Raw genomic sequence first — 125,058 nt, forward strand, 5'->3', positions numbered from 1 at the left:
AGAAGTTGTCATACATTGGGCTTTCACTCTGATATAAATTGTTATTTGCCTTTAGTGTCCCTTTAAGGTGTGGAAATTCAGATGTTTCCAAAGCCGATTTGGCAAAGGTATCCGACGTTGCAAACTTTTCAAATCGTGCTCCTGAGACGAACGCCATCGTCGGCAATATAGAGATTATGGGACCATTATGTGATGCCACCACAAGTGCATCTGCATATTCATTGAGGGTTAAGCCCTTGTGCCCTGGTACCCACACTAAGCGAATAAGACGATAATGTCTTGGGACAAGGGAATAAAATACTTCTAAGGCATTCGAGAAAGTAGGTGCAGTTAATGCAGAGCAGATAGATAAACAATCTGTCAGAATGACAGCTTCTGTTATTGATAGGGGTAATTTACGTAAGGCTAGGACAATGCCAAGCAATTCCGCTTGATAAATAGGCGTAAAGTCGTGTAATCGAATTGAAAAAGACCAATCCAAAGCTGAGGATGCAATTTCCTGCCTTTTCTTCACAAACTGAAGCGTCAGTCGCTATAACGATGTTTGTTTCTAAGTTTGACAGGTGGTCTTCCAAAACGGCATTCAGGTAGCTATTGGGTAAATGTTTGCATTCCTTAGGAAATATATTGTCGAACTCTATTCTAATTGTTTGAGGAGATCTGCTAAGTACAAGTACCTCAAGAAGGTTTACTTGTATTTTTTCAAAGAGCTTTTGTGCGACAATCACTTGTGGACACCTTAATCTAGACCACTGCTGGTTAAAAAAGGACGTCGGCTCATTAATAAAAACATACAGTGGCCTTCTCTGAGGTGTCGCATATATCTTTAGGAAGGTACGTACGGTTAGAATCTGGAACCGTGTAAGAAGAGAAGGCAGGCGCACTTCTTTATACAAAATATTATTTGCGACAAATTTAGTAAGCCCAAGACATAATCTTAATGATTCGCGTTCTAGCAGAACCAGTCGTCGAAGTTTGTACGCAGGTGCTCCAGAAAACAAGACGCAGCCAAACTCCAATATCGGGCGTATATACATACAATAAATCATAATGAGCACATCACGACGTAAACCAGATCGTTTACTGCTGACTCTACGAGGCATCCCTACCGTTCGTGCTCCTTTAGCTGCCATATTTTCTATATGCGCATCCCAATTTAGTTTTTCGGTATAGATCACCCCTAAATACTTGACTGATTCCACCTGCGGGATGACATCTTGTCGGTAAAGTAACGAAATTTGCACTGGGACACTTAGTGGGAAAACTACCATTGCGCTTTTCCTTATGTTCAAATTAATGCCCTCAAGCCACGTTTCCAGAGTGTTCATATATATTTGTAGAATTTGATACAGTGTATGTATATCTGCAGCTGAAGCGAAAAATGCAATGTCGTCGGCATATACATACACCTGCACGTCATGTTGTACAGGGATAGTACACAGTGTAGCGAAGCGATCGAACTTAGTAATGGGTCGCCCTCTCGAACACCTCCTAGTGGGTCGCCCTCTTCGGCTCTTTTCGAAGAGAACGTAACTCGCGCTGAGAGTCGGCCCCGCCTTGACTGTCGCTGTTGAGTATCGTCGCCGCTAATAAACCTCTTTATAACAGTAATATATTAAATAATAATGGTGACAATACCGAGCCTTGCGGAAGAGCTCTAGTTTGTTTATAGCTTGAAGAAGACATGTATTGAGAGCAATAGAATTCTCTGTTTTTTAAAAAGGAATATACCCATGCAACGAAGTAGTGTGGTAAATCTACGTGCGTTAGCGAATTTATTAATTTAACGTGTTCTACGCTGTCATAAGCTTTTGTAATATCCAGAGTGACTAAAGCGGAAAAGTGTTTCTTAGAACGAGCTAATTGTATCCTGCTTTCTAAGTCAACATGGGCACACCAAATGGAGTAGCCACGCCTGAATCCCATTTGGCATGGGCTCAAAATCATGTTTTCGTTCAACCAATTTTCTATCCGAATGTGTAAGATTCTTACGATTAGTTTTACCAGATTAGATGTGAGCGAAATAGGCCTGATGTTATCTAAAGTGAGTCCAGCTCCATGCTTTTTTAATAAAGGAATTATTTTCGTCATTCTCCACTCAGGCGGGATCCATGAATTTCTAATAGAGTCGTTAACTATTGCAAGTAAATCCTGGGATGAAACTTTATGTACAATTTTTATTACCGATGCGGTTATGCCATCAGGACCTGGCGCAGCATTGGGCAAGACCTTCACTACTTGTGCTAGTTCCGAAGCTGTCACTTCTTCAAAGTCGTCACTTTTGACAGGGGACCGTGAGTGGAATGAACAAGCAGCCGTGAAGCGACTTTCAAGACCTTTGGCAATATTTTCCAGGAAACTAGACAACTCAATTGGCGTGGAGACTACCGATTCGATGTTAATTGGTGACGGAATTACTTTTTTGGCTTTAAGGAAATTAAAAAGGGGTTTCCTATTACCAGGCTTTGAAAGGAACTCTGAACGTTGGTTATCATGACAATCATTCGCAGTGGCGACTGTTCGTTTAAAAACCGCAGCCGCATACTTATAATCCCTCCAATTTTTAGGACATTGGTTGTAGAGCAGTTTACGCCAGGCAGCTTTTCTTAGTCTGTAATCCCGTGTACAATCCGAGTTCCACCAAGGATTAGAAGAATTGCTCTTAGAAACATTTACTGTAAATTTAGCTTTATTTAGAGATTTCTTTATCAGATCGCTGAAGTTCATAACATTTTGCTCTTCATTTTCATTTGTTCGTTTTGACAAAACTACTCGTAGCACCTTTTCAAATGTATTAAAATTGATGTGAGTAATCGACTTGCTGTTTACTGAAGTGACGGGAAACACAAGCTCAAAGAATATAGGAAAATGGTCGTCACTACTTGTACCCGAGTTCAAAGTAGACCATGTAGAAATAGAAAGTCTGGGACTATAGAAAGTAAGATCAATCGCAGAAATAGACCGATTACAAGCGAAAGTTGGTGTTCGCTGGTTAATACATGTTAAATTATTCTTAGAAACGAAATCTCACAGACGCTTCCCACACGTATCTGTTCTGAAACCCCATGAAATATGATGCGAATTAAAGTCTCCTGCCAATATGATTTCTTTCCTGCAAGATGTAATTACAGAATCTAAAACATTAGAATTTTGAACACCTGCTGGAAAATATGCATTTACTAATGAAAAGGGAAGACATCCCGGAAGGGAAATATCTAATGCTAAAATTTCGCTTTCTAAGTTCATTACTTGAGCTGTAATTCTTACCCGATGAGCAAATTTCAGAGAAATAAAGACTGCTAAACCGCCACCCCGAGAGGGTCGGTCTAAACGAAATATGCGGTAATTTTTTAGATGAAAGCTCTTTTCTTTCGAAAGCCAAGTTTCTTGTAACACAATAACATCAGGTGAATGTTGATTGCACAGGTAAAATAAATCTGTTGATGCAGAAAAAATTGACCGGCAATTCCACTGTAAAATTTTTAATCCACCTATTTTGACGAGATACCGGCAGCATTCACTGCCTTATCCAATATGCTATCTTTCAAAAAGTCGTTTTTTGATGCGATTTCCTTATATTTTTTGCTCTTCCCTTTTGGACTCACTGCAGAACCTTGCTTTCTAGGCGACGCCCGCCGTTTCATATTTCTAGATTCTGTCTCCATTTGTGAATCATGAGAACTTGAATCTGAGCTCCATTCCAATTCTTGTTCAACGGGAATTATCTTACGGCTAGTGTTCGATGGCCCGGCCGGGTTTTGGTGATTATAACTCCTCTTCACCAGGTGTTATTTTCGTGCGGCTGGTTTTCAAGGAAACTGGTTCTTGCGAGCCTGTGTTTACCTCCTTTGTTGATGAAAGTAACGGGGTTCCTTCCGGTTGGTTAACACTCATCAGGATTTGAGTCATCTGTGCGTTCACTATTTGAGCCAACGATTCCGTCAGCGTTACAAAAAGATTCTCCATTATCCTTGCCATTGTTTTTTCAACAGTAGAAGCTATTACCTCTGAGAGTGAGGAATCTGTGACATTATTACTACGGTTCGTAGCATTAGCGTACCCACGAGACCGCTCTGCGATGGCAGCTCGAGCTTCACGTCTAGAACATCGTTTTTGTTCAATGGTCTCCATTATTTGAATTTCCTGAGCCCTCGCGGGACAGTTACCATCATCAGCTGAGTGCGAACCACCGCAGAGACAACAGGACCTTTCCTGTGATGCACATTCGTCAGCGTTGTGTTGTCCTGCACACAGTTTACACCGGGCTACTGACCTGCATCCCTTTACACTATGACCATAACGCCAGCATTTATAGCACTGCAGTGGGCGAGGAGATAGCGCTTCAACTCGATATATCAGTGGCCACGCCTTGATTTCTGTCGGTCTAGTTGTACCAGCAAAGGTAACTATCACCGACTCAGTCCGGATCTTTCTGCTGTCGACGCTGCGCGTGCAACGGAACACTGAGACTGCTCCTGCTACAGAAAACATCTCTAGAATTTCAGACGGGGAAAGGCTCGAGTCCACCCCACGAACTAAACCTTTAACACAGGCCAAGTGAGAAGGTATAAAACAGCTCACCGGGAGGGAGGCAAATGTAGTGCACTTTAGAAGATCTGAAACGCAGGCCTGGTCCGGTGAACAGCACAAAATACCTCCACGACCAAACTGACGCACCTCAGTGATCAATTGGAAATGTTCAGTCACCTTCCGGAGCTCTTCCTGAATGCTTTTCGGATTCTTCATTCGAATGGACTCCCCATTTGTTGGAACCAGTGCCACTGGAACGTTGCTCAGACCGCTGCGCAAGAAAACATCAATCGGTAAATGATTAGGAGCAAGAGAGGCTGACCAGGCAGCATTTGCCTGGCCGGGAGACGAGACAGACATCAGTCTGTCTGCCTGAATCAGCACCGCCCGTTATGGCCGCACCCCCCGGGAGGATGCACCTAACGCCGAAGGAGCAGAGTCTTCAACAGACGGGCGACGAAGCAGAGACGGCTGATAGAACTGCGAAGGTGACGAGCGGAGCCCGACTTCGTGGGCCGGCTGGACTCAGCGAACCGTCATTCGCTTGGCGGCTTCTTCTTCAATCAGCGTGGCGCTTGATGTTCTGGCTGGAGGTGTGGTGATGATAATGAAACAAACCTCCTTAATCTGCTTTATTTCTAGCTTCATCCTCATTTTCTTTCCTGCCCCGGCTCTCGTGCTTCTTCATCTTCTGTCCAAAGGCTCATACCGCTTCAACATAGTGACGCAATACCCCGTTTTACCAGCTTTGAATGGCAGGAATCATATGGCAGAAGTGCCTTCTTTGTACGCGGGGCATAACCCTAACAGACCCGATCAGTACTCTTAAAAACGCTCGTGAAATTTCCGTGCTCTAGTTTACTGTTTTTTTTTTCTTTTTAAACAATTTTATTCTCATAAGAGCATTAAACATTGAAATTACACCGCAATGTTCTAGCTTAATTGTATTTTTATTGTTTTGAAACGACACCGTTTCAGCTAATTTTGTTTTTTTTTTCTTGTCATAGTATGCCCAACTGCATCGTAAAGCACGTTCTTCGTTATGACCTACAATTTTTAACCTTTCCCTTCAATGAAGTCGCTGAGATAACAGTGGTTAATACTGGCGTAGCCAGAGGGGGGGGGGGGGTTCAGGCCCTGAAATTTTTCAGTTTTGCTTGTGTATATTACACGCACAAACATACGTAAAATACGATTGAACCCTCCCCCCTCCTCTCCTCCCGAAAAAAAATTATCCGGAGCCCTCCACTACGGTGTCTCTCATATAGCCTGAGTCGCTTTGGGACCTTAAACCCCATAAACCAATGAATAAACATTTCCCGCAATTATTACTCACGTGTACCTTGATTGTAATCAGTGGTGTCGCCAGGGGTGCGTTCGGTATCTCTATGCCCACCCTCCCCCCGGGAACTAAACTTCTCGCCAAGCCCCTGCTGTCAATAAATCAGCTGTCCCGAACTCGGTGTTTCGGAATTAGCAGAAAACTACCATAAAAAATCAACGAGTGAAAGTGATAAGTGGTACATTTATAAAGTACAACTTTGCATGTCAAAAACGCGCATAAATCACATTTTTAAATTAGGTGTTTGTGGGTTACTTCAGTATTTACAATAATTACACATCAACCTCTGAAGATTTTCAGGAAAAAGGAGACATTTCAATCCTGGCTTTTGTGAATTGCTCACTAATGATAATGAGAAAACCAGCGAAAAAGACGCACACACGAAGGAAGGAATCACCAACACCACGCTGAACTTACAGCTAGACATGTGCGCCGGACCCAAAATCACCGGTGGCGGCGCGCCGGTGTTTCCACCTCCGGCGGCGGCGCGTGAACGGCGCGGGATTCATCGGACCGGCGGCGGCGCGGAGGGGGGGGGGGGGGGAAGCAGTGAATGCGATAAGTACACGCCGTAATGTCACATGAACGAGGGCTAGCAGCTAACTCTTTTTGCTCCAATCTCACTTAACTCTACAAAATCCTGGTGTATGGCAATACGGCCGCTCCCGGGAGAGAAGTGGTTTTCGGTCAGTTTGTCGTATCAGTGGTCCGAGCGCTTACCAGTGAGACCACAGCGCTCGTGCTGCGTTCTCAACGCGAAGAGACTATGCGGAGAGCATCTCCCTGGAGCGGCCGTATTCTCTTACACCAGCGTTTTGTAGTTACGCGAGATCGGATACAAAACAGTCAGCTGCCAGCCTCACTTCGTGTAATACTACAATTTGTTGCTCTCGCATTCATTGCTTCGCCCACGGCCGCTGGATAAAAAATGCCCCCACCTCCCCGAAGGGAATCGTGAGGAAATGCGAATGCATTTCTTGCACCGAGAGTACACGGCGTAGTAATTTTAATGGCGTAAATTAATGACGAGACGAGGATTTGTACCGTAACCATTTATTTACACATTCATCAGCACCTGTTTGTGTTGTCATTGTACCTGACGGCCATAATCTCAGCCTTGTGGTCTACACTTCTTGCTAGGGGTACCGTTGGCGTCAGACATTCGCCTTTACCGACTACTGCCATCGCCTTGAGAGGCGCCCAGCCAGCGAACGGTCGAGAGTGAGGCGCGCGCTTCACTCCATTTATATATACGTGCGAGCGAGCGGACGGGAGAGTGGGGCGCAGGGAGGAGAGAGAGCGAACGGCGAGAGGAGCGGTGAAGCACTGCACCTACCCTCTCCTACACTCTCTCCACACACGCGGGAGCACCGCCGAGCTCTTTCTTCTGAGAACAAGAAGGAAGGGCTCCCCGTTGAGAAAGGGAAAAAGACGGGTCAGCTGGTGCGCCCAAGCTGCGTCCTAGGAACCGTCCCAGCTGATGCTTTCCCGGCCCTGGCTCCGATAGACCCATCGGGCGACACCCCCTTGTGCCGCCCGCTGGTTCCGACCATCTCACGGCAGCCCAAGCGCCCCGAGACTGCGAACTCGTCTGCTCCTCCAGGCGGCGCAGCCAGCGCAGCGTCCAAGCCTGCACAGGGAGTGCTGAACTCCGTGCCGCAATACGACACAGTTCTCCACCGCCCTGTAGGCAGACGGACCACCTTCAGGCAGGCCTCGCAAGAGGCGATCTCTGCCTTCTTGGCTACGCTTGAGGGCGTAGAGCGAGTCCGAGTGAACTTCCGCAGGAATGTTGCTGCTGTTGATGTCCCTGCTGGAGCCGCTATTGACTCCCTCCTCACCATCGCGGAAATCTGTGGTGTTGCGGTTCGTGCCCGGCAGGCTTCAAACAACACGTGCAGTGGGATAATCTACAATGTTGATCCCGCCCTCGATGAACTGGAAATCCGAAACAACATTTCGTCGAGTCAGCCAGTTCTCGAATGTTCCCGCGCGGGCCCAAACATCGTTGTGCGCTTCGCCGGCAAAAAGGCACCGCCGGACGTTGAGCTATACAAGCAACGACGCCGCGTTCGCGCCCGACGCCCGCGCCCAGCCCAATGTGACCACTGTGGCCGATACGGTCACATTGGCGTCACATGCACTCATGAACCACGCTGTGTACGTTGCGGTGGTCCCCACCCCCGTGCCGGGTGCGCAGCCGAGACTCCCAAATGTTTTTACTGCGGCGGCCCCCATCCAGCCACTGAACCACGCTGCCCCCGATGGCAAGAAGAGCGTCGACTCCTCGAGGTGCGCGCTGAGGCGGCTCTGCCCATATCGCGAAGCGAGGCACTTGCCATTGCGCGCGGGAAGCGCTCTAACCTCCGCTCAGCTCCTCAGTCGTGTACTGTTCGGGAAGGCCTCTCCTACGCGGCGGCCTCTGGCGGACCCTCTGCGACACGCACGCAGCCTCCACCTGGCGTCCCTACGCCTCCCGGCACGTGCACGAGTGACAAGCAGGACTCCATCATCGCCGTCCTAGCAGCGGCACTAAAATCTGCTATGGACTTCCTGCCTACCGGCTGCCCTATCCGCCCGCTCTGCGCTGCAGCGCTGGCCACTCACCTGGCCCTCATCGGTGATGACGAGTGTTAAACCTGAGCGAAGGCCACGCATACTGCAGTGGAACTGCCGCTCTCTGCGTCGCCGTCAAGCAGAGCTCGCGGCGATTCTTCCCTTGCGCGATTACGACGTCCTTGCTTTGCAGGAGACGTATGTTCGCGTGGAGGATGTTTTGCTGCCCGGCTACATCGGCTACAGCAGTTCCACGCAGTGTGCGCTGGCTGAGTGCAATAGTGCGCCGTGCTGTGACACCGCCCACCCGCCCGGGAAGCCGCGCGCCGGTTTGTACATTCGTGACACACTCGCTCATGCGCTTGTCCCCACAGAACATTTATGCTGTGCGACGAGTGAGTGCGTTGCTGCCACGGTCCGTGTTGACGGCGTGGACACTTCCGTCGCGAGTGTTTATGTGCGCCCAGTCGTGGCGGCCAGCTGCGCGTTTGTGCCGCGCCTTGTCGCCGTGCTCGCGCGTGACCACGTACTGTGTGGAGACTTCAACGCGCACCACGTCAGCTGGGGTTGCAGTACCACGGATGCGCGCGGTAGGGACCTATGCGACGCGATCAGTTCAGTGGGACTCCTCGTACTAAACTCCGGGGAACCCACATTCATCCGTCGCAGTGCGGCCTCGACAGTGATTGACCTGGCGCTGGTGTCAGAACGCTGCTCCTACGAGTGGAAACGCCACGCTGACACTGCTGGTTCTGATCACTACCCGATCACACTCCTTCCGTGCCACACCAGCCGTGGTGCTGTTCGTGAATACAGTGTTGTACGGTGGCCACTTTTCCGTGACCTGTGCGCGAGCGTGCAGAGCAGTGATGATTTCTTTTCGCGCATCGCGGACTGTGCTGAGCGTGCGACAACGCGCTGTGTTGTTCCCGCCGGCACGCCCTGCCCTGACATCAAGCTGCTCAACCTCCGCGCAGTGCGCCAACGAGCACAGCGGCGGGCGCTGCGCTCCTCGGTCCCCGGCGCATGGACAGAGTACAACCGACTCGACGCTGCGTGCCGGCGGCACGCGCAGCGGCTACGCGACCGAAGCTGGACGGGCGTCTGTTCCTCTCTGAGTGACCCACGCCGACGTCGCCGCGGCTGGCACATCATGCGTGTCCTGATAAACCCGAAAGTGTCGCGCTACCCAGTGCTCGCCATAGCCGTTGCGCAGGGCATCACTGAAAGAGAGCTTGCTGAACTGCTTGCCGCCTCTTTCGCGCCTCCTTCCCCCTCTAGAGCGGGGAGCGCTGGCGGTGTCACGACAAACGCCGCACCCCCGCTCCCTCCCCTGCCTCCCGTGGATCCCATCACCTCAGCTGACATTCGCTCTCTCTGCAAGGAGGACTTCTCCCTCTACGAACTGGAACGGGTTCTCCTCAGAAAGCGCAAGCGCAGCGCCCCTGGAGCGGACAAAATCACACATCAGCTGCTGAGAAACCTGGATGCCTCCCAGCGCCCACTCTTGTTGGATGCATTCAACAGAGTTTTCTCCAGTGCTGCCCTCCCGGAAGAATGGCGTTCCGCGACTGTGATCCCTGTCCTCAAACAAGGCAAACCGGCGCGTTCGGTGACGTCATACAGGCCCATCTCCCTCACTTCTGTGGCGGGCAAAACTATGGAGGAGATGGCTCTTTGCCGGCTACAGTGGATCGCGGAGGTGCGCAACGCTTTCCCACCAGAGCAGTGTGGATTCCGGCCACATCGCGCGACCATCGACTGCATTGCTGCAGTCGTGAGCACCCTCGAGCAAGCCCTTCACGACGGAGAAATGGCCATCCTACTCCTCCTTGACATAAAGTCGGCGTTCGACTCGCTCCCCCACTCGTCTATCCTCAGTGCTGTGCGCGCGTTAGGTGTTGAGGGCAAACTCTTGAACTACGTTCAGGCCTTCCTCACTGACCGAACGTTTACTGTGCGCGTGGGCGGGGCGACAAGTGCGCCGCGATCTCTCAGCTGTGGCGTCCCACAGGGCAGCGTCCTCAGCCCGTTTTTGTTTAATCTGGTGCTCGCGCCGCTCGTCAAGTGCCTACCAGAGACGGCTGTGTTCCCTGTTCGCGCAGTGGTGTACGCTGATGACGTCGCATTGTATGTGCGCGGACCGACCCGAAAGTGCTCGGTGGTGCGCGCTTGCATGCAGGAGGCCCTCCAATGTGTGGCCGCCTTCGTGAGAAACATCGGCCTCACGATCTCGGCGCCGAAAACCGAGGCCCTCGTCGTCCACCCCCGTGCTGAAGCCCGACGACGTCTTCCGTGCCTTCAGCTGGATGGTGCACCAATAGTTTGGAGTAGCCACGTCCGCTACCTCGGCCTGACGATAGACAATCGCCTCCGATGGTTCCCGGCGGTGCGACGTGTACGCCAGACGACGCGTCGCGTGGAATCGGCCGTGCGCCAACTACTCGCAGGCGGCAACGGCTGCCCCGCTGCCTTCGCCTGCACGATCTACGAGGCGATGGCTCTGTCTGCCATCCACTACGCACTGCCGATCTGCAAACTCCAGGCGCCACAGTGGCGACTGATCGACCAGGACCACCGCCGAGTCATCCGCATGTGTCACGGAATGCCTCGTGGCTCTCGTGTGGCCGAGACCCTCGCGGAGGCTCGTGCGTGGCCTGCGTCGCTCACGGCGGACCTGCGCGCATTGTGCCACTTGCAGCGTCTCCACCGAGCGCCTGATGCAGGTCCTCTCCTCTCGCGGCTACGTGCTGTGCCAAACTCACGTGTCGGCCAACTTATCGACGTGTACGACGGTGTTGTGGCTGACGATCCCGCACGCCTTTCGCGCTGGCCACCCCCTCACCGTCGAGTGCCCCTTCGAGTGAACTTGCACCTGCCGGGCATTCGATCCAAACGCCACACCCCCCTCAGTGCCATTGCTCAGGAGGCCGCGGCGCGGATGTATGAGGACCTGGCCGGGAGGACGCAGGTGTTCACCGATGGGTCCGTCCTGCAGGATCGCTCAGCCGCGGCCGCCTGCATAGCCCCTCAGCTCAGCTCGGAACGACAGTGCCGCTTGCGATACTGTGCATCCTCAACAACAGCTGAGCTAGTCGGGCTCCAGCTGGCTGCAGACCTCCTGCGCAACTCGCCGGCCGTCTCTAGCGCAGCAATCTTCTGCGACTCGAAACCTGCCCTGCGCCAGCTCGCGAGGGAGGAACGAGGCCCCCTCCTTGCTCAGCGCGCCGCTCTCAGCCTGCTGGCCCTCCAGGAACGAGGCTGTGACGTGGTCCTTCAGTGGCTCCCTTCACACGTCGGCATCGCGGGCAACGAGGCTGCAGACGAGCTCGCAAAACGAGCACACTCCGCCGAGACTTCGCTGACAGATTACGCCAGCTCGTTCGACTCTGCACGCAACAACCTTCGCCGGGAGCTGGTGCGCGAGCATCCGGACGCACGGGTCGCCGCCGGTCACCCCCCTCCTCCCATCCCAGCCACTGGTTTCACTCGCCGCGAGCGCGCGCTTCTTCTTGCCCTGAGGACCGGTTCTGTGTGGCCCGCGGAACGCAGGCATCGTCTTCGCGGCGCCGCTGCACCGAACTGCACCGATTGCGGCGCGATCGAAACCCTGTGCCACCTATTGCTTGACTGCCCTTCTCTCAACACTGCGCGGAAGCGGCTCGTCATGAAGTACCGACTCGTCGGACTGCCGTGTGCGACCCTACAGGACTTGCTCCATCCCACCGGCCACGTGCACCGTCGCCGATCAGCCCTTGCGGCCCTACTCGCTTTTCTCGAGGATGCCGGCCTTGTCGAACGAATTTTCTAGCCGCTCACCACGGTGACTCGGACGCCCGTTCTCCTGCCCCCCCCCCCCCCCTCACCTTTTTTTTTTTTTTCCTCTCATACCTTTCTTTTTCTTCTTTTACCATCCTCTTTTCACTCTCACTGTCCCTTCAATCCCCAGTCCCCCGTGAGTGTATCGGTTGAGGTGTCCTCACTTGAGAGACAGTTATCGTGCACTCTACACCCTATTTTCATTTTCATTTCTTTCTTCCTTTTAAGAATCACCCCCCCCCCCCGCCATGGAGGAAGGAAAAATAAGGAAAGGCCCTGACGTCACATTCGTGAAGCCTCCACATCGCAAACACCCGCATCGCCCCCTAGCGAAAGAGCCTCGAAACATTTCGCGATTTCCGTCGTGTCGTTTGCAAGCGCATGCGCGATTCGAGCCTTTTTTTTTTCGCCGTGCAAGCGGTGCCGCGGCGCAGTCGATTCACGGCGCACGCATGCTGCTCCTTGTGTGCGTTCTTTAGGAAAGCTACGCAATGCCCAGCTGTTGCGTATGGTTGCGTATACCCGGTGCAAATCGCGTGCACTGCGGAAAGTACCGGGTGTCACTTTTTATGTGTACGTACTAGAGCACTGCACGGGCTCGGGCTTACCCGAAAACCCGGGCCCGGCCCGGCCCGTGGGCCGGTCCGGGCCGGGTAAAGTGCTTTTCATGGCGGGCCCGGGCCGGGCTCGGGCCTGAAGCTCCGGGCTTAGGGTCGGGCCCGGGTTTGAAGTGACGGGCTCGGGTCGGGCCGGGCTTGGACATTTCTCAGTTCTTAAAGGGAAGTTAAAGTGAAAGACTGAGTCGTTTTAGACTGAAAAGTGTACTCTGAGAACTCGAATGTTATTCATTTCACCACAATATGTTTTTGAATAGAGGAGAAAATCAAGCTCAAAGTTCCATTTTTAAATTTCGCGCTGAAATCCCCGCGCGTGACGTCACGGATATCAAACTGTATTTTTCGTATTTTCGGGACATTGGCTCAAGGAAATTTCCTGAAACTTGGTAAGTTATGTCTATGGCCCGTCAATATACTTAATTTTTACCGATTAGGAACTACGTAGACCCCAGTAGACGCCGTCAGAATCTATGACATCACGGCGTCTGCTGCGCGAATTTCATGGTGGACCCGCGTTTTCTCTTTGCGCGTTATCGCGTTTACCAAGAGCCTTGTCGCAGCGAGCGTGGTAATTTTAGAATGTAAAAGAGTAATTTACTGATAATAGGAAAATCATTTTTCTCTTTTGTGTCCTTTTAAGTTTGTTCCATATACGTTGTGCATACATATATGTTTCACATTTTATCTTGAAAAAACGTTTTTTTTTATGCCGAGAAAACTATTTGGAGAAGTTTTATGAGAGGCAAGTACTGAACTTCTTGTGCTGCTTGCATATGGTGCTACTTGATTTATCTAAAACGGGCGAGCTAAAAGCGAATATACCAGGCACAAGCTTATGAAGTTAACACCTCCCTATTCTGTGGTTTATTTGTATATGCTAGTATTTTATATCCAAAACGTTATCCTGTAATCGCAGTAATAAATGTAAAATAATAAATTTATACCTATAACTTATCATCGTAAGAGCAATCACAGATATCCAAAGCGGGAAAACGTTCCTGAAAGTTGCAGTCCTCCACTAAAACGAAACGACTGCACGGTGACTCATTACATTGAATCCCCATAAAAGACACATTCGTTTTCCGTGGCTCCTTCACGGCTCAGTGGTCATGTGACGCGAGATGGACATGCACAGACTGCTTTGTGTGCCCACATTGTTAACGTCTGAGCTTTCGTCTTGTTCCGCTATATCAGGGGTCTCAAACTCTCCTCAGCTAACGGACCGCATTCACAAAAATTTACTCCAGCAAGAGCCAGGACAATGACGAAGGTAGGAGCGGGAAAGGGGGTTTGGGGGAAGAGTTTGTACCAAATGTCAGCTAACGTTGCCATTTGAAAGACATTTTCCATATCTCATATATGGGTCATTTCTGAAGAGTATTTGGTGGTAGGATTCCAAGAACATATCGATACCTATCTCCGAAATGACTAAAATATAGACACCGATTCTGAAATATAGTGTTTTGCTGCACGAGTATGTATCAACTCATGGTAGCCGCAGGCGTTACCTCACGAAAAAAAAATGCTTTAGACCTGTCATGCCTGCGTAGCTGAAGAACGTACTTATAAAGAAAATAAAAAAATGGGACGAAGACAGTCATGTGCGGGCCGCATGTTTGAGACCCCTGCGCTATATAGTGCGAACGCTACATAATACTGCAGCAACAGCGTTGGAATGTGCAGGAATAGCAGAGGTCCATTAAAAGAGCCGCGGGGCGAAACAATATATTCGCTTGACGAAATATCTGGCTTGAAAAAGACAATTACGAGTTCCGTGCCGGGTGATGTCCCTTTATCGCAAACTATATGCATCGAATGAGTAAAGCCCTAGCCTCACGTACGCGTTACAACGTGTCATCGCGTGGCGTGCCCTCTCCCATGTGCGCCCTCTCCCTCCCTAGGGAGAGGGCGCGGCGCTGAGTCTACACGCCACGCGCTGACGCGTTGTAACGCGTACGTGTGGTTAGGGCTTAAGCGTCGATAAGTTTATTCGTGCCTTTATTACCGCACTGGAACGAAACCCGAAAATAGATAAAAATCGCTTTCGTCCAGCTCCTGCCGGTCCTACCCGCGTAGTCCAATGACCACTTGGAAAATCGAAGAACCCAGCCTTTGAGGACACGCACACAAGAAGAGAAGACACGCACACACGCTGGGTGACCAATGACCACGTTCTACCAGTACAACATCGTTAGGAAGGCATCTTCCATTATAATATGGAAAAAAAGAGCACGGTGCAAACCATGCATAACATACACTGAAAACTGCAAGGAGAATGCTTAAGGTTAACAGCGCGAAAATAAGACACGGCGGACAGGAAAAAGACGAGACACCGTGTCCGCCGTGTCTTATTTTCGCGCTGTTAACCTTAAGCATGCACAACCAACTAGCCCAGTCAGCCACTTTATTATGCAAGGAGAAGCCCTCAAAAAGGAGTTTTATAGATGACATTGAAGAGTGGCCCGAGGTTCGGGAACGAGAGAAATGAAGGGATGCTTTATTCACTCTACAGAGCTCCACAAAGGCATCCTACATTTGCTCCAGTGGCGGTAGTTAAGAACAAAGACTGCCGACGACAAGCAGCGCGATAAACTTTAGCGCGGCAGAATATGTGATGCAAGAGCGCATGGCGTGCTTAAAGCCGGTATCTATTGATAATTAGATTTTTTGCACAGTAACATGTGAAGAAATAAAGCTAGAAAATATGCAGCAAAGAACTTATAAGCTGTATGTACCAGCAGTGGTGTGATATATGAAAATAATGCAATGACCAATATGTTTTCCTTCCTTTCGGCATGCTTACACGTATTTCTAAGAGTACACGTGGTGCACGCGGTTCGTTATAATTTTTATCTAAATTAGTGCATTTACAACCAAGTACTGAATTTGGCTTTCTTCCTATCTTGCTGTGGCAAGGTGCTATTATGCTGAAGACGGGTAATACATATCCGGTAGGGTGCACGATTGGCTTTGTCGTCAGAGCATGTTTTAAATTCAATACAGCGCAATAAAAACAATGTGAAGAGAGCATTCTGTTCTCTGTCTCCTCTGTTTTATTGCGGTCTCTATCGAAATAGAACTCATGCTGCAAATCACTTTTCCTTGCGACAATACCCTATACAAAACGCTCTTGATGATCCCCATTGTATTTGCAGCAAAAATGGGTACAGTATGCCACTGCCGAACAAACATTCATTCTACCCAGTATGTCCGCTCAGCTATTTCCCCGTGAGCCCTTCTTACAAGAAATTATCGTTGGTTAAAGTATAATTGTTAGCAAACCATGCGCCACCAAAGCGTAGATATGTTCTACTCAAAAACACCTTGCTGTCGATTCCATGTTCGGGCAACACCACCGAAATTACTGGGTCGGGCCTCAGTCGGGCCTGATCAGTGGTCGGGCCGGGCCGGGTAGGCGAAATTATTTCTCGGGTTCTGGCCGGGCCCGGGTCTCGCTTTGAGTGGCCGGGCCGGGTTCGGGCGGGTAAACTTTAACGAGTTCCGGGCCCGGGCCGGGCCCGGGCCGGGCCCGGGCCGAAAATCACGGCCCGTGCAGTGCTCTAGTACGTACACGTTCGCTTCATTGCTGATCACTAATGCATGGTATTTGCATGCGAAGCTCTCGGATGTTGCTTCTCAGAAGCTCTCTGTTGCTTCTTACTCATTGTGTAAACTCAGAACACACGTGAAATTTTGTTTTTGGCGTCTGACGCGCCGTACATAACATGCGCCGAAGGCATCGTACGTTTTTATAGGCTGTGTCGTTCAACGAAAGGACGCCCCGCCACGGTGGTCTAGTGGTTATGGCGCTCGACTGCTGACCCGAGGGTCGCGGGATCAAATCCCGGCCGCGGCGGCTGCGTTTTCGATGGAGGCGAAAATGTTTGAGGCCCGTGTACTTAGATTTAGGTGCACGTTAAAGAACCCCAGGTGGTCGAAATTTCCGGAGCCCTCCACTACGGCGTCTCTCATAATCACATCTTGGTTTTGGGACGTTAAACCCCAGATATTATTATTATTATTATTATTCAACGAAAGGACAATAAACTTATGTTGTTGTTATCGGACTACGTGATGTATGTATTGTGCGGTGTGCGCTCGCTGCGTGCTTGTTGTTGTGTGCGTACTGAAATTACAAACTTTACGTGCACGATCGCGTATACAATACAGCGGTGTGCCCTTTTCGACGTGAAGTTACGTCAACTATAGGTTGGCGTTGAGCCGAATAGCTACTACGCTCACTACATATACACGAACAAAGAACCGCTAATCCGGCAACAGATCGGGAAATCGGGCTACGAGAAAGGGAAGGCCTAACGCCCAGCAGAACGCGTAAGTCACTGCTAGGTGTGTTCGAATACGATGATGCAGGGGCTGAACGTTTTTGATCACGGCACGTACCGGTATTCTGTACTGTTGCACAAAAACGCTCCACGAAGAATTTCAGCACGCCGCGCTCGGGCCTGCCACGCACGAACAGCCTCGTAAACGTCTGCTTGCAACATTTTACTGCGTGCGAACTGCACAATACGCGCTAAGTTTACGCCGGGACTACAAATCTGCGCAGAAGCTAACCACCGCGGAGAGCACGCCGCGGGGCGTCTGCTGTTTTGTTTGCCCCATAAATCTGACGTCACTTCCGCCACACTTATCGCAATGCATTGAAATACGATAGGGCCTCTCCTTAGTATTCCTTCCTCCATGGCTCCCGCGATGCGAGCGCCCTCACACGCCAGAGCGCGCTCCTCCTCTCCACTCACACTCCACTACTCCGCCCGCACCACCTGCTCCGGTTGCTAGGGGCGAGGATAAGCGCGCGCGCCCGCAGCTGTTGCTATGGGAGAGGGAGTGAGAGCAGAGAGATAAAACCTGCCGGCGCGCGGACACCGACAGATGCCTGACATGCCCCGACTAAGAAATGTAAAAGCGCACGGGTACGGCCTGCCGCGTGCTCCGAAACCGGCGTAACGGGCCTAGTTTCCCGGACCACCGCCGCGGCGCCACCGGGGGGGGGGGGGGGGTTCGCGAACGCCCGCGGGATCACATGCACTGCGCGCTTGCGGCAGTTATGCTTGAGCGCGTGCGTCTTCATGTGACGCCCGAAACCCTCTTCTTGCGATGAAGAAGTGCACCCTGAAGAGCTAGCTATACACAGTCGTATCGTCAGCGCTACACAGGAGCGGCTCGTGCTGAACGTTGTTGCTGTTTGCGCTGGCTAGGCTTACGGTTCTATACTCTGTAATATTACAGTTTCTCTTGCCCACGCCGTGTCTCAGCTCTTTATTATAATTGGTGGAGGTTGCTAGGTCTTCTGACAATCCTGGAGTTGCGCAACCGGACTTTACCTGCCGCCATGACCACCGAAACTCACACAAGCCCGCCGCTACCTGCTCCGCAGGCCACCGCATGCTCCGGCGCGGTCCGTCAGCGGGACCCTCCAATATTCAGCGGTACTGATGACCACGACGTCGACGACTGGCTCTCTACCTATGAACTCATGAGTGTCCTCAACAAATGGGACGACGCCATGAAACTGGCCACTGTCGGTATTCACCTCGCCGGCATTGTTCACTTGTGGCTTCGGAGCCATCAATCCGACGTTCCCACCTGGGCCGCGTTCAAGGCTAAGTTCAGCGAAGTCTTCGGCCGTCCTGCTGTCCGCAAGCTTCGCGCGGAACGGCGCCTGCAATCGCGCTCTCAACAACCTGGTGAGACCTTTACCAGCTATATTGAGGACGTCATCGACCTGTGCAAACGCGTCGATGCGACCATGGCCGAGGCGGACAGAATCAAGCACATCTTGAAGGGCATAGACGAGGACGCATTCCAGATGCTGATTTCGAAGGGCCCGGGTACTGTCGCCCAAGTCATTGAGCTGTGCCAAAGCTATGACGAGCTCCGCCGGCAACGCTTCGTCACCCGCCGCCCTGTCCAACATCAGGAATCGTTGTCCGGCTTAACTCTCTCGCAAGATCCCGTACTTCTCTCGCAGATTCAAGCTTTTGTGCGCGAGGAAGTTGCTCGCCAGCTCTCACTAATCCCCAACCTGCCGGAATGAAGCACGCCGCTCAATCCCGCACTACAACGCCTCATGCAAGACCAAGTGTCTGAGGTTCTTCCGCCAGAGCTGCCGCCACCAGTCACCGCACCGTTGACGTACGCCGAAGCAGCAGCACGACCACAGACGTTCCGCGTGCCGCCTCCGTTGTCTACTCCTGCTTACGCCACGATGCCGCCACGACCTCCGGTCCATCGGGTCGCCACTCCTTGGCGCACAGCCGACAACCGGCCAATCTGCTTTTCATGTGGTCTACCCGGACACGTTGCACGCCTGTGCCGCCGCCGACCACTACATTCACGTGACGACCCACGCGCACATGATTACAGCCACACGTTCTCCTACGCTTCAGACCGCGAGTTGCCCCTTCCACGACCAAGCCTTCGACCAGCTTCTGACCGTCGTTCTCCTTCTCCTCGTCGTCGCTCGCTCTCCCCGATGCGTCGACGTCCATCTGCAACCGACACGGAAAACTAAATGGCGCAGTTCCCGAGGCAAGAACTGCGTCATTGTCGCAAAGTACAAGCCCTCTTCTTCCGCCGCCGAATGTTATTAATGCCGTTCTCGAAGGTGTATCTGTTCTTGCTCTCATCGATACGGGTGCCGCAATATCTGTCATCGCCGAAAAATTGTGCCGCTCAATCCGAAAAGTGACTACCCCCTTCTACGGTCCGTCTCTTCGCACTGCCACAGCACAGCCCGTCCAGCCTGTTGCGGCGTGTACCCTACACAGTCGAGTTCGTCGTACTTCCTCACTGTTCTCACGATATTATTTTAGGTTGGGATTTTCTGTCCCGTCACCAAGCCGTCATCGATTGCGCCCGTGCAGAAGTCGCCTTCTCATCTCTTGCCGATGCTCTACCCGCCGGCGGTCACCTTTCCTGCGCGAAGTTGGCCATCACCGACGACACCCAGATCCCTCCGCACGCTACTGTCTTGGCACCTGTGTCATGTTCCGCTGCCTCCGAAGGTATCGCGCTCTTCACGCCTTCCGCTGCTTTCGTTCATAGCCACCTCTCACCGCTCCCAACCGCTCTGCTTACCCTTCAAGGTGGTGCGATCGACGTACCTGTGGGCAATCCATTCCCATTCCCGATTACATTGCTTCGAGGTGAATGTATCGGCACAATGGAGCCTTGCGAAACTATCACGTACGTTCCTGATGGTTCATCAGAGGTCAACGCCCTCTTCTGTAGTCCCTTGACTGGCGCATCGGCCGGCGACGTTTTCAACCATGTCATCGACGACGATCTAAATCCGCAGCAACGCCGTGACCTTCTATGCCTCCTTGACAAATTTCGCCCAGCTTTCGACAGCCATGGCACTTGTCTAGGCCGAACATCAACTGTATGCCACCGGATCGACACAGGTTCTCACCCACCACTACGGCAGCGACCGTACCGTGTGTCGTCGACTGAACGCCGCGTCATTGATGAACAAGTAGGTGAGATGCTAAAGCGCGGCGTCGTTCAACCGTCAGACAGTCCGTGGGCATCACCAGTTGTTTTAGTTAAAAAGAAGGATGGCACGATACGCTTTTGCGTAGATTATCGTCGTCTAAACAAGATAACGCGAAAGGATGTTTATCCTTTGCCCCGGATAGACGACGCCCTAGACTGTTTACAAGGTGCAGAGTTCTTTTCCTCCCTCGATCTCCGCTCTGGTTATTGGCAAGTACCTATGGATACAGACGATCGGCCAAAAACCGCATTTATCACACCGGATGGCTTATACGAATTTAATGTGATGCCATTCGGCCTTTGCAACAGACCTGCAACATTTGAGCGCATGATGGAAACTATTCTACGAGGCCTCAAATGGAACACATGCTTGTGCTACTTGGATGATGTGGTGGTAATTGCGCCTGACTTCCCCACGCACCTTCGCCGCTTGGAGGAGGTTTTACGATGTCTCGCTGAAGCTGGCCTCCAACTAAACTTAAAGAAATGTCACTTTGGGGCACGCAAGCTGACCATTCTCGGACATGTCGTATCGAAAGATGGCGTACTCCCTGATCCCGTTAAGCTACGTGCCGTTAAAGAGTTCCCGAGGCCTGCGTCTTTAAAAGAGTTCCGCAGTTTCATCGGCCTTTGCTCATACTTCCGCCGATTCATTCGCAATTTCGCCTCGATTATGGCACCTTTGACAGGCCTGCTTCAAGGAGGCCCCATCTATCCGCGTGGTCCCCGGCTTGCGATCATGCGTTTGCGACGCTACGTCAGCTACTCACCACACCACCCATACTGCGTCATTTCGATCCAAGTGCTCCCACAGAAATCCACACGGATGCTAGCGGTGTCGGTCTTGGAGAAGTCCTCGCCCAACGAAAGCCCGTCTACCAAGACTATGTTGTTGTGTACGCGAGTCGCACACTAACAAGAGCTGAAGCAACACTCTAAGAAAAGATCGAGTAAAAAGGGCGTCTTTTAGTCCCACAACAATAATCGTCATCTGGCTTGCTTGCGTTTCCTTTCTTGAAAACTCGGCGCTGGCCACTTTCCTGCCAAGAATGCTATGTCACGCTGATACACTCTAAGACAAAATCGAGTATTCGGGGAGTATTTCTGCCACACAACAATAATCGTCATCTGGCTTGCTCGCGTTTCCTTTCTTGAAAACCCAGCTCTCGTCACTTTCCTGTCAAGAATGCAATGTCACGCTGATAACGCGCGCGCCGTTCGTGACCGGGAAGTGCCGCGACTGCGGTGATAACGCGAGGAAAGCACGCGAGGTGGATGACGATTGTTGTTGTGTGGCAGAAACACTCCCAAAATACTCGATTTTGGCTTAGAGTGTAGCGCGCATGTCGTTCGTGACCAGAAAGTGCCGGGCGCGCGGCGATAGTGCAAGGAAAGGAAGGCAAAATAAATGACGATTATTGTTGTGGGACAAAAAGACGCCCTTTTTACTCGATCTTTTCTTAGAGTGAAATTATTCAGTAACTGAAAAAGAATGCCTAGGGATCATCTGGGCCATTACAAAATTTCGGCCTTACCTGTACGGTCGACCCTTCGATGTCGTTACCGATCATCACGCACTTTGCTGGCTGTCCTCCCTCAAAAATTATTATTAATTATTATTATTATTATTATTATTATCCCTCCTGCCGCTTGGCAAGATGGGCTTTGCGGCTCCAAGAGTACGACATCCGGGTTATCTACCGCTCAGGCGAGAAGCATGCCGATGCCGACGCTCTTTCGCGTTCGCCTGTTTCCACTGACATTGCAAGTGTCTCCATTCTGGACAACTTATGTTCGCCACTAGGATCCATCGACATGGCTTTGGAGCAACGCAAAGATTCGTGGATTGCGTCTTTGATGGATTACCTCTCTGACGCGCTCGCATGCCCGCCATCTCGAGCACTACGCCGACAAGCCTCTCACTTCGCCATCCGTGATGACATCCTTTATCGCCGCAACTACCAATCTGACGGCCGCAAATGGCTACTTGTCATACCCAGGCAACTCCGCGCCAGCATATGTGCTGCTTTCCATGCCGATCCACAGTGCGCACACGCTGGTCTGTTTAAAACCTATGCCAGACTACGCATTCGGTTTTACTGGCGCGGCATGTACACATTCGTACAAAAGTACATTCGATCTTGCACAGGGTGTCAACGCCGCATGCCAGATCCTTGCCACTCTTCTGGACCAATGCAGCCGTTGCCGTTCCCAATGCGACCATTTGACCAGGTTGGAACCCACGAAACACAAGAAAAGCTAGAAAACTTCCACTAAACATCTAGAAAGGAAACTCCAAAAGTATATTAGAAGTTTATTTGAGATGTTATTTAGACGTAAGCAGCTTGAAAACTTCCTGTAGCTGTGCTAACGCCACGTTATTAGAAGTCTAGAAAACTGCTTGCAAGAATTCTAAAAAACTTCTTGCTAGATCTTTTTAAGAGCTTTTTTAGACATTTATTTTTCATGCAAACCAGCTTGTTGAGGAGCTTGCCCTAGTCAATTCGTTGCATCATGCAGCCTTTTGCAATCACGTTTTAGCTGTTCACTGTCAAGCGTAATAGGTAAAGGGATGCCTGCGTAATATGGCGTCACATTAATTTCTGGAGCTACTCTAGTTGGTTGGTTGGTTGGTCCTCAGTTACTTGGCGCAACCCACCACGGGGGATCGGCCATGAAACAGGCGGTACCTTATTTTAGAAATTAAATTTAAGAAATTAAACGAATAAGTTTAGGAATGAATGTTTTAAAAAATTAGATTCACTGGTACAATCCAGATGTAAAAAAGGAAAAAAAACAAAAAACAAAAAAAAACATTTGAATACGTGTAAACAGTGAAATGGTGCATAAACTTAACATTCTATTCTTTTTGTTTCCCGTAAAAACTCGCACACGGCTGCGCAAACGTTCCTGTGGCTAAAGCCCATTTCAGTTGCACCAAAGGAAAGAATCACCGGAAGGGATAAATTTAAGCCCATCCTTCGGAGAGGTTGATCTAGCAATCGTTTTCTTTGATTTGTGAACAATCTGCATGTTAAAAAGAAATGATGCAGAGATTCACTCTCGTTGCAGTGGAGGCATAAGGGTGACTGTACCAGACCCGACCTGTGTAGGTAGAAGTTCAGTGGGGGAACGCGGCATCTTATCCGGGTAATTGATACTTCTTCCCTTCTAGTGCAGCACCAACGATTTCTCCATGGATACTTAAGGTGTGGAAACTCAGATGTTGCCAAAGCCGATTTGGCAAAGGTATCCGACGTTGCAAACTTTTCAAATCGTGCTGCTGACACGAACGCCACCGTCGGCAATATCGAGATTATGGGACCATTATGTGATGCCACCGCAAGTGCATCTGCATATTCATTGAGGGTTAGACCCTTGTGCCCTGGTACCCACACTAAGCGAATAAGGCGATAATGTCTTGGGACAAGGGAATAAAATACTTCTAAGGCATTCGAGAAATTAGGTGCAGTTAATGCAGAGCAGATAGATAAACAATCTGTCAGAATGACAGCTTCTGTTATTGATAGGGGCAATTTACGTAAGGCTAGGACAATGGCAAGCAATTCCGCTTGATAAATAGGCGTAAAGTCGGGTAATCGAATTGAAAAAGACCAATCCAAAGCTGAGGATGCAATTCCCACTCCTGCCTTTTCTTCACAAACTGAAGCGTCAGTCGCTATAACGATGTTTGTTTCTAAATGTGACAGGTGGTCTTCCAAAACGGCATTCAGGTACCTATTGGGTAAATGTTTGCATTCTTTAGGAAACATATTGTCGAACTCTATTCTAATTGTTTGAGGAGATCTGTTAAGTACAAGTACTTTACGAAGGTTTACTCGTATTTTTTCCAAGAGCTTTTGTGCGACAATCACTTGTGGGCACCTTAATCTAGACCACTGCTGGTTAAAAAAGAACGTCGGCTCATTCATAAAAACATAAAGTGACCTTCTCTGAGGTGTCGCATATATCTTTAGGAAGGTACGTACGGTTAGAATTTGGAACCGTGTAAGAAGAGAAGGCAGGCGCGCTTCTTTATACAAAATATTATTTGCGACAAATTTAGTAAGCCCAAGACATAATCTTAATGATTCGCGTTCTAGCAGAACCAGTCGTCGAAGTTTGTACGCAGGTGCTCCGGAAAACAAGACGCAGCCAAACTCCAATATTGGGCGTATATACATACAATAAATCATAATGAGCACATCACGACGTAAACCAGATCGTTTACTGCTGACTCTACGAAGCATCCCTACCGCCCGTGCTCCTTTAGCTGCCATATTTTCTATATGCGCATCCCAATTGAGTTTTTCGGTATAGATCACCCCTAAATACTTGACTGATTCCACCTGCGGAATGACATCTTGTCGGTAAAGTAACGAAATTTGCACTGGGACACTTAGTGGGAAAACTACCATTGCGCTTTTCCTTATGTTCAAAGATAAATTAATGCCCTCAAGCCACTTTTCCAGAGTGTTCATATATATTTGTAGAATTTGATACAGTGTATGTATATCTGCAGCTGAAGCAAAAAATGCAATGTCGTCGGCATATACATACACCTGCACGTCATGTTGTACAGGGATAGTACACAGTAATATATTAAATAATAATGGTGACAATACCGAGCCTTGCGGAAGACCTCTAGTTTGTTTATAGTTTGAAGAAGACACACCATATTGAGAGCAATAAAATTCTCTGTTTTTTAAAAAGGAATATACCCATGCAACGAAGTAGTGTGGTAAATCTACTTGCGTTAGCGAATTTATTAATTTAACGTGTTCTACGCTGTCATAAGCTTTTGTAATATCGAGAGTGACTAAAGCGGAAATGTGTTTCTTAGAACGAGCTAATTGTATCCTGCTTTCTAGGTCAACATGGGCACACCAAATGGAGTAGCCACGCCTGAATCCAATTTGGCATGGGCTCAAAATCATGTTTTCGTTCAACCAATTTTCTATCCGAATGTGTAAGATTCTTTCGATTAGTTTTACCAGATTAGATGTGAGCGAAATAGGCCTGATGTTATCTAAAGTGAATCCAGCTCCATGCTTTTTTAATAAAGGAATTATTTTCGCCATTCTCCACTCAGGCGGGATCCATGAATTTCTAATAGAGTGGTTAACTATTGCAAGTAAATCCTGGGGCGAAACTTTATGTACAATTTTTATTACCGATGCGGTTATGCCATCAGGACCTGGCGCAGCAGTGGGCAAGATGTTCACTACTTGTGCTAGTTCCGAAGCTGTCACTTCTTCAAAGTCGTCACTTTTGACAGGGGGCCGTGAGTGGAATGAACACGCAGCCGTGAAGCGACTTTCAAGACCTTTGGCAATATTTTCCAGGAAACTAGACAACTCAATTGGCGTGGAGACTACCGATTCGATGTTAATTGGTGACGGAATTACTTTTTGGCTTTAAGGAAATTAAAAAGGGGTTTCCTATTACCAGGCTTTGAAAGGAACTCTGAACGTTGGTTATCATGACAATCCTTTGCAGTGGCGACTGTTCGTTTAAAAACCGCAGCCGCATACTTATAATCCCTCCAATTTTTAGGACATTGGTTGTAGAGCAGTTTACGCCACGCAGCTTTTCTTAGTCTGTAATCCCGTGTACAATCTGAGTTCCACCAAGGATTAGAAGAATTGCTTTTAGAAACATTTACTGTAAATTTAGCTTTATTTAGAGATTTCTTTATCAGATCGCTGAAGTTCATAGCATTTTGCTCTTCATTTTCATCTGTTCGTTTTGACAAAACTACTCGTAGCACCTTTTCAAATGTATTAAAATTGATATGAGTAATCGACTTGCTGTTTAGTGAAGTGACGGGAAACACAAGCTCAAAGAATATAGGAAAATGGTCACTACTTGTACCCGAGTTCAAAGTAGACCATGTAGAAATAGAGAGTCTGGGACTACAGAAAGTAAGATCAATCGCAGAAATAGACCGATTACAAGCGAAAGTTGGTGTTCGCTGGTTAATACATGTTAAATTATTCTTAGAAACGAAATCCCACAGACGTTTCCCACACGTATCTGTTCTGAAACCCCATGAAATATGATGCGAATTAAAGTCTCCTGCCAATAGAATTTCTTTCCTGCAAGATGTAATTACAGAATCTAAAACATTAGAATTTTGAACACCTGCTGGAAAATATGCATTTACTAATGAAAAGGGAAGACATCCCGGAAGGGAAATATCTAATGCTAAAATTTCGCTTTCTAAGTTCATTACTTGAGCTGTAATTCTTACCCGATGAGCAAATTTCAGAGAAATAAAGACTGCTAAACCGCCACCCCGAGAGGGTCGGTCTAAACGAAATATGCGGTAATTTTTTAGATGAAAGCTCTTTTCTTTCGAAAGCCAAGTTTCTTGTAACACAATAACATCAGGTGAATGTTGATTGCAGAGGTAAAATAAATCTGTTGATGCAGAAAAAATTGACCGGCAATTCCACTGTAAAATTTTTAATCCCCCTATTTTGACGAGATACCGGCAGCATTCACTGCCTTATCCAATATGCTATCTTTCAAAAAGTCGTTTTTTGATGCGATTTCCTTATATTTTTTGCTCTTCCCTTTTGGACTCCCTGGAGAACCTTGCTTTCTAGGCGATGCCCGCCGTTTCATATTTCTAGATTCTGTCTCCATTTGTGAATCAAGAGAACTTGAATCTGAGCTCCATTCCAATTCTTGTTCAACGGGAATTATCTTACGGCTAGTGTTCGATGGCCCGGGTTTTGGTGAATATAACTGCTCTCCATCAGGTGCTATTTTCGTGCGGCTGGTTTTCAAGGAAACTGGTTCTTGCGAGCCTGTGTTTACCTCCTTTGTTGAAGAAAGTAACGGGGTTCCTTCCGGTTGGTTTACACTCATCAGTATTTGAGTCATCTGTGCGTTCACTATTTGAGCCAACGATTCTGTCAGCGTTACAAAAAGATTCTCCATTATCCTTGTCATTGTTTTTTCAACAGTAGAAGCTATTACCTCTGAGAGTGAGGAATCTGTGATATTATTACTACGGTTCGTAGCATTAGCGTACCCACGAGACCGCTCTGCGATGGCAGCTCGAGCTTCACGTCTAGAACATCGTTTTTGTTCAATGGTCTCCATTATTTGAATTTCCTGAGCCCTCGCGGGACAGTTACCATCATCAGCTGAGTGCGAACCACCGCAGAGACAACAGGACCTTTCCTGTGATGCACATTCGTCAGCGTTGTGTTGTCCTGCACACAGTTTACACCGGGCTACTGACCTGCATCCCTTTACACTATGACCATAACGCCATCATTTATAGCACTGCAGTGGGCGAGGAGATAGCGCTTCAACTCGATATATCAGTGTCCACGCCTTGATTTCTGTCGGTCTAGTTGTACCAGCAAAGGTAACTATCACCGACTCGGTCGGGATCTTTCTGCTGTCAACGCTGCGCGTGCAACGGAACACTGAGACTGCTCCTGCTACAGAAAACATCTCTAGAATTTCAGACGGGGAAAGGCTCGAGTCCACCCCACGAACTAAACCTTTAACACAGGCCAAGTGAGAAGGTATAAAACAGCTCACCGGGAGGGAGGCAAATGTAGTGCACTTTAGAAGATCTGAAACGCAGGCCTGGTCCGGTGAACAGCACAAAATACCTCCACGACCAAACTGACGCACCTCAGTGATCAATTGGAAATGCTCAGTCACCTTCCGGAGCTCTTCCTGAATGCTTTTCGGATTCTTCATTCGAATGGACTCCCCATTTGTTGGAACCAGTGCCACTGGAACGTTGCTCAGACCGCTGCGCAAGAAAACATCAATCGGTAAATGATTAGGAGCAAGACAGGCCGACCAGGCAGCATTTGCCTGGCCGGAAGACGAGACAGACATCAGTCTGTCTGCCTGAGTCAGCACCGCCCGTTATGGCCGCACCCCCCGGGAGGATGCACCTAACGCCGAAGGAGCAGAGTCTTCAACAGACGGGCGACGAAGCAGAGACGGCTGAACGAACGATGCGTGGGCGTTCGCCGAACCAGATGAGATGACGTCTTGCCAGCGCGCGGTGCTTGCTTGAGGGCTGCGATTTTGGGTAGCGAGCAGGATTGATCATTCAAAAAAAGCAGATGTTCAGGGGAAGATGGAAGCTTGACGAGATGACAAATTCTTCGACACGGGGTGTCGCTGGAGCGATTTCGACAAGCGGACTTGTCAATTCACAGCTTTGAAGAAGACAAGTTTGCTTGTCGAAGCGCTGACTCCAGCGACACCCCGTGTCCAAGAATTTCTCATCTCTTCAAGCTTCCATCTTCCCCTGAACTTCTGCCTCTTTTGACTTATCAATTTTGCTCGCTAGAGTAGCTCGAGAAATTAATGTGACGCCATATTACGCAGGCATCCCTTTACCTATTACGCTTGACAGTGAACAGCTAAAACGTGATAGCAAAACACTGGCATGATACAACGAATTGACTAGCGTGTTGCTGGAGCCAACATTTTGACAAACTAACTTGTCTTCAAGTTCCAGCCTTGAAGAAAAGTCCGCTTGTCGAAACGGCTCCGGCGACACCCTGTGTTCAAGAATTTTTTATCTCAGCAAAATACCGGTGTTCTTCTGGCCAAAGAATTAGTTAGCCCTATTTATTCAGACATGACATCGCCTTAATTCATTGTTCTCAACACATCTAAGCATTTTGATGTCGGGCCATTTTCATTACTTGTGTTTTATGGAATGCGTTATACCACGCTTCCAAAAGTAAATGCGAAATTCCAACAAATGTTGTTATCATGCATAACCTTTATTGTAGCAATTCGAAACAATATGTTGGCCACTTGACATAGGCTGGAGCAATGGAATTGATGACTTTGTTCAAGAACCTGCACGCAAAAGGCACAGTAAAGTGCAACGTGTCTCAATCAATCAGACATGTATCAGCACAACAAAAATCGGAAGGCTGTCTTGGCAAACACACGAGCACAGCAGCAATACTTTGCTAAATCTTCGAACATTTGTAAACGTCAATAGGAGCAGTTCAATGGCTTATTTTGTCTCAATGAAGTAAATTTAGATATGTTAAAGAATCTTGGGTAGGCAAAATTTAGAGTTCCTCTACAATGGTGTGAGTCAGTAATATCGTGGTTTTGGGAATACCTGGAATTCTAATTTCAGCCTGCACACAAAAGGCACGATGAGCCAAGAAAATGTTTCAGTCAAGCATGCACCTACACCAGCATAACAAAGAAACAAATAAAACGAAACAAGAGGCTAGTTTGGTTAAACGACAACAAACACCGTAGCACAGGGCGACACTGGTTTAGGGAAAAATTCGCCCTAGTTGGTAGCACCCCCCCCCCCATGCAAAGAATTTTTTCGCGTAACCAACACAAGAACAAAAATGGAGACAACATGTGCACTAACTTTCAGTAGAATAGTTTATTGCACACGAGGCAAACAGTTGTACAATGCCGGTGCACTCACACTGCACCAAGAAGCAATGCACCGAGATTTGTCTTTTTCCATTTCATTTTTAGATATACATAACACTCATAAACTCACAGACTACTGCACATTCCAGAAAGTCTATTCTTTATCTGACAAGGACAGGGACAGAGTACTAAGGCGAGTGGTATGGATATTTGCGATTTTGGCAGCTCATAGTATTATCAATCTCGTTAGTTAAGCTCTTTTGGTTGATAAAACCTTTGAGTTCTGCTAGGAAGGTTCACACCCACACGTTCTACAGGACAATGCAAGCCACCCATCATTGGCTTTATTTACAAGATTACAATGCTCTCTTAACCTATCATTCATGCAGCTGCTTGTTTACACGACATACTGCTTACTGCAGGAAAGAGGTATCTGATAAGCGACAGTTTCTCCACAATCCACAAACCGCATTCTATGTCGTTTCTGGCAAGCAGTTGTCTTCTTCGATGCTTGGCTCCTAATTCTGCAAATCGATTTCAGCTTTCATGGAGCGGAAAAAACTATTTGTACATTAGCAAGTGACATCAACCTTATTATGTAGTGCAAAATTTCGTGCAAGTGTGGCACAACAGCTATTCCTTCTTGAGCAACATCACTGCTGGAATGGCAGACCAGAGCACTGGAGCGGTACTTCTTAATCGGGACCTCTGCGACTAACACCTTTGTTTGAGTGACGTGTTGTGTGTGAACCTTTCCAATGTGCTATGTGTTCCGTTGAGTTGTTGCGCTATTCAAGTACAGAATAAAAAGGTTGGCATCACGTGCTAATGTGCAAGTAGTTTTTTAGGGGCGAAGCTCCTTAAGGCGGCACCCGTTCGTCCCTCGTAGTCGTAGTAGTGCGTAACCAGTCGTAACGCTAGTACCAGATCTTGACCTCCAAGGTGATGCCGGTGGGAGATTTTTCCTGTGCGTTGTTGAACAATAAAAAATTCGCAGCGTGCGCGTTAACTAAAAGCCGAATTCTTCTGTCTCTCATTCCCCATTAGCAGTCATTGGCATGTTCCAGTAGGAAACGTTAGTAGAAGTAGAAGTGTAAGTGTTAGCTAAAAGCCGACTTCTTCTGTGTCTCATTCCCATTAGCAGCCATTGTTTACCTCCAAGGTAGTGCCTGGTGAGATTTCTCCTGTGCGTGATTAAACAATAAAAATTTTATTCAAAACGCCGTTGATTGATGAAATAAACCAACGAAAGACGCCAGATGTTTTCTAAAAGCAAAACGAAAGAACGCCAGATGTTTCTAAAGCAAAACGAAAAGACGCCAGCTGCTTAACGAAAGACGCCAGATGTTTTCTAAAGCAATGGTTTTCTAAACAATGAAAATTCACAGCGTACATGTAAAATTAAAGTGAGCTGCAAGTCGTCATAACTCATCGAGCCACTTTTCCAGAGTGTTCATATATATTTGTAGAATTTGATACAGTGTATGTATATCTGCAGCTGAAGCAAAAAATGCAATGTCGTCGGCATATACATACACCTGCACGTCATGTTGTACAGGGATAGTACACAGTAATATATTAAATAATAATGGTGACAATACCGAGCCTTGCGGAAGACCTCTAGTTTGTTTATAGTTTGAAGAAGACACACCATATTGAGAGCAATAAAATTCTCTGTTTTTTAAAAAGGAATATACCCATGCAACGAAGTAGTGTGGTAAATCTACTTGCGTTAGCGAATTTATTAATTTAACGTGTTCTACGCTGTCATAAGCTTTTGTAATATCGAGAGTGACTAAAGCGGAAATGTGTTTCTTAGAACGAGCTAATTGTATCCTGCTTTCTAGGTCAACATGGGCACACCAAATGGAGTAGCCACGCCTGAATCCAATTTGGCATGGGCTCAAAATCATGTTTTCGTTCAACCAATTTTCTATCCGAATGTGTAAGATTCTTTCGATTAGTTTTACCAGATTAGATGTGAGCGAAATAGGCCTGATGTTATCTAAAGTGAATCCAGCTCCATGCTTTTTTAATAAAGGAATTATTTTCGCCATTCTCCACTCAGGCGGGATCCATGAATTTCTAATAGAGTGGTTAACTATTGCAAGTAAATCCTGGGGCGAAACTTTATGTACAATTTTTATTACCGATGCGGTTATGCCATCAGGACCTGGCGCAGCAGTGGGCAAGATGTTCACTACTTGTGCTAGTTCCGAAGCTGTCACTTCTTCAAAGTCGTCACTTTTGACAGGGGGCCGTGAGTGGAATGAACACGCAGCCGTGAAGCGACTTTCAAGACCTTTGGCAATATTTTCCAGGAAACTAGACAACTCAATTGGCGTGGAGACTACCGATTCGATGTTAATTGGTGACGGAATTACTTTTTTGGCTTTAAGGAAATTAAAAAGGGGTTTCCTATTACCAGGCTTTGAAAGGAACTCTGAACGTTGGTTATCATGACAATCCTTTGCAGTGGCGACTGTTCGTTTAAAAACCGCAGCCGCATACTTATAATCCCTCCAATTTTTAGGACATTGGTTGTAGAGCAGTTTACGCCACGCAGCTTTTCTTAGTCTGTAATCCCGTGTACAATCTGAGTTCCACCAAGGATTAGAAGAATTGCTTTTAGAAACATTTACTGTAAATTTAGCTTTATTTAGAGATTTCTTTATCAGATCGCTGAAGTTCATAGCATTTTGCTCTTCATTTTCATCTGTTCGTTTTGACAAAACTACTCGTAGCACCTTTTCAAATGTATTAAAATTGATATGAGTAATCGACTTGCTGTTTAGTGAAGTGACGGGAAACACAAGCTCAAAGAATATAGGAAAATGGTCACTACTTGTACCCGAGTTCAAAGTAGACCATGTAGAAATAGAGAGTCTGGGACTACAGAAAGTAAGATCAATCGCAGAAATAGACCGATTACAAGCGAAAGTTGGTGTTCGCTGGTTAATACATGTTAAATTATTCTTAGAAACGAAATCCCACAGACGTTTCCCACACGTATCTGTTCTGAAACCCCATGAAATATGATGCGAATTAAAGTCTCCTGCCAATAGAATTTCTTTCCTGCAAGATGTAATTACAGAATCTAAAACATTAGAATTTTGAACACCTGCTGGAAAATATGCATTTACTAATGAAAAGGGAAGACATCCCGGAAGGGAAATATCTAATGCTAAAATTTCGCTTTCTAAGTTCATTACTTGAGCTGTAATTCTTACCCGATGAGCAAATTTCAGAGAAATAAAGACTGCTAAACCGCCACCCCGAGAGGGTCGGTCTAAACGAAATATGCGGTAATTTTTTAGATGAAAGCTCTTTTCTTTCGAAAGCCAAGTTTCTTGTAACACAATAACATCAGGTGAATGTTGATTGCAGAGGTAAAATAAATCTGTTGATGCAGAAAAAATTGACCGGCAATTCCACTGTAAAATTTTTAATCCCCCTATTTTGACGAGATACCGGCAGCATTCACTGCCTTATCCAATATGCTATCTTTCAAAAAGTCGTTTTTTGATGCGATTTCCTTATATTTTTTGCTCTTCCCTTTTGGACTCCCTGGAGAACCTTGCTTTCTAGGCGATGCCCGCCGTTTCATATTTCTAGATTCTGTCTCCATTTGTGAATCAAGAGAACTTGAATCTGAGCTCCATTCCAATTCTTGTTCAACGGGAATTATCTTACGGCTAGTGTTCGATGGCCCGGGTTTTGGTGAATATAACTGCTCTCCATCAGGTGCTATTTTCGTGCGGCTGGTTTTCAAGGAAACTGGTTCTTGCGAGCCTGTGTTTACCTCCTTTGTTGAAGAAAGTAACGGGGTTCCTTCCGGTTGGTTTACACTCATCAGTATTTGAGTCATCTGTGCGTTCACTATTTGAGCCAACGATTCTGTCAGCGTTACAAAAAGATTCTCCATTATCCTTGTCATTGTTTTTTCAACAGTAGAAGCTATTACCTCTGAGAGTGAGGAATCTGTGATATTATTACTACGGTTCGTAGCATTAGCGTACCCACGAGACCGCTCTGCGATGGCAGCTCGAGCTTCACGTCTAGAACATCGTTTTTGTTCAATGGTCTCCATTATTTGAATTTCCTGAGCCCTCGCGGGACAGTTACCATCATCAGCTGAGTGCGAACCACCGCAGAGACAACAGGACCTTTCCTGTGATGCACATTCGTCAGCGTTGTGTTGTCCTGCACACAGTTTACACCGGGCTACTGACCTGCATCCCTTTACACTATGACCATAACGCCATCATTTATAGCACTGCAGTGGGCGAGGAGATAGCGCTTCAACTCGATATATCAGTGTCCACGCCTTGATTTCTGTCGGTCTAGTTGTACCAGCAAAGGTAACTATCACCGACTCGGTCGGGATCTTTCTGCTGTCAACGCTGCGCGTGCAACGGAACACTGAGACTGCTCCTGCTACAGAAAACATCTCTAGAATTTCAGACGGGGAAAGGCTCGAGTCCACCCCACGAACTAAACCTTTAACACAGGCCAAGTGAGAAGGTATAAAACAGCTCACCGGGAGGGAGGCAAATGTAGTGCACTTTAGAAGATCTGAAACGCAGGCCTGGTCCGGTGAACAGCACAAAATACCTCCACGACCAAACTGACGCACCTCAGTGATCAATTGGAAATGCTCAGTCACCTTCCGGAGCTCTTCCTGAATGCTTTTCGGATTCTTCATTCGAATGGACTCCCCATTTGTTGGAACCAGTGCCACTGGAACGTTGCTCAGACCGCTGCGCAAGAAAACATCAATCGGTAAATGATTAGGAGCAAGACAGGCCGACCAGGCAGCATTTGCCTGGCCGGAAGACGAGACAGACATCAGTCTGTCTGCCTGAGTCAGCACCGCCCGTTATGGCCGCACCCCCCGGGAGGATGCACCTAACGCCGAAGGAGCAGAGTCTTCAACAGACGGGCGACGAAGCAGAGACGGCTGAACGAACGATGCGTGGGCGTTCGCCGAACCAGATGAGATGACGTCTTGCCAGCGCGCGGTGCTTGCTTGAGGGCTGCGATTTTGGGTAGCGAGCAGGATTGATCATTCAAAAAAAGCAGATGTTCAGGGGAAGATGGAAGCTTGACGAGATGACAAATTCTTCGACACGGGGTGTCGCTGGAGCGATTTCGACAAGCGGACTTGTCAATTCACAGCTTTGAAGAAGACAAGTTTGCTTGTCGAAGCGCTGACTCCAGCGACACCCCGTGTCCAAGAATTTCTCATCTCTTCAAGCTTCCATCTTCCCCTGAACTTCTGCCTCTTTTGACTTATCAATTTTGCTCGCTAGAGTAGCTCGAGAAATTAATGTGACGCCATATTACGCAGGCATCCCTTTACCTATTACGCTTGACAGTGAACAGCTAAAACGTGATAGCAAAACACTGGCATGATACAACGAATTGACTAGCGTGTTGCTGGAGCCAACATTTTGACAAACTAACTTGTCTTCAAGTTCCAGCCTTGAAGAAAAGTCCGCTTGTCGAAACGGCTCCGGCGACACCCTGTGTTCAAGAATTTTTTATCTCAGCAAAATACCGGTGTTCTTCTGGCCAAAGAATTAGTTAGCCCTATTTATTCAGACATGACATCGCCTTAATTCATTGTTCTCAACACATCTAAGCATTTTGATGTCGGGCCATTTTCATTACTTGTGTTTTATGGAATGCGTTATACCACGCTTCCAAAAGTAAATGCGAAATTCCAACAAATGTTGTTATCATGCATAACCTTTATTGTAGCAATTCGAAACAATATGTTGGCCACTTGACATAGGCTGGAGCAATGGAATTGATGACTTTGTTCAAGAACCTGCACGCAAAAGGCACAGTAAAGTGCAACGTGTCTCAATCAATCAGACATGTATCAGCACAACAAAAATCGGAAGGCTGTCTTGGCAAACACACGAGCACAGCAGCAATACTTTGCTAAATCTTCGAACATTTGTAAACGTCAATAGGAGCAGTTCAATGGCTTATTTTGTCTCAATGAAGTAAATTTAGATATGTTAAAGAATCTTGGGTAGGCAAAATTTAGAGTTCCTCTACAATGGTGTGAGTCAGTAATATCGTGGTTTTGGGAATACCTGGAATTCTAATTTCAGCCTGCACACAAAAGGCACGATGAGCCAAGAAAATGTTTCAGTCAAGCATGCACCTACACCAGCATAACAAAGAAACAAATAAAACGAAACAAGAGGCTAGTTTGGTTAAACGACAACAAACACCGTAGCACAGGGCGACACTGGTTTAGGGAAAAATTCGCCCTAGTTGGTAGCACCCCCCCCCCCCCATGCAAAGAATTTTTTCGCGTAACCAACACAAGAACAAAAATGGAGACAACATGTGCACTAACTTTCAGTAGAATAGTTTATTGCACACGAGGCAAACAGTTGTACAATGCCGGTGCACTCACACTGCACCAAGAAGCAATGCACCGAGATTTGTCTTTTTCCATTTCATTTTTAGATATACATAACACTCATAAACTCACAGACTACTGCACATTCCAGAAAGTCTATTCTTTATCTGACAAGGACAGGGACAGAGTACTAAGGCGAGTGGTATGGATATTTGCGATTTTGGCAGCTCATAGTATTATCAATCTCGTTAGTTAAGCTCTTTTGGTTGATAAAACCTTTGAGTTCTGCTAGGAAGGTTCACACCCACACGTTCTACAGGACAATGCAAGCCACCCATCATTGGCTTTATTTACAAGATTACAATGCTCTCTTAACCTATCATTCATGCAGCTGCTTGTTTACACGACATACTGCTTACTGCAGGAAAGAGGTATCTGATAAGCGACAGTTTCTCCACAATCCACAAACCGCATTCTATGTCGTTTCTGGCAAGCAGTTGTCTTCTTCGATGCTTGGCTCCTAATTCTGCAAATCGATTTCAGCTTTCATGGAGCGGAAAAACTATTTGTACATTAGCAAGTGACATCAACCTTATTATGTAGTGCAAAATTTCGTGCAAGTGTGGCACAACAGCTATTCCTTCTTGAGCAACATCACTGTTGGAATGGCAGACCAGAGCACTGGAGCGGTACTTCCTAATCGGGACCTCTGCGACTAACACCTTTGTTTGAGTGACGTGTTGTGTGTGAACCTTTCCAATGTGCTATGTGTTCCGTTGAGTTGTTGCGCTATTCAAGTACAGAATAAAAAGGTTGGCATCACGTGCTAATGTGCAAGTAGTTTTTTAGGGGCGAAGCTCCTTAAGGCGGCACCCGTTCGTCCCTCGTAGTCGTAGTAGTGCGTAACCAGTCGTAACGCTAGTACCAGATCTTGACCTCCAAGGTGATGCCGGTGGGAGATTTTTCCTGTGCGTTGTTGAACAATAAAAAATTCGCAGCGTGCGCGTTAACTAAAAGCCGAATTCTTCTGTCTCTCATTCCCCATTAGCAGTCATTGGCATGTTCCAGTAGGAAACGTTAGTAGAAGTAGAAGTGTAAGTGTTAGCTAAAAGCCGACTTCTTCTGTGTCTCATTCCCATTAGCAGCCATTGTTTACCTCCAAGGTAGTGCCTGGTGAGATTTCTCCTGTGCGTGATTAAACAATAAAAATTTTATTCAAAACGCCGTTGATTGATGAAATAAACCAACGAAAGACGCCAGATGTTTTCTAAAAGCAAAACGAAAGAACGCCAGATGTTTCTAAAGCAAAACGAAAAGACGCCAGCTGCTTAACGAAAGACGCCAGATGTTTTCTAAAGCAATGGTTTTCTAAACAATGAAAATTCACAGCGTACATGTAAAATTAAAGTGAGCTGCAAGTCGTCATAACTCATCGAACCTTTAGTATAAACGCGCCCGATCACACGTCGGTGATGATGTACTGGGCAGAATTCACGGAAGATTCACGGTTTACCGATGAACCTCCGCAGCTTCGCCCACTCATCATCATTCACTCCGTGGATATGCTGTGATTTTTTTCAGCTCGATGCAAGCTGAAATCGATTTGCAGAATCAGCACTCAAGCACCAAAGACGACGACTGCCTGCAAGAAACAACATAGGACACAGTTTCTGGAATGCAGAGAAGCTGTCATTTATCAGATACCTCTTTCATGCGGTAAGCAGTATGCCGAGAAATGGGCCACTGCAGGAATGATAGGTTAAGAGAGCATTTTTAAAAGAGGCGAGCGAATGTTGGGTGAGTTAGTGTCTCGACATAGTAAATACCATCGTAAGTAGCACAACTAGACAGGACAACAGTGTTCGTCTGTTCCTTTCTGTTGTCCTGCCTAGTTGCGGTACATACAATGGCATTTATAAAACAGCATTGTAATCTTGTAAACACGATGGATGTCTGGCGTTACAGTGTAGAGCATGTGAGTGGGAACCTTTCTTTCAGAACACAAAGGTTTTATTAGCTAATAGAGTTGAACTAACGAAGTTGATAATAGAAGCTGCAAAAATTGCAATAGGGGGTATCAATTTTGTTAGCACTCCTCGACTGTCCTTCTCGAATGAAGCACTGACTTCCTTGAACATGGAGTAGTTCGCGAGGTGATCAGTATGCCGTATATTTTGCTAAAATAAAGAGGAAGAAGACACATCTCTCTGCATGGCACCTTGGTTAAGCTTGAGGGCACCACCCCATTGTCTACAAGTGCCTCGTGTGCAATAAACCATTTTTTTTAAAGTTAGTGCACAGATTGTCCCTCTTTTTTCGGCTTTGTGTTGCTTATGTGCTAAAAATTTTTACCAAGTGTGTTGAGGTCACTTATGAGTACAGAAAACAAGATATACTTTAGAAATTTCAACCACAAATACACACAAGCACAACAGCAAAACCTAGTTAACAGTAGAAAACTTGTAACAGCCAAAGGAAAGTGCAGCTGAACAGTTGATATTGCCCACATAATGCGCTTAAATTTAGGTATGTTTCAGAATCCCGGGTAAGCAAAATCAACGAGTTCCTCCACAACGGTGGCCATCACAATCGTGTCGTGGTTTCGGCAATACTCAGAACTTTATTTTCAACCTGCACGCAAATGGCACAATGAAGTCAGCCGTCGATTAGCTTGCATAAAGATGAAATCAAATGCCTTAACAGTTATCTTCCACGTAGACCGCCACGCGTGCCGGATTGATAGGTTCGCCGGTTGCATGGGCATGCGCAGATAAGTTTTCGTGCCTTCTTTCTTTTCAGCCGTTGTGCGTCTCTTCAGTTGTTAGTCGGCGTTTGTGGTGTCCTGATCTCTTTCTTGTGTCCGTGTTTGCACGCCCTGTCTCTTTTTAGAATGAATACGTACCAACTAGCTCAGCTCTCTGTTATTCTAAGCTTCATTTCTAGTACTCTGAGCCCTTTTCCGTGTTCTCCTACTTATCTGAACAATCCTGCCTCCTTGGCTTCTTTAATTGCTATTTGCTTGGTCCGTGCTAGAACTTTTTCATGGTTTTCTAAGAATAGAGTTTGCCCAGTTCAAGTTCAGCTTTTGTGCGGCTTTCTGCAACCATCTACCGGACATGCCAGGAGGATATGTGCCATATTGACCGCGGAATCATGGCGTCAAGTGAGATTTTACCAGGAATGCCTCAAGGTCCGTTGCTCGACTTCACGTGACGACCGCCGCCAGAAGCAGATATACGCCGACTGGATGAGGGTAGCTAACCAGCATGCGGAATTCATATGGAGGGTAAAACTTCGAGAACTTCAACCATGTAAGAGGAAGATTATTTCTACTGTTTCACCGCAAAATAACTTGCTAGTCCTTGGAGGAGCTGCCTTAGATGATAGTCACTGCAAAACCCTAGCCTTAGGTCCTAAATACTGTTTTAAGCCGAACCTGAAACCAATAGACGTTTTAAGTTTGCCGCGTACAATCACTAGACTTGTTTCTGAAGAAGAGCGTTCCCACTGCATTTCAGACTGCGTTGCTAGCAGCAAGGGTTCTAATATGCATCTCAAGTGTTCTGATCCTATCCGGCCTTTGGTTAATTACTGTGTCGAGAAGAAACTCAGGCCAGTAATTTCAGATAAGGAAGGGTATTTTGTAATTATGCCGGATAGTTTGTTCTCAGAAAAAGCATTAACAGCCATAGAAAAGAAATTTAGGACGGTAAAACTTAAGCCATCGGTAGTTAGGCAACGTGCTGTCGACCTTTTGTTAAGACATAATCTTGAGAGAATAGCTTGCAATGTCAAGAAGGCTAAATCACTTACTTTAGAATTGTTTTTTTCAGCCAAAACACATAAGAACGAGATTCCGTTTCGAGCAATCGTTTCAGAGCAAGGCACCTGGCAAGTCGCTGTATCTAGTTATTTGCAGAACTGCTTAACCTCTTTGAGTTTTTCAGACTCTTTTCGTATGCGTAATTCTCAGGCGCTAGTTCAGTTCCTCTCAGAGGAGAACCCCGGCTGTTGTAAAGCTTTTAGTATGGATATTGAAGACCTATATTATTCTTTGCCGCATAAGGACTTGTTAAAATGCGTTAATGAATGTATTAACGAACAAGGCGACCAGACAGTTTTCACCGATAAATGTGGTGTTTCTACCGGGGCATTTCTAGAAATCCTTTCCGTGTATTTAAAGTCGACGCTGGTAGGTTGGAAGGAAGGCGTTTATGTGCAGAAATCAGGGATATGTATTGGTTCTAAGGTTGCTCCGGTTCTTAGTGATTTATACCTTAGCAAGATTGACAATCTTTTGGAAGGCGCCTTAGGTAATTCGGTTATTAAGGTTTTTCGTTATGTGGACGACTACTTGATTTTTTGTAGTGATGAGGACTTTGAAAAGGTGGTAACTTCCGTGAGCGAAAAATTTGAATTAAATGGAGGAAGGCTGAGCTTTACTAAAGAGGTGCCTCAGAATAATGGAATACAATTTCTAGACATTTCCTTAACGTTCCAGAAGAACCACGTGTGCTGGCAGTATTCTCCTAGATCTTCCAAACCGCTGTTAAATTTTTCGTCGAAGCACTCGAAGGTTGTAAAAAACGGCATCGCCATGTCTTGCCTTAAGTCAGCCCTCACCAAGTCGTGTGAGCACAAAATGAGTGATAGCTTTAGCGCACAGGTTACGCGTCTTTTAGATGTAGGGTATCCTCGTGATGCAGTGGCCACGGTCGCTGAGCGTTTAAAGAAGTCTATTGTGTTAAGTCCGAGCATGGTTGCAGAAAGCGATAGGAAGAAACGTGTCGTAGGTATTCCGTACATTCATTGCATATCTCACAGGCTAAAGAAAGTAGGAAGTAGATACGGCGTTAATGTTGTTTTCACGGCTGCCAATAAGCTAGGTAAGATTTGTGCCGCTGTGCAGAGGAAGAATGAGCGAGTAAAAGACAAGAAGCGGACCGATAATTGTTTTGTAAAACACACCAACAAATTCACTGATTGCCGTACGAGTGTGGCGTATAAGGTCCCTTTCAGCTGCGGCCGCTTCTACGTAGGACAGACGGGCCGATGCATTAACCAGAGATTGTTGGAACATAAGAGATCGCTAACAGGAGGCTCACCATCTAATCTATCTTTACATTGTCGAGATTGTAAGTGCACGCCAAAATTCGATGAATGCGCAGTGTTGTACCGGCATAGAAATGAAGAAACGCGTCTGATGATTGAAGCATGGCATATCGAGAATAGTGGTAGCGCATGCGTGAGCCAACCGTCGATTAGCTTGCATAAAGATGAAATCAAATGCCTTAACAGTTATCTTCCACGTAGACCGCCACGCGTGCCGGATTGATAGGTTCGCCGGTTGCATGGGCATGCGCAGATAAGTTTTCGTGCCTTCTTTCTTTTCAGCCGTTGTGCATCTCTTCAGTTGTTAGTCGGCGTTTGTGGTGTCCTGATCTCTTTCTTGTGTCCGTGTTTGCACGCCCTGTCTCTTTTTAGAATGAATACGTACCAACTAGCTCAGCTCTCTGTTATTCGAAGTCAGCCAAGCATGTGCGTGCAACAGCTTACCCTATGTCTTTCAAAAATTATGACAAATCGGAACATTTTCGAAGCATATGTTTTGACGCCTTCTGCACATCCTTCTAAGGCCTCACAGCAAAGTTACTTGAACATGGGCATGAGTTGGCGCTCTCGTGTGTAATTCGTTCAGGTGACCTGTCGGCGGGTTCAGGTGACGCACTTTCACATTCATCACCCTCAACACAGATTGTAGCCAGGCAGGCATTGTCTACGCTTTCAGTAGTTGAGTTTTGTGCTGAAAGGTTACTTTCATTATTTTGCATCGAGGCGGTCTGGCGAAAAAGCGGCTCAACTGCAGCATGAAGTCGGCGATGTTTTTGCCGACGCGATAGGGAGCCGATAGCTTTCTTTTTTCTTTCCATGGCAGACCCTTTCGCGCGCAAAACTAAAAATAACACTTACGTCTGTTGGATGTCTGGAAGACAATGAGGTCCTGGAGTTTTGACACGAAAAAATAGCAGGACGAACAAGAAGCACATTCCGAAAAGACGGAGAAAGGATATTCAACTTGAAACGCTTGAAAATAACTGCGCAGTTATCGTTGGCGGCTTCGGTGGAGAGGGAGCGAGAGCGCCAGAGCGGCGTCACGGGCGGCCAATGAGAGCGCACGACACGATGACGTAGAATGACGAAGTGTGTGGCGACCAATGGCGACCATAGGTGGCGACATGTCTCGACCTCCGAGATGGCGGACGCGCCCGCCATCTCTGAGGCCATGTCTTGCCTCCCGACGGCGGGAGGATGAGGCGAGGTTGTGGAGAGGAAAAGGCGCTTTTCTTCCGCCCTCGCTAGGAGCGCGCCTCAGCAAGCATGGTCTGCGCGCGAACGAACTAACTGGAGATGACGCTGGAAGGGTCCGGGGGCACTCTCGGTCCCCATACTGCGCATACATTGTATCACATTTTATTTCATCGATTAAGCGATGATGATCGATGTTCGGCGAATGATTTTGTATCCTTCACGTGCATGGTGGGCTAAAAGATGGGAAAATTTGGTTTACCGATCTTCACATGTTAAAATGGGGAGAAATATAAACGCGCTACCCTTTCTTTTTATTGCGCATGCGGTTCAGGCGACCAATATTTGCGATTACGAACGTATACGAGCGACCGAAGTTCATATGTGCGCATTTTAATGGCAAAAGCTCTAGAAAAAAAGGTTCACTAAACGTTTTAAAAAGACTTCTTGTAAAAAACGTTTTTTCAACGTCTTCTAAAAAACTTCTTGTGAAAAACGTTTATTCAACGTTGCATAATATACCTAGATGTCTGCATACCTTTTTAGTCGTTTCAAGAAGTTTTTTAGAGGTTTTGTGTTTCGTGGGAATAGACCTTTACGGTCCTACCATACACATCCGCCGGAAATCACAGGGTTATTGTGGCGATAGACCACCTCACGAGATATGCAGAAACAGCCGATCTGCCAGCCGCAACGGTACGTGACAGGGGCGTAGTCAGAAATTTTTTTCGGGGGGGGGGGGGGGTTCAACCATACTTTATGTATGTTCGTGAGTGCGTTTGTATGCGCGCGGGTATATATACGCAAGCAAAACTGAAACATTTCGGGGGGGGGGGTTGAACCCCCCAACCCCCCCCCTCCCTGGCTACGCCCCTGGTACGTGACGTTGCGTCTTTCCTGCTTCAACGCTTTGTTCTACGTCATGGCGCTCCTCGCTCCTGAGCGACCGCGGCCGCGTCTTTCTCGCGGATGTTATTCAAGAACTTCTCGCTGAATATCATGTGATTCACCGCTGTACTACCCGCAAACAAACGGCTTGACCGAGCGTTTCAACCGAACTCTTGGAGACATGCTTTTATGTATGTCGCCTCTAACCACACCAACTGGGACCTTATTGATATTGGTTTGCCTTAACGCTCTAGCATTTAAGTTACCAACGTCTGTTCTCGCCGTTCCTGAGTAGATATCGTACGCCTACAATACGGCACCCCATGCGACGACCGGCTTTTCTGCCTTCTTTTTACTCTATGGCCGAGAACCATCGCCTCCAATCGACACCATTCTTCCCTACCGACCCGACTCATCAGAGGGGCACACCAGTTTCCGAAGCTGCTCGATATGCAGAAGAATGTCGGCAACTAGCCCGCTCCCTTACAACTCAGGAACAGGGGCTACAGAAATTTCGACACGACGACGGACGGCCCCACAATCAGTTTTCACCCAACTCTCTTGTTTGGCTCTGGGTGCCTCCCACTCCTGCGCCAGGTAACTCCTCGAAGTTTGTCAGCCGGTACCATGGACCCTACCGTGTGCTACAGCAAACTTCTCCCGTTAACTACATCATCGAACCCCTCACGCCCACTTCGGACCTGCGTCGCCGAGGCCGCGAAACTGTTCACGTGGATCGCCCCAAGCCATATCACGAACCCCTCGTTCTTACGACACCTTAGAACGCCTACTGGGCTCCGTCTTCAGCGAGGGGGGAAATGCGATGAAGAAGACGTGCACCCTGAAGAGCTAGCTACACAGTCGTATCGTCAGCGCTACACAGGAGCGGCTCGTGCTGAACGTTGTTGCTGTTTGCGCTGGCTAGGCTTACGGTTCTATATTTCTGTAATAACAGTCGAAACTCGCAATAACGAAATCCCGAGGGAACGAAATTCTCACCGCAACGAAATATTTTCGGAGCACCGGCGAACGCCCATAGGAGTCAATGCATTTTGTAACTCGCGACTACGAAAGATATTCATACCGCAGTCCCTCATTAACGAAATTTTTGAAACACGAGTGCGCAAATAATATACTCTCGCAACATTAACTACATTCGAAAACTGCTGAAATGCATTCATGCTACAATTAAATTGTGCAAAACTATCGCTACAGCGCACTTGAGAAGCAGCCGCCATCATTGTTTACACAAAAACATAAAGCTGGCGACAATGATGATGATTATGATGATGGCTTGCCGAAACATCTGCTCGTTATCGCGGACTACGTAGCCAAATCCACATTCCTCATGGAGTTTCGTTCGTTGGCTTGGTTGGCTTCGCTCTGTGCTTGGCTTTGTCGGCTTTGCGTGCACATGGTCGCGTGTGCGGAGCCGTTTGTGGAGCGTTTGCTTGGTCGCTTGGTGCAACGTGAACTGTGTGTTGCGATTGCTTCGTCCGATTTCGCTGCCTGCGAAGATGCCGCCTCCAACGAAAAAGCGGAAGTTCATCGCGCTGGAAGATAAGGCTGCAATCATCAGTAAGGCGCAAAAGGGCAGGAAAAAAATGGACATCGCCGAAGAATTCGGCGTTGCGTGCAGCTCGCTGTCCACGATTCTGCACTGATCCAGCGAAGCCGGAAGAAGGTTCGCCTGCAGGCGCATTTGATGACGGTACTGGTGACAGCGCAGTGCCGCCGTCACTGACCGGTACATGGGGCGAACTTTGTGCCGGGGCAAACGAGATTCCCGATCGAGAGGCATGAAAATGCTGCATGGTAACGCCCGCCAAAGCAAACTTACTGTCTTCTGGAAATAAAATGTGTTTTTTGTAGATTCCATGTTTTTTCTGCCGAATTCTCGCGCCAACAAAATTCCCGCAAGAGCGAAATTTTGCGCTTTCCCCGCCGATTTCGTTATTGCGGGTTTCAACTGTATTACAGTTTCTTTTGCCCACGCCGTGTCTCAGCTCTTTATTATATTCTAATATTTATCTAGCATGTACACATCAGTTAATTACCGATATTTTTTGTACATTCTTGCAGCGTTTGGGAATTTTTGTTCTTGCCTGGCCAAAGATGCAACTTCGCGCACCGATCACTTTTTGCGGAAGTAATCGCGTGGGCATATTTTTCTGGTATATCCTAGAAGACCACAACTAACCAACCTGGAGGCGCTGCACCTTTCCTAATGCATCGAAATTCTTTATTTTGGCTCTGAGTATGTTGCTTCAGATTTAATCATTTCATTTCAAAAAAGTGATCTCAGGAACTGCAGCGGCCACTGTTTATTTGACACAAAATAAGATAAACTTCTTCCTTCCTCCAAACATGTTTATAGTACACATATGGTACGGTATCGCATGCATCTGCCATGAAATAATGCTCATCATATGTGCGACCATCTCATAGAAGGAGATTCGAGCCACTTTGAAATCTCAGTGACTACACCTTCAATACTGACAATTGGGCGAGCTGTTACGGATTAATTAATATGAAAACGGTCAGACGGAAAGAGTGATGAAAAGGCTGAAAAACACACGAACACAACTGCTTGCATTCCTGCGCTTTTTCAGTATTTCTATCTCTTCCCGTTACGCCGTTTTCGTGATCGTGTAACGAATTCAACAGTGAACATCAAATCTGGACAAAATGTGAGAAGTTATTTTATTTATTATGAATTCAGGGCTCATCCCTGCTAGCTGCAAACGGCGGCTTGTTGCAAACGTTGTTGAAATCCAGCGGCCGTGACACCACCTTCCCGTTTTCTCTTATCTCTCGTTTTTCTTTAGTTCCCACCTTTCAGCCTGCGGCACCTTTGTCATCGGTTCCGGTTGTTTACGCACGTTGTCGCGTTGCGATGGCGTGCGTTGCCCCGCAATGCCATGTGGTACTGATGTTGGTTGCCGTGAAAAGCACGTGTATCCCTTTTATTCAGAAAGCTGGGTTGTCTGTGGTCATTAGCGGTACGGGGCACAGACTCAAATTTACCTCAGCAAAACATGCGGAGACAAAAAAAAAAGTGCAGAAAAGCGGCTGGTGGGTGACGGCAAGATTTCAAACAAATATACGTGGCAGCCAACACACACATTGCGAGCGACTCACGGGGACAAAGTTAAGGTGGGTCGCTTTTGACAGCTATACGGTAAACAACAAAAAAAAAAGGGGGGGGGGGGTAAACGCTTCTTATACTCGTCTCTGTTTTCTTCTTATTTTTTATTATTGTTTTGTTATGCCTCCAGCTTGTGAGCCCAAATTTTGGCTTCCCATGTCTACTTCCAGTCTGTGCAGACCATAAAACCTTTCGTTTTTCTCCTTTGACGTTAGCCGCTGTACAGGCACTGGCGAATCTTCGTTGCACACCAACGAATTGTCTTGCAGTCTCCGTCATGTGGTTCTGTCATCTATTACTGTTTATTTTTTCTATTATATATTTTCTACAAAGGCACCCGTGCTCGCTCCAAGAAAGGTACGTACTTGACTGCCCTACAGCAGCCGTGATTTTGCGTGCAAAAACGTGGTTGTCACTTGACCCGGCCGCCTCGAAAAAAACCGGGTAAGCGATTGTCATGCATGAATATATATATATATATATATATATATATATATATATATATTTCTTTTTTTTTTTCAGCTGATTCCCGCCATTTCGTGGTTTTGTATCTTGAGTTAAAGAAATAACTTCAGTTGTGTATAGCTGGATTCTTCGAGATATTAGTCACTCCAGTGATCGGCCTTATATAAACACCAATTTGATGGCATTGCCCTGCTAAGAACTGTCAAGAATATATGCAAGCCACTTCTAATGAATATATAATTCCGCAGCCTTTTCAACAATGTTACGAGGAGTGCGTCACTATATTTGTAGAATCCGTTAGTATCAACCATCCGAAGCTGAATTACTTTTCGGCACAGTATCATGTATCAGACATCATGAAAAAGATTCAACGTATATGTTTTTACATGCACTTCCTGTGTATAAAGAACATGAACGTGTATTGTCAGATGTTTCAAATAAATATTCGTCAAGCATTTTCAGAAAGGGGCTGAAGAAATGCCACGGAAATCAATATGTTAAAATAACAAACGATGCATTCATTACACGCACATACATATAACAACCACTTTTTCACACATTCAGCGCCATATAATGTTACTACGCGCATTGTAGAATATTCTTTCAGACACAAAGCAAAAAGTTAGTCCTGAAAAAAAAAATGCCAGGAGCTCGGCACGTACACGGAAACTTAAGTGGTTATTTAACCAGATTACGTGAACAGACTCAACTGAATGCATGATATGTCATGACTGCGATAGATGAGATAGAAAACGGCCAGGAGAGCACAAAGTCGTAGGCGGCTAGATAGATAGATAGATAGATAGATAGATAGATAGATAGATAGATAGATAGATAGATAGATAGATAGATAGATAGATAGATAGATTGATAGATTGATAGATAGATAGATAGATAGATAGATAGATAGATAGATAGATAGATAGATAGATAGATAGATAGATAGATAGATAGATAGATAGATAGATAGATAGATAGATAGATAGATAGATAGATAGATAGATAGATAGATAGATAGATACGCTCAAAGTCGCAGAATTTCGCTAAGAAATGCTTCGCATTTAAAACCGCTTAGAACAGCTGAGTGAGATCGCTGTTGTGACCACCACCAACTAAATTGCTGCGGCTGCTTCCCCAACGGAGCCGCCGGCACCCGTTTCCCCTTCCCCGCCCCGTCGCGCCGCAGCGGCCGCAACTGCAACTAGGGCCAACACGCGCTCTCCCATAGAAAGCCGCCTGACGCGGAAGGCCGTACCATGCGCTTTTTATCCAGCGGCCGTGGCTTCGCCTTTGCAGTGAAACTGTGACTTTTTTGTAGTTTATTTCGTGGTATTTATTTCATTTCATTGCTTACCTCCTGACCTGCCCAGATGTCCCCTCTCCAGCGCTCACGTTCTAGTTCATACCTCCTGCCGCTATGGACGTAACCTACGAGCATTGTGGCGCTAGTCAGCACCTGTTCGCTGACGACAGCTTTAACGTTCGTGATGTTTCACCAGCGCAGAGCGCTCATACCACTTAATTATTATGCATAAATGCAAAATACTTCGGAAATAAAACTACGGAAAGTGATTTAGAATTTTTTTTTTTGCATTTAAAAGGACACATCCGTCCTACACTATGCAAGTCTACGGCTTCTCACGTTAGTCAACCAGGGGTGCAATCGCGGAACGATGCTATTTCCGATTCTATGCCATATTCTATGCTTTTCTTATCATCCACCACTCGCGGCTGGCTGATCGCGTTGATAACGCTGACGGACCGTCGTTCTGACCAATGGCCAAGCGCGAAAAGCACGAAAAGCATTGGAATAAAAAATAGAATCGTTCCGCGATAGCACCCCAGTGTGCAATAAATACTTAACCGCACTGGATAGCTTACTTTACCCTCCTTAAGTTTGCAGAAACAGTCACATAATGCCGGCAGTTCGTCACATAATACAGGAGTATTTACTCCAGAGCCGTCCAAACGGTCGCAGAGTAGCAGACGATGGATGCTATGAGCGTCCCCTTTAAAACGGGGCGGTGACATGTCTGCCACCAGGCTCGAAGAAGAAGAAAAAAAAAAGAAAAAAGCTTCCTTGTTTCATGTTGGCCTAATACCTTATCTACATTGATTAAATCTCTGTTATTATACCAAAAAAATATAAATTCACGGTCCATCTCTCTGCCTCTTAAGGCAGAATGACCTTATTTTTCCCCCATTATTTATTTTTGTTCTTTATCTCTACTTTTCTGCCACCAATACTCTAACCGTCTCTTACTTATTTCTATCGCGGACGTGTTCAGCTTTCCATTGTTGTCCCTAAAACCCAAGGCTTCATGTAGACTCGTGCCCACACGTATACCTGGGTGAATATCGCCACATTCAATCAGTACATGTTCCATCGTTTCCTTAGTTCCCCCGCAGCATGTACATTGTTCTTCTTCGTTACTAAATCTCGCTTTATAACTACGCGTTCTAAGGCAGCCCGACCTTGCTTCAAACAGTAAAGCGCTTCCCCTTGAATTATCATAAAACCTTTCCCTCCTTATTTCGTTTTTTCCTTTTCGGTAGTTACTCAGAGCCGGCTTCTTTTCCATCGCTGTCATCCAATAAGTCCTCTCCGCCTCTCTGACCTTCCGCTTAATGCTCCTTGTTGCCATATCGCCCGCACTGCCAGCCGTATATTTACTGGTGAGCCTCCTAGTTCTTTTTCTCCACTGCGTGTCAACGCTTTTTCTATACAAATACCTGAAAACCTTCTCTGCCCATCTACTCTCCTTCATTTTCCTCAGCCTCTCTTCGAATCTCATTTTGCTCTGCGCTTCCCTCACTTCAAAGCCTGTCCATCCCATATCACCCTTTACCGCCTCATTTGTCGTCTTCCCGTGAGCGCCCAACGCGAGGCGGCCCACCGTCCTTTGATTTACATCCATTCCTGATTGCACCTCTGACTTCATGCACACCACTGAGTTCCCAAATGTAAGCCCCGGAACCATCACACCCTTCCACAGCCCTCGAAGCACCTCGTACCTATTGTATCCCCATAAAGCTCTGTGCTTCATAATTGCAGCATTCCTCTTTCCCTTTGCTACCGATGCTTTCTCTTGTACCTCCATATATCTATCCCCCTCATTTACCCATACTCCGAGGTACTTGTACTCGCTTACCCTCGGTATTTTTTGGCCCTGTATTAATACCGTATGGTCTCCGTGATCATTGAATACCATCAATCCACATTTTGTTGCACTAAATCCTAGTCCTAGAGCCTCACACTCCCTTCCGCATATATCTGCCAGTCGCTGTATATCATCTTGACTGTCCGCAAATAAGACAATATCATCAGCATAAAATAGACCTGGAAGCTTCTGCTCAACCATCGCTCCGACCTGTTTGTGTGACAAATTAAATCCAATGTTGCTACCTTCTAGCGCTTTTTCCATCCTCGCCATGTACAGCATGAATAACAGCGGGGACAAAGGGCATCCCTGTCTCAGCCCCTTGCTAATTTCAACGCTGTCCTTGCTACTTATTCCTTCCCATTCTATACAAACTGTATTTCCTCGGTATATTTCCCTCAAAAGCTGTACACAGTCGTCACCTATGCCCACTTCCTTCAATATATCCCACAAAATTTCCTGATTAACGTTGTCATACGCCCCGGTGATATCTAGATAAGCTACGTATAAGGGCCTGTTTTCTATTTTAGATATTTCTATACACTGGGTAAGAACAAACAGATTATCGTCTAACCGCCTGTCGATTCGAAATCCATTCTGAAGTTCTCCCAAAATATCATTTTGTTCTACCCACGCTTCTATTTTTAATTTTACTGCCTGCATCGCCAACCTGTATAGCACCGATGTAATTGTTAGCGGTCTGTACGAGCGAATGTTATCCTTTTCTCCCTTGCCTTTATAGATTAAGTTCATTCTACTTTTTCTCCAACTGTCTGGTATTTCCCTCTCCTGTAAGCACTTTTCTACGGCTTTCAGCAGTGCTTCTTTAGTGTTATGTCCGAGTTCGTTAATGAGGCTGACGGGAACCCCATCTAAGCCCGGAGTAGTGCGCTTAGGAATTTTTCCTTCGGCCTTCTTCCAATTGAAATTCTCTAGTACTACATCTTCGTCGGTTGCACTCCTTTGCGTACTTTTACTCACCGGGGGAATCCCCTGGGGGACCTTTTTAAACGAATCGGCTGTTATCTTTCGGATGTAACCTAGCGCTTCATATCCTTCCAATTTATTTCCTCCTTCATCTACCATATGTTGTTGCATTGTGACAGACTTCCTACCCAGCGCTTTTAGGTGGCTCCAAAATATCCTAGGCGCGGCCTTCTTCTTTTCGCGAATCTCTGTCATCCAGCGTTCACTTTCACCTTTAATTTTTGCCTCGACTAATTTTGCCTCGACTAAGACGAACAGGTTATAGGCCTGACTGGCTGCCCAGGCGGCGCTGCGAAAACGGTGCTAAAAAGCGCCCCCTACGACAAGTTCTTTGGTTTCGAGTAGTCAGACTGGCGGCCGCATGCAGCACTTCGCTCAGATGCGCAATGGAGCCGCCGCTGTCGGTTGTGCTGCGCTTTGGATCTCGGCCAGTTTCTGGCGTGGCTGAGTTCTTCAGGTCAAGCAATCTGCGTAACCGCAAGAAGCTCGTCATCGTCAAGTATGTTTACGACGTGCAGGAGATTGAAGGAACCATTTCGGCGCGCTGCAACTCGCAAGTGCAGCGAATCGCATACGACGTTGAACTCGAGTTAAGTTTTACGAGGCATGCTCGCGCGATTAACGACAGTGCATAAACGAAAAGATTGCTGTTAAGAAAGCCGACATGATTTGCATTACACGACGAAACGGAATCAAGAAAGGTCCAGTGACGAAGGCTAGCCGTCGGCGGCCCGAATGAGCGCATTCGCGTTGTGTGCCGTTTTCTGCCGCATTCAGTCGCAAACACACTTTTTCCCCATGCACGGTCGTAATTTTCAACATTTGCTTCTAAGGGAATTCGTCAAATACTGTCAGCGTGCGGTGGCGGCCGAGAAGCGACGGCGCGCAATGTTTACAGCCGGTCGCTGGAAGCAGCCGGCTGTAAGCTGCCGGAAAAAATCGTAGGCACATACGCAGGGTGACTCATGGCATCGTTTTTCTCGTTTCGCACGAAATGCCGGCTATCCTCGTGATCGCCGTCGGCAGCCACGGCGTGCCGTCTGGACTGCACACAGGGAATATATACATATATAAACGCGTGCACGCGCGTACGAAAAATAATCAGCACGTTACGTTGCAAACCACGTTTTGCTCGCGTACTCACTTCACGCGTCGGACGGCACGTATCCAGCGGTTCCGTCGCTCCACTTCGTACGGCTTTCAGGGGAACCAGTAAAACCGCACATTAGGATCCTTACCCCCATGTTCGAGGCAATTAACCACGCAACAATAACGGCGGCGACCGCGCTTCGGGACCGCGCGCTGCTCAGAGCCGTCGCCCAGACCACCTTTCGGCACGGTTTGTTGAAGCAGGGATCGCTCGTCAAACATGTCAGACTCTGCAGGCATAGTGGACAAGTTCCTGCGTACATTTTAAGCGCTTTTTGAGCCTGAAAACTAGGCGCAAAATTAAGTAAAACGCTTAAAGCAACTGAGACCTGCGTAACTCGCCGGTCGGCGTCCATTTTTGACTACCCAAGCAACTTCGGCGCACGCCACCAGGCTCCGCCACAGTACTCAAAACTCCAGCGCGTCAGCCTAGAGTTACTGTATATGCTACCTTTAGGTAGCATATACAGTAACTCTACGTCAGCCCTATAGGTAGCGCCACCTACGACGAGCGGTTGAACGAGAGCGGGGACGCGCGCTTGGGCAGGTCGTGGTCCGGACTGCGCTTCCACCATAATTAACGCTACAGATGTCGTCGGAGCCGCTGCTGCTGCTACCGATGGCATGGCTAAAGCCTTCGCGTACCGTTTCTTCGGCATGCTTCGTGAGCGAGAGCGCTTGAAAACGACCTGTCGAATATACCATAACCGTGCTCACCGCAGCCGTGATTTTACAGACACTGTAATCGCTGTAATTTTAGGATTCCTTCAAGTGCTGCCATCTTGGGCTATTTAAGGTAAGCTTATACGCATGATAAGTGCTTTTGACGTTTTATTACGTTGTTTATTTCATGTCACGACTTGGAAAACTAAAACGAACATTGATTTATTAACCCAAGATATGCTCTAGGCGCTGCTGCTCTAGCCATGGAAGATGGAAGCCATAGAACGAGCGAAAGCTCTAAAAAGAAACTGAACGAAACCAAGCCTATCCACTATCCAGTCCGGTCGGTTAGTTTCGGTAGTTTCGGCGTGAGTTGTGGTGTGCTGCTGGCTGGTTGAGCGCTTCTGCTGCTGTGTCAGCGGCGTTGTAATTCCCAAGTACTTACCGCCGTCCTCTGTTGCAGAGCTTGCCCAACGTACTATTCCATTTCTGTGCAGTGTGTTCCTCGCTTCCAGTCCTTGTGATTGCCGGCGCTGTTGCGATACACTGGGCTGGGCATCCACAGCTGCAGATGCACAGACCAGCACTTTCTTTCCAGGCGTAATCTTTTGGAATAAAACTTACCGCTAGTATTTGCTAGCTTGGCATCGATGTGAAAACCTCAATGGGAGAATGCTTCCGTTGTGATTTGGTTGTCGACGTTGTATCGCCTCTACTGTCAGGACTTTCAAGTTGAAACTTGCCCACGTCATCATGGTGGCAAAAAACAAAGGTGAATTCTCGCTTCTCGTATCACTATAAAGCTGACTTGTCTTTTGTCCGTAGATTCGGTGGAATGGTTGCTGCTCCTGGCCTGCGCCGTGCATCTCGTCGTTTGTCCGTTCACAAAAGTCGAGGAGAGCTTCAACCTGCAAGCTATACACGACATCATTTACCATAGAACGAACATTTCGAATGTAAGTTAATTGGCTCAAATGTTGCAGCATTACGCATGGTCCTGCATTTTACCTAGAGTGGCCGCAAACCTTGACGCAACCATTTTCACGTAGTACGACCACCTGGAATTCCCCGGTGTTGTGCCGAGGTCGTTTATGGGACCTCTGATGGTTGCCCTTTTTGCTGGTCCTTGGGTTGCTGTGAGCGCCCTGATGGGCTTGGAAAAGATAGTTGCACAGTTCATTGGTAAGTAAGGCCTCCTTGATCGCACGTCTCAGATGTGATAACCACCGTTTCACATTATAATTACGTCCCTTTTTCAGTCAGGGCTGTCCTTGGGACAATGGTGGCATGTGCATACCGTGAGTTCACCAGGGCTCTCCAGAAAGAATTTGGCTCCGCCATGACCAACTGGCTTACCTTGCTGACAGTGTCACAGTTCCACTTTGTCTTCTATATGTCACGTCCACTTCCCAACACCTTTGCTTTGATTTTCGGTAAGATACTGACAAGAAATGTGACTTCACTACAGCCTCTCATGTATATGTTCTTCCCAGTGTTTCTTGCATATAGCTCCTGGCTGGAACAACGCCATTTGCCACTTATTGTCACAAGTGGAGTGGCTGTCCTTGTTTTCCGTGCTGAGCTGGCATCCCTCCTGGGCATCATCATCCTCGTGGAGATATTCCTTGGTCGTCTGAGCATCTTCAACGTTTTCAAGTGGGGAATCCCCATCGCCCTAGCATTGCTCGGTAAGCAGTGACATGTTTGGACTGTTACAACTCCACTTAAATCCATGCCAGTCAGGTTCGCCGAGTATGACCCACTGCTCATTATGAAGCCAATCTGATCTCGAAGTCTGTCTTAATTGAGGGGTAATGTTTGAATGGAATTCAGTTAAGCTGTATTTGCAAATTATGCTTCACTAATAGTCAGAATGACCACTATAGCCATAGAAAGACTGCATGCTTTTATTAAAAACCACGGTGGTGAGAAATCTGTTTTTGTCTGACATCCGAGAATTTGGGATTTTCTTGGTAGCTTTCACAAGCACAGTCAGTGACCCCCCTTTGGTTACAGACATTCTACTGAAACGAGCGAAGCCACTTGCAGTGACGTAAAGAGCCACTTGCAAGTCATGTAACGAACTTGTCCATCTTGTGCTCACTAGGTACAAGGAATGTTACAGGTGCTGACTGAAGGCTGAAGGTTTGTTCTTAAGAACCACGCACATCAAATAAATAAACAACCATGTGCAAACCAACAAAACGAGACATCTTCACAGGTTAAAAGGAGTTCGGCAGATTCCACGCGTTGTGAGAATTGGCTTCATGTGAAGCAGTCAGCGAGTACTTCTATGCTGTATTTCATGGCTTTGAGCCAAGCGTTACGAGGTGGATCGAGGTGGTTCTGTAAGTGCAGTAGCTGTGTGCACATCGTGTGCTTAGCAGGCACGTCAACAACACTGGCGTTTAAAGGGTAACTTATGGTGCGACGTAACATCAGCCTTCACATTGAAGTACATACGTCAGTACTTTCGAAACTAAGTGCACTTTGTGGTGCAATCATGGGAATATCATACGTAACTTTCGTTAATGTATTCCTCCGGGGTCGAGCAATGCTTCAAATAGCTTGCTGAATCATAGGAATGCAAATATAATGTTCATTAGACTGCTATAAAAGCAGAGTCAACACTGGAACCACAGATGTTAATCTGATATGACACTTGTATCGTAGGAGTACATATGTAGTGTTTATTGCTTTCTTGTAAAATTAGATAGCCAGCACCACAACCACGACTGATGTTGCACCAACATTACGCCTGCATAGGCTGTTTTTCCAAACCTGTTTATATACCTGGCGTGGCTCTGTGCTAGAATGCCTGATTGCCACATAGAATGCTTGGGTTTGATTCCTGCTGGGATCCTAATTGTTATTCTTTTCATTCGTCAGGTCAACACTGCCGTTGTCGGTTTTAAATTATGAATGCGTGTTCTCGCTGTTCCTGGGTAGATATAAACTGTCAGTCACTTGTGGTGCATATGCGTACACCGCGGCCCGCGGTAAACGGGTATGTGCCACATGTGTCCGTAGGAAAGGGTATGACTATGTACGCGACAGGATTTTCACATTATTCATGTCATGACCTGACAATGATATTCGTCAAGTCCTCTTACCCTCCCATGCCAAAATTGGCATGGGAGGGTAAGAGGACTTGACAAATATGTATATATATAAAAGGAAGTCAGAGTGAAAGACATAACATTTATTCAGGCTTTCGGCCAGGGACCGGCCGAAAGCTCAGAATAAATGTTGTTACATTTTTCAGTGTGACTTCCTCTTATATATTTTAACTGATAGCCAGGAATATTCTCTTGAAAAAAAAGAATATATATATATATATATATATATATATATATATATATATATATATATATATATATTATGGGAACTGCTTTATTCGAGTCTAGCTCGAGCTGTTCTACAATGATTATATATAGAGATGAGGGAGTCGCACAAATGATGATGATATTGTCACGGGGTCGTGACATCGACGAAGGCAGCAGTCGGCGTGTCCAAGATGAAACTCTTTATTTGGCCAAACTTGTGGCCAGGAAACAGAAAGTAAAACTACAGCAATACACGCTGTACACTGATAGCAGCGAACAGAGCGTCGGCCGTTGCTGAACTGCTCTGCGGTGAGGCGCGTCGGCATTTATACATGCGGCATCGAACATTCAAGCCTTATGGCTGGTGGCTGCGTTAGTTCGAGAATAATCTCAACTGTTCGCGTTTGCGCGCTCAAGCCTTTAAGAGGATTCTAAGATAATCTGGAAGGTTCGTAGACATTAGGGCATGGCTTGCGCAAGGTGGTGGCTACGCGTGCAATGGACTAGTTAGATAAAAATGACAAAAAGAAGCGCACGTGGCATTGCCCCCCTCTGAAAAAGCATCATCCTGATGCTCGTAACAGATCATGGAAGGGGGAAAAATGTGCACGCACAAATAAAATACAATTATAAAGGAAAAAGCAGTCCTAAGGTTCGCTAACACGTATAAAATGGCTTAAGGCGCACGACATGGATGACTTCAGGTCATGCACTGTGCCGCTTAGAGTTCGTGATGCCGTCTGGGATGACCTCGTAGTCTAGAGCGCCGAGACATCAAACAGCCTTGTATGGCCCGAAGTATCTCCGAAGAAGTTTTTTACTAAGTCCATGTCGACGTATCAGCATTCAGACCCTAACACGGTCACTGGGCTGGTATTCCACGAAGCGTCGTCGAAGATTGTAATGGTGGCTGTCGGTCGTCTGCTGATTCTTGATGCGTAGGCAGGCAAGTTGTCGGGCTTCTTCGGCACGCTGTAGCTAGACAGTCACGTCGAGGTTTTCTTCATCGGTGACGTTTGGTAGCATGGCGTCGAGCGTAGTTGCCGGGCTCCTTCCATATGCCAACTTCTGTGGCGTCATCTGCATCGGGAATGGCCCCAGTAAGTCCATACCGTATTTGCCGGAACGGTCGGCGAGGTGCTTCAATGGGCTGCAGAAGTCCTTCTGGCCTTGTTGGCGGCGTCCTGCATCACTGGCGGTCCCGGCATGTCCTCACGTAGCGAGCGATATTGGCAGTAAAGCATGGCTAGTAGTACTTTTCTTGTATCCTCGCGAGTGCGAGTATGCGGGGAAAGCCGAGGTGGCCAGCCATCGGGTCATCGTGCAGGGCCTGCAGAACTTCTGGTCGCAGTGCCGAAAGTACAACGATAAGGTAGATGGCCCGGGCCGGAGAGAAGTTCTTCTTTACGAGGACGTCGTTTTTCAAGAAAATTGAGGCCAATCCTCACCTGAATACTTTCGGAACAATGGCGGTCCTGCCCTCGAAGTATTCCACAAGGCCCCTGAGTTCCGGGTCGGCTTGCTGTCATTCAGCGAAGTCGTTGGCACTTATGATTCCCAAGAAGGCAGTCATCATCGTGAGCGTCCTGTGGCGGTGCGTCGACAGGGGTGCGAGACGGGCATTCGGCGTCGGAGTGTTTTCTTCCAGACTTGTAAACGATGGTAACGTCAAATTCTTGAAGTCTTAGGCTCCACCGTGTGAGGCGACCTGAAGGGCCCTTCAGTGCTAGCCAACACAAGGCGTGATGGTTGCTCAGAACCTTGAAGGGCCTGCCGTAGAGGTAGGGGCGAAACTTGGATGTAGCCCAGATGATGGCAAGGCACTCCTTTACTGTTGTAGAATAGTTGGCTTCAGCCTTGAATAGCGACCGGCTAGCATAGCTGATAACCCTTTCCAGTACGTCGGTCCTCTGCACAAGGACGGCGCCGAGTCCTATGCTGCTTGCATCGGTGTGGATTTTCCGCATTGGCGTATTCGTCAAAATGCGCAAGTATCGCAGGGGGCGTCTGCAGGCGTCGTTCCAGTTCCTGAAATACCTCGACTTGCGCTATTTCCCACTTGAATTCGACGTCGCTCTTCGTGAGGCGAGTTAGGGTTTCGGCGATGCGTGAACATTTCTTGACGGAGCGTCTGTAATAGCCGCACAAGATGAGAAATCAGCGTACGCCCTTTTTGTCTGTGGGCGGCGGGAAGGCAGCAATGGCAGCGGTTTTCCGTGGGTCTGGGCGAACTCCAGACCTGCTAATGACATGGCCCAAGAACAAGAATTCATCATACGCGAAGCAGCATTTTTCTGGCTTTAGGGTGAGTCCGGAGGTCTTGGTTGCTTGAAGTACAGCTTCAAGGCGCCGGAGATGTTCGTTGAAGTTTGAGGCAAACACAACGATGTCGTCCAAGTACACAAGGCACGCCTGCCACTTCAAGCCAGCCAGCATGGTGTCCATAATGCGCTGGAACGTCGCAAGTGCCGAGCAAAGACCAAAGGGCATTACCTTGAACTTGAACAGGCCGTCTGGTGTTATAAAGGCACTCTTTTCTCGGTCCCTCTCATCGACTTCGATTTTCCAGTAGCCGGTCTTGAGGTCCATCGACGAAAAGTACTTCGCATTGTGGAGTTGATCCAGGGGGTTGTCTATCCGTGGGAGAGGGTACACATCCTTCTTTGTGATTTTGTTCAGGCGACGATAATCGATGCAGAAACATAGGGTCCCATCCTTCTTCTTCAATAACACCACGGGAGATGCCCACGAACTCTTGGACGGCTGGATGGTGTTGTCGCGTAGCATTTTGTCGACTTGTTTCTCCTGTTCCCGCGTCGAAACCCAGTAGGGGCTCTGACGGAGTGGTCGAGCATTTTCTTCTGTTATAATGCTGTGCTTAGCAAGCGGCGTTTGTCGGACACACGACGACGATGAGAAACAGTCCTTGTATTCCTGCAGAAGGCAACAAAGCTGTTGCTGTGAAAGCGGAAAGACTTGGGTTTGCGTCGAAGGATGGCTCAGGCATTGGGGTCATTGTTGTAGCTTCATCAGAATCTGAAAAGGCATACACATTAGTGACAGCCAAGATTTCTTCGATGTACGCAATTGTTGTGCCCCTGCTCACGTGTCTGTATTCTTGGGTGAAGTTCGTTAGCATCACGCTTCCTTTTCCTTCATGCAACTGAGCAATGCCTCTTGCGACGCAAATGTCACGGTCTAGCAGCAAACGCTGATTGCTCTCAATGACACCTTCGATGTCTTCAGCCTTTATGGTGCCGACGGGAATTCTGATGCTGGATCTAGGCGGAATGGTGACTTGATCCTCGAGCACGTTTAGGGCATGTTGACATGGGTTCGTATCTGGCGGTGTCGCTTTGTCCGACGATAGTTATCGACTTGGTTCTTAAGTCGATGACGGTGCCGTGATGGTTTAAGAACTCCATGCCAAGTATGGCATACCTGGAGTAATGTTGCAAGATTACGAAGCTCGCAGGGTAAATGCGAGCAATTATTGATGGTGACTCTTGCTGTGCAGACTCCAGATGGCGTTATTAGATGGCCGCCAGCGGTCCAAATTTCGGGGCCTTCCCAAGCAGTCCTAACTATCTTTAACTTTGCAGCGAACGGCCTGCTGATGACGGAATAGTCAGCTCCAGTCTCGACGAGAGCAGTGACGTTGTGGCCATCGATGAAAACGTTGAGGTCGCTTGTTCGTCACCTAGCGTTGCGATTAGGTCGCAGCGTCGGAACACGGCTACATCGGCTTGTGCCGCTGCTTCGATGTTGCGTCGTCAGGTCCTCTTCGGGCCGCAATGTTTCGACGTCAGGGCTCCATTCGGCTTGAGGCATGCTCTTTAGATTTCGTTGCAGTGTCGTCGGCGGCGGCAGAGGATCTTCGGTATTTCGTCGTACAGCAACCGCACCTCCATCGGTTGCTGCCCTTAGTTTTTTGGATACGGGCTAGGTGACCGACCTCGGGTTGGGCAAGTGTATAGTCGGCGTTGGGGAGAGATGTAGCGGCCTGGCAACGGCGATCGGGAAGGTCCTCGGGGGGTCCATTGCGCTCCTGCGAGGTAGTCGGCGATGTCGCGTGGTCGTTCACATCGCTCTGGACACAGCGTGTTGACTGTGAAGCCGTGTAGTCCCATCTGGCGGTATTGGCAACAACGGTAGGTATGGCCGGCTTCCCCGCAGTGGTAGCAGAGCGGGCGGTAGTCAGGGGCGCGCCATACGTCGGTCTTCCTAGGTGTGTAGCGCTGGCTGACAGGCGGACACTAGGGCGTCGGTTGCGGCGGTGGCGTCTGGCGACGGTACTGCGGCGGTTTAGCGTCTTGGCGTAGGGGAGCAGCATGAAGGCGGGCTGCAGCAGCATAGCTCATAGCTTGCGGCTGTGGCTCTGCTAGCTGAGGAGCGCCCAGCGATTGTTGGATCTTCTGGCGCATGATGTCAGCGATGGAATCCACCTGAGGTTGCGATGAAGGTAGAATTTTTCGCAGCTCCTCTTGTACGATTGCTCTAATCGTCTCACTCAGGTCGGCGGTTCCTAGCACTTGAACTTCAGCATAGCTTGCGGCCAAGAAGCTGCGGTTGTATTGCCGTGTTCGCCTCTCACGTGTTTTCTCGATTGTCAAAGCCTTCGAAGCAAATTCAGCGACCGTCTTCGGTGAGTTCATTATTAATCCAGCGAAGAGTTCTTGTTTTACACCCCGCATGAGGAACCTGACTTTCTTCTCTTCGGGCATACTTGGGTCGGCGTGTCTAAACAGGCGATTCATTTCTTCCGTATAAATGGCAATGTTTTCATTGGGCAGCAGCACACGGGTCTCCAGCATAGCTGCAGCCCGTTCCTTGTGGACCACACTCGTGAACTCGCTTAGGAACGTCGTCCGAAAGAGATCCCAGGTTTGTAGCCCAGATTCTCTGTTCTCGAATCACGTCTTCGCGGCGTCTTCTAGGTAGAAGTAGACGTGATGCAGTTTTTCTTCGGAGTCCCAGTTGTTGAAGGTGGCGACTCGGTCGTATGCCTCCAGCCAACTTTCTGGGTCTTCAATCGATGATCCACAGAAAGTCGGCGGCTTCCCGGGCTGATTCATGGCGACTCGTTGAGGTGACACGGCAGCCATCATGGTGCCTGTCGTCTTCGTCGTCGTGGTCTTGATCTTGTTGGTTAGGGGTCCGTATTCTGGTGGGAGACCTTGCTGCCTGCGGCTGGCTTGCTAGTTGGTATCAATGTCCCCTTGACGGTGTGGGCTTGGCTCACGGCTGGAGGGGGGCATTCAGTACATGGACTGGGAAGCACCTCCACCAGATGTCACGAGGTTGTGATGTCGACGAAGGCAGCAGTCGGCGTGTTCAAGATGAAACTCTTTATTTGGCCGAACTTGTGGCCGGGAAACGGAAAGAAAAACTACAGCTATACACACTGTACACTGATAGTGGCGAACAGAGCCTCGGCCGTCGATGAACTGCTCCGCGGTTAGGCACCTCGGCATTTATACGTGCAGCATCGAACATTTGAGCCTTATCGCTGGTGGCCGCGTTAGTTCAAGAATAATCTCAACTAAAAAGAGACAGGGCGTGCAAACACGGACACAAGAAATAGGTCAGGACACCACAAAGCATGACATAATTTATTTTTCTGACTAGACCCAACTCTTACAGCAGCGTAAGCATGAGCATGAATTATATGAATTTTGAATGCCACACATTGTGATCTGTATGAGTGCAGCTATGGAACGAAGATGACTTCAGCATATATTTGTGGTAAGGTTTCAAGTTAGATCAAGACGCAGAAGTTTGAAGTCTGACGGAAGCCCGTCTGGTTGGGATGATACGTGGTGACGTTGGAAAACCCGAGGCACTCAGCCGACTAAAGCAAAAAATCACACACACACATACACACACACACGCGCGCGCGCACGCATACACACGCTGGCACACACACACACGCATGCGCAAGCACACACACATACACGTGCGCGCGAGCTCGCGCGCACACACACACGCACGCGCGAGCAAACACACACACACACACGCGCGAGCACACATGCGAGCACAGACGCGCACGAGCACACACACACACACGCACGCGCACCCACGCGAGCAAACACACACATGCGCGTGAGCACACACACACACAAGAGCACACACACGCGCCCGCGCAAACACACACACGCACGAGCACACTCGCGAGCAAACACACACACACACGTACGCAAGCACACACACACAAGGACGCGTCGGCTCCCACACAGGAGCCTTGTTTACAAGTAAAATGAGAGCCGGCAGATCCCACGCATTGTGGGAATCGATGTAATGCGAAGCAGCCAGCAAAGAGCTGCATACATCATCTTGTATGTCATTGAGGAAAATGCGTGTCATGGTTTTCATGTTAACTCCTATTATTTATGTTCGTCACACAGTAACATCGCGCAATACCAACTTCGGGGTCGATCAAGCTAGAGAAACGGCCGCCAGCGCCCCATGAGCGTGGCACGCAAGTCATGCTGTACATGACATACGTGTCATGACTTTCATGTTAACTCGTGTTATTTATGTTCATTACACGTTCACGTCGCAAGATACCAATTTTGGTGTATATAAAGCTAGCGAAACGGCACCCAGCGCACCATGAGCGTGGCACGTAAGTCATGCTGTGCATGACATGCGTGTCATGATTTTCATGTTAACTCGTGTTATTTATGTTCGTCACACAGTCACGTCGCAAGATACCAATTTTGGTGTATATCAAACTAGCGAAACGGCCGCCAGCGCACCATGAGCGTAGCATGTAAATCATGCTGTACATGACAGGCGTGTCATGATTTTCATGTTATGACTTGTCATTTATGTTCGTTATACAGTCATGTTACGCCATACCAATTTTGGTGCACACTCGATGAACCAAGCGACCAGGAGAGCACAAAGTCGTAGGCGACTAGATAGATAGATAGATAGATAGATAGATAGATAGATAGATACACTCAAAGTCACAGAAGTTCACTAAGAAATGCTTCGCATTTAAAAGAGACAGGGCGTGCAAACACGGACACAAGAAATAGGTCAGGACACCACAAACGCTGACTAATAACTGAGAAGACGCACAACGGCTGAAAAGAAAGAAGGCACGAAAACTTATCTGCGCATGCCCATGCAACAGGCGAACTTATCAATCTGGCACGCGTGGCGGTCTACGTGGAAGATAACTGTTAAGGCATTTGATTTCATCTTTATGCAAGTTAATCGACGGTTGGCTCACGCGTGCGCTACCACTATTCTCTATATGCCATGCTTCAGTCATCAGGCGCGTTTCTTCATTTTCTATGCTGGTACAGCACTGCGCATTCATCGAATTTTGCCGTGCACTTACAGTCTCGACAATGTAAAGATAGATTAGAAGGTGAGCCTCCTGTTAGCGATCTCTTATGTTCCAACAATCTCTGGTTAATGCATCGGCCCGTCTGTCCTACGTAGAAGCGGCCGCAGCTGAAAGGGACCTTATACACCACACTCGTACGGCAATCAGTGAATTTGTTGGTGTGTTTTACGAAACAAATATCGGTCCGCTTCTTGTCTTTTACTCGCTCATTCTTTCTCTGCACAGCGGCACAAATCTTACCTAGCTTATTGGCAGCCGTGAAAACAACATTAACGCCGTATCTACTTCCTACTTTCTTTAGCCTATGAGATATGCAATGAATGTACGGTATACCTACGACACGTTTCTTCCTATCGCTTTCTGCAACCATGCTCGGACTTAACACAATAGACTTCTTTAAACGTTCAGCGACCGTGGCCACTGCATCATGAGGATACCCTACATCTAAAAGACGCGTAACTTGTGCGCTAAAGCTATCTTACATTTTGTGCTCACACGATTTGGTAAGGGCTGACTTAAGGCAAGACATGGCGATGCCGTTTTTTTACAACCTTCGAGTGCTTCGACGAAAAATTTAACAGCGGTTTCGAAGATCTAGGAGAATACTGCCAGCACACGTGGTTCTTCTGGAACGTTAAGGAAATGTCTAGAAATTGTATTCCATTATTCTGAGGCACCTCTTTTGTTACTTTTGAAAAAGTTACCACCTTTTCAAAGTCCTCACCACTGCAAAAAATCAAGTAATCGTCCACATAACGAAAAACCTTAATAACCGAATTACCTAAGGCGCCTTCCAAAAGGCTGTCAATCTTGCTAAGGTATAAATCACTAAGAACCGGAGCAACCTTAGAACCAATACATATCCCTGATTTCTGCACATAAACGCCTTCCTTCCAACCTACCAGCGTCGACTTTAAATACATGGAAAGGATTTCTAGAAATGCCCCAGTAGAAACACCACATTTATCGGTGAAAACCGTCTGATGCCCTTGTTCGTTAATACATTCATTAACACATTTTAACAAGTCCTTATGCGGCAAAGAATAATACAGGTCTTCAATATCCATACTAAAAGCTTTACAACAGCCGGGGTTCTCCTCTGAGAGGAACTGAACTAGCACCTGAGAATTACGCATACGAAAAGGGTCTGAAAAATTCAAAGAGGTTAAGCAGTTCTGCAAATAACTAGATACGGCGACTTGCCAGGTGCCTTGCTCTGAAACGATTGCTCGAAACGGAATCTCGTTCTTGTGTGTTTTGGCTGAAAAAAACAATTCTAAAGTAAGTGATTTAGCCTTCTTGACATTACAAGCTATTCTCTCAAGATTATGTCTTAACAGAAGGTCGACAGCACGTTGCCTAACTACCGATGGCTTAAGTTTTACCGTCCTAAAATTCTTTTCTATGGCTGTTAATGCTTTTTAATGAATACGTACCAACTAGCTCAGCTCTCTGTTATTCTAACAATCTCAACTGTTCTCGTTTGTGCGCTCAAGCCTATAAGAAGATTCTAAGATAATCTGGAAGGTTCCTAGACATTAGGGCTTGGCTTGCGCAAGGTGGCAGCTATGCGTGCAACGGACTAGTTAGATAAAAATGACAAAAAGAAGCGCGCATGGCAATATGTCAAAATGACAAAGAAGAGTTACTGATTTGCTGTGCTCTCACTAATTCCCCCTCGCGCTAGAAGCGGCCGCCTGGCCGTGTGACAGTATTAGGTAATGCATCGGGTATACACTGAAGTAACGTAGCTGACACAGGTCAGAACCACAAGTAAAACAAGGTTTATTCCAAAGACCTGCGATCGTCGTCTTCCTCCGTCTACTCAGACCTATGTGCACGCGCCGTGCAGATGCGCTCAGCCGCAGTTCTGCAATTGGCGCGATACAACACTTCCTTCCCCTAGAGTGTCTGGTGAGAAATTGCGCTTCTTTCTAAAACCTGTCCGGAACTCTTCTTTTGCGAGTTGAACGTCTGGGTAGGACAGGGTCTTCCACAGCGCTTGCAGGCTGGTCTGTACCCGCCCCTTCGTCTGTTTGTGCGCCGGATTCCTTTGCGGGTAGTTGTTGTGGCAGCGAACCTTCATCACCGATGTTCGTTTCGCTCTCCCTTGAATGGGTCACAGAGGCTTCTTGCTGCGCTTGCTGAGCTTCCTGAAGTCGCACTTGGTCGACATGTCGTCGCTGTTCTCCTTCTTCCGTATCAACAGTAAGCAGCCGACCCCCGCTGGCTGCCGTCACCGTACCAGGCAGCCATCTCTGTCCACTGCGGTTATACTGTCGTGACCAAACTCGTGTTCCAGGAAGAATCAACCGGGAAGGTGGTGCTGCAGCCTTGACTGTCTCTTTTGTGTCCTCTCGCACCGGGAAATGAGCACTTAGTCTGGTTCTTGGTTGGGCACCTAGCAACATCTCTGCGGGCGATTTGCCATCCTTTACCAGCGTTACCCTGTACCAAAGCAAGAATTTAGCAAGCCGACATTTCAGTGACCCTACTTTGTTCTTCTTTAGTGCTTCCTTGACAGTGCGCACTGCCCGCTCTGCTGCGCCGTTCGACTGCGGATAATAAGGGGCAGTTGTCACGTGACGGACATGGTTATCCCGAAAGAAGGTCTTTGTCACCACACTGGTGAATTGGGGCCCATTATCGGACACCACTGTGTGAGGCAAGCCGAAACGAGTGAAAATACTCCGAAGAACTTCCACTGTGGTGTCAGCCGTCGCTGTTTTGAGTGGGACTGCCTCTATCCATTTCGTACCTGCGTCCACCAGCACAAGGATCATGTGACCTTCCACAGGACTAGCAACGTCGACATGCAGCCGAGACCAACGCTTGTCAGTTTCAGGCCAACTTGAAGGAACCTGAGCCGCAGGTAGTGGCATACACTGCACACAGTGCGGACAACATTTTACCAGACTCTCTATATCGTGGTCCAGAGCCGGATACCAAAACAACGCGCGTGCAAGGCTCTTCATTGCCGTGATGCCCGGATGGCTTTCGTGTAATTCTTCCAACATGAAAGAACGCGCTCTCTCTGGCAAAATGACACGATGACCCCAATAAACTAATCCGTTGCTCACTGTCAGCTCATCCTTACGAGTGAAGAAAGGACGGAAACACTGTTGTCCCGCACTCAGTTCTCCTGGCCAACCCCGCATAATCCATGTCATTACTTGACAAAGCACTCTATCTTCAGCGGTGTTCTCTGCTAGCTTCTGGGGACACAGAGCAAACTCGTTAAAAGCTTGCGCGTGCAGCACATATTCTACCGAAGAGCTTTCTGTTGCGCTTTCTTGATTAGTCAGAGGTAAGCGGCTCAAAGCATTGGCGTTACCATTCAGCTGTCCTTTCCGATATTCGAGCTCATACTGATACGCTGACAAAAGTAATGCCCAGCGTTGGATCCTTGCCGCTGCCATTTGTGGAATGGGCTTGTCCTGATGAAAAAGCCCGGTCAATGGCTTGTGATCAGTGACCAGCGTAAACCGGTTGCCAAAAAGATAATCTCGAAACTTGGTCACACTGAAAACTAAGGCAAGCCCTTCCTTTTCCAACTGCGAGTAGTTTTTCTCTGCAGCAGTCAATGTTCTCGATCGAAAACCTATCGGATAATCTTTGCCGTTGATGCGATGAGACAGCACAGCACCCAAACCATACATGGAAGCATCACATTCAAGCCTAAGTGGCTTACAAGGATCATAATGAATTAGAAAGTTTGCCTTTTTCATAGCCTTCTTCGCTTCTTGAAATGCGCTTTCTTGCGCCTGGCCCCATTTCCAGGCAACTCCCTTCGTCAGCAATGCGTACAGTGGCGCTAGCATGGTTGAGAGGTTAGGCAAGAATTTGGAGTAATACGTGATTAAGCCCAGAAAATTTCAACTGGCTCACCGAAGTTGGCGATGGTGCACCTAGTATGGCGCCGAGATTGTCTTGCAAAGGATGCAGGCCTTTTTCGTCGATGCGGTGGCCCAGAAATGTCACTTGCTTTTCTCGGAATCTGCATTTGGTTTTATTCAGCTTCAGGCCGCTGTCCTGCAGTCGTTGGAACACTTGTCGCAATACCGACATATCGTGCTTCTTTTCCGTGACAATAATGTCATCTAGGTAGACTTCCACCCCTGGCAGACCTCGGAGGACCGATTCCATGCGTCTTTGGAACAGAGCTGGGGCTGAAGCGATTCCAAAAGCGAGGCTATTGTAACAGTAGAGTCCCTTATGCGTGTTCAGCACTGCGATCCTTTTAGCTTCGGCGTCTAGAGGAAGCTGGTTGTATGCGTTACGTAGGTCCAACGTACTAAAGACTTCACCTCCAGCAAGCGCTGCAAAGATATCGTCAACTTTCGGCAGAGGATACTGTTCCAAGTAAGTAGCCGGATTCACCGTTAACTTGAAGTCCCCGCAGAGTCTTATGTCACCGTTCTTTTTCGCCACGGGGACTACCGGCGTTGCCTATTCAGAGACGCTGATCTGGGAAAGCACTCCTTCTTCCACCAGGCGATCAATCTCTGCTGAGACTTGGGCACGCATTGCATAAGGCACGGTCCGTGCTTTGCAAAAACGAGGCCGAGCACCTTTCTTGATGTGTAGCTTAACGGGAGGCCCTTCACAGCAACCCAGTTTGTTGTCAAACAGCTGCGAAAATTCGTCCAGTAGGGCTTTCAACTGCGCATTCTGTTGAACAAAGTTTACACACGCAGCGCTGTTGGCGTCCAAAAGAGACACGCCGGCCTTGCAAAATTCCTCGATTGTACGCCGGCCGCAGAGGAGTGGTCCTTGACAGCCCACCACCACTAACGTACTGGTCACAGTTACTGTCCCAGACTTCACGTCCATGGTTAACTTGCCAATGACGGGCAGGGGTCCAAGAAAGCATGATAGCCGCAGGGCAGTTTTTGCGAGAGCTGGCCACCGCCTTCTGTGTCTCTCGTATACACTCACTGGAATCACACTCACCGGTGAGCCCGTGTCGATTATCATGCTCAGTTCCTGCCCTCCCCACGTCAAAACCTTCTCGAGAGGCCGCGAGACGTCCCTGTCGGTCGCACTGTGTGCCACCAAGGCAAGCATAAATTCTTCGCTCTCACTTTCATCTTCTTCCACGACATATGCACCTGACGTCCGGGAACGACTCCTGAGGCATACCCTGGCCAAGTGACCTTTCCTCCCGCACATACGGCGTTTGGTGTTTCGATGGCGGCACACGTTGGAATCATGCGGCCCGTCGCAACGTTCGCACAGTGGGCGACTGCTTTCCAGGTTGCTGCTCGGCGCCCGGGACTCACGTCGTCGTAGTCGCAGCAGGGCGTTCATGGTAGCACTTCCGTTGCCCACGCCAGTCTCCCGCATGTCACGGACGTCTTCTTGTGCCTTCTCGGAAGCCCTGGCGAAGTCCTCGGCCTCTTTCAAGGTCAGCGTAGCTCGCGTCAACAAAGAACGCCGTGCGTCGTTGTCCCGGATACCGCAAACGATGCGATCTCATAACATACGGTCCATCATACTACCGAAGTTGCAGCTTTCGGCTAGCCTCCTGACTTCCGCGATGAAATCTCGCACACTCTCGCCTTCCTTTTGCTTCTGCATGAAAAACGCATAACTGGCTGCAATTTCATTAGCTTGCGGGTTGTACTGATCTTCCAAACATTCCACAACCTGGTCGTAGCTTAAGGTGTTGACCGGGGTGCTTGGATTGCGTTCTTGTAATATCCGTACAACGCTGTCGCTCAGCGAAGAAATCAGCAAGGCGCGGCGCTTCCTGGGATCCGTTACTTCATGTCCTCGAAGAAGGCTTCAAGACGTATGCGGTACGTACCCCAGCTTCCCGCTGCTCCATCGAAAGCTGGTGGGCGAGATCCCATGTCTTCTGGTCATCCGCCTTCAGCCGAAGATTATACCGGAGTAATGTTCCATCTTCGTCGCCACTGAAGTAACGTAGCTGACACAGGCCAGAACCACAAGTAAAACAAGGTTTATTCCAAAGACCTGCGATCGTCGTCTTCCTCCGTCTACTCAGACCTATGTGCACGCACCGTGCAGATGCGCTCAGCCGCAGTTCCGCAATTGGCGCGATACAGGATACACGATTTTATTTTCGATTCACGGGCGCCACCATCTTGGACTGATAAGCGATTGTTTTGCCGGTTTTCCCACGCCGTAATATGAAATGACCATGGTCATTAAACGTTGAATCTACCGGCTCAAGCGTTTTCGTTGGTGCTAGTTCACCGTAGCACTGTTTGTTTATTTGACACGGATACAAAACTGCAATGTTATCAGTCCAAGATGGAGGCGCTTGAGCGCATCTGGAAAATTGTGTATACGGCTTTAAACGAGAAACATGCACTATTTCTGTCCCCCGGCAACAGTGATTGGAAGGAGTTGTAAGAGGTGAGACACGGTAATTAACTGGGGAGGTTTGCTCAACAACCGTGTAAGGTCCAAGAAAGCACCTCATGAATTTTGCACATAAGCCAAGAACACGCACTGGAGTCCATAGAAGAACTTCGTCTCCAGAGGAAAAAGTCAACAGCATGGTGAGTCAAGTCATAGTGACACTTACGAGCTTCCTGGGAGATGCCGGTGTTAATTCGGGCCAGATGACGGCAGTGTGAGAGGCAAGACAAAAATAATTCTGATAAAGGACCTGTGGAGGGTGCTGGAGCTGAAAGGAACGAGACGTCCTGAGCAAAATTCGGCGAGCGGCCGTGGACTAGGAAAAAGAGAGAAAAGCCGGTGGTGCGTTGTGTAGCCGTGTTATGAGCGAACGTATAGAACGACAGGATTGCGTCCCATTTTGAGTGGTCGGGGTGGGTGTACATTGCAATCGTATCAGAGAGGGTGCGATGAAAGCGTTCTGTCAAGCCATTGGTCTGCGGATGGTAAGCAGAAGTTGTATTGTGAATGGTGTTGGTGGCGTGCAGAACCTCAGCAAGAACAGAAGAAAGGAAGACCTTGCTGTGGTTGCTGAACAGAACGCGTGGAGCTCCATGGCATAAAAATATGTTACACAGAAAAAAAACGGTGATTTCAGTGGCAGCCTCAGATTGTAACGAGGCTGTTTCCACGTAGCGGGTTAGATGGTCAACAGCCATCACAATCCAACGATTACAGGGGCGTAGCCAAGGGTGGGGGGGGGGGGGGGGGGGGGGGAGTTGGAGTTGGGGGGGGTTCAAACCCCCCCAAAATTTTTCAATTTTGCTTGCGTATATATAGATGCACACATACAAACTCGCGCAGCAACGTACATAAAGTATGGTTAAACCACCCCCCCGAAAAAAATTTCTGGCTACGCCCCTGAACGATTCCCATTAGATGTCACAGGAAGGGGGCCGTACAAGTCTATCCTGACGACTTCGAAAGGCAAAGTGGGACAAGGAAGAGGTTGCAGGAGGCCAGAAGGAGCAGTCGTGGGTCGTTTGCGGCTTTGACAATGGACAAAGAAGCAACATATTTGGCAATGGCTGAAGAGAGGCCAGGCCAGGTGCAGTGACTTCGTATTTTGTCATAGGTTTATGATAGCCTTGGTGACCGGTTCTGGGATCATCGTGAAATGCGTGAAGAACCTCACATTGTAGAGAACGTGGTATGATTGGAACCCATTTGTTGCCATCAACATGGTAAACATAGTGTTATGAGGCATTCTGCATGAGCACGCCGTTGGAGACAACCCAGGGACGAAGAGACAAAGAAGAAGCTGGAATGCGGCGCGAGATGCTGGCAGCCATTCGGTGCCACAGCTACTTGTAAATATTGTAATAACCCGCTTCTGTCTCTTCAGTGTATTCCTGATTCCCGTGACATTTGGTGGAGCTGCGGGGTAGAAGAAGCGCTGTACAACGGAGCTCCGCAGTGGTCGTCGACTCGGAGTTTCCATGATGGAAAACGAGACCGATGCCGTCACCACCCCTGCATCGGCTACTACAACGCCTGCACAGGCCACGGCAACGCCTGCACCGGCCACAACACCGCCAACATACGTGCTGACGCATCCGAAGAACCCTGGGACGTTCTGCGGTACGGATGAAGTCGACGTTGAAGATTGGATAGCTGACTATGAACGTACCAGTGCTATCAATCGATATGACCCGACTCTCATGCTGGCCAACGTGCTCTTCTACCTAAAAGGCACGGCAAAGGTATGGTACGAGAACCACGAGGAGGAGATCGGAAGTTGGGACACCTTTAAGCGAAAACTTTGCGACTTATTTGGGAAGCCTATGGGTCGAAAGGCAGCCGCAAAGAAAGAGCTGTCCATCCGTGCTCAGACGACCACCGAACCGTACATATCGTACATTCAGGACGTGCTGGCTCTTTGTCGTAAAGTCGACAGCGACATGTCGGAGTCGGACAAGGTTGGTCACGTCCTGAAGGGAATAGCTGACGACGCGTTCAACCTATTAATGTGTCGGAATTGTGCGACCGTCGACGAAATTATTGAGGAATGCCGGCGTTTTGAACAGGCCAAAAGCCGGCGCATTGCAAAGTCATTCACTCGGCTGCCAAACACCGCTGCGACGTCCTCGTGCGAAGATGGACTGACCTCTCGTCTGCAGTCGTCGCCGGCGTCCGAAATTAAACGAATCGTCCGTCGGGAAATAGAAGCAATTACTCCTGCTCTTCCCATCAACGGCCACGGTGATTCGCAGATGCCCACAGTTTCCCTAGTCCAGTCAATTGTGCGGGAGGAACTCGGCAATTTGGGCTTCTCTGTCTGTGCCGTTGCTCAGTCTCGGACGACTGACTTCCGCTCAAGGTCGCCGCCTCGCAACAGGTCGCCGCCCCAGGAACAACGGTTCTATCCACGCTCGCGTAATCCGGCTGAATGGCGCACTGCAGATGATCGGCCGATCTGCTTCAACTGCAGCCGCATAGGTCACGTCGCACGGTATTGTAACAACCGTTGGTCGTCGCCTTTAAGAACCCGGTATGCCACTGCTAGCCGCGCCGACAGCTACCGCCGTTTCCAGCCTTCTGAGTCGTACACCGATAGCTACCGCCGTTCCCCGCCTTCCGAACCATACAACCTCGATGCCACTGCTACGCCGCACAGCCGCTCACCGTCGCCCCGAGGTCACCAGTCCCGTTCGCCTCCAGCGCGTCGCCCGTCGTCTCCGTCCCCTCTACGACGACGTCCGACCTCGCCGCTCAACCTTCGACAGGGAAACTAAAAGATGCAGCTCTTAGGGGTGATGCTGCATCTTCTAATTCCACCTCAAATCCTCTGCTTGTACTGCCGACACGACGAAATTTGATCGACGTTGACGTTGACGGCGTGACTGTTTCTGCACTTGTTGATACTGGGGCACATATTTCTGTGATGAGTGCTCGACTTCGTCGCCGCCTGAAGAAAGTGCTTACTCCGGCTGCTCTTTGTACTATTCGAGTCGCTGACGGAAGAAGTCCTGCCGTCATAGGAATGTGCACAGCACGCATCACCATAGCCGACCACCAGACATCTGTTTTGTTTGCTGTTCTTGAGCAGTGCCCAAATGACATCATTCTAGGATTGGATTTCCTGTCTACTCATGCCGCCCTCATTGACTGTGCAACCGGCGTTCTTCAACTTGAGCTGCCTCGGCTTGTTGACGTCCAAGCTTCACCGCCACACCATTTGTGCAGTGTAGATTATGTTCGGCTGTCTCCACAAGCCGCCACCTGGGTGGCCTTGACGACATCACCACCTCTTCCCGACGGCGAGTACACGGTGTCTCCTTTAGTTGACGTGCTATTGGACCGAAATGTTGCTGTGCCGCATACCCTCGTGAGCGTTGTCGACAACTGCGTACAGCTCCCGCTCCTAAACTTCAGTACCTCGACCAAAGTTCTACCGCAAGGCATTTCATTGGCTAACGTATCAGCGCTTGATGCATGCGACATCGTGGCATTAGATGCTGAAGATTGCTCGTCCTTTATTACAGCCAGTCCAGCAAGCGCACCGCCCGACGAAATCGCGAGAATGATTGCCCCTGATCTTCAGCCTTGTCAAGCTGCGCAACTCCGCCACGTTCTAATGACCTATAGGGATATCTTCGACTTCGATGACCGCCCTTTAGGTCAAACGTCATTCGTCAGTCATCGAATACATACCGGCGATGCTAGTCCTGTCCGACGGCGACCATATCGTGTGTCCCATTCAGAACGCCAGGTCATACAACGAGAAGTCGACAAGATGCTCTCCAAAGGCGTCATAGAGGCCTCTTCAAGTCCATGGGCGTCACCTGTCGTCTTGGTCAAAAAGAAGGATGGCAGCTGGAGATTTTGCGTCGACTATCGTGCTTTGAACAAGATAACCCGCAAAGACGTATATCCGCTGCCACGAATCGACGACGCCCTCGACTGTCTTCATGGCGCGAGATACTTCTCATCCATAGACCTACGCTCGGGTTACTGGCAGATTTCTGTTGACGACTTAGACCGCGAAAAAACTGCCTTTGTCACTCCGGACGGCCTCTATCAGTTCAAGGTTATGCCTTTTGGGCTGTGCAACGCCCCGGCAACGTTCGAACGTATGATGGACTCCCTCCTTCGTGGCTATAAATGGTCCATCTGTCTTTGCTACCTAGATGATGTCATTGTCTTTTCCCCAACGTTTGAAAGTCATCTAACTCGCCTGTCGACCATTCTAGCTGTTTTTCGTCGAGCGGGGCTTCAGCTAAACTCCAAAAAGTGCAATTTCGGCCGGCAACAAATCACTGTGCTTGGTCATCTTGTAAGTGCCACGGGTGTACAACCTGACCCTGCCAAGATTAGCGCTGTCAAAAACTTCCCTGTGCCCTCTTCTACTAAAGATGTTCGGAGTTTTGTTGGCTTATGCTCCTACTTCCGACGTTTTATACGCAATTTCGCCACCATTGCCCGACCGCTCACCGACCTCCTCAAAAAGGACGTGCCCTTCTCGTGGTGCCAGGACCAAGCGGCTGCGTTCTCGGCGCTGATCAAATTGCTCACTTCACCACCTATACTGGCCCACTTCGACCCATCAGCGACTACTGAAGTTCGCACAGACGCCAGTGGGCATGGAATCGGTGCCGTCCTCGCCCAACACCAGGGGGGCCAAACACGTGTTATTGCGTACGCCAGCCGCCTTCTCTCCACATCTGAGCGCAACTATTCAATCACGGAACGCGAGTGTCTTGCGTTGGTCTGGGCTGTCGCAAAATTTCGTCCCTACTTGTATGGCCGCGAATTCTCAGTTATTACCGACCACCATGCTCTCTGTTGGTTGTCATCGCTCAAGGACCCAACTGGTCGCCTTGGTCGCTGGGCTCTACGGCTCCAAGAGTATTCCTTCGACGTATTCTACAAATCGGGCAGGCTGCATCAAGACGCCGATTGTCTCTCGCGTCATCCGGTGGAACCTGCTAGCCTCGCTGACCATGAGAATGATTCTTGTGTACTCGCCATATCTGATTTGCGCGACATCGGCACAGAACAGCGTCGGGATGAGACCCTCAAGATGCTCATTCAGCAAGTCTCCACGGGACGTTCCGACCCTTCTCTCCGCCGATATGTCCTACACAATGACGTTCTGTATCGCCGCAGCATGAAGCCTGATGGTCCGGAATTCTTGCTAGTTATTCCCCGACACCTGCGTGCAACCATTCTTCAACATCTGCATGATGCCCCGACTGCGGGACACCTGGGCGTTTCACGCACCTATGACCGCGTGCGGCGGCGGTTCTTTTGGCCTGGCCTGTATCGCTCTGTGCGCCGATATATCGCTGCTTGCGAGCTCTGTCAGCGTCGCAAACGTCCTGCTCTTCCTCAGGCTGGCCTGCTGAAACCTATCGACATTCCAGCGGAACCATTCTTCCGCGTCGGCCTCGACTTGCTCGGACCTTTTCCTACGTCCGCATCGGGCAACAAATGGATTGCTGTCGCAACTGACTATGCGACCAGGTACGCCATAACGCGTGCTATGCCAACTAGCTGCGCTACTGACGTGGCGGACTTTCTGCTCAGTGACGTCATTCTTCGGCACGGGGCTCCGCGACAGCTTCTTACGGATCGTGGCCGCTGCTTCCTCGCCAAGGTCATCGACGAAATCCTTCGTAGCTGCTCTACCGAACATCAACTTACTACAGCCTACCATCCGCAGACAAACGGTCTTACCGAGCGCCTCAACCGAACTCTCACGGATATGTTGTCAATGTACGTCTCTACTGACCACCGTGATTGGGACGCAACTCTACCCTACGTTACTTTTGCATACAATTCGTCCCGGCATGACACCGCCGGCTACTCGCCGTTCTTTCTTCTGTACGGCCGCAACCCTACCTTGCCATTCGAGACGCTTCTTCCATCTGATCCCGCCGTACCAACCATGTATGCTCAGGATGTCGCTTCTCGAGCCCGCGTGGCTCGCCGCATCGCTCACGCTAGGCTCTGTGCTTCTCAGGATTCACAAAAAGTGCGCTACGATAATCGGCACCGCGAAGTCGACTACCCTCCTGAATCTCTTGTCCTACTCTGGACGCCGTATCGACGCGAAGGCTTGTGCGAGAAGCTCCTCCCTCGCTACACAGGGCCCTACAAAGTTATCCGCAAGGTCAACGACGTCGACTACCTCATCGCTCCCGTCCTTCCGCGTTCGTCTTCTTCTGCTACACCACCTACTGATGTCGTTCATGTGTCGCGCCTCAAGCACTATTACACTGCCAGTCCTGAATGAGTGAGGCGGCGCCGAGACGGCGCTTTGTCCGCCGGGGGTGATGTTACGAGGCATTCTGCATGAGCACGCCGTTGGAGACAACCCAGGGACGAAGAGACAAAGAAGAAGCTGGAATGCGGCGCGAGATGCTGGCAGCCATTCGGTGCCACAGCTACTTGTAAATATTGTAATAAACCCGCTTCTGTCTCTTCAGTGTATTCCTGATTCCCGTGACAATAGCAATGTAAAACACCACCGTGAAGCTTGAATTGGTTAAGCTGTCGACGAAGTTGGGCATTGGAGGAGCAGAAGAGCCTTCCATGCACTCCAAAATATTGCGGCAGTATGGGTCGATGTGTTGGTGCTATGGGTAAAGCACTTTCAGTGGCAAGAGGCAATGTAGAGATATCATGGCTGGGCAGAGAATAGCGAGATAAAGCATCAGCGTCTTGGTGCTTCTTTCCGGATCTATAGGTGGCGTCGAAATCGTACTCCTGCAAGCGAAGCACCCAGCGACCAAGGCGACCCGATAAGTTCTTTGGCAACGAAAGCCAGCACAGTGCGCTGTGATCAGTAACGACTGTAAAGTGGCGGCCATGGAGATATGGACGAAATTTCTGTACTGCCCAAACAACAGCTAGGCACTCCTGCTCGGTTATGGTGTAATTCTTCTCTGCAGCGGTGAGAGCACGACTAGCATAAGCAATGACTCGTTCTCACGAGGTGTTGTCACGTTGCAGGAGAATGGCACCGCGACCATGACTGCTAGCGTGAGTGTGAAGGCTGGTGGGCGCCCCTGCATCAAAGTGGCACAGTACCGGGTCGGATTTATGGGCTTGCTTCATCGCCAGGAACGCACTTTCGCAGTCTTCGGACCAAATGAAGGGCGCGTTACTTGCAAGGAGTTCATGGAGCGGACACGCAAGCTCTGCGAAGTCACGTATGAAACGCCAGAAGTAAGATGCCAAGCCGAGAAAACTGCGCAGGTCTTTTTGACGCAGCGGACGGGGAAAGTCGAGAACAGCGGCAAGCTTCTCAGGGTCCGGTCGAATTCCTTCTTTGGTGACTAAGTGTCCTAGAACCTTGATTGTCTTGCTTGCGAAGGTGCATCTTTTTGTATTCAGCTGGAGGCCAGCATTTGCAAGGCAAGCTAGGACTTCTTCAAGACGTTGCAGATGCTGCAAGAATGTGGACGAAAAAACAACTGTCTTCGAGATAGCACGAACAGCTTTTTCATTTCAGACCACGCAGTACACTGTCGATCATGCGTTTGAAGGTAGCGGGCACATTACAAAGTCTGAAAGGCATCACATTAAATTCATACAGCCCATCTGGGGTGTAAAAAGCGGTCTTCTCTTTGTCAGATTCGGACATCGGTATTTGCCAGTCGCTGGATCGGAGATCAAGGCTAGAAAAATACTCGGCCCATGTAATGAATTCAGTGAGTCTTTGATCCGTGGCAGGGGGTAAGCACCTTTGTGCATTATTTTGTTCAGCTCACAGTAATCTATGCAAATACGTATTGTTCCGTCTTTCTTCTGTACCAGAACAACTGGGGAGGACCAGGGGCTCGAGGAAGGATGTATGATGTTTCATCAAAGCATGCCTGAGATGTTTTCCTCGATGATCTTGCACTCTGCCAGAGACACGCGATATGGGCGCCGGTGAATAATACGGGAACCGTTGGTCTGAATGCGATGAGTAGTGGCGGTAGTCATGCTGAGGACGGGTGAATTCACGTCGAACAAAGAACAATGTCGATTCAACAGGGCAAGCAAATCTTGTCTCTGGGCAGGTGTTAGGTTCTGGGCTTATGGTTGCCGGCAGAGGTGTGGAAGAGGCATGAAGTGGTGGCATATGTACCCAGCACACCACTTATGAGGAACCGCTTTAATCAAGTCTAGCTCGAGCTGTTTACAATGATGACGATGATCTCGAGATGACAAAAAAATGTCACTGATTTGCTGCACTCACAATATATATAGTATATACATATATGCATACACACACACGCACACACGCACATACAAAATGTAAAAATTTTGGAGAGGGTTTGAACCCTGGCTACCCACCACAGTGGTCTAGTGGTTACGGTGCTCGACTGCTGAAGGACTTGAAGGTCGCAGGATCAAATCCTGGCCGCAGCAGTCGCATTTTCGATGGAGGCAAAAATGCTTGAGGCCTGTGTTTTTAGATTTAGGTGCATGTTAAAGAACTCCAGGTGGTAAAAATTTCCGGAGCCCTCCACTGTGGCGTCCCTCATAATCAATCTTGGTTTTGGGATGTTAAATCCCAACAATTATTATTAACCCTGGCTGTGCCAATGAACCGCAGTACTTGTCTAAAAATATTGTATCTTTGCTGTGTTGGTGCCTCACTTGCACACTTCACTCCTTTTGTTATATGATAAGCTTCAGGTAAGGGTTTTTGTATCTTTGTTCCTCCAAGAAATTTACATAGCATCAAAATCCAGCTTGGATGTAGAGCAGTGTGCTGCTAAATGTGACTGCATTGAGCTTTTTACTCTGAGCGAATATTTTTGCCATCTTCTAATATGAACTGGAAGCAGAAAGACTTTTAGCATAGATGTAGGGAATTTGATAAAATGCAGTTAAACTACATACAACTAGCAGAAAGTGCTACTCCTTTTGAAAAGTAATGAGATTACTTTGAGAACAAGTGTTCATCACTCATGCACCGCTCATACATTGAAATCTCAGAAGCCACGCTTGGGGCTTGGCCTTGTTGTCTTGCTTTCATTTTTTTGGTCAATTTTTTTATTTCATAAGGGACATGCTGTACTTTAGTCAAAAGTAAGGGATGAGTAGTTTTCGTAATTTTACTTACTTGGAATTTTACTTACATGATGCCTTCAGGTAGTATGCAAGGGATTATTGGTCAGCTGCCTGCTCGTATATAGATCACGTGCTACGTGACGCCAAAAAGGCAGAAAAAAGAGTGTTCCACACTCGCCGCCATGGCTGTGACTGGCGCTGACTGACACTCCTAAGTTTCATTACACATATATACCCTATAAAGTGGACGGGGAGATGACCGCCGCCGTAGCTCAGTGGTAGAGCATCGGACGCATTATTCGAAGGTCGCAGATTCGGCCCCTGCCGGCGGCAAGTTATCTTTTCATCCACTTTACTTTCTTCGAATAACAGAGAGCTGAGCTAGTTGGTAAGTATTCATTCTAAAAAGACAGGGCGTGCAAACACGGACACAAGAAAGAAGTCAGGACACCACAAACGCCGTGGTGTCCTGACTTCTTTCTTGTGTCCGTGTTTGCATGCCCTGTCTTTTTAGAATGATTACTTTCTTCACATTTATATTCTAATTACTACAAATAACACCCCCTATACTTTCCTTGGCATTGCTGTCTGTTAGTTCTCATTAATATTGTGTCTAATAAAGAAAAACGAGCCCTTAAAAGTAATCTTTCCTTCATTCATAGCGAGGGTCTCGCTCTGGCAGACATGATGCCTTCAGGTAGGATGCGAGGGATTATTGGTCAGCTGCCTGCTCGTATATAGATCACGTGCTACGTGACGCCAAAAAGGCAGAAAAAAGAGTGTTCCACACTCGCTGCCATGGCTGCGACTGGCGCTGACTGACACTCCTAAGTTTCATTACACATATATACCCTATAAAGTGGACGGGGAGATGACCGCCGCCGTAGCTCAGTGGTAGAGCATCGGACGCATTATTCGGAGGTCGCAGGTTCGGTCCCTGCCGGCGGCAAGTTATCTTTTCATCCAATTTACTTTCTTCACATTTATATTCTAATTACTACAAATAACACCCCCTATACTTTCCTTGGCATTGCTGTCTGTTCTCATTAATACTTACCTGGAAGTGATTCATTACATTACTGAATTACTGGACCACAAAAGTAATTTAATTGCTACCAAGTCTGATTTTTGCACTGTGTGATGAAAGCTCTTTTATTATCAGTGTGTCTGAAACCTTGGGACTTTGTCCATCCCCATGTGGGCCTTGTACGCACGGATGTATGGTGCGTGCATTGGAGCAAGCTGGAGTCGTTTAAGCACTTCTAAACATTCAGAGAATTACAATGTAGAGGTTGTGTCTCCATGATGGACCCCATTCTCAGTCGTGATTTTCCTCCTTTTCTTGAGCTGTGGAATCTCTGTAGATGTTGGCTCTGTGCAATATGCCTCCAAAACTGCTGCTATATCTACTCAGTCCACTGCCTTTTCATAATGGGTGGATGCCATATAAAAGGGATTTTCTTTCTTTGGCAGATTTCTCAATTACTTGATTAATCACATGAAGGTGATCTATGGTAGGGTTCCCTCAGCAGTACCCTACCTCTTGTAGAGTACTGAAAGTAGGTTGGTCAGAACAGACTGTTGGGCTAGTTGGTTATCCATGAACACTGAAAGAATAAGTGCTAAAATTGACAAGCACAAAAAGGAGAATAGACAAAGGACTGGCGCTACTAACAACTGTTTATTTTCGTCACACCCACCGAGTTTAAATGCATATAATCATGGTGTTGCGCATGCGCAACTTCACATTGGAAACGTAGAGCAGAAAAAATCAAGTATAATAAAAAAAACACTATGCTATAACGCCTGCCATATAACAAGGTGTGAGTTACAGCTGCACATGTCAAAGGGAGCCTTGCAGAAATTCAAATTCGGTAGCATGCAAGGATACCGAAGCCTCACTTATACATGAACCAACATTCTTTTTGATAAAAAACGCTTCTGTATAAGTGAAGTTGCGCATGAGCAGCACCATGATTATATGTATTTAAACTCGGTGGGTGTGACGAAAATAAACAGTTGTTAGCAGCGCCAGTCCTTTGTCTGTTCTCCTTTTTGTGCTTGTCAATTTTAGCACTTATTCTTTCAGTGTAGGTTGATCAGTCTGTATTTTTACTCTGTTACATCTCCCTTTTTGTGTATTAGTAAAATGCTGGCATTTTTCAGACTTCCTGGTATATTTGAAGTATTAAGGCATAATTTTTAGAGTGTCACAAGCACCTTAAATATAATATCTTCTCCATCTTTGATCAAATTGGTTGTTATGCCGTCTTCTCCGGCCGCTTTTCTGTGAGGCATGCATTATGGTCCATGCCATGAAAAGTTTTCTTTTAGCTGCCTTGATGCTGCCACCTCTACCTTTTTGACATTGTAGTTTCGTATGTCACTGAGTTGCAGGAGCGTGCTTAACTGAGCTGGTTGGTACATGATTAAGACGAGAGCAAACAGCGCTAAACGCGGGACGGCGAAGAACGACAGACACATCTGTCGTTCTTCGCCGTCCCGTGTTTAGCGCTGTTTGCTCTCGTCTTAGTCACTGAGTTTATTTTCATGGTTCCGAATAAGTGTAATACTCTCCCTTACAAGTCCTTGCTGGCATGCATGCATTTTCACATCCACCTTGACAGTCCTTGTTCTTTGTGTTGTGTTGCTTCACCCTAAGCACCCTCACGATAAAATTATCAGAATGTGCAGATAGCCCAATCTCTTATATATATATATATATATATATATATATATATATATATATATATATATATATATATAAATGGGGGTCCTACCTTTTCAAGAGTACCAGGTGGCTTTTTGACTACCCCCAATCCTGCTGAATAAAATCATGCTATTATCTGTGAACTTGGGAACTAGTTATCTAAACAATATTTTCTTAGAAAAAAATTTGTGATGCCATGAGGGTGCATTTTTAACGTTTGTTAGAAAAAAAGACAGATTCTTTCATGAGAAATATATTGGCATTGTGGGCTTCACAAGTGCATGCATGAAACAATAAAAATACTGCAAGAACAAATAAAGCACAAACGTTGTGACCAAATTGTGACAAGGTTGGCAAAAACAGTGTTTTGACCTTGCTGCTACTTAATTTTCAGTGTAGTGGTCCAAGTAAAAATATGACGCATACATCATTGTGTGGCAAGCTTTGTTGTAGGTATATATAGAGAAAGCTTTAGAACAGTAACTTTTGTGTTACACGAGAAAAGGGTTTTCAAACTGAAATAGTACCAGAAAGTTGTGCGGAGTTTCACTTCACTCAGTGGAGGATTCCAGAGGGCTCTTCTGTGCAATTAATACAATCCTGCTCCTCACAGACTCGAGTGATATCTCTGTGTGCACCCTGAAAAGGCAATAGTAATGAACTTGCGGGAAGTTCAGAGGAAACAGAGATATGTTTGTCCAAAAAATGTATTTTGAAAAGTGCTAGAAGCAAAGGAAGTCTGAAATATGCACAATATATGCTTTGGCTATATTTTTCAAGTGGTCTAAATTAGAGAACTCTAAACAAATAGTACAACGCACAGCAGTCGAAATAAGCGGAGGTGATTCCTAGTGAAAAGTTCCGTCATAGAAATCATTTACATTGTTTGTGAACCGTCTAAACTAGCCCATATATAGGAAAAAAGATGTGCTGATTTGTACTTTGTTGCTGTCATAAGCTACACTTTGTTATTTTTTTATTTTGCTGCAGGAACAACTATTGCTATTGACTCCTTTTTCTGGCAACGATGGCTGTGGCCAGAAGGTGAAGTGCTCTGGTTCAATGTGGTGCTGAACAAGAGCTCTGAATGGGGTGTATCCTTTTGGCTTGTGCCCTAACTTAGTGACAGTGTGTGCCTGACATTTTATCGTTGTTTCACCGGCAGAGCCATGAGTTTTATTGATTACACAGCCATCCTGACAGATAGCACTTCTTGGAATCCTTGTGACAACATGTCATGATGTCTTTATGCGACTCCTAATGCTCACAGCCTTCACTCCTCTTAAAAATTAACTCAAAGGCAAACATCTTTTTCTTAGTTTTATTGATGCCCATGGAATTTCCTTAAAGGGCCAGTAAGCAGGCTCCAGCTTTTTTTTACACCCCCCAAGCAAGCTCGCCAATTCGTACAGTAGACCGCGGCGATCACATTTTCCAAATATTACAGCGCCGCGAGCTGCGCGGCGCTGTAAAAAAAAATCACCACCATATCCACAAAGTGAATAATGTTAGAGGAGCTTGCTCGGAGATGATCGGGTAACCCGCGAATCTACCTCTACCATCATATATAGACGTGACAACGTTGTTATTCGGGATGGTAAAATCGATGAACGATTAATCGATTAAAGGAGCACCGTTAATCGATTAATCGTAATCGATTTCCACCTTTCAGTTAATCGAATTTATCGATTAAAACTCTTCGATTAATCGATTACGGCAATCCCCCTACCCCCAACAACCGCCCCTTGGCTGATGCGCATGAGTGCAAGGCGAGCGATGCTGAGACGCAGAAGTCGAGCGCAGCTACTCCTTTTCACTACAGTGCATATTTGTACGCTAGCGCATATTTGTACACCGGGCCCGTGCCCCGCCGAAATTTTTTTTTGCCATGGCATACACAGCTCAAAATGACACTCTATCACATCTGCCTGCCCGACCCCTACTTCAGGTCAAAAAAGCACCCCCCCCCCGAAAAATATTTCTGGCTACGCCCCTGCTAGAGGCCCGTGTACTCTGCAATGTAGTACACGTTAAAGAACACCAGATTGTCAAAATTTCCGGAGCCCTCTATTTCGGTTGACCGGTTCTTATTGCTATTATGTTTACTCCTGAGCAAATAAAAGATTATTGTTTACCAATGAATGAAAGAAAGAAAATATACTGGAAGGCTGGGAGGGTGACCTGAGCTAGTACGCGCCAGCCTCCCATATATATATATATATATATATATATCACCCAAAGACGACGGACCCCCTGTAACCATTGAACGAAAGTGCGAATTCTCACGAAGGTGCAAATGTGCACATGTGATCTCTAGCGCGCCTGATAGAAAGACTTCAGTCGAGATCAAACACAAACAGTGCCTCTCAAACAATGAGATATCTTTTTTAAAGCACCCATCAAAAATGTTGATTAATCGATTAAAACATCACATAGAAAGCAATTAATTGATGAAAGGCTAAATCAATGAACGATTAATGATTAATTAATTGAAAATTTTAATCGACCATCCCTAGTTGTTATATATACATTACATACACAATGTTTATTAATTTACATTTGGATGCACTATATACATTTTGATTAACTATATATACATTTGGATGAACTATATGCATTATATATACACAAGAGATGTTCTTTTACAAAGTACAAGAAGGGCGTCCCTTGATGAGCTTGGGGACTCATTTCCCTTTAAAGATGATTGCTTTATGATGGATGAACTATATAAATTACATATACACAAGAGCTGCTGCTGCATTGCGAGCCTGCCGTGCTGCCGCCTTGGCTTTTGGGGTGTTCATGCTGCGGAACGGTAATAAAGAGTGTTCACTGAGTGAGCTTCCAGCGAAGAGAAAGGAAGCGCGCCAAACGAGATGTGTGGCCCTCTAGCGGTCACCTACCTAACTAGCGCGCGTGCCGAGTGTGGTGTGCGCCGCCTTGAGCTGTGGCGCGCCATCTAGTGAGCATCTTGAAATCACCAGAGAGCGCACCTACGCCTATGGTGGGACCAATGAGAACTAGTGTACATGCCGCCAACAACGGACAAGGCGCGAGTATAAGAAGCTTGGCGAGCAAGCTCCTAAAACAATTCCCGCGCCTCTTTCCTTCGCCTGACCAATCCCCCTCGTACGCGCAGTGGCGCAAACTTGCCCATGGGCAACTTGACGTACCACTGAGCTCGTCGATTGGTCTAAACCAGGTCCCAACAAACAGTTGTCAAGTTAACGTCAGTTCCTGTTCCCACCCAGCGCTACGAAACTGCGCCTTGTTTCTTGGCCCTGCGGTGACGCGGTTTCGGCCACGCAGTTGTCGGGTTGTCGCATGTATATTCCTCGCACTGTAAAGCACCTGCACGCACTTGGCCTTCAACGTGAGCAACACGTGGAGGAAGCGTTGTCGGCTGCAAATCGAGTGGACAGATCTCTGGTAGCTCGGACGGGCCGCTTGGTTTTCCCATTGCACACGCGGCAAGCGGGGTTCTCCATGCTTTTCTCTCACGCCCCTTCGTCGTCCTGTAAGGCAAGCATGCGTTCCTGCTGCATTGCGACCTGTCACAAAGGTTTAAAAATACCGAAGAGCCGAAAACTGCCCGTAAAGTTACGGAGCACGTGCAACAATGTAAAAAATAAACAACCAGGAGTGACAGCAAGCGGAAAAGCATTGCGACTGATGGAGCTCGCCAATGATGTCAATTGCTGACTTCCTGTCACGTTGCCCAAGTGGGCGGAGCCACGACGACGGGCTGCACTTTCCCCTCTCTGTGGCGGAGGAGGGTGGCGAGGCTGCGCGAAAATTTGAAAGCAGCTGAAACGGGTGTTCTAACCCCTGTAACTTCCTTATTATAGCACGTATTCGCAGAATTCTTGTGGCAACATGTTCACATAGCAAAACTGCACATATTTCTCTTTATTACAATTTTTGGACCTCGGGGCTGTTTACTGGCTCTTTAAGTGTATTTTTGCCATTAGCTCTCAGGGAAATGGACATTAATTTTGATTAGGGGTGTGCGAATATCAAATTTTTCGAATACAAATCGAATACGAATATCCACCTTCGAATATCGAATCGAATATCGAATATCAAAGTTAAAAATGCCTCCACAGTAACAATATTTTATTTAACATGCAGCTATTTGAAAAAAAAAAATATTAACAGCCTGACTGGCAATGCAACATACACTGCTATCTCCAGAACACAATGTCCAGGCTAGCACAATGCACATCAGAACACAATCAAATATCACGGCACAATGAAAGCAATGACTAGATGTTATCATGAAGAAATATGAGTTGCTTCACATGATCAGGCAGCAGGCGCTCCCTTCTAACAGAGACAACCCCCCCTGCCACTGAAAAGGCACGCTCGCTTGGAACAGAAGTGGCTGGTATAGGGAGGTACATGGTGCAAAGCTTTGCCAGACTGGGGTATCTGAAGGTGCCTACAGTCCGCCACCAGTCACATGGGTCACTGTCTTTCTTCAGAAGTGGTCCCGCATAGTGAACGAGTGGTAGTGCGGCACGTTACGGCCGCATAATATTGAAAATGTATGGTTACATGATCGCCAATAGCGCTGCACGTCGGAGATGCACCAGCAATAAATCATACGTATTGGGGCGCTCGTCGCAGGCAGATATCGGGCCTCCGTGTACTTACGATGTTTATCGCTCCTCTCGGCAACGTTTTTAACTATACGAACGCAGCAGAAATGTGGAAGACGAGTTATTTTATGCATGATAATCGAATCGCATATTCGAATTTTTCGAATATTCGATGTTATCGATTATTCGAAACTTTTCGAATACACGATTTTCGAATCGAATACGAATATTTCGAATGTAATAGTTGACGAATATTCAAAACTTTCGAATATTCGCACACCCCTAATTTTAATTAAACACTACTATTGTAGGCGGCCAGTTACCTTTTTCAGCGAGTATACCTAGGCCATCTACTTCATACTGCGAGTGGTGATTAACAGCAGCAGCAGCTCACCGGCAGAGTGACATGCTGTCATTGAGTGCCTGGAGTGTTGCTTGCCTAGCTCTCTTCCTTGGCGTCCACAACTAGTGCCACTACGGAAGCTTTTCTGCGGCACACAGTGTGATAAAGAAAGCAGAGGTGAAAAATAGTGCAAGTGGAAAGGACTAGTCAAAGGCAATCAGAGTTTTTCAATCTTACGAGTCACATAACTCCCCATATGCTCCAGGTACCAAATTCTGGACACATCATTGGCCAAAAGCACTGAGGTCTGCTGACTGTTGCACCACGTGTAGGCAGAAGAACAAGCTTAATAAATGAGATTTTGTGTGTCCGACTGCACAAGTGCACAAGGGATGCTGCATTGATGAAAATGAGCAGTGTATACATGTTTGCAACTTATTGTGCAGATGATACGTGCGTCACAGAAACGTTGGACCTTTCTTGAAAGTACTTCTCTGAATTCTTGCTGTGGCGACTCACACAGTGGCAGCGAAAACTGCAGCGATCATGGCAGTGTGGTGTGTTTTTTGTCATTGCTCCCTGGTGGCGTATCTATTTACTATACTCAACAAATTTGTCCATGGGCATGTCCAGATTTTGGAATGAAGTTTCACAACTGGTATGATTGCAGAAGTCTCGAAGGCAACGAGCAAGAGGTTCTAATATGTCCTTACTGCAAATAGATGGATATCAGTGTGGAAGATTACAAAAGTGCGAGGCATTGCCACAATCTGTGCATGGTTACATTGTGGTGACCAGGTCACGGCAAGTAGAGCGTCTCCAGCACAGGGTCCTGACCTACAGCTCACTTTAGTGGTTGTGGTGCTCAACTGCTGACCTGAAGGTTGCGGGATCGAGTCCTGGCTGCCGCGGCTGCATTTCGATGGAGACAAAATGCTGGAGGCCGGTTACTTAGATTTAGGTGAACATTAAAGAACTCCAGGTGGTTTAAGTTTCCTCCACTACGGAGTCCCTCATAATCGTATTATGGTTTTGGGACGTAAAACCCCAACAATTACTATTATTAACACTGTCTCGGGTGGCCAGCTCTGGCTATTCCACACGAGTCGCAGTCACAGCTTCCTGTGGTTCGCTATCCAGAGGGAGCGATGAGTTCGGAGCACTGGTGGTAAACATTGTTTTGGGGCACGCAGGTTGAGTGGAGATGCACACACCTCTGTGCACACTCAAGAGGCATTTTTCTGGCAGCATACTTCAGTGGTGAAAGGTCAAGGCCGAGGGTGAAAGTGACCCAAACAACTGTTCTGCGTGGCTTCTGTATTGACAACACTGAGTTGCCTGAATTTTAGCAATTGAAGTACTTTGGTAACTTCAGCGACTAAAGTACCTTGGTAATGTGTGCATCGCCAAGCATACATCATATGTAGCGCAGTCATCGATTAATGGACAATGTGCATAAATGCACAGAGCGCCCACTCCATCTGACAGCGTGCAAAGAATGCCTTTGTGGTTAGGTTAGGTTAGACTATAATTGGAATATAATAGATTAGAATATAATATCTGGGGTTTAACATCTAGTTGCTGCCTGTGGTCCAGATAAATGCATGCTTCATTGTGCAGGATCGCTAGTTCTTGCATAAGCAGTTGCATATGCGCAGGAATTGTCGGGCTCACCAATGTGTTGTGTTGTGGTGTGGCGTGGCGTACCAAGTTTCACGTCATGTGGCACACGCTCTGATATGAGCGTATACCTTGACAAAAGCAGTAGCGGTTAGAAGGTGGAGTTTCGTTCAGGGTGGGCCCTTCAAGTTGTTGTAAGGTGCAGCATTCTGTGAAAAGGGGAAGGCCACATGAAGTGGGAGGACAAGAACCTTGCATCTGGTAGTGATGTTCCTCACTCATGGCAGCCTACAGCTTGACATGCCAGGCAACAATATCCTCAGGCGGGAAATGGCATAGTGGGGGGATGAACAGTGTGCTGGCCTGCCTGCCGTTGCTGCTGCATCATCAGGTAGGAACTGAATCACATCCACAGGACGCCAATTGCATGTGGCCGATCGATGTGCGCCATCTAGATTTTATAGCGAGTGGTGATTAACAGCGGTGGCTAGCCAGCAAAGCGGTATACCATCCTTTGCCCAGTAGCCTGGATCATGTACATACCCGAATACTCAAAGGCATAAAAATGTCTGAAAAAGTCACAGGACCAATAAAAAAAAATTGGTGGTCACTAAAAGCATGGTGGCAAGGCCATGCAGCTCTTTCCAAGCAATCATGTCCAAGTCTATGCAATCATTCACCAATTTGTTTAGCAAGGTTGATAATCCTAGCATTTTGTTATGCCATAAAACATTTGTCTGCATTTCACTTTTTTGTATGCAGTAATTCGGTCAACCTAGCTAATGATTTATGGGTTCCTAAAAGAACCACAAGCAATACCTTTTGCTCTAAAAGTGAACAATGTGCCTTGTTCTCAAACCTTTAAGCCACGTAATGTGTAACAAAATCAACATTGCCCTTGACAGCCATGGCAGACTTCACCTTGGTCGTGGTACCTGTATTCAGCCCTTCCTCGGGCGCTTGGCAGCTCTCTGCTCCTGATCCCCGTCGGTGTGTGGGTGGACCGGCGGGTGAAGATGCTGCTACTGCCTGCCGGGGCATATGTGCTTCTGTACTCGTTCCTGCCCCACAAGGAGCTGCGTTTCATCATCTACACTCTCCCTCTCCTCAACGTGGCTGCTGCAAGGGCATGTTTGCACTTGTGAGCACCCCAAGACAGGCACCAGAAAATTGTTGGGGTTTAACGATATGAGAGACGCCATAATGGAGGGCTCCTGAAATTTCAACCACCTGTGGTTCTTTAATGTGCACCTAAATCTAACCTGCGGGTCAGCAGTCGAGCACCATAACTGCCGTGGCGGGTCCAGGCATAAGATAGGCAGCTTTGTCACATGCTTTCAATGATAAGTGCTCAGTTTCAATTACAGTGGGCATGTGGATTTATTCTCTGTAAACGCAGCTGAGAGCAGTGCAAATTTGATGTGCAAGTGCATATTGAGGGTTGTCGATTTTTCACTGGCTTTATGCCGAGCCCGGAAAGAGGGATTGCGTTAAAGACCATGTCATGGTAACAAGTTCATTGGCTACTTCAGAGCCCACTCTACAACTTTTACACTAAAAATGTTGTCCTAGAATGGGTACTTAAAATTACACAATTAAGCTTTGGTTATCAGCAAACCAAGTTCACTTTATAATCTAGTCTAACTCAAGTCAACTACAAAAAGAGTATGCCATTGGCCAGATTTGCCTAAGGTACTGCCTTTTGGTCAAAGAAGCTTGGTACGGGTTGTGTGTGTGTGCACCTGAGAGAAAGAAAAAGATAAATTTTCTGTATTTTCTAGATTATAAGTCACAGCTTTCTGTAAGTTGTTTTCTGTGAGTTTCCACGCGCCGCGGTGGTCTAGTGGTTATGGTGCTCAACAGCTGACCTCAAAGATCACAGGATCGAATCCTGGCCACGGTGGCCGCATTTCGATGGAGGCGAAATGCTAGAGGCCTGTGTACTTAGATTTAGGTGCACGTTAAACAACCCCAGGTGGTCGAAATTTCCGGAGCCCTCCACTATGGATTCCCATAATCATATCTTGGTTTAATACATAAAATCCCAACATTTATTATGATTACTTTCTGTGAGTTTCAAAGAAAAAATTGGTCTGCTGTGTAAATCCAAATGAGGTAAAAGTTCCGGGGAAGATGGAAACTTGAAGCAATGAAAAATCCTTTGAACACAGGGTGTCGCTGGTGCTGATGTTTCGACAAGCGGACTTTTCTTCAAAGTTGCAGCCTTGAAGAATACAAGCCCGCTTGTCGAAACGTTGGCTCCAGCGATGCGCCATGTTCCAAGGATTTTTCATTGTCTGCCATGTGAGTAACATAAGGCACCTTCATTTAACTCACTTGACACAGTGAGTAAGATGCGTTCATACACTGATCGCTAAAGGCTGTGGTGCTTAACCATTTCAGTGCACTAAATATTCATATATCAAATATTAACGAGCCACAAATTCTAGAAGAAAAAAGAACTCCTTGGGCACACAGGATCATCATTTATTGTGTTGAAGAGCTTGTTCAATGCGTTGTAATAAGCAGTGGCGTAACTCCAGAAAAATCTCAAGGAGGGCCACTCATCTTGATGCCATAATGCGTTGTCAAAAGCAGTGGCGTAAATCCAGAAAAATCTCAAGGGGGGACACTCACCTTGATGCCATGCTGGCCATCTTGTTTTTCGTAAATATATATTGCTTTTAATTAATTTTTAATTAAAATTAATTTATTATATATAAAATTCAAAATACTGTTTTCAAGTAAATTAAAGATAGGAGCATGGGCCTGAGCAACCAGTAGTTGACAAAATTAGTGTCTGTGTAACTCGTATACGTATAGGCTCTAGCATGTATGTAGCTGATATGTCATTCAGGTTAAACCATCAACTGAAAATCCTAACACTTTTTTGTTTTAACGTGTAAAGAAAATGCTTTTATTTAACTTCAGCTCCAACCGTGTACACTGTTAGCATCCCACGATTTAACGCGGGAATCGTTCTTGTAAAGCGTGTTTATATTCCACCAGTTATTTGTTATAACACAATTGTATTCGAGAAACCGCATTCATACTTCATTGTCGGTGGCTTCTACCCCATCGTCTACATAAATAAATAATGGTAGATGATCAGGGATTGTTTGCTTTGCGCTTCAAAGGCCAGCATAATGAACAGTTTCGACACATCAGAAGTCACCCGTAGCATTTCATAATGTAATATCTGGGGTTTAACATCCCAAAACCACGATATGATTATGAGGGACGCCGTAGTGGAGGGCTCCAGAAATTTCGACCACCTTTAACGTGCACCTAAATAAAAGTACACGGGCCTCAAGCATTTTCGCCTCCATCGAAAATGCAGCCAGGATTCGATCCCACGTCCTTCGGGTGGGGTGCCATAACCGCTTGACCACCGTGGCGGGGCCTTTCAGAAAACCCTTTTGAAACAGCTTTCCCTCATGCACTTCTTTTCTACTCATTAGCAGGGTTTCAGAGTTGAATTTAAGGAGAGTGCGCTATGCTTAACTGTCAAGCAATTCAGATATGATATTTCAAAGGTAAATTTCAAGGGGGGACACTCGCAAGGGGTGTCCCCCCCCAGCCTGAATACAAGGGTGGTCAGGACCCCCCTGACCCCCCTCCCCATGATTTACGCCACTGGTCGAAAGATCCAACTGTCAGCATTGCTAGGTCACTGTCATTTGTATCTGAATAACTTGTAAGCAATGTTACAGGCACATTGTTGGCATTGCTGCTGTGGCATGGCATCCTGAGGGCAAATGCGGAAACAAACTTGCATAGTTTCATGCATATATAAGCTGCAGTGGAGAATGCTCCGGGGAAAACAAATGCAACTTTTTGCTTGAGAAATGCGGTGTTACAGAAAATGCATGGCTAGGGTACATGTACTGGTACATGTACAGTACTCACGAATTCAAACGCGACATCAAATTTTTTAGTATCACGACTGATGTGCATAATTGCTTGAGATAACCACGTCATGTTGCGACGAATCTGGTCTCTAACGATAATGTTGGCTCTGATTTTCGCGTTCGAGTCGAAATTAAGCCGATATGACCCGAACTGAAGATGGTGGACATGAAAGTATGCGTATTACTTAGCCCTAAATTGTGCTATTTCAATCTGTGAATACTGTACGTGTGTAAATAATGGGAGAACAGAAAGCTTCAAACAACAGTCAATCCCTGCCTTCTTTCCGTAGTCCCCGATGGGCAGCATTGCTTATTGCGTGAATAAAGGGAGCAGCTATCCTTTTATTAAGGGTGTCAGCTTGGAACACTTTGACACATGGTCTGTCTATCCGTCAGTCTGTCTATCTGTGACATTATCTGGTGAGTCAAAATGAAATCCATTGGTTTTTGAGAGCATCTGTTGTAAGAGCATGCCAGACGTGCTAAGGACATAATTGCCTTGAGTCTTGGATCGTGGAGGCTTTATAGCAGAAATGAAAAATATTGTAACGCACAATTCAGGCAGTATGCGAATAACTATTTATTGAGGGGCTAACTTGTGCCCGAAAAGTAAAATGAAAGATGCTCACATCGTTTTTCGCAGGAGACCCAAAAAAAGAATCAATCTCCGAGAAGTCCTCGAGCGGCGCGTCACTTCTTCATCGCATCATGCGCTGTGAAGTCGCGCGCCATCACGGCCTTTTCTTGTTTTAGCATTGGGCCGCTGTTCTCTTGGAGGGCGCACGAACCTGCGCGCTTAGTTTGAACATAACCGTCTTGCGTCATTATCCCTCCTCCAAGAACGCATCGTCCCGATGCGTACGGTGGCAATGTTGTTAACAAGGTCCGATTCGTGATCTCCGTTGGGAAAAGTGGTATGTGAACTGATTGGAGGTGTATAGCACAGTGTTCATTGCCTGTCATAGTATGGCTTCATCCTGACCACATGCACAGTTTCTGTGCGACGTCGGCATCTTGATGAGCTCACGTGTCCTTCCGGTGTAACCTCGTAGGTTGAGGGGCCCATACGACGGACTCGATAAGGGCCGAAATAACGACGCAGAAGCTTTTCGGAGAGGCCAGGCGTCCGTACGGTAGTCCATATTAGGGCACTGCACGGGCCCGGGCCGGCCCGAAAGCCCGGGCCGAGCCGGGTAAGGGGTTTTTGGATCGGGCCCGGGCTGGGCTCGGGCCCTTGATCTTCAGGCTCGGGTCGGGCTCGGGCCTGAGCCAGGCCTGTATTAGGCCCGGGTCTCATATGTATAGTTATAATTGCGTGTGTACATTGTGTGGCTTTGTTTTTGTTGTTTTGTGGGGTTTAACTTCCCGAAGCGACCCAGGCTATATGAGACGCCGTCGTTGAGGGCTCCGGGTAATTTAAACCACCTGGAGTGCATTGGCGTGCACAGAAATTGCACAGTACAAGACGTCTACAATTTTGCTCCATAGGTATGCCACTCAGGATTTCAAGAAACGCCTAATATAAGCTTCCACCATTATAGTGAGTGAAAGACGTTCTTGGGTACCGTGTAAGGAAAGCAACGGTAAACTGCCTAGATTAGTGTATATAAGATGTGCGCGTTGGTATCTAGGGAAACATTCCGAGTATGCAGCTACGCTCGCATGCCCGTAGACTGGCCAACACGACTTGTGGGTCATTAATATCTCAGGAGCTGTTTTGCGTGCATTTTAAGTGCAAGATGCGGAGCGACTCTTAACCCAGGGCAAACGCCGTTGTTGATTTTCCCATTACTAGTGGTGATGCGCCCGACCATAGAGACACTCGTTTCCCCGAGTGGCGGTGGCGGTGACTCGGGGAAGAAGGGTGGGACAAAGAACCTTGTTGTTTTGAACACGAAAACGTAGTGTAGGTCGGGTGCAGTTGCCTGCTGAGGCGTCAACACGACAGCTTTAATTTATGTAACGCTGCCCAGCCTGGCGTATTCCTCCCAGAAGCAGCTAGAGCACGTTTTTTTTTTTCATTGCATTGTGCAATAGATGAAGTTTGCAGGAGACTTGCTACTTTTACTCAACAGCCCTAGCTCGTATGCAGTTGATGTAGATTCAACCTAAAAATTTCTGCCGTGCGTTTTTCTCCACTTTATGCAGGTATTATATTTTGTAGTTGTTCTTTGAAATGCAAAAATGAGTGAAAACTTGAAAGCGCGAACGACGAAGACGAAAGAAACACAAACAACAGGACTTGCGCTTAACTTGCAACTGGCGTTTATTGGAAACGAACATCGTGATATACCCCGCATCAAGCTCATGCATATGCACTCGTCATCCCACAAAAGATAGCGTGGGTTTATTTTGAAAACATGATATTTGAAAACAAATCTACGGTGTATCAATGTACTTCGAAAGAAAAGCCACTTCATTTTCTTTTAACAGCAAAGAGGGGCTGCTGACACACATATCACCTGCTTTCTTTATCAAGTAAGCCTCGACGATTTCGCGTTCTGTTTTTGAACTGCTTTTTTTCAGAAAAGTGGTGTTGCAAAATAAAGGGGTACAAGCACATTGTCTGCAATGTTCTGCCATGTGGCTACCGAATCCCTTTCTGACATCGTTATTGTGCTGTCTCGCCCTGTCATTGAAGCATTGGCTAGTCTGTCCAATATAGACATGTCCACAACTCAAAGGAATATGGTACACTACGTTTGCAGTACACACAGTGTAGACAGTCTTATGATTGGTGTGACATTGCACGCGTTTCTTGGTCCTTTGAAGGTAGCAGACAGCTGATAGTCTGCAAGGCGCTGAAAAAACTAGATTGATATTATGTCGGTTAGCTATCTTCTTCAAGTTATGAGACACTTTGTGAAGGTATGGGATTGCATGCACAGGCCTTTTGTCAAGATTTCTTGTGGCGCGTTCCTTTGGCTGTTTTGATTTCTTGAGCAATGTCTCGCATACAGATGATACAACATGCACTGGAAAACCTGCCTTCCTTAATCTGCTAGCTTGCTTGGACACGCTTGGTTCTATCTGGTGAACGCATGACTTGCGCAAGGCATTAATAATACAAGTGGAGGCTATGCCTCTTTTTATAAGCTTGGAGTGGGCGCTGTCGAAGGGTAAAACACTTTTCTTTGACCTAGGGTTATAACTCCAACAGGCATGATTATATGATGAAAAAATAATCTGAAGGTCTAGAAACTGGATGGAATTTCCACAGAGCAATTCTACCGTAAACCTCAGCCCTTCAGAAAGGTTGGTGAACAATGTGAGACATTCTGCTACTGCATCGTCAAGGCAAAGGGCAGGTGATCGTTTTAGGACTATTAAATAGTCATCGACATACCTAAAAATACGAATGATTGGCATTTCGGTTAGTTTCGCATTTATACGATTGTCAAGGGATGCCAAAAAAATGTCACATAATATGGGCGCTATTGATGAGCCAATACAGATACCTGTGCTTTGAATAAAGTAAGAACCACTATGAATGATGGCTGTCGAATGTAGGTAGAATTCCAGCAAAGTTAAAAAATTGTCACAGTTCATGCACACGGAATTCTGGAAAGCAAGTTCACCAATTTCATTGATTTTTTCACGCACTGCCCGCAAGATACCTTCACTCGTCACAGAATAGTACAAGTCCTCAACGTCTAGGGAGAAACCGATTGCGGCTGTTCCTAGACCACCTTGTAGCTCCAGGACAACGTCATCTGAACTCCTCACTAAGAAGGGATCGTCGATTGGAAGCTGCTTTAAGTTTCCTTGCAGGAACTTCCCCAGTTGGAGCTGCCACGAATCTTTTTCAGAGACGATTACACGAAGTGGATAGCCAGGCTTGTGCGTCTTGCACGTGAAGAAGACTTCCAAGTAATCGTTTTCAGCAGACTTAACCCGTTGTCGTAGAGAATCTAGTTGTAAATCTTTCGTCAGTTTTAGCGCAGCTTTCTTTTGTTGCTCTGGATTAAAGTTGGTTATCTTGAAATTCTTCTTAATAGCTTCGTCGGCCTTGACTTCCATGGAAGGAGGATTTGTAGTACTGCCTGACAGCCTGATGGAAGTCAAGGCCGACGAAGCTATTAAGAAGAATTTCAAGATAACCAACTTTAATCCAGAGCAACAAAAGAAAGCTGCGCTAAAACTGACGAAAGATTTACAACTAGAGTCTCTACGACAACGGGTTAAGTCTGCTGAAAACGATTACTTGGAAGTCTTCTTCACGTGCAAGACGCACAAGCCTGGCTATCCACTTCGTGTAATCGTCTCTGAAAAAGATTCGTGGCAGCTCCAACTGGGGAAGTTCCTGCAAGGAAACTTAAAGCAGCTTCCAATCGACGATCCCTTCTTAGTGAGGAGTTCAGATGACGTTGTCCTGGAGCTACAAGGTGGTCTAGGAACAGCCGCAATCGGTTTCTCCCTAGACGTTGAGGACTTGTACTATTCTGTGACGAGTGAAGGTATCTTGCGGGCAGTGCGTGAAAAAATCAATGAAATTGGTGAACTTGCTTTCCAGAATTCCGTGTGCATGAACTGTGACAATTTTTACTCTTTGCTGGAATTCTACCTACATTCGACAGCCATCATTCATAGTGGTTCTTACTTTATTCAAAGCACAGGTATCTGTATTGGCTCATCAATAGCGCCCATATTATGTGACATTTTTTTGGCATCCCTTGACAATCGTATAAATGCGAAACTAACCGAAATGCCAATCATTCGTATTTTTAGGTATGTCGATGACTATTTAATAGTCCTAAAACGATCACCTGCCCTTTGCCTTGACGATGCAGTAGCAGAATGTCTCACATTGTTCACCAACCTTTCTGAAGGGCTGAGGTTTACGGTAGAATTGCCCTGTGGAAATTCCATCCAGTTTCTAGACCTTCAGATTATTTTTTCATCATCTAATCATGCCTGTTGGAGTTATAACCCTAGGTCAAAGAAAAGTGTTTTACCCTTCGACAGTGCCCACTCCAAGCTAATAAAAAGAGGCATAGCCTCCACTTGTATTATTAATGCCTTGCGCAAGTCATGCGTTCACCAGATAGAACCAAGCGTGTCCAAGCAAGCTAGCAGATTAAGGAAGGCAGGTTTTCCAGTGCATGTTGTATCATCTGTATGCGAGACATTGCTCAAGAAATCAAAACAGCCAAAGGAACGCGCCACAAGAAATCTTGACAAAAGGCCTGTGCATGCAATCCCATACCTTCACAAAGTGTCTCATAACTTGAAGAAGATAGCTAACCGACATAATATCAATCTAGTTTTTTCAGCGCCTTGCAGACTATCAGCTGTCTGCAACCTTCAAAGGACCAAGAAACGCGTGCAATGTCACACCAATCATAAGACTGTCTACACTGTGTGTACTGCAAACGTAGTGTACCATATTCCTTTGAGTTGTGGACGTGTCTATATTGGACAGACTAGCCAATGCTTCAATGACAGGGCGAGACAGCACAATAACGATGTCAGAAAGGGATTCGGTAGCCACATGGCAGAACATTGCAGACAATGTGCTTGTACCCCTTTATTTTGCAACACCACTTTTCTGAAAAAAAGCAGTTCAAAAACAGAACGCGAAATCGTCGAGGCTTACTTGATAAAGAAAGCAGGTGATATGTGTGTCAGCAGCCCCTCTTTGCTGTTAAAAGAAAATGAAGTGGCTTTTCTTTCGAAGTACATTGATACACCGTAGATTTGTTTTCAAATATCATGTTTTCAAAATAAACCCACGCTATCTTTTGTGGGATGACGAGTGCATATGCATGAGCTTGATGCGGGGTATATCACGATGTTCATTTCCAATAAACGCCAGTTGCAAGTTAAGCGCAAGTCCTGTTGTTTGTGTTTCGTCTTCGTCGTTCGCACTTTCAAGTTTTCACTAATGATGGACCAACTCGCCCAAACCAAGGTATTGTTGCAAAAATGAGATTGTGTGGTTAGCACTGCATGCGTACATGAAATAGTCAGCTATGACTAATTATATTTTATATTGCCCTGCAATCATTTCGCAAGAGTGTTACGTGCGTAATTCACCAAAAGTATGCACAGTACCAGTGAAAGTCGTGACACTGAAAGAAGTTCCTAAAACAATCTCTAGAAAATATCTTGTGTGCGGCAGGTACCTTCACAATAACCGAAGGTTGGACATTGCCTTCTTTATGCTCAAGGCATAACTAGCTGAAACGGGCCAGGCCGGGCCCAAACCTTTCGGGCCCGGGCCGGGTACGGGCCACATTTAAGGACACCGGGCCGGGCTTGGGCGGGCCGGAGCATGGCGTTTTTGGGCCGGGCCGGCCCATGCCGGAAAAAACGGCCCGGCCCTTGCAGTGCTCTAGTCCATATCCAAACCCTGTCGCCTGGTGCGTAGTCAACTTCTCTCCGCCGCAGGTTGTATCGGTTTGCGTCAATGCATTGTTGCTGTTTAATGCGATGCCGTGCCAACTGCCGTGCTTCTTCGGCTCTCTGGGTGAACTGGCTGATATCAGGCTTTTGCTCTGCATTGTCACTCACAGGGAGCATTGCATCTAAGGGTGTGGTAACTGTTCGACCGTACACCAGCTGAAATGGCATCACCTTAGTAGTCTCCTGCAATGCAGTATTGTAAGCAAATGTGGCATACGGTAGTATCTTATCCCACGTACGGTGCTCCAAGTCGGCGTAAATGGACAACATATCGGTAAGCGTTCTGTTTAGCCGCTCGGTTAACCCATTTGTTTGAGGGTTGTTTTCCTGTGGCAAGTATGAGTAAGTCTCATGATAGACTGCATCAAATCGGCTGTGAATGCAGTTTCTCGGTCTGTGATAACAACCCTAGGGGCACCGTGTCATAGGACTATGTTTGTGACAAAGAATTCAGCTACTTCAATAGCTGTTCCCTGACCAGAGCGGCTGTCTCGGCATATTGGGTAAGATAATCTGTTGCCACTACAATCCATCGCTTGCCGAAGGATGATGTTGGAAATGGGCCAAGCAAGTCCATTCCTACTTGTTCAAACGGTGCTCCTGGGGGCTCTGTTGGTTGAAGGTGGCCTGCTGGTTTTAATGGGGGTGTTTTGCGTCTCTGCCCGTCTCGGCATGTTCTCACACAATGCTGTACAGTATCTAACAACTTTGGCCAGTAGTACTTTGCACGAATACGAGCGAGTGTTCTACTCACTCCGAGGTGTCCTGCTGATGGGTCGTCGTGACATGCTTCCCAAGATTTCGGATCGTAAGGCCGATGGGACGACGAGTAGGAATTTCTCTGTGCTGTGCTCAAAGTTCCTCTTGTATAGCACGTTGTTTTTCATCACATACGATGACAATCCCCGGGCGAAAACTCGTGGTACACGGTCGGTTTGTCCTTCTAGATGTCTGATGAGCGGAAGCAACTCATCATCAGATTGTTGATATCTAGCCATGGCCGACGAGGCGATGGATCTAAGAAATGGAAAGTCGTCTCCATCTTCCGCAGGTGCAGATTCGACCGGTGCATGTGATAGGCAATCCGCATCACTGTGCTTACGGCCAGACTTGTATATGACCGTTACGTCGTACTCTTGTAGTCTCAGACTCCACCTAGCAAGTTGCCCAGAAGGATCCTTGAGGCTTGCCAGCCAGCACAACGAGTGATGGTCACTCACTGCTCGGAACGGTCTACCATATAAGTATGGTCGGAATTTTCCTATGGCCCATATTACCGCGAGACATTCCTTTTCCGTTGCCGAGTAGTTGGTTTCAGCCCTCGAAAGAGTGCGGCTGGCGTATGCGATTACCCGTTCCTCTCCATTTTGCCACTGAATGAGGACGGCACCGAGCCCCAAACTGCTTGCGTCCGTGTGAATGTCTGTTTCCGATTCGTCATCGAAGTGTGCAAGAACCGGGTGGTTTTGAAGTCGTCGTCGTAGCTCATTGAATGCATATTCTTGTTCGCTTGTCCAGACGAACGGCACGTTTTCCTTTGTCAGTTGCGTCAGTGGCTCGGCAATCTTCGAAAAATTTTTGACAAAACGTCTGTAATAGGCGCAAAGTCCTAAAAATCGTCTGACGGCCTTTATGTCCGTCGGCGGAGGAAATTTTTCTACGGCTGCAGTCTTCTCAGGGTCAGGGCGGATGCCTTCGGAGCTAACTACATGGCCGAGGGAAAGCAGTTCATGAAAGCCGAAATGACACTTTTGTGGCTTTATCGTCAGCCCTGCTGAACTAATAGCTTTGAGCACAGTCCGTAGCCGTTCCACATGCTGTGAAGGTGATTGAAAAAATCACGACATCATTGAGATAAACAAGGCAGGGCTGCCATTTTAACCCAGATAGCACAGTGTCCATCATTCGCTGAAACATGACAGGTGCGGAGCAGAGGCCGAACGGAAGTACCTTAAACTCATACAGTCCATCTGGGGTGACGAATGCTGTTTTTTTCCGATCTCTTTCGTCCACCTCTATCTACCAGTATCCACTCGTGAGGTCCAGAGAGGAGAAGAATTTCGCATCTCGTACTCTGTCAAGGGTGTCATCGATCCTTGGAAGCGGATAGACGTCCCGCTTTGTGACGGCGTTCAACTTCTGGTAGTCTACGCAAAAGCGTAAAGTGTGGTTCTTCTTCTTTACTAGCACCACAGGCAAAGCCCATGGGCTGGCCGACGGTTGAATTACATTGTCTCTAAGCATTTCTTCAACCTGGTTTCTCATTACCTCTCTCTCTCTTGGTGATGCTTGGTAGGGATGCTGGCAAATAGGCCTCACAGATTCCTGGATTATGATGCGGTGTTTGGCGATCGATGTTCTCTGGACTTTCGATGACGTTGAGAAACACGAGGCAAATTCTCGTACAAGGTTCTCGATTTGCTGCTTCTGGTTCGATGATAGTGCTGTCTCGATGTGGATGGATGCGAGTATGGAGTCTATGCTGTCAGAGTTGAGTGGTGCAGCCTCAGAAGAACCGAAATCCGTACTCTGAATGTAATCGTTCAGGCAACCAATGACAGTTCCCTTCGCAAGATGTTGCACTTCATTTCCAAAATTAGTCAGAAAGACATTTGCGCACCCATCACGCAGCCAGACAATACCTCTTGCCACACAGATCCCTTTTTCGAGCAAGAGCGCGGTGTTGCTCTCTGCCCTTCCTTCATGGTCGCTGAATACGTTGTTTCTGACCGCGACAGCGATGCTGGATCTCGGAGGTACCGTTAAGTCATCGTCTACAATCTGGAGCGCATCGAATCATTCTTCACACTCAAATGTCGCGATGGCATGCTTCGTTGAGGAGGACACACATGTTTCCTGCAAGTTTATCACTGCACCGTTCGCCTGCAAGAAGTCCATTCCTATAATCACATCTCTTCAGCATTCTGACAGAACCATGAAACTGGTGACGTAAGTGAAGCCACGTATTCCGATTCTAGCTGTGCACCTGCCGGCCGGGTCGATAAGGTGTCCTCCTGCGGTTTGTACTTGTGGCCCTGTCCATGGAGTCAGCACTTTCTTCACTTTTCTAGCAAGTCCTCTACTCATGACTGAATGGTCTGCACCTGTGTCTACCAAAGCAGTAGTTTCGCAGCCATCTATAAGCACTAACAAATCGGAAGCGATGTTACTGTTTCCGCTCGTATTCTCGGGTCCGTCGTCATATTTCGGAATCAGCACTGGAGGTTCTGTTCTTGCGTCGGCAGCGGCCTCACCTCCACAGGTCACCGATTCTAGTTTTCCCGAAACGGGCTTTGGGAACGTCGCGTTGGAGAGTTGGAGGATGGACGTGGGCTCGGCGATCGATACCTCAGTGGCGCTGTTGACCGTGGTTGATGCTGTTGTGAGGAGTAAGGACCTTGGCGCGTTGACAGGTACTCCTCGATTTCAAACGGGCGTTCTCCGTTCCTTGGGCAAGGAGCGTTTACGGGAAATCCTCGAAGCCCCGCTCGGCGGTATTCGCACATCTGGTAAAGATGGCCAGCTTCGCCGCAGTGATAGCAAAGTGGGATTCGATCAGGAGTGCGCCATATGTCAGCCTTCCGGAATCTTGTCTCAGGCACGGGTGCCGTGAACCGAGGTTTGGGCAAGTGGGTGTTTGCCTGGACGAAAGTACGTACAAGGGTTCCTCTGACTGCCTCAGCGTACGAGATTACTGGCTGCACTGGTAACGACGCCTGAGGCTGTGCTTGTGGCTGCTGTTCACGGACTGCTTGTCTTACTTCCTCGCGAACCACTTCCGCCAAAGACGCGACCGTTGCCGAGCTGCTGTTGAGCTGTTGCCTCTGGAGCTCTTCTCAAACCACAGATCGAACGAGCTCTCATAACACGTCGATGCTATTCCCGAAGACTGCTGACACTGCTTTTACAGATGCGACGTTCACATCTCGGTTGTATTGCCTAGCTCGCTGTTGGAGAGTCCTTGCCACTGCTGTCACCTCGGAGCGGAATTCGGCGACGGTTCTCGGAGGGCTTCGTACCAAACCAGCAAAAATCTCCTGCTTCACACCGCGCATCATATGCCGAAGCTTCTTGTCCTCGCTCATACTCGGATCAGCACGGCGAAACAAGCGGGACATGTCTTCGACATACATTGCCATGCTCTCGTTGTTTCACTGATTCCTTGCTCGCAATGCAGCTTCAGCTCTTTCCCTGCGGTCTGTGCGCGGGTATGTAGCCAGTAGCTCTCGATGGAAGTTGTCCCATGACTGAAGGGCACCTTCATGGTTTTCGAACCACGTTCGTGCGCTGTCCTGCAACATGAAATAAACGCGGCTGAGCTTTCGCCCTTCAGTCCATCCATTGCAGTCAGCGACGCGCTCAAAACCCTCCAGCCAGTCCTCGGCGTCTTCATGGGGGTCGCCATGAAAGGCTCGGGCGTCCGCGGCTGGTCAACAACGACGTGTGTTGCGGCGAACTGGGATGTCATTTCGGTACTGTCACCGGAGACAGCTGGAGCTACTCTAGGCTCTGGTGGCAGGGGAAATTCGGGCGGCTCACCACGTTGACGACGGCTGGTGCGCTGGTGGACAGGCGTGAGCTCGGTGGGTTCGAGTTGTCGTGGTTCCGGACTGCTTCCTCTAACTTGAACAGGGCTTGAGATCATTACCCCGCACCTCCACCAGAATTTTAATGCACAATTCAGGCAGTATGCGAATAACTATTTATTGAGGGGCTAACTTGTGCCCGAAAAGTAAAATGAAAGATGCTCACAACGTTTTTCGCCGGAGACCTAAAAAAAGAATCAATCTCCGAGAAGTCCTCGAGCGGCGCATCACTTCTTCTTCATCGCATCACGCGCTGTGAAGTCGCGCGCCATCACGGCCTTTTCTTGTTATAGCATTGGGCCGCTGTTCTCTTGGAGGGCACACGAACCTGCGCGCTTAGTTTGAACATGTCTGTCTTGCATCAATATGTTATTTAGGGGACATGCTAGTGGGACAGCCATTTAGCTCCTTCTTGCAAACACTCTCTGCTAAGTGAGGGGCATTGTATGCTTGGTACAGTACATCACTACTGGTGGTGAAGACAAGTGCAGAGATAATGTACCACTGCACCAAGAAGTCCGGCAAAGTTTGACAGCACTTTCATTTTTTTTTTGGAGAGGATGAGTTTAGCTCCCATTTGTGTTTCACATTCTCTCAAAGTCTGAAGAGAAAGCCACCATGACGGCCCACTGCTGACTCAAAAGACGCGAGTTTGATGCTGACCGCATTTCGATGGAGGCCTTCGGTGCAGCCCAAGTGGTCCCTTCATTGCAGCACCTCTCTTCTCCCGTGGGATGCGCATAAATGGACCAAGCTTTGAAGAGAAAAACCACTGCCCTTGTAAATCGGATCTCTTCCCCAGAGCATTTTTTCAGGAGTGCTCTTAGTGGCATGCACTTGCCAAAAAAATAGGTCGTATTTTGAGCAATTACAATTTTCACGTTGTGCTGCATGTAGGACATGCATCCATATTTACTGTGCTTTTTTAGCGATAACCTAGAGGAAAGTGCAGTACAATCACCCTGCTCATTGCAGCTGGAATAACAGGCTCAAGTCCTCGTGGCATGTCGTCTGCACGCTGGGCATCTGCTTTCATCTTGTTGCTAACCTTTTTGCGACTGGCCTCCTGCTTTACGTCTCCAGCCATAACTACCCTGGGGGCTACGCACTTAAGAAGCTGCACGAAATCGAGGCAGGATTGCCAGGTAGGTGTCGTGCAATAGCATTATTGGTTTGTTAATTTGTGCAGTGAGATGGTTGCTAGTCTAGTTTCATGTGAGGTATGCACCATAGCAATTACATCACACCAGTGTTTTACATTCATCCCACGTGTGGTCTGTTATTAGTAGCTGCAAACAATTGCAACAGACAGAAGAATTGGAATAGTGAGCTGGAATAATTACTGAAGCTGTGTTGAGCTGGGGATGATTAGAATATGTTTTATCATAATTGCCTAGAAAGCAGTTGTGCATAGCATTGATTGTAAAACAGTTGCTCCCAAGAAGGCTGATGAGGACGGTGTGCACTGTGAAAACAATTTCCATTGTTTGCCTGTGGAAGGTCATTTGCACCGCAGTAAGCAACAGTGCATCAGCAGCTGATGCCTGTAAGGCAAACACCTGCTAATGCCGTGTTTTCTTAAAGGTTGCAGACATCCATGAAGGTTTCCTTGGAATTCTTAAAGCATTACTTTTTTTTTTAAGGCGTTTCTCAGTCTTGTGTTGACCCTCACTGTCCTTGGCACTGCACCAGAAAGCGCTTTTCTTGGTAGGAGCACACGCGATGACTTCTACCCATCTGTGCAGTTGTCATTCCAGAGGAGGAAGTGTCTGCAATAGGCATCAGTGAAAGAATGTGTTGGGTCACGTGATGCAAAGCTCAGTTCCCTGCAACATCATGACATGGTGTCGCCCTCTTGCAGCTGCTGTATTGTGGCCGTCTAAGTAGTCTTGGTCATGACCATACTGTAGCTGACGCCTCTGGCAAAGAATAGTGACACATTCTTCGCAATGATGAAACCAAAAAATTGCTATAAGTAGTTAATGGCTTGTTTAGTTCCTAGATTTAGCACCCGAGGTGCACACAGCAGTCATACATATACATAACTTAGTCCTCATCTACTTTGTCATCGTGTGTCCAATATAAACACTGGTAGTGCAGCTTTGTGATGTGAAATCCCACGAGTCAAATGAAGGAAACACTAATGCTCGCTTGCTACAGCCCCCCTTCTGAGAGCCCGATAGAGGAAGCAAACATGTGCTGCATTGTACTGCTTCATTATCAACTCACTTTTTTCAGTGATGTTCACAGCACATGAAGTCAGTGCGCTTTGCTTCTTTCTCATTTTCTTTAGTTTGTGTGCATGGTGCACATCATCAAAATGAGTTATCATTTTCTCAGGCTACAGCACGTCAACCGAGTGCCGTGTTGCTGCAACAGTTTCCCACAACAAAAGCTTCGCTTCACTCCTCTGTGCTTGTTTGTTTTAGTTGCCAATATCCACATCGATGTGTTTGCCGCTCAGACAGGGGTCTCCAGATTTGGAGAGCTGAATCCTCATTGGAGGTAAGGACAGTGTGCAGTTTCTTGTCTTATTTTAATGGGTATGATAGTGTTTAAGTGAAGCAGCTGCTTTTTAATAGTACATGGGGCATGGTGTACTTTGTTTTGAAGCAACACAACAAGCGAAATACAAAGTTGGCATCTGCCAGATTTGGGTGACAAAAGTTTGAGGAAACCTTTACATTCTCTTTGTTTCACCTAATTTTAAATTTTTCCTTTCAGTCAGCCTCTATGGGCCTAATTCCAATTGCAGTAGAAAAACAAGTAGCCTATGAGGTTATTGTTGACAATCCAGTTAGCCATTAATACAGTAGAACCCCGCTGTTACGTTCCTCACTGCCTGCTGCGTTTTCCCGGCTGTTACGTCGTTTTCCGCCGGTCCCGGCATAGCTCCCATAGGATACAATGTATTGGGAACCCCGCTGTTACGTTGTAACTGTCGGACCGTTCCCGTATGATACGTCGCGAAGTGCGCTCGGAGCCGACCGAGTGACTACCAAAGAGAGCCGCCATGGTGCATTTTCACGCAGCTTGGCCTCGTTTGACCGTAATATTAGCCGCATGAGAGGCGCAAGCAACAGAATCTTCCAATTGATGCAAACAAAAGCATGGCCTTCGAGATTCAAATTGCAAAGATGGCGTCTATGACGTAACTGCTCGCGAAAGCAAAGCCTTCGAGATTGGCATTTACTATTGACAAAAGCATAGCCTTTGAGATTTGTATTGCACAAACATGGCGTGTATGACGTAATTGCTTGTGAAAGCAAGGCCTTCGAGATTGGCATTCACTTCTGCCATCGCGTTGGCGTAGACTCATCATCATCGTTATTTGTCGGAGTGCGGGAGGAGTTCGAGCTGGTTGGAGCTCGCACGGTCGTGCGTGCGGTTCGCGGTCGGACTCGCCGCGCCGGTCGTAATTGCGTGTGCTTAGTTCTTTCATGCCTACAGCTGTTGGTGTTAAAAAAATCACATACGTTGATTACATTTCTGTGGATGAGGCCGTCCTAAGCTCCGCGTTTCTATCCATCGACTAGATCGCGGTTGAGCGCGCCAATTTTCGTGCTGCTCGTAAGAATTGAAATAAAATTCTGTACCACTAAATATTTTGCCGCTTTTCCTGTTTTTCGGCTCTTACGTTTCCCGTCTCTTACGTTTATTTCCTACGGTCCCTTCAAAAACGTATCAGCGGGGTTCTACTGTAATCTCTTGTGTGCAGCACCTAAAACGGACCACGATAAGCCATGGCACCATTACTTTTACAGCCATGCCCAGTGCGTTGCATTGCTTTTTATGTGTTCAACTTTGTTGGCTTATACATCAGCAAGCATAAGAAAAGCCAGGCATGAAGCACTGAATTCTTCGAAGGTTTAGACATTGACTTAGTGGCAAAACTGTGGCAAAACGGGGACGCGCGAAAGGGATCGGTAAACTAGCCATCGTGCATCATGAACCCTGCAACATGTCAGCACGCTCTCTGTATGTGCTTCCTAAGCGTGTTCTGGTAGTGAACTTGTCGAAAGGCTCATTTCTTTGTTAGACACAACCAATGAAACCAGCAACAGCAGCACTTGTGTGTGTTGTTCTTCGCCTTTTAGCCCTGTGGTGCACCGTGACACTGAAGTATGAACAGTACCAACTCGCTCAAGTTGCCATCTTATTGTTCTTCATTTCAGTTTTTAGATGTCTTGTGGGTTATTACATAATGGTTGGGTATGCAAAACATAATACAGAAAGTTGGCCATGATGTTATTTTACAGAAATCTTGTTAATTTTTCCATGAAGGCAGATGAGGTGGTGATAGCAGTGATGTAGTCGGAAAGGTCGTTCCAGTGTTTACCTGTGCAATAGAAAAATTATATGCGAAGGCGACAGTATGTGCACTTAAGCAAGCAACATTTACTGGATGACACGTGCACAGCAAAGCGTGAAAGTGGTAGAATGTAAAATGCATGGTGAAGCAAACTGGTGTAGAACTTACGAAATAATGATAAGCTCGTGATATGACGATGATGTGCTAGCTTGTCCAAGCCAGAATCTACTTTTATTGATGAAACACTAACATTATATGGTGGCGAGTATTCCACACTCGTCGTGACTAAAGTCCCTCTATCTTTCAAAAGTAGCGAAAGGTCTTGATCCAGCCGCCGCGCCCTGCGATAGGTTGGTTGGCGACACGTGACCTTTTCGCCTTCGCGCCCCGCCTAAAGGGTCCAGCGGCGGCAGCGCTGTGCCGGCGATAGGTACGGATCACTGTGTTTTCAAGCGTGGAGTGGGGCGATTTTAGCACGTAGAGAGTACTTCACGCGCCTCTGTCGTATTGTTGTTGCAAACTAGAAGCGTATATGTACCTGAAGTTGAGTGGACGCAGGAATTCCGCGTTTGAATTTAATGTTTGGAGCGTGACGTGCTAGTATGTCGGGTCTCTATGCCTTCGGTTTCCTCCCCGCGCGGAGGACAGAAAAAAGCTTTTCTTTTTTTTTCGTTCCTCGTGGTGACAAAAATATATGCTGAAGGAAGGCCCAACAAAATCAGTCGCAAGAAATTTGTGCCCACATAAAACACCCGGATATGCGAAGTAAGTGATTTTGTAATGGTTATAACTTCAAGCAGCCTTTCGCGTGGCCGGCGTGCTTTTGTTCGTGCATATGCATGAGCATTATCTCAGCAACGCTATTATTGCTTCGGCATTCTTTATGCCGTAGATTTTTGCGCAGTAGTCAATGGAGAGTCACACCACGTATCTCTAACACTAAATTGCTCGGAATCCAATAAAGCTGCTCTTGTTTTTCTCACTGAGGTGGCTTCAACACTACAAGCTCACAGGCAAATGAGCATTTGGGATTAGCTTTTTGCCACACCTTGCCGTGTTTTGCCGTGCTTTTGACATAATCGAATAAATAATATTGCAAGACGCTGGGAGGAAAAGACTGAAACCATATATGCCGCACCAAACATCTTTGCTGATTGGCCAAGGCAGAAAGAACGGAAGCCACCCTGCAAGCGAATGAGGGGGGATCAGTGCTCACAAAAAAAAACTACAAAAAAAAATTTGTTATGAATTCATGCAATAAGACCCAATTTTTCAATAAGTACTCTTTTGCTCTCTTGCATCTCTACAAAAAGCCACCTAACACAGCTTTTCTGGTTGTAGTCTGGTTTTAGGGCCTGTACGTGTATACATACCCCAAATTTATTTGAAATGGCATTGGGTAACATTGCAACGTACCTTTATATCTGCGGGACACGGAGGCAGCGGTGGTAGTAAACGGGGGACGGCTTTGGATAAATGCACGTTATTAAAAACAGTTAAACATTAAAATGGGCGAGGCACTAGTGGGCATGCTATATTTCCTAGATCTTGAAAGGTACTCAAGTTGCTGATACTAGTTGCTCATACTGCTGATAGTTGCTGAGGTACTCAGTTGCACTGCATTTGAGGAATATCAGCCCTTCTCCTAAGGGAGGAATGCATGAGGAATATCCCCTCTTCTCCTAAGTAAACCTCTTAGAGTATAAAGAAAATAAGCTTAGTTAAAAATACCGTGTAACCTTGGGAAGACTTCCGAACACAGACAAACACAGTCAAACCAATAATAGCGCGTATTTTGCTCTACGCAATACAAGAGCGCTAGGTGCCCGATGAAGTTTCCGAAAGTACCAGTAGGCTGACTACCTGCCTATTTTATTCGAGCTAGAAAACAAGCACTTTTAACTCACCCAAACACCATCTGTTCTTCAAGTTACGCTGAATGTCAAAATATGCAAAGAAAAAAAATAAATGCCCTGCATGACTGCTGCTGTGGAAAACCCGCTCGGAACCTGCTTCGGAAACGCACGCGTTTTATTTCATTATTTAACGTGCTTCGTGCTCGTTAAAGTTATTGTCCCTGTAGTTTGATAACTGATGAGCATCTTAAGCCACAAATATTAATAATTTAGCGGTTCAAGCGAGCACCGAGTTCGGTTTCAGGCGCCCGCAATATGCACGGGAGCGAGCGGCGTGTCGTCTGCTATCGTTGCTCCTTGGACCCCTCGAGAGGGCGCGTGTGTAGTTGTCGCTACCTTTATAAATATAGGGACCTTAGTCGTGACTGCTAGTGGCACTAGCTAACACTCCCAGGAATACACATGCAGAAATGCCCAATAAGTGGAAGGGGGAACAACTTCTGCGTGCTGCAGCTCAACTGGTACAGCATCGGACGCATTACTTAAAGGTCCCTATTGGTCCCTATCGGCGGCAAGTTGTTTTTTCGCCCACTTTAATCCCTTTCCATTTATTTTGTAATCACTACACTACTGATAAAAACTTTAAATAATGTCTCTTGTGCTTTCCTTGGCTTCATTGTCTGTTGACTTCATTAGGTTGTGTGTAACAAAGAAACGAGCTCTTTATCCATTCCCCTTCTTTCGTTCCTGATATCATATGAGTGTGCCGAATGAAAGTACCTTATGGCGTGATTCTGTGCCTCTCGTGGCTCTTGATAAACTACTTCAGCTATGCTGGACCTGCTTCCCGCCTTTCTCTTGTGTACTAGTATTATATAATCCTGTTCATCCTGTAAACCACTGCTTGATAGTTTGCGTATATCCCATTCCTCAGTTCTTGCGTTGTTTCCCACTGAAAGAACCAGTGACCTTGGTCGGATCCTTGTGCCACTTAACACTTTCATGACCGCGGAAAAATCGGTTGTTTTTAGCTAGTCTAGGAAATATTTTTTCCCTGCCAAAGAATTATAATTGATGCTAAAGTGTAGGGTATCAAATGATAGAGGAAGAATTGTTCTTTCTAACAGTATTAATTTCAAACAACGGTTTTATTTCTAATAAAATAAAAAAATTATCAAACAAAGAAAAATGCATCAAAAAGAAAGAAAGATTCATAAAAACATGAATGCTACTCTGCAAAGGTTAAACATTAAAAAAAATCGAAATATACGTTTTGAACGCAAAGCCCTCGTAGAATAATAGTGGAAATATAAGCTCTGTAAGTACAAAGATTATTTACATAAATACAAGAATATAGGCACTAGTGCCTATCATGCCACCGCGCAATGCAGGTTCTCGACGCGGTGAAACAAAGGCTGCTGCGCATGTTTCGGGAAAAAAATTTTTTTTTTCTGTTCAGCTTTCTAGCATAGTTTCCAGTTCTGGTATTTTTCAATTTTCCTGTGTATTTGTTGAAATGAACAGTGTAGCCTGTTCCAAATCTGCAAAAATCCATAATTGTACTCTCATTTGACCTCTTTCTCGCTCATATGCTGCCGAATACCATACCGACCTTCACATTTCACCATTTTCTCATTCGCTGAAAGGTTCCGACGGGGTTAAAAGATAGTGTAGAAAAATCGTTCATGTGTTGCAATACAGAAGACACGTGGTGAAGATTCTCGTGGGATGCGACGGTCGTCTTCTTCAGATCAGAGACACTCAAGAAGCCTTGAACCATTTCCGTGGCATCACTGACAGTAGACGAAGGCCTGGAAATACGTGTCGTCGACCCCAACACCAATGCAAGCGCGGGAGTTCAACGATTACCATGTACACATGGAGTGAGACGAACTTGCTCATCTTCTCTTCAGTAACCTCCCTCCATGGATCCGTCCCTCTCACTGTATGTTGGCTTTTCAAAAGTACGCATCCGCGCATACTTATCTGTGTGGTTGCATGTCTCTCTGACGACTTCAGCGGTAAAAAACAACATGAAGACGCCGCCGCGCAGCACACCGGAGCGTTGGGTCAAAGTCCGTTCCGCGCCGTCTTCGCGAAGAGAACTGCGCTCTTTCTGCAGCCGGCGCCAAATGCTCCCGCCCGAATGAAGTTAACACCTTGCAGATAAGAGCTGTTATGTTTAGAACACACCGGATACGTTTACATCGACGCGCGGCAGCGATAAAACCATAGAGTTTCCTAATATGACCTAGAGGGAACTCTGGCGCTGCGATCGTTCAGCCACCATGGGAATGATGGGTAGTACACGGATTTGCCTAGTCTTCGTGCTTGTGGGCTTCGAACGCACTTGTGGCTTTGTTTATTGCTATGTTTTGGTTTTCTTTCGGATAAAAGAATGGATCGTTGTGAACTTCGTGACCAGATTTGAATCGGTGAGCCTAAAGAAGTTAAAGTGGTGAAGTGAAACTGCTGATTTTTGCTGAACTTCGTTTTGCGACAAAGCGGATGCAGGCGACGCGGAGCCAAACAGAGCCGAAAGAACGAAGTTTAGACAAATCCGTGTACTACCCATGATTCCCATGCTGGCTGAAGCGCGATGCATTGCAGCTCCCATAGACACTAGCGCCAGAGTTCCCTCTAGTATGTATTGTTGGAAACTCTATGGATAAAACGACCCGAGGAGAAGACGAAACTTACCGGCGGATAGCTGCTGATGTTCCGGGGAGGTTTGACGCACTTTCGCCGTCCGTACGACTTCGCCTGGCGAATCGAAGTCGTCTTTCGTGTCTGTGCTGCTACCATCATCCAGAGATTTTTGCTCATATTAATCGGAATCCGTCGAAATTCGCCGTTTCTGTGGAGCACCCGCGAGCGGCGTCGACGCGAAGTCTGAAACAACGAGCGCTCACCTACCCGACTGCGAACGAGCTTTAAAAATCTCCCTGCGGTGGAAAAAACAAACTCACAAACAAAACTGATAAAAAATCATGTTATTTTATGCTTTGTATTGCTTTAGCTGTCCAGAACCGCTCAGAGAGTGCCAAAACTTGATCTTGAAGTAATCGATAACATACTATCGGTGGGAATAGGCACGGTCACGAAAGTGTTAATGCTTGCAGGAATGAGCGTGAACTATCAGCCAAAATGGTATTCACCCCTGCTCATACTTTTGATTTTAAACCTTTGCGGTCCAAAACTTTTCCGGCTCTACTGGTCCGAAACTATTTTGCCAGTTTCTGGCGCCGCGAAGAAAAACTCTCAGAATACTTATTTTTGCTCCTGCATTCTGCAGGCAACTCCTTTAGCGATATTTGGGCAGCGTATCATACCGCTCAAAACATTCTCCTAGGTGCAGGCCAGGGTTGTTACTGTTCCCCTGTGTGTCAACAGAAGTGTTGTCTCCACCGCCGTCGTTGTCGTCTTCCTCACTCACTTCTGTCGAATCACTCTCATCACTATCTGGTGGAGGCACGTAATTCTCTTCCTCAATAAAGTCATCCTCGCTTTTGCTAAAAGCAGCACCGTAAAATGCACACGGTGAAAACTTGGCCATGCTTCTCAGCGAACCGCACGCGAGTGGGTACGCTCTGGGCTCCGTGCTGAACTTAGTGCTGCACCCTAGTGTAAAAAAAAGTAAACCTCAACAAACAAAGCTCGCTTGTTCCTCAAGAGATGGCACTTCATGTATACAAAAAATGCACGCAACTCACAGTGAGAAAACAGCGAAATTTAAACCACAGACACCCTTGTCGGGCGGTGCCCGAAAGCAGACCGCTACAACTGTGTTGCGTTGTCGGGCCCTGCCCGACAACGGACCGCAAAGGGTTAAGGTAATTTTGCTAAATAGTATAGCCTGGGCAAACAGGGGCTGTTGTATTGGAACAGGTGGCAGAGAGTGTGCAGAGTTTTTGTTGTTGTTTTGCAACAAGCGTGTTCTCCCGCAAACACTTATTCTGTTGAAGGCGTGAGACAACAAGCTGGTTCAGGCAGAAACCCGGCAAGCACGAACCACACGCACGTCAACGTCTTCGTTCACGCTGGCACAGAGCTGATGCCGATGTGCTTCGGTACAATTACTCTCCGCGCAAAAAGGAGCCATCCTGGCGACCTAAGGAGATGACACGACAGGAGGGTCGTAGCACGGCTTTAGCCATGATACGTGAACTGTTTCACGCCCTCTGCAGCGGTGGTTGGATGGTGGGTCGATCGGCTCGATGTCATGGTTGACGGGAGATGTTTGTTGCACCACACGGTATGGGCCGTGGTCGATGAAAGCTTTGTAGAAAGTCCGGGAGTGTTGGATGGGACCCAGAGCCAAACCCGCAATCCCAGCGTATAGTGGGTACTAGATGCAGAGGCGTCATGGCGAGTTTTTTTGGCGCCATTGGTCTTGCGCGGTGAGCGAGCGAGCTGATGACACTCTTCGGCATAAGCAGCTGCTTCGGAAACATCGGGTCGGTAGGGGAGAATGGTATCCATGGAGCCCGAGGGTTCCCGCCTGTATAGAAGGAAGAACGGAGAGAAGCTGGTGGTAGTTTGCGGCGCAGAGTTGTAGGCGTACGTGACGAAAGGGAGCACGCGGTCCCAATTAGTGTGATCGTCAGAGGCGTACATCGCGAGCATATCTCCAAGGGTACGATTAAAGCGTTCCGTCATGCCATTTGTTTGAGGATGGTATGCCGAGGTTGTGCGGTGGACAATGCGAAATTCCTTTTGCAGTGCGTCTATGGCGTTCGAGAGAAACACGCGGCCACGGTTGCTTAGTAATTCACGAGGGGCACCATGTCTCAAAATGAGGTGGTGAAGAAGAAAGCAGGCAACGTCTTTCGTGGTGGTAGCTGGCAGCGCAGATGTTTCCGCGTAGCGTGTGAGATGATCTACGGCGACAATGATCCACCGGTTGCTTTGAGGAGTGTTTGGAAGAGGACCGTAAAGATCAATTCCGACGCGGTCGAACGGTCTTGCCGGGCAGGGTAAGGGTTGCAGAGGGCCAGCTGTACTGTGAGGAGGCGTCTTGCGGCATTGACACGCGGCACATGACCGAAATACTGGCGAACGTTTCGATACATTCCGCGCCAGTAATACCTTAGACGAAGGCGGGAGTATGTCTTGAAGACTCCAGCGTGGCCACACTGGGGGTCATCATGGAAGGCGGCGCATATGTCGGAGTGCAAATGACGGGGAATGACAAGCAGCCACCTACGACCAGCCGTCAGGTAATTTCGGTGATACAGCAAGCCCTCACGCACAGCAAAGTGTTTTGCTTGACGACGGAGGGAGCGTGAGGTGGATTCTGGTGAAGGGCGAGAGAGGACGTCGAGCAGGGAGGCGATCCAGGAATCCTTGCGCTGCTCGGCCGGCATGTCAGTGACGTTCAAAGATGATGAATCGCAGGTGTCAGTGGGTAAGCAGACAGGGTCAGGAGGTAGCGGAGAACAGGATAGGGCATCGGCGTCTGAATGTCTGCGTCCCGAGCGATAAACAACACGTATGTCGTATTCTTGAAGGCGTAAAGCCCAACGAGCAAGGCGGCCAGTAGGGTCTTTCATGGACGATAGCCAGCATAAGGCATGGTGGTCGGTGACAATATCAAACTGGCGTCCATAAAGATAAGTACGAAATTTCCCTATAGCCCAAATAATGGCCAAGCATTCTTTTCCTGTTACAGAATAGTTTGACTCGACCTTCGTTAGGGTACGGCTGGCATAAGCGACAACGTACTCGTCGCAGCCATCCTTGCGTTGAGCGAGAATGGCACTGAGACCGACACCGCTAGCATCCATGTGGATTTCAGTAGGCGCATTGGGATCGAAGTGCCGGAGTAGTGGTGGAGATGTGAGGAGATGACGCAACGTTGTAAATGAGTCGTCGCAACGGGAATTCCAGGCCGAGAGTTCAGCGCTGCCGGAAAGAAGCTGCGTCAAGGGAGCGATAATAGAGACGAAATTACGGATGAAACGGCGGAAATAGGAACACAAGCCAACGATGCTACGGAGCTCCTTTAGGGTCGTAGGCTTGGGGTACTCGGCAACGGCATGGAGTTTGGCAGGGTCTGGTAGAATTCCTTCTTTTGAGACGACGTGGCCTAGAATCGTAAGTTGGCGAGCGCCAAAATGGCATTTCTTCAAGTTTAATTGCGACCCGGCTGCTGTAAGGCACTGCATAACTTGCTCAAGGCGGGTGAGATGAGTCTCGAAATTAGGAGAAAAGACAACTATGTCGTCCAAGTAGCAAAGGCAGGTGCGCCACTTAAGTCCCGGGAGAATACTGTCCATCATCCTTTCAAAAGCTGTAGGCGCATTGCAAAGGCCAAAGGGCATTAGATTAAATTCATATAAGCCGTCAGGGGTCACAAACGCCGTCTTTGGACGGTCTGGTTCAGCCATCGGCACTTGCCAATATCCAGAGAACCAATCTAGCGAAGAGAAAAATTCTGCACCTTGAAGGCAATCCAGGGCGTCATCAATGCATGGCAGGGGATAGACATCCTTGCGTGTGATCTTGTTTAGTCGCCGATAATCTATGCAAAATCTTATTGAGTCGTCCTTTTTCTTCACCAAGATGACTGGAGAAGCCCAAGGACTGTGTGATTGCTGAATGACGCCACGTTGCAGCATGTCGTCGACGTGTTGAGTGATGACGTCGCGCTCAGCCTGGGAGACTCGGTAGGGACGCTGGCGCAGCGGAGCATAATGACCAGTGTCAATATGGTGAACAACAACTGACGTGCGTCCCAAGGAAGGTTGGCCGTGGTCGAAGGAGGCACGGAAACGGTCAAGGAGTTGAACGACCTGATTGCACTGATCTTGCGTAAGCGCGGTGTCCACGCTGCGCAACAGTACGCCTTTGTCAGGTAGTGAGGGTGCGGCGGCAGACGTGACGGCATTCACGGGCATTAGCGTCGTGTCGGAAGGGACATCGAAAGGGAAGATGGCATCGTAAGCGTCAAGACGGCCGATACATTCGCCTTGTTATAAAGTGGAAGGGCAAGGGAACGGATTGCACACGTAAACGGCACTGGAACCACCGGCAAACGTGAGGACGGCAAACGGGACGACAAGGTTCCGGCGACGAGTGCATTCTTTAGACGGCATAAAGAAGGCGGTCGAATCAGGAACAGAGGTACACGAAATGGACACCATGGCGACAGAGAAAGCAGAGATGATGACGTCAGCAGCGACAACCACCTTTTCGGGCGAGCAAGCGAGATCTACAGTTGTGGTACTGAACGGAGACAAGGCGAGTTGTGCACGAGCGCAGTCTACAACCGCATCATTAGCGGAAAGGAAGTCCCATCCAAGGATAACTTCATGAGACGCATGTGAAAGAACGACAAATTCGACTATGTAAAGCACGCCTTGAATCACAACATGAGCAGTGCATGTGGCCGAAGGTTTGACGTGCTGCAAACTCACTGTGTGTACGGAAATGTCAAACAGCAGAGTCGTCACTTTGTTCAGTTTGCGGCATAGCACTTCACTGATTACACAAACAGCGGCGCCTGTGTCGACAAGAGCGTTTGTGGCGAAACCGTCGACAAACACCGCAATCTCATTAGGGGGCGAAAGATGAGGCCTTGAAATTTTCGTTGGTGGCGCAGTTCTTGCCTCAGGAACTGCGACTGCTAGTTTTCCTCCTGGGCGTGGTTGGAACGGCGAAGCATGGGAGAAATAGACCGGAGGCGGGGCAAAGGAGATCGACGTGAGGTGAAGTCGGGTCAACATGAGCGGGAGTCAGGCGCATCAGGTGTAACATGAGGTTCTGGTTGCTGAGGGATGTAGCCGGAGGGCTGAGCATCACGAAAATAGAGTCCACGGCGGCGACTATAGCGAGCAACATGCCCCGGAATACCGCAGGCGAAGCAGACGGGCCGGTTATCCGGAGTACGCCAAGGGTTCACAGGGGTGCTTGGGGAGGCGAGAGGGGTACATTTACCGTGTGTACCGGAAGTGGCGGCCTGTAGTAGCAGGTGGTTGGGCTGAATGAAGAGAGCGTGGGTTGGGCACAAGCTCGGGTGACGGCTTCCGCATAAGTAAGAGGCGCAGCAACTTGTGCTGGCGGCACCGGCGAAGGGAGAGCCTCGGCAACTTGTGTCTGGATAGCACGACGAAGTGAGTGGTCCAGTGCAGTGGGGGGCTCGTTGATGGTGGCCACAAGGGAGAGCTGACGACAGGGTTGCTAATGGTGGCTACTTTTCGCCAAATTGGCGAATTCGAGAGGCCCGTGGCGACCTAAAATTATGAATGGCGACATGGCGAATTTTTGGCGATTTTCGGCTTAGGTCTCCACTGAGTTATGCATCCTAAGCTCAGTGTCTTCCCAACGAATGAGCGGCAATCTTTTCTGTATTTTTCTTGATTTTAGACCCACGAGTAGAATGTGCATATTACGCGTCTTTCGGTATGTCAGTCCTGTAACTCGTGTGTATCTCCTCAATTCATCTAGATGCAGGAGGTACTGGAACGTCCCCCAGCGACATTCCAGCAAAATGTAAGTCAGCGGACTGCCTTGCAAACCGTGAGAGGGCAGTGTCTGACTATAAGTTTATGACTTTAGGTGCTTTAAGCTTCTCTTAAAGTTTCGCTTCTGAAGGGGTTAAATGACGGGTTCGCCACGTGTTCCGACCATTTGTTCTGCCAAAGCTCCAACTGCTCTGAATAGCTTCGCGACTCATTCACTGTTGCACTACCCCCAATTCAGCTCGTAAAGACTGTTTTGTAATAGCTAAGATAGGCGGATACGCGGCTATTTGTGCAATAAAAAATATTTATTGAGGCCTTTTCCATTGTTCTCTGTGAGCGTGTGCAATGAAAATAATTGCTATATAACATTTTACAATGTCCACCTGTTCACATCGGATAACGCATCGGATTGACGCGTGTAGATATAAGTATGACTATAAGAAAGAGTCGGTGGCGTACGGTATCATATTAGTTCACACTGAAAAGGTGTAAGACTCACTAATGACCAGTTCCTGTAAGAATTCTGTCGTGTTACCTTCAATAAACCTTTTTATCCTTTTAATTCACATGCGGGTGAATTAAAAGCAAAGCTTACACGGTTTTTGCCCAAGGTTTACCACACTTTTACCTTTGAAACGAGCGGACAGGGATGGAAGGTTATCATGAGCGTTTTATTCATTCAACCTTGCGCCACCACGCACATCTTGCGTCTAGTCAGAGAAGCAGCACCATGCACTCCCATGGAGAAGCGGACGATATGACTGGCATTGACAAACGTCAATATAATTGAAGTGTCTTGGATGGTACTGTATTCTACGGGGCTATATGTGAGTGGAAATTTTCATTACTAGGTATGCCACGCATATCTATAACGGCGACTTTTTTGGCAAAATTTGTAAAAAAATGGCGACTTCTGGCGACTTTTTGCTCGTCGATTGGCGACATTTACTCGAAAGTCAGTGGCAACCCTGGCTGACGAGCAACTTCCCCACGGATGTATTGCTGAATTTGTGGCAGCAATGCGGTGTAGTCAGCACCAATACTCCTGGACCCCAGAGCTGAAAGGTCTGCTGTTTGTGTGTTAGCGCGACGTGTAGAAATTCTCTGCTTGCGCAGCTCATCAAAACTTTGGCAGAGCTGACTTACATCAGTTACGGTCTGTGGGTTTTTGGACACAAGCATATGAAATGCGTCATCGTCAATGCCTTTCATTATGTCGTATTCTGTCAGCCTCCGACATACTCGCATCCACCCGCCTGCAGAGGCCGATGACATCCTCAATGTAGCTCGTGAAGCTCTCACCAATTTGTTGAGATCGCCCCCGCAGGCTGTGTTCAGCGCGAAGTTTCCGCATAGCTGGACGACTGAAAAACGACGTCATGGTTTCTTTAAAAGCCGACCAAGTGGGGATATCTGCTTGGTGGTTGATGAACCATAGGTTGGCCAAATCAGTCAAGTAGAAGATGACGTGAGTCAGCTTCGCAGGATCATCCCACTTGTTAATCGCGCTGGCACGTTCGTAGTCTGCCAGCCAGTTCTCGACATCACGGTCTTCAGTGCCGCTGTAGACTGGAGTGTCGCGCAGACGAAATACACCAGAGCACATGACAGACGGGGGGGTGGAAGAGGCTTGCGAGGGATCGACGCGCTCGGTCATTCTGGAATCGGATGGTAGCGTACGGCTGTGGAGCTCCAGGGCGCGGAAGGGGACCACCCAGCGACTCCACCGAATGCAACAAGCGTGTTCTCCCACAAACACTTATTCTGTAGAAGGCGTGAGACAACCAAGCTGGTTCAGGCAGAAACCTGGCAAGCACGAACCACACGAACGTCGTCTTCGTTCACGCTGGCACATAGCTAACACCGATGTGCTCAGGTGCAGTTTATTTATTTTATGCATCAATACTGCAATCCCATGGAGCAATTTTAGCAGGGCAAAAGAACTACAATCGAGAGTGGTACAAACGGAATAAGTTGTGCAACATTTAACAGATATGGAAGCCAAATACAAGTCGGAAAACACTACAGCCATAGTTGCACAATATCTAAAGCTAAAAAAACGTTTTTAAAAACAAAATGCAAGGAAACCAGAAAACAGTTCTGTGAATCATTAGAGATAGATCACAAATATTTTGAGAGATAATTGTAGAATGTAATAAACTTGAGAACAATGTCAACATTAATTGCGAACAGTGGCAAAACAAGAAACTAAATCAGTGAGCTGTTAGAGACAAATGGCAAACATTACAAGAGATGGCTGTAGAACAACATCATTGATCAGTTTGTTCCAGTATTTCACTCTCCTTGGAAAAAAATTAAATTTTTAAAACAGTTATTGCACGATTGAAAAAGTACTACAGTGAAATTGTGGTGCTGCCTTGTGGCATAACCTGTTTGTTTCTATTTCTATATGCATCAAGATACAACAAGACAGAAAACCTTGTACCTGGTGGTCTGGAGATGCAGAGCTTCACGCACCTCATTTTGGAGGGCAAGTCTATGCACAGTAGCTCGGTGGTGCCTTACCGGGACACCCATGAGCTGCTGGCCACAGTGGAAGGCTACAGCCACGTGCGGCTCAACTACGCTGCCTTGCCGCTTGTGCATGTGCGGACTCGACCCCGAGTGCTCATTCTCAGGCGCAAGGTGCCGCCCACGCAAGTCATCCTCAATCTCCAGCGCAAGCAGTCAGCACGAGTGTGACGGCCACAGTGTTATGCTTGACATACGATAGTTGCCTCAGGTCTCTGCCAACCATTTTGGTTTGCTCAGTGCAACGTTACGAGATCCAGAAATGTGGGAAATGGTGCCAAGAATGGGGCAACAAAGGGCATATATTGATTTCTCTTTTCCCCTTTGTCGTCACATCACTGCATTTGCACAAATGGCATAAATCAGCAGCATTTTTTTTTCTTTGTTTACATTGTCTTCACTAATGCACTTTGTGCAACAGCTATGGCTTTTAGTTGTGTCTCTCCAAGTAACACAAGCTAACATTTTCACTATGTCCCCCAAAACATCACATTACATTGTTCGAGGAGAGATGCATGGAGAGCATCCATTAAGTACACTACTTTCTGTTTTGCTGTTCTTATGCATGTAAATCTGAACTTGACTTCTATCACACCAGCTGCAAGAAGAGTGAAGAAATGTACTTTGTGTTAGGAGTAAGCATGTAGCCCAACACTCAGTGAGATGCCCAAAGATCTTTTGCTCTTTGTAATCATTTACACACGCCTCCCTATAAATTTTTGTATAGTGCAACCAGAAAGGTTTAGAGTAACCTATTTCTTCAAAAGCATCCTGCATGACTGTGAATGTTAAAAATAGCATACTCACGCAGTGATAGAACAGAATGACGTTTGACGGCTGACAGATGGCTGCCACCTGGCAGGAGCAACATGAAGTAAGTGTGAACTTTTTAAAAGAATTGGCACCTTGTGGCTTTAGTTCTGTTGGGCTGGTTGGTACATCTTGATGAAAGTTTGTAAAAGTCGAGATGGGTGTCTGAAAGAACCACAACACAACACAGCACTGACTGCATTTTTGCTATGTCCTCTCTTGTGCTGTCAAGTTTTTTTTTTCAATAACTGCAGTACATATTATCACCATGAAAAAGTAAGCATGACTAAGCATTGTTGTAACAGGGATAAAAAGAGAGACGATGACAGGATGCATGCCAGGCTTCCAATGGGGTGGTTTTATTTTTTTTTAGTCAATAGCCTTGACCAGAACCAACTCGCCCAGCTTTTACTTATGTCACTCACATTATTTGATACACAGGGTTTGTGCTTATCTTAATTACTATGCAGTGTTAACACTGAACTTGTGTAGATCTCGGCTTGGGTTTGTGTGCTGCAGCCGAGTATCACACAAGCCTTTGTCATCTCTGTACTGAGTCATGTAAGTAGTGAACTTTATTCTCTGAAGATGCGGAAATGGCTCCTTTAAGGGTAGACGTGGGTCTTGAAAAGTGTTTAATAGTTGGGTGAACGGAATGAAATTTAATACACTTATTCAGTTTTTTCTGCAGATTCCAAATCTCTGAGTAGATTTTTAATAGCTGCATTGGAACAAAATATATGCCAGTTCTATAACGTTTTCTAGCACAATTCTTATGGGGATTTTTGGCAACTTCTTTTCATCAAACACAAAAGCAAAGTATGTGGCAAGACTGCCAGAAAGCTGGTCTAGCCGATGATCCTATTTATTTTCTTATAATGTTGTTTACCAAATGATACTTCTCAATAATCATAAAGTGTATGAAACAAAAATTTTTCACTCATATTTGCATCCGTTTATTTTGCATTTGAAGTTCGATGAAAACAATCAAATTAGCATCATCGGCTAGACACGTTCTCTGGCAGTCTCTCTGGCAGTCAAAGCAAAGTTGCCAAAAAGTATCGTAAGAAGTATTCTCTCAGAAATTGCATAATGTTTGTTCTAATGCAGATAATAAAAATCTACTTGAAGATTTGGAATCTGCAGAAAAAACTGAATAAGTGTATTAAATTTCATTCAGTTAACCCAACTAATAAAAAAAATTTTTCAAGACCCACGTCTCCCCTTAAGTAAGTGAACTTGTGAATCATCAATTCAGTTTGAACATGTGCATGGAAAGCGTTTGTCCTGTGGATGATATGGAGCAAATGTTCACTGCATGTAGACTATCCATTGTAAAATATGCTTGAAAGGAGTGCAGGGGAAATGAGGTGTTAGCGTACCATGCTCATTCTTCACTTCTTGTTATGTGTTGCCTGCTCTTTTATTTGTTCATGGTGAAAGAGTGGGTTTCAATATTGCACCAAAGAATGCCATGTGTACTTAGATGTTGATCTCTAATAGTTCACACTTGATACTGTTTGCCAGCTTTGTGCCACTCCACAAGTTCTGCAAAATGCTTCTAAGCATGCAATGCTTTTAGGAGAATCATATGGCACATTATCATAAAACTGATGTCATTAACTATTTCCCATCTTCATGCATTCACAAGTATTTGTTTCTTTTTGCATTCTTAGCAAAGTAAGCTAGGGAACAGAAAAGCAATTGATTGTGCTTACCGTATCTTAGTTTTCATCAAGTTTGAAGGGCCAATTTGATACTAAACCTGAGCTATTCCCATATTCATGGTCTCTGTAAGGAGGAAGCGATGTTTTATGCAACAGTAAACCACAACCAAAGGCACCAAATATAGTTGCTGTGTCTCTATAACATGTTACAGGGCATCGCAATAAACAGGGACAGAGAATGGTACGTACATAGGATGGGCACTAACTTGCAACTATAAGTTATAACGCCAAAGGGCGCCTATGTGAATACTCATCAGGTCAACCAGTTCTCCTTGTATACAAACTTACCTGTGACTGAAGGGACTGAAGTGGTCTCAAAGTCACTCAAGGAAAGCAGGCAAGCACATAGTGCTGAAGTTTACCTCTCTTTACTAAAAGTAGTCCTCACACTTAGGTATTTTAAATTTGATTTGACCCACTACCTACAAATGCTTTGACCTAGTATGGGACATTTTTATGGGACAATTCAGGGCTGCAACTACGTGTGCGGGGGGGGGGGGGTGTTGAGGGGGTTTTGACCCCCCCCCCCCCCCCCGAAATTTTTTCATGCTTTAACTTTTCAGGTGATACTAAAATATTTACACGCCTTCACAGCGACCGCCATTTGCCAAAGTTAGCTGTTCTACACGCAAACCCCTGCAATTTGTAGGTTGCTGAGATATTCTCCATTAACTTTGATTCCTGCTTCTTCCCAGTCTAGCTGTTTAAAGCGACCAACAACTGCCCAGAACATGGAATAAGATGACTGCACTGATGGAAAGATTGTCCGTCGCATTGACTCAAACCAACCCTGTTTATCTCGTGAGAGGCGGATTTATATTTTTATTTCTTCATTGAAAGTCGCGAAAAATGACCTTTGGCGCCTCTGGCGGCAAAATCATACACGGTCCGATGAAGCCGGTCACGTGACCATTGATTGGTGTATGCGTTCGATGACTTTTCTGTTAGTACTGAAATATTGTTCATTTCTTTATATTAAAAGATATTACTCCATAAAAATGTACATATAGGCCTGCGTTAGTTGTATGCAACAAAGTGGCGCTGCCTTCGCTTGGCGTAATGATCCCATGCCGCGAAAAGCCATCCATGACACAGGTGCGGGCAACCTTGGTCGCAGGCGCGCACAACGCTGTACAAATACTGAGAAGGTGTATAAAGCCACATCATCTCATTGTAACAGCTTGCTATTTTCAAAAATGGCTGGAAAGCTCAAAATAAAGGTGGTTAAGCATAGCTACAGCAACTCCTGCGAAAGCAGAACAATGACAGCTTTCACGAGGGCTAGCGGCATTGCTATCAATTCTCAGCGTTGCTGGAGCAAGCCTTCATGCGTGTTTGGAGCCTTTCAGATCGAAAAATACTGCTTATAAAATAACTACGTGCTTTTAGGATAAACCACTGCAGCTACAAACGCTACGAAGGGTAAGCTTCCTGTTGCGCCGTAAAAAGCTGGGTCGAGAAAAATCAGTTGTCGGTCCCTTTAAAACTTCTTCTGAGCATGCAGTGGACAACATTGAGGATGTATCTTCTTGTCTGACCCCTTTTCCATTGTAATTTTATTGCTTTTTTTCGATAATACCTAGATTGCACTTAACGAAAGAATTGTGGCGCAAACTGAGAATCAAGGAACAAACAAGAAGACAGGATGGGATGCCATTTGGCATCCTATTCTGTCTTCATTGTGTTTTTTCCTTGATTCTCAATTTTCGACACCATTCTATCGTTAAGCTATGCACCATCTCGGCCAACATAATACTCTGCTAGATTATGCCAGTCATCACCCACAATACTGCACGCAAGAAATATTTGTCGGACAGGGGAGGCTTATCAGAAAAAGGATCTGTAGCAACGAAAGGGATTACGTTCACTAAAAGAAATTGCGCGCACAATGCACTAAGCAAGGCCTACAACGAATCCTGTAAATTGGGTAGGAAACCAGCACTGGCTAGAAGAGGCCCTAAACCATAGCACAACCAGCCGCTAGCAATTATAACAGAACACTACAATGTGCTCCCAAACATAAATAATATCCTCCGTAAGTGTTATCTAATATTGGAAAATAACGACCGCCTCAGAAAAGTGCTTCCCAAAGCAACACCGTTGTAGAAACTTCAAAG

The 125,058-nt window shown here is 47.2% G+C and overlaps 1 protein-coding gene and 1 non-coding gene across 2 annotated transcripts; both read left to right on the forward strand.

The window, feature by feature from the left end:
- The first annotated feature begins 53,275 nt into the window (after positions 1-53,275).
- On the forward strand, positions 53,276-120,713 carry LOC119397066 (probable Dol-P-Man:Man(7)GlcNAc(2)-PP-Dol alpha-1,6-mannosyltransferase). Its single transcript, XM_037664497.2, has 10 exons — positions 53,276-53,708; positions 53,762-53,892; positions 53,986-54,118; positions 54,196-54,369; positions 54,430-54,624; positions 82,764-82,867; positions 89,252-89,478; positions 104,215-104,384; positions 105,669-105,744; positions 120,293-120,713. The coding sequence occupies exons 1-10, from the start codon at positions 53,690-53,692 to the stop codon at positions 120,573-120,575; spliced, it is 1,512 nt and encodes a 503-aa protein (XP_037520425.1). The 5' UTR covers positions 53,276-53,689; the 3' UTR covers positions 120,576-120,713.
- On the forward strand, positions 79,941-80,012 carry Trnam-cau (transfer RNA methionine (anticodon CAU)). The gene has a single exon. It is a non-coding gene; the product is annotated as a tRNA-Met (tRNA).
- Positions 120,714-125,058: the final 4,345 nt, after the last annotated feature.

This window comes from Rhipicephalus sanguineus, chromosome 6 (assembly GCF_013339695.2).
Source record: "Rhipicephalus sanguineus isolate Rsan-2018 chromosome 6, BIME_Rsan_1.4, whole genome shotgun sequence".
Taxonomy (NCBI): Eukaryota; Metazoa; Arthropoda; class Arachnida; order Ixodida; family Ixodidae; genus Rhipicephalus; species Rhipicephalus sanguineus.

Coding starts and splice junctions, on each gene's coding strand:
- LOC119397066 (XM_037664497.2), top strand. Junction 54,370..54,429: donor CACCTTTGCTTTGATTTTCG/GTAAGATACTGA, acceptor TGTTCTTCCCAG/TGTTTCTTGCATATAGCTCC. Junction 89,479..104,214: donor GCAAGGGCATGTTTGCACTT/GTGAGCACCCCA, acceptor TGCTCATTGCAG/CTGGAATAACAGGCTCAAGT.